The 144,179-nt window shown below is 41.6% G+C and overlaps 2 protein-coding genes and 1 pseudogene across 6 annotated transcripts; all 3 read right to left on the reverse strand.

Moving 5' to 3' along the window:
- Positions 1-422: 422 nt before the first annotated feature.
- ITGA2B (integrin subunit alpha 2b) lies at positions 423-14,971 on the reverse strand. The gene is made up of 30 exons (XM_029927861.1): positions 14,784-14,971; positions 13,103-13,224; positions 12,917-13,014; positions 12,639-12,804; positions 12,298-12,347; positions 12,178-12,223; positions 11,956-12,084; positions 11,560-11,607; positions 11,362-11,405; positions 11,163-11,216; positions 10,971-11,023; positions 10,586-10,797; positions 7,290-7,472; positions 6,991-7,036; positions 6,789-6,893; positions 6,650-6,705; positions 6,405-6,556; positions 6,141-6,266; positions 5,681-5,748; positions 5,393-5,540; positions 4,125-4,217; positions 3,790-3,869; positions 3,421-3,501; positions 3,204-3,300; positions 2,941-3,093; positions 2,693-2,818; positions 2,107-2,220; positions 1,786-1,887; positions 1,488-1,604; positions 423-620 (listed from the first exon to the last, which is right to left on the reverse strand). Exons 1-30 carry the CDS (start codon positions 14,969-14,971, stop codon positions 564-566), a joined length of 3,114 nt encoding a protein of 1,037 aa, XP_029783721.1. The 3' UTR covers positions 423-563.
- A 4,798-nt stretch (positions 14,972-19,769) lies between these two features.
- Positions 19,770-120,669, reverse strand: GPATCH8 (G-patch domain containing 8). Of its 5 annotated transcripts, XM_029927208.1 has the most exons (9): positions 97,095-97,175; positions 91,198-91,215; positions 88,841-88,913; positions 69,940-69,984; positions 67,825-67,892; positions 65,987-66,073; positions 42,999-43,142; positions 29,174-29,304; positions 19,770-25,959 (listed from the first exon to the last, which is right to left on the reverse strand). In XM_029927208.1, exons 5-9 carry the CDS (start codon positions 67,849-67,851, stop codon positions 22,068-22,070), a joined length of 4,281 nt encoding a protein of 1,426 aa, XP_029783068.1. In that variant the 5' UTR covers positions 67,852-67,892; positions 69,940-69,984; positions 88,841-88,913; positions 91,198-91,215; positions 97,095-97,175; the 3' UTR covers positions 19,770-22,067. The 5 variants fall into 5 exon arrangements, with proteins under 5 accessions (XP_029783068.1, XP_029783064.1, XP_029783065.1 ...); XM_029927204.1 differs by lacking the exons at positions 69,940-69,984; positions 91,198-91,215 and adding an exon at positions 120,562-120,669 and having other exon boundaries at positions 97,095-97,169; XM_029927205.1 differs by lacking the exon at positions 69,940-69,984.
- LOC115283143 lies at positions 35,779-35,982 on the reverse strand (annotated as a pseudogene).
- Positions 120,670-144,179: the final 23,510 nt, after the last annotated feature.

Raw genomic sequence — 144,179 nt, forward strand, 5'->3', positions numbered from 1 at the left:
TTTCTTTCTTTTCCTTTCTTCCTTCTTTCTTTTCTCTCTCTCTGTCTCTCTCTTGCTTTCTTGATTTCTTGCTTTTTTAACAGGGGTGGGAAGAGCATGTTATGTTCCCAATCTCAGGTCAACTTGAGGTTTATTCCCCAAAAATCATGAAAAAAATACTGTTTAAAGCTGTCCACCAGGGACCAGCCTGCCTTCTCCGATGCCCCCAGTCTCCATGCCATCGGCCCCCTCAGATGTCCCATCTTTCTCCAGTATCACCTGGAAGGTCTGTCACCCTTTCTCCACATCCCACCCCACTCTCTACCCCCAGACACTCCCCCAAAGACGGTGCTGTGCCACCTTTGGCTGGCAGAGCCACTCAGCACTCACTTCTGCCAGCCCCAGCCCCTCACTCCAAACATCACCTCGTGCCCAGTCCCCTTCTCTTCCCTGAGCCAAGAGGAGACACAGTGCTGGAGATCAGGGCTCAGCCTCTTTATTTTATGTGCTGGGGGTGCACGCTGAAGAAGGGGCGGGGCGGGCCCGGGGCAGCCTTCCTCCAAGGACACAGCGATGCTGTCCCCTCACTCTTCCTCTTCATCTTCTTCTAGTGGAGGCCGAACGCGCTTGAAGAAGCCGACCTGGGGGTGCACGGGGGCCGGGAACAGGGTGTGAAGATGGCGGGTGGCCCCAGAGCGGCAGGAAGAATGCTAGAAAACCCTCCCCACTGCCCCGCTCAGATGGCCCCATTCAGAGAGAAAACATGTATTGAGTTACTTTTTTTAATTTGTTTTTTTTCCTTGGTGTTTTTCTTTTCTTTTCATGTTTACTTATTTATTTTGAGGGGCCAGAGCAGATTGAGAGAGAGAGAGAGAGAGAGAGAGAGAGAGAGAGAGAGAATCTCAAGAAGGCTCTGTGCTGTCAGCACAGGGCCTGACATGGGGCCCGATCCCACGAACCGTGAGATCATGACCTGAGCCGACATCAAAAGTCAGACACTCAACTGGCTGAGCCACCCAAGTGCCCCTCCTCTTGACTTTTTCTTGAATATTGGCAATTATGTATCTCTCTGTGACTCAAATGCACAATACGTATTTGATGATTTTAAGTCTAATGCATGATTTTCCCTAAAAGCACCATGAACACTCGAGCGAGTTTGAGAACAGCCCTCCTGGCACCGAGGAGGAAGTGACCCATCAGGGCTTCCCGGATCTGCCACCTCAGTCAGGGGGAAGGACAGAGTCGGGAGGAGGTGAGTCCTGTCTTCCTCAGCAGCCAGAGAATTCCTGAAGGCAGGACTCACTCCCTGTGACTTCCTGTCCGTGGGGAACAGGCTGAAAGGCCTTGGGATTTCAGGTGCCACCTCTCCCAGGGGTCTGTGCCTTGGATACTCCAATGGTAGAGAGGTGAATGGGCTCTGGGTTGCCATCTCTCTCTGCCTCCCAGTGAGGAAGGGCAGGGGCAACCGTGTGCCCACCTGGGGACCCCACCCTCCCTTCGTGGCTCACCTTCCACATGGCCAGGACCAGGAGCGTGAGCAACAGCAGGCCGCCCAGCACGCCTACCAGCACCCACCAGATCGGAACCTCTTTTTCCTCCAAGACACGAAGCAGCTTCGTCTGGACCTGAGGGTAAACCCACGTGTCATCTCAGTCACCTTAACACCTGCCTTTCTCAAAGACTCAAACTTGTGGGCTGAGGCTCCCGGAGCCAGCCACCTGCCTGTGCTACCACTCAGGGCCAGGGGTGTCCTGCCCCCATCCTGCAGGGCTCCTTCCCCCACCCCCACCACAGCTCTAGACTCACCCTGGCTGCTCCACTGGGCAGGCTGAGGGCGGGCACAGAGTAAGGAAGGGAGGAGACATTGAACCAAGCTTGCGACTGCACCACGAACTGGTCCAGTGGCCTCTGATGGGGGTGGGGGTGAAAGCCATTTACATGAGTCTCTTGCTGGTAGGAGGCCTGGCCCCAAGCTTCCCCCCTACCTGGGAGTCCTGCCCTTGGCCTGGGCTCCTCAAAAATAAGCTTTGCCCTCCCTCTCTCTTTGTCCCCTGATGCCCTCTCTCTCCCCAGAACAAACTTGGTTCCCACGGCCAGAAAGCCCCGCCCTCCGGCATCCGCCCCCACCTGCTGGAAGTTGGGCAGCCACAGGACGGCCAGCACGGTGACCATGGCCCGCTGCCCTCGGGCCATCTCCTGCAGCTCACACCGCACCACCGTACAGGGCACTGAGTCGCAGCTCTGAGGGGATGCGTCATTAGTTCCCAGCCCCTCTGACCCCTCGCCCCTCACTCCAAGGACCCAACAACAGAAAGGGGCAGGGGGGCAGGGGAGCTCTGGCCTCCCTCTCAGGCAGAGCCTCAGATTCAAGCCTCTGACATTCTCTCTAAATGGGGTTGCTCACAGAAATGCAAGGAAACGCCGAGACGAAGTGGGTCATCATACAGTGTTCAATGCCCAGAATTTTTGTAACTCTGCTTTGGCATTTATTCATGTTCTTTAATGTACCGGGAACTTTGAAAATTCAAATACTCCCACCCGGCCCAGACACAGGACCAGCCCAACCCTTTATGTTCATTCGGAGTGTTCCGTGGGACCCACGTGGCCCACCCAAGGCCCACATCACACTGCCGACCCCTCTCCCTGCCTCCCAGAACCTCCGTGCCCTGCACCCCAGGGAAGCCCCCAGCTGGAGATCACAGAGCATGCTCACCAGGAGAATTGGATCCTGAGGCCTGGAGGGCTGGTTGGACCCTAGCAGGATGGCATGTCTTCGGTCTCGCTTGTGATGCCCCGTGTAAGTGGGGGAAGGGCTGGGGGTGGGGAGCCCCCAGTCCAGCTGGGAGGCAAAGAGCAGTCCGTCCGAGCACCGGTCATGGTCATCTCCCCACCCTCCCAGCGGGGCCCTGGTCACTGGGCTGGGCCCTCACCCACAGTTCTTTCTTCCACCCAGACTCTCACCTTGCGGGGGTTAGGAGCCGGCTGTGGGGAGCACTGAAGGCCTCCCTGGGGCTGTATTTCCAAGATGTAGAGCAGATCGGAGGACTGGGACTGGCTGGGGAAGGTGAGGCTGAGGTTGAGGCCACTTACAGTGCCTGGGCCAGTGTTATGCAGCTGGTGGGTGGGGATGGTGGGTGGCAATGTTAGGTAGCTCAGCACCTGGTGAGTGCCTAGCTCCTGGGTGCCCTCCCACCCCAGCCTGGGTCCCAGACGGCCCTTCGTACCTCATAGGTGTGTTCTACTCTCTGGTCCCAGATATCCAAGCTGTTCTCCCTGTCGCCTTCTTTTGCCACCACCACCAGGGAGGCTGGAAAGGAGTTCCTGCGGGGACCCAAACCCCCAGGGTGAGCCTGGTCACCTGACTGGCCTGTAGGGCTTCCCCCAAGGTCCTCTGAATCTTCGGTCCTGACCGCCAGCTCCCTGGTCTCCTCATGGTCTCACCCTCGCAGCACCACGTGGGCATCTGCCCGGACTGGTACATCCAATAGCACGGCCTCGCTGTTCGGATTCTGGCTGTTCTTGCTGGAGGGGAGGGGATAAAAGAAGCAGGTCAGGGACACATGCCCAGAGAGCATCTGGACGGGGCCAGAATTTCAGAGGGTTCACAAGCAGCATGTCACACTGAAGTTAGACCTGGGTAAGAATTTCCTCTAGGGCTCCAAGAGTCAGAAACAAGTTTCTGGCAGGAAGAAAGGAAACAAGTAGAAGTCTGAAGAGCAGGCATCGCAGAAGACCCCTCTGTAAGGGGAACGTCTGCGTCGGGATCAGATAGAGGAAGGGTGGTGGGTAGGAACGCTTCCCAGCCCATACCTTCTGATCTGCAGCCAGAAGGACACATGCTCCCCAGCCTCTTCCAGGTCCCCCACACTCACCAACATCGTGATTCTTATCTGAGAGACAGGGAGGGCCAAAGTCATGGCCCATTCTGGACAGCCTTGTCCCAAATGTGGCCTCCAGTTCCCGTCCTCCAAGTCACCATCATTATCTCAGAAACCCACTCAGAGAGGGAAAGTCACTCACCCAAGATCACAGCGAGTGTGAGGACCAGGATTCCAGCCCTAGGGCTATATGACTCCAAACCCAGCCCCTAAAGCGTGGCTGTGTAGAGGCCCCTGGTGGAGCAGACCCCAGCCTGGTGGTCTCACCTGGGCATTATTCTTCATGGGATTGCCCAGCTCACACAGCACCACCTTGGTCTCATTCTCCTTCTTCTGGTTACAGATGATTCTCTCAAAGCCCTTCAGGAAGGTAGTTTCAAGAAAGAAGATGATTGCAGAGCATCCCATATATATTTAAGCTCCCTGGAAAAGTCTGGAAGAGACTCGTGTGCCAGGGTGCAGAGAGGGGTACCTTGGGGTGGGAGTCTGAGGGACGGTCACGTTTTCTTTATGAGTCACTATAGCACCTTATAATTTTTTTTTAAAAAGAATTCATTTATTTTATTTTTGAGAGAGAGAGTGAGAGCGAGAAAGAGGCAGAGAGAGAATCATAAGCAGGCACTGCGCTATCAGCATAGAGCCTGACACGGGGCTCGAACTCATGCACCATGGGATCACAACCTGATCCAAAATCAAGAGTCGGTCGCTTAACCGACTGAGCCAGGCACCAAGAGCAACTTATTATTTTTATTTATTTATTTATTGAAATTTTTAAAGTTTTTTGGGGTGCCTGAGTGGCTCAGTCGGGTAAGCGTCCAACTTCGGCTCAGGTCATGATCTCCGTAGTTCATGGGTTTGAGCCCTGCGTTGGACTCTGCTGACAGCTAGCTCAGAGTCTGGAACCTGTCTTCGGATTCTATGTGTGTCTCTCTCTGTCCCTCCCCTGCTCACTCTCTGTCCCAAAAATAAACATTAAAAAAAAGGTTTTTTTAATTAAAAAAATTTTTTTTGAAATTTTTTTAAAATATTTTTTTAATGTTTTATTTATTTTTAATACAGAGAGAGACAGAGCATGAGAGGGAGAGGGGCAGAGAGAGAAGGAGACACAGAACTGGAAGCAGGCTCCAGGCTCTGAGCTGGCTGTCAGCACAGAGCCTGACGTGGGGCTCGAACCCACGAACGTGATATCTGACCTGAGCCGAAGCCGGAGGCTTAACCGACTGAGCCACCCAGGCGCCCCTGAAATTTATTTTTGAGAGACAGAGAGAGAGACAGTGTCAGTAGGGGAGGGGCAGAGAGAGAGGGAGACACAGAATCTGAAACAGGCTCTAGGCTTTGAGCTGTCAGCACAGAGCCCGACGTGGGACTCGAACTCAGTTTTATAATAGAATCCTTAGATTTTATGCCATTAGCAAAAATATAAAAATTCAGTTTTATAACAATGAATAAGAGAAGTAGGGGTGGGGTCTCAGGTGGAAAATGAGAGTCAAGGCTCTTGTGCCTCCCAGGTCCCCCGCAATGCTCTGGGGCCTCACCTCGATTTGGCCCATGGCCCGCATGTAGTGGGCACCTGGGGGCAGGTGCACAGCCAGCTCGGCCTCATAGGCCCCCTCCCCCTCGTTGAAGGCATCCATGTGCAGCTCCAGCACATTGTCGGCTCCAACAAGGAGTGGGGAGCCTGTCCTGTAGGGAGAAAGGAGTAAAAAAAAAAAAAAAAAATTGGAGGAGGCTGGGTCCAGGCCCAGGATCTGGGAAGGGGTGAGGACAGAGGGTATCAGGCCCCGGGTGGTGAAAAGGTGTCGTGGGGCAGATGGCCTCCTCACACGCTGGCGGTGAGCTGGAGCTGGGGCACACACAGGTCATCCTCCCCGCAGTCCAGGACGATGCGGGTCTAAAAGAGGCAAGTCAAGATGTGTGGGTGAGTTGGGGACGTGGGAAGTTTGAGGGTCACACTGGGACCTAGGGAAGTAGGGCCCGGAATGAAAAGCTGCCGTCAGGGCTCTGGGATTTGAATCAAGGTTTGGGACGACGATATCAGGTTGGTGACATCGGGGTTGGCGGTTCGGTCAGAGTTTAGAGGTGACATCAGCAACACTCGGGCCCTGCATCAGGGTTTAGGGGATTTTGAGATTGGGAGGTTTTTCGCTGGGGTTTAGAGTAGCAGCACACATGAAAGGTGACATCAGGGCTGTTTGGTTCACATTATGACTCGGACACTAACCCAAACCCTGACTTTCTGGCAGGGGTCGTGTACCTGCCTTGCCTGCTCCCACGAGCCCCCACCTGCTTCTGGACATGGGTGTCCCCATGAAGCACGAGTGCAGGGGCTGTTCCGTCTGTCTTGGGCTGCAGGGACACATTGAAGCTGAGCACGATGGGGCTCAGCTTGTCCCGGAAGTCAGCCTCATCCTAGGGAGGGGACAAGAGTCAGACTGTGCACTCTGCTATACACGTCCCACTGACCACCCCAGACCCGCGGCGCCGGGTCCACGCCTCGAGGCGGGATGAAAAGGCTCACGCGCCCGGCCCGTCTCCAGCCTGGTGTACCCGGAGGAAGGCCATGATGGAGTGGCAGATGGGGCTCTGCGTGCTGCCCAGGTTCAGATGCAGGGTGGTGCCCGTCTGTTGAGAATTCAGCAGCAGCACCCGGCGGCCCTGGCGAGGCTTCTGCCGGTCCAGCTGCAGCTCAGCATTTAAGGCTGGCAGGGTGGGCGAGGAGGGTCAAAGTCCTCCTGGCCAGCCTCCAGGGGAGCCTGGGCCCACCTCCCACCTGTCCCCACCATGACACTCACGCAGCTGCTGAGGGATGCTATGCCCGGTGGCTCCTACACACATCTGGATGTTAAAGCTGCAAAGATGTGAGTTGGGCTCAGAGGCTAGGATCCCTCAGGGTCCCAGACCTGGCCCGGGCCCTGCCCTCCGTCTCCTCACCAGCTCACTCGTGTCTTGGTCTGGGGCAGGACACAGTTCTTCACAGCAGGATTCAGTGAATCTTGTACCAGCAGCTGCACGCTGGCCACCACCACCGGCTGAGCTCTGGTGGAATGGGGGCATGCTTGCCATTGTCGCCTCCTGAGCCGGTGTCGGCCGATGGGGTGGGCCCTCCCCCACCACGCCCCTAGCCAGTGCTCACCTGTACACGGCCACCTGGTTGGCCCCGTAAGCTCCTACTAGTAGGTCTATAGATATTGGAGGGGTCAGAACCAGCAGTTAGAGGGGACATAGAGTGCTTATCTCCCCTTTCCCAAGGTTTCCCACATCACCTCCTCCATTTGGAGCTTTGGCCTGGCCTAGCCTGGCATCCCCTGGCCTCCCAGCCCCACAGAGGGGTCGGAACACTCAGTGGGCCACAGGCCCCTGACTGTATCTTTCAGCATCTCCGGCTACTGCCCAAGGGCCCTTCCTGGCTAGCTGGAGGCATTCCAGAGGCACCTGGGTATCCGTTGTCATCGATGTCTGAGCCACCTCTCAGGGAGAAGCCGAAGCCAGAGCCTGCCGGGAAGGGGCTGTCCAGGATCTGGGAGGGGCGTGAGCTAAGCCCCTCACTCTGACCCAGGAACACCAGCACTTGGCCCCGACCACTGGGACCCCCGTAGGGGGCGGCCACTGCAACATCTAGAAGAAAGGGAGTGGCTGTTTGTTACAGTTTTCTCCAATTTTTGTTGGTTATCCAGGTGGCCCTGAGCTCCTTCTCTGGGCAGACCCCAAGAAGGATGCAAAAGTCTAGAACAAGGAAGCAGTTGTCCTGCCCCTCCCGGAGTTGATGAGTGAGTACAAAAGAGACCCATCAGGGCGCCTGGGGGGCTCAGTGGGTTAAGTGGCCAACTTTGGCTCACAGTTCCGGGGTTCGAGTCCCGCATTGGGCTCTGTGCTGACAGCTCGGAGCCTGGAGCCTGCTTCGGATTCTGTGTCTCCCACTCTGCTCCTCCCCCGCTCCTGCTCTGTCACTCTCTCTCAAAATTAAATAAACATAAAAAAATTAAAAAAAAAGAGACCCATCAGATGGGATTATTATAAAAATAGTAGCAGACTTTGATAGCTATTGAGGAAAATATATTGACATGATTTCATTTAATCCTGAAAATTAGGCATTATTATTCCCAGTTTATTATTTTTTTATTTAAGGGCTATTAGAAATGATTTTTAAAGACTGTTCTTTTTTTAATGTGTTTTTAAAATTTATTTTTGAGAGGGAGAGAGAGAGAGACAGCGCGAGCAGGGGAGGGTCAGAGAGAGAGGGAGACACAGAATCTGAAGCAGGCTCCAGGCTCTGAGCTAGTTGTCAGCACAGAGCTTGACACGGGGCTTGAACCCACGAACCATGAGATCATGACCTGAGCTGAAGCCGGACACTTAACCGACTGAGCCACCCAGGTGCCCCTAGAAATGATTTTTTTTAAGGTTTATTTATTTTGAGAGAAAGAGAGAGAAAGAGAGGGAGAGAGAGAGAGAGGGAGGGAAGGAGAGAGAGAGAGAGAGAGAGAGAGAGAGAGAGACCCAACCAAATGAGCAGGGGAGGGGCAGAAAGAGAGGGAGAGAGAAAATCCCAAGCAGGCTCTGAGCTGTCAGCACACAGCCTGATGGGGGGCTTGAACCCATGAATCATGGGATCATGGCCTGAGCCAAAATCAAGAGTTGGACGCTTAACTAACCAAGCTGCCCAGGGACCCCAGGCATTATTATTCGCACTTTAGATGAAAAAACTGAGTCCCAGATGATTAAATAATCAAGACCTAAGAAGTAGTGGCTCCCTCTTCCCCTAGGGACCTTCACCCCATTTCAGTTCCACCGCACGAACTCAGAGCCACACTATGGGCTTGTCATCACTAATAACTTGTAAGATCACTCTTGAAAATATATTTGTTAATCATCATAATCTCATTAACTTGTAAGAGTTCTTTACATGTGATAAGAATTAAGATCTTTTATATATATGTTGTAACTGTCTTCCCATTGTCTTTTGACTTTGTTTTCTATGCAGCTTTTTTTTTTCTTATAAAATCTATTGACTGGGGTGTCCCGGTGGCTCAGTTGGTCCTACTTCGGCTCAGGTCATGATCTCACCATTCGTAAGTTCGAGCCTGGCATCAGGCTCTGTGCTGATCGTGCAGAGCCTGCTTGGGATTCTCTCTCTCTCTGTCTCTCTCTCCTCTGCCCTTCCCCTGATCACGCTTGCTCCTACTCTCTTTTCCTCCTGTGCTTTCTCTGTCTCAAAATGAATAAACTTTAAAAAAATCTATTGATTTTTCTGATTGAGTTACACAGAATTCATCCGAATAAGACTACTCTGACCGCAGTCTCGTCCCCAGACTCTGGGCCTCCATTCTCTCCTGATCTTTTTAGCACCTTCCTCTCTTCACTTCTTTCCACCCATTCCATCACCCTTGCCGTATCCTCAGCCATCTTGCCCCATTGCCAGTCCTCGGCAAACCTGGCCAGACCTCGCCAGATTGGGCCCCAGGGATGCCTGACCGCCAGTCTTCACGTGGGATGGAGGTGTTGTCCAACTGTTCGGAGGGGGCTCTGCTCAGCCCCCTCCCCCACTCTGCTCGGCGCCTATTTCAAACCTTCTTCATTCTGTCAAGTTCCCAGCCCCCTACTTCCTTCACAAAGAGCAGCAGCCCAACTGTTGTGCCGCCAATCTCCACCCACTTTTCTGCCCCCCTTACCCTGCCGCCAGGCTGAACATCCCAGCCCAGTCCTCCCCCTCCTTCAGCTCATTTCCGCCTCACCCTCTATTCCCACAAGATCATTCCCTCCACATTCAACCTACTCCATATGCTTTGAAATTAAAATAACTTTCCCTTGACCCTCCTCTCCTTTCAGGAATCTTCTTTTTCTTTTCTTTATTATTATTATTGTTGTTGTTATTATTATTATTGTCTTTTCACACACTGAAAGAGCTGTCTACACTGGCTGCCTCCAATTCTTCACTTCCATTCGCACTTTGCCCCTTGGCATTCTGACTTCCAGCGCTACCCAGCTCCGAATGGGTTCTTACCACTCTCACCAATGACCTCCTTGCTAAAGCGCACGGACGCTTCTCCAGCCTCACCTCATCATGCCCTTCGGCAGCGTCTGGAGCCACGGGTCTCCCTCCTCCTGCTCAAAGCACTCTCTTCCTTTGAGTTGTGGGCCATCAGATCTGGATCTATTACTTCTCTGGACACTTCTCTGTCTGCTTTCCAGACTCACTTCATCTGGGAGCCCCCTAAATGCTCTTGCTCCCCAGGGCTTTGTCCTCTGCCTTTTCCCAATTCACAAGTGCCCAGGACCTCATCCACCCTCCCCAGGCCGCTGCCTCTCACTCAGACCTCTCTGGTGGGAACCGGGAAGGCACACCCGACTGCTCTCTGCAAGTCTACCTGCTGCTCCCAAGCCCTGCAAGGCAAACAGGGCTGGCGCTGAGCTGCTGGATCTTTGCCCCCCACCTCACCTTCCCAGACCCGCTGCTTGGCAGTGAAGGCACCGGCAGCTCTCTCTGCCAACGCCTGGCTCTCTTAGCTCTTCATATAGTCACCCATCAAGTCTCAATAGTCCAGGTACTGGATATATGTGAAGTCACCCCTGTCTCTAACTCCACTGCCCAAATCCACACCCAAGTGCTCACCATCTCTTGCCTAGACCAACACAAACAAATCCGAATCGGTCTCTTTCGACTCTTAAGCCCACGTCTTTGTTGTGACTGTTAACCCCCTGCAGCAAGTGGGGGTTCTTTCTTCCCTCACCGTTGTAGCCATCGCGGTCGAGGTCGCCCAGAGGCGCAATGGCCGAGCCGAATCTCCCGTAGAGATGTTTGCCGGTCAGCAGAAGGCTGGGGGCGCCCAGCGCGTGGTGACCTCGGGGCTGCAGAAACAAGTACACGCGCCCCACCTCGGCCAGCCTGCGGTCAGTGCGGGTCTCCATGTAGAGTGGCGCGCCCACCAGCACGTCGTGCCTCCTGCAGGCCAGACAGGGCAGTTCCGTGGGGGTGGGCGAGAGGGTTGCTGCGACCTTGCCCTTCCGCTCCCTTGGGTGGTCACGTGGGAACGGGCGAGGAACGGAGGAGACCGAGAGAAGCCAATCCCTCTGGTAATAGGGAACCCAAGTCCGTAAGGATGGGGCGCCCCTCACCCGTCTCCGTTGACGTCAGTGACGGCCACCGTATGCCCGAAATACGAAGCCACCTGCAGGAAGACGGGCCATACTTAATTCTCGCCCCCCGGACCGGCATCTTCTCTTTAACACTGCCCTCCACGCCCCACGGAATATTCTAGGGTTCCAGTTCCCCGGCGTCGGCCACCCCCCGCCGGGACCGGCTTCCACCTGCTCTCCAAGCAGCTGGTGCAGCGTCCGGAAGTGCCTGTCCAGAATTTCCACCTGCACGGACAACGCCCAGGAGCGCATCATTCTTGATCCCGCTCCGGGGGAGAAAAGGCAAGGGGTGGGGCTTAAGGGGCTTGCGAGGCTGAGGAGTCGGGTGGAGGGCTTTGGGACGCCCGTTGGCGGGACAGGAGACACTCACCGCTCCCAGGGTCGACTTCCAGTTGGGGGTGCCTAAGACGTACTCTAGGGAGAGCCGGACCCCAGGTAATGAGGTCCTTCGAACCTACCCACCTCCCGCCCGCCATTCTGCAGCCCAGGGGAGATTTCGGTGCGGGGCTTGGAGGTGCTCCTCCCCGGCCTGGGCTCCCCAACCTTTGCCTCTCAATGGATTTCTTGCCTGTAGTGTCGAGATTCCCGTCGAACTCGCCCACGGCCACAGAGTACCCTGAAGACACGGCACATATTAATCGTCCTGGGAGCGTGAAGCAGGGGGAGGGGCCAAGGGCGAGGAAGAAGAGGACCCAGAGACCACCCAGTCTAAACCCTGCATTGTGTAGATGGGAAAACTGAGGCCATCGAGAGGCCAGCGAAAGGCAAGGTGGGGCATATGGGAGTTGGGCGGTCGGGGGTGGGGGGTGGTAGCAGGGGGCGGAGGTGCCTTCGGTGCCCTTGGGGTTAGGGTTGGCCGGCGGGGTTGGTCTGAGGGCGCTCCCGCAGGGGCAGGACCTGACCGGCGTAGGGGGCGGTGATACTTAGAGGGCCGAGAAGTCTGGAAGGGAGGGGCCAGGTGTACCCCGGTACGCGTCTAAGTACGCTAGCTGGTGGCTGTCTGCGGACAAGCTCTGGGTGGGCACGTGCCACAAGAGGGTGCCTGGGCGGTAGCTCGAGACGATGTCGGCAATAGGAGCCCGAGCCAGGAGACCTAGGGCGCGAGGGACAGCGGGTGTGGGGGCTCTGACACCTGGGGTCTCCCCAGGCCAGGAGACGGGAGGGAGGTATACGGATGGGCACGTACCTAAGAAATAATAGCCGCCAGGGGCCCCAAGCACCAGATCCCCAGCCTGAAAGGGAAGCCCTGGAGGTGAGAGGGGCCCTGTTTGGGAGCTGACCCACTCCGCTTACTCCCCCTACTCGCCTGGGTGACCGCGGCGCTGAAGCCCACTTCACAGTAGCGCAGGTCTGGGGCTAGAGAAGGCAAAAAGGCGGGGTTAATCGGGGGGGGGGGGCGGGTCAAGAAATCCGCCCAGGCGCCTGGGGCGGGGTCGGGGCGGGGCCACGGGGTAATGTAGAGGCGTGGCCTTGAGTCTGAGCCAGGCGGGGCGGGGCTAGAAGTCGGGCCTTGGAGTTGGGCCCAGGGATGCCAGACCCAAAGCCGGGTTGGGGGCGGTGGGCGGGGCGGAGCTTGGGAGGTACCAGGTTATGGAGGGAGCTAGGTAGCCGTGAGGGAACTGAGACAAAATGGAGAGCTGAACTCACCAAAGGGATTTGCTAAGTAAATCGGACTCATGGTGTTAGCCCGACAGGGCGAGAACTCCGCGCGTTGGCCGTTTTGGAGCTGAGCCACGAAGCAGGCACCTACGGGCGTCTTCTCAGCCTCCTCTGTCTTTTCTAGGGCGTTCCAGTGCTGCCAGGGGGCGCAGGCCTGGAGCAGGGCCACAGGAGAGTGGGGAACCGGCGGGATTCGGATTCCTCCCACCCCGCTTCACGTGCCCCTGCCCCCGACTGCTCTCTGTGCCCGGTTCCGCGGCGCCCACCACAATGTGGTTGTTCCAGCTGACGACAGACGCCCCCAGTCCTTGCCCGGCCTTGAAGGTTTGGAAGGTTTGGTAGCCTATGTGTCGGGTCTCATCATCTGGAGGGTGCAAGAAGGATGGGGCGCTGAAGCTCGGCTATTCACTCTCCCTGTAGCCCCTCCCTCTGCCTCCTTGCGCAGGACTCACTGAGGTCGAAGGGCAGCGAGGTGCACTGGCCACCCTCGGTCCTCCAGGGGCACAGGAACACGCCTCCCGTCTCCTCCTGGCTGCGGCCCCGGGTCCGCGGAGCGCCCACCACGATAGCCACGCTGCGTAGGTAAGCCGGGTGAGTGCGGCGCGGGTTCCGGGGTACCACACGCCCCGGCGCCTGAAGGGCTGCGCGCCTTGGAGGGCACTGGGTCAACTCTCCTCAACGAGAGGTCACAGACCGCGGAGCCCAACCTTTAATGGCCAATGAAACTGTCTCCCAGTGGGGGAAACCACGTGCCTAAAGTAACCTAGTACGTTAAGGGTAAAGCAGGTACTATAACCGTTTGGTTTGATTTGAATACGAGGAGTTTGTTATCCTTGCTGAAAAACACCTCCTAAGCTCTGCACACCATCCCACCATCCGCACTCCATATACCCTACCCCTACGCCCCACACCAAAAGGCAGGGATTTACATACCCCTAGAGCTTAAGACTCTTACCAGATCCCTTCCTGAGAGGTAGTTTTAATGGTGAAGAATTAGGGAAGCTACTGGGCACCGCTAAAGTGAGTTACTGATATTGCTGAGGACCTTAGTACATCTAGGTTCAAATAATAGCTCTATCATATATAAATTGGGGACAGTACCTACCAATCAGTGTCAAAAGAAATAAAAGAAATAAATGTATGAGGGGCAGTTTTGCATGGTGCCAACTAAGTAACACATAACAAGTACTAAAAAAAAGTATAATTTTTCTTTCATCTCATAGGATGTTTATTAAGTAATGCCTATGAAGCCAATATCTGTAGAAAGAAAGGGAAGGAAGCAAGAATTGGGAAGAGAGAGGAGTGGAATGCAAATTCAGGCCCAATGGCAGCCATGGGCCAACACCTTGGGAGGTCTGGAGCTAGAAAGACCCTTCTGAACCATCTCAAGGTGAGGTGAGAACATTGGACCCTCACACCTCTCTCCTCCCTCCACACTCCTCATGGTCAGATGATCAGTCATTGGTTATAGGCCACATTGGAAAGGGGACTTGACTTTGGAGGCGGTGACTCTCTTCAGCAGAGAAAATTCCCCAAGAGGCAGATGCTTGAAGGCTATCTGCCATCCCCACTCCCCAAAGGGGCGCTTCACGGTCTACCACAGTGAGTACCTGGTGCAGGGTAGTTGCTATAAGGACAAGGAACCAGGACTCTCATCTTGGAAGTCTGCTTTTGCAGCTGATTAATCCCAACCATTAATGCTCTATTGTTTCTTTTCAAAATATCTGTAATTTTGATGGGGATGGAGGGAGGAATAGAGTAGAAAATCAAGGTGGGAGTAGGTAGACAATGTTGCAGTTTTGCAAGTCAATTTAATAAATGTATTTTAAGGAGTGAGGGTGGAGGTCATACAACTGTCCCTTGGCGGGGCGGGGGGGGGGGGATTAAGGCATCAACTTTTCACCTTTGTTCTTGCTGTAGTTCTGGTGGCCCACCTCCCCTTTGGTGCCCCTCCCTGACACCCTTACCTGAGCCAGTTCCTGCCAGCATTCCTAAAGAGAACTCAGTCTGAATAGGGCCTAAAATCACTTTGCTCAGCCTCCATCACAAATGGGGAGCTTGAGGTGCACAGAAGCAGTGCGGGGGCGCAGAACCTTTCTCTCCCCCCACACCCAAACTTCTCCCCAGGCTCACCTCCCACGGCTGTCCTTGTAGAAGTCCAGTGAAAACCCAAAGTGGCTGCCATTGGGGCCTGTGTAGAAGGTGAGCTGCACTGGGTCCAGGTTCAAGGCCCATGCTGGAGGGACGGCATTGGGTCCCAAGAGCAGCTGCACCCACTCCAGAAGCCAGAAGGCATGAAGTGGACACACAGCTCTGGCCATCTTCTAGGCAGGAATGGGGTAGCTTCTTCCTCTTCCTTTCAGTCTCTACCACTGGAAGGCTTTTCTTATCAAACTGGAACTTAACTTGCTGAGCAGTGGGCAGAGGGAAGGGCTATAAACCCTGGATGCATATGGTTTCTTGGATTGGCAGAAGGGGGGTGAGGCCACCCTGGGGGTGGATGCTAATGGCTGAAAGCCATGACTCCTCCCTTTTCCTGAGAGTAGTTTATCGCCAAGTCCTGATGGTCCTGCCTCTCAACTATGTCTCTTGAGTTTTCCACTACTACCATTCTAGTCTGAGCCACCATTCCTTTCTGCTTGGGGTGGTGTAATCATGAACTAACTGGTCCATACGTCTCCACCTTAGCTGTCTTACAGCCCTTCCTCCCCTAGCCCCCACTGCTGTGGCCCAGTGTGACTTGGTCAGAGGTGGAGGAAGGAGGAAGGAAGCTGCTGTCTCCTGATAAGAACTGAGGTTGCTATATCCTTTAGGATAAGGCACTTACCCACTTCCTCCTTCCAGAGCTTTGGTCAGCCATATTGGTGTAGCAAGCTTCCTCACTCTCCCTCCATCTCAGGCCACATCTTAATGTGGCCACAGCAGTGTAGCTGGTGCTGGCGAAATGTGTGGTCAGTAGATCTTGGCCAAAGGGGAGAGGAGACGGGGAAAGAGTGGAGCCGGGGGTATTCTGGCTCCCAGCCTCTGAGATTATATGCCAGCTATTCATTTGAAGGTAGACCCTCACTCTTAGGTGAAGGAGCCCTTGTCCAATCAAGACTTGATTCTAGTGGGCTCATTGCCTAGGGGAAGCCTTCCTCAGTCCCTCAGGCTGGCACCCTGGGGCTGACACACATGGGAACAGCACTGATCATACTGTTTAGTCATGGTCCATCCACTGGATTGTGTCCATGACTCCCTTGAGAGCAAGGTTCCTTTCTGCAGCCCCAGGGTCTAGCCGAGAGCCCAACGTGTAGTGTGCATCGCTGACTGAATGGAAGCACGCACTGAGGAAAGAGGCAAACATGGATGGAGTCACACAGTGGAAAGAGAAGGAATAGTTTTGAGCAAAAAGACAGTTTTCTCTGGATGACAAGAGGAGGACTGCCAAGTCAGTTATTTCCACTGTAGGTCTTCCCCCCCAAACAGCAGGCTCTCAGGAAGGAAATTCAAGAGATCTGCTAGGAGTAAAGAAGACTGCCACATCCTCCTTTTGCTCTATATTTTCTAATCACACTTAGCCACCATCTTATCCTGCTCAACTATCCTGTGTCATTCTGGAACTCTTTCAGCTCCCTCTTCCCCTTATAATCCACCACCACAGCCCAAGCTCAAAATCCTATCTCTTACTAGATGAGAATGTCCTTGAACTTTAGTCTGGGCCTTCTTCACTGTTCTATCCCCAGTGCTAAACTCATGCTAGGCATACATTTGCTAGAATGAATACTTAACTCTGTCCTATACTTACCTTCCACCCTCTTGTCTTCAACTGAATGGTATTATATTACTGCTGTATACCGACCGGATAGCCTGACATTGTCACTTCCAACTGAAGTCTTTAATGGGTATTTATTCTGCTCAAGGCACGGAGTGATGAGGGATACAAAGATTACTGTCAGGGATCCTTAAAGAACTTAGCCCAGAATGAGGACACGAACACACATAAATGCAGTAGAGGGGCAGTAAAGAATGCCTTGAAAAGGGTAGACTAACATTATGCCTAACTGAAGTCATTTATATCCCCCAATGAAATAGGTAGTATTCTGCACAATTTTTTATTTTTTAAATGTTTTTAAAAAATTTTTTTTAATGCTTTTTATTTTTGAGAGAGAAAGAGAGACAGTGCGAGCAGGGGAGGGTCAGAGAGAGAGGGAGATACAGAATCTGAAGCAGGCTCCAGGCTCTGAGCTAGCAGTCAGCACAGAGCCCGACATGGGGCTCGAACCCACGAACGGTGAGATCTGACCTGAGCCGAAGCCGGACGCTTAACCGACTGAGCCACCCAGGCGCCCCTAAATGTTTTAACGCTTATTTAATCTCTGAGAGAGCGAGCGAGAGAGAGCGTGCGAGAGAGCGCACAAGCAAGGAGGGCCAGAGAGGGAGACAGAATCCGAAGCAGCTTGCAGGTTCCAGACTCTGAGCTGTCAGCACAGAGCCTGAAGCGGGGCTCGAACTGACAAACCGTGAGATCATGATCTGAGCTGAAGTTGGACGCTTGACTGAGCCACTCAGGCGCCCCTATTCTGCACATTTTATAGATGCAAAAACCATGGTACAGGGTTTTAGGTAAATTGCCCAAATTTATATAGCTAAATGGTGGCAAAACAAGGATTCAAACATGTTTGCACTTGAATCCATCTTTTTTTTTTTTAATCTGTGTTCTTAACCATTACGCCGTGGTGCCTTTAGTCTGAGAATGAGGGTTTTTTACGCACAGGAAATAACAAGAGCAAAGAGCTGTAGACCATAGAGGTCAATTATAGGGAAAGGCCAAGTAGTCAATTCAACACAGGGTGTTCAAAGGGGAGGACTGGGGCAGGAGTGAAATGGAAGACGAGGATCAAATCACTGGAGGTCCTTGAGTGCCGTAAGACATTTGCACTTTAATCTGTAGGAGATAGGGAATCGTAAATTTTTAAAGTCAGAGAATAAGAGATATATTGACCAATTGTGCTCCCTTCTGGATGATTATACTGGCTGGGGATAGAAGGAACTGAGAAAGGCAGGACTTAGTGGTAAAGTCAGGTAGATGGGTAGCCACTGCAATCCTTTCAGTGAAAGGTGGTGAGGTCTGAAGCAGGACACTGATGGCAGGAACAAGAGACAGCGAAGGTTATACAGTCAGTAACGATGTGGTAGGGAGGTGTCAAAAGTAATTCAAAGCTTTGGTGCACGGCTGGCTGCTAGGACGGTTGTACCATCAGCTACAACTAGAAATAGGTGAAGGGTACGGTTTGGGAGGGTAGAGGCGTTTGGTATTCAAGAATTGTCTCTCACGGGTATTCTTCTGGGGCCAGAGCTGGGTTGATCTCCCTACTGAGATAGTAGGCAGAGTGGGGACACACTGCTCCCCCTTTCCCATCCCATCAACCCTGAGTCCTAGAATTCCTCAATGAATCCAAAGTTCCGTTAAGGCTTAAGTCAACCAAGTGTGCCTGGCATTGAGCTAAGGCGATGTGGAGACTATAAAGAGAAAAATCTTTCATGATCTTTGATGCTTCCTTGTTTAATCCTTACATAGTCCTCAGTATTTTCTTTGCTCCTTATTTTTAAATATATAAAATGTTTACTATGTGTTCAACTCTAAGTAAAACACTCCAAGGGATTAAAAAGAAAAGTATAGAAATCAGTCCGTCCTGAGTTTAGCGTTTTACTGGGAAGCAGTACATAAAATGAACCAAAGATTCTGAAAAGCCAGTAAGCTTGCATAGGATAAGGAATTACATCCTGGATTCTGAGAACCCAGCCAGGAAAATGCTGCAAAAATTCAGAAATGACTTGGTAAGAGAGGGAGGTGAAGGTGTTTCTGATAAATAGGAACGGAAAGGTCAGCAAGGACTCACTTAGCAGGGCGTAGAAAGGGGAGTACTTCTGGGCTGCAAGTACAGGCGGCTGAGGCAGGCGATTGAAAAACCCGTATTGGAATCGGCTGCACCTGCCCTCAAATAGTACTTTCTACAGGCCAGGAGACATGTCGCCTGCTCAGAAAGTCACTTTCATTTTTGTAATTAAAAAAAAATTAAGTTTATTTATTTTGAAAGAGTGCATGGATGAGGATGAGTGGGGGTGGGGGAGGGACAGAGAGAGGGAGAGAATCCCAAGCAGGTTCTGTGCCCTCAGCAGAAACAAAGCCCAATGAGGGGCTCAAACTCTAACCAGATCATGACCTGAGCCGAAATCAAGAGTTGTCCGGACACTCAACCGACTGAACCACCCAGGCACCCCTCACTTTCATTTTATAACATTCCTTTTTCCTAGGCAAAGATTTTGCTCATTTAGGAAAATAGGCAGATCTGAGCATCCAACCCAAGGTTTAAACTGAATACTTTCTCTTTCGTCTAGGGAGAACACAGCTATAGGAGAGAGTGGGAAAGAAACCGACTTTGTACTCCTCCTTCCTGAAAGGCTGAGGAGGAGAGAGGAATCTTAATTTATCTTTACAGATCTATGGTTAGCTTTTGAAGCTAAACTTCCTCTGCCTTTTGTGATTTTTTTCGATAACAAAGAGTAGACAGAGGTTTTTATCTGCTTTGACCATTAGGGCACATTTCATTTCACTATACAGCTCTCAAGCATTGCTGTGTATTATGATGAGGTTAAGAAGAATAATTCAAGCCTGGTTCGGGTATACAATCTCCATCTGGAAGGCAAAAACCAGGCAGATGACTTGTAATCCTTCTGCCCTGAAGTTCATCCCAAATCCCGAAAACTGAAGCCAGAAATCCCAAGCCCGTTTAGTGAGCACCTCCATACCACACTTTCTGCTACACAGAGATTGTATCTCAGCTGAGCAACAAAGTAGAAGAAAATCCTCATGGGAAAGCGTGGAAAGGAGGTACACATCCCAAGACAACCACCTAAGACTAGTGAAGAAGATTACCCACTATTATTTCCTCCCACAGCACCATCTTTCCCTGCTACTCGGGCAGCCTGTCTTGAGAAGCTCAATTCCGAACATCACAAGCAACTCGTTCACAAGAATCTATCCCTTGATCGCTTCAAACAGGATGTTATTTGTCACCCGTAACTCCATCCCTTCCCAACCTGAGTGGATGGAGCAACAATCACGACAGACTCTGCTAAGTTTCCACAAATCATTGGTTTATTAGAAAGTTCCTTTCCCTAATTTTACAGCATATATAGCTCTATCATATGTGATAAAGTTAAATACAATCTGTAATGTTTGTAAGTAAGGATAGGTTACTTTGCTTTTAAGTTTTAAAATCACTATTCTGAAAGTTAAAGAAAACTGCCCCCAGGAAGGTAGAGAGGCAGCCAGAGTATGGCTCGATCTACAAGCTAATGGGAAGCAGCACAAAAAATGTTAATACTGTATTATTTAAATATTTACATGGGCTGAAAGCAAAGAAAAATGAGTCCCTTCACTTCAAACAGATGACTTGTTTTTTCCAGTGCTAGTTACCAAAAGTAATGCTTCTGAATCAGATGAGGAGCACGGAACAGGTAGGAGGCTCAGTCAAGAGCCTTGTTTGCCCAGCACTTGCTTCTCATCAACTCAAAACCTTTTTCTTTTGGGAATCTGAGAAAGCAGGCAGAACCCAGAGCCCTGGCCCAAGTAAGCAGGGGTTGACTTTTCCTGTCCGGTGACCATCCAACCAATTCTAGCCACAGGAGTGGGTAGGGAAATGCCACACAGAGAACTGCTAATTACACCAAAGATGAGACCTGCAATATAAACACCGTTGGGTCAGTATGTTAATTAGGTCTGAGAGCCCCGGTGAAAGGCAAGAGGAGGAAGAGGAATGGTGGTACTTCCTCTGGTAGGTGTCATGGGGAGAAAAGGGAAAAAAAAATCTTCACTGCTTAAAACTAAGCTGGGCAGGAGGCATGGAAACTATGAAGCAAAAGAATCTGCAGTATCTATAAATGTGCTCAACTCCCAACAAGAGGGGGAAGAAACCGTCCCAACTCTGATCCTCAGGTCTACTACTTCTATTTCTAGCCAACCCAAAAGGCACATAAAAACAAACAAACAAAACCCAAAACTGTCAGGGGGGGCTAAGTACTAGGAAGGCAAATGGATTGCCTGGAACAAGGCACCCAGAAAACCCAGGAAATCCCCCAATCACTTTGAAACTCGCTGCTTCCAGAGAGCAAAGCTCTTCAGTCTCTCTCCTCCTCTGTGGGCTCTCCTGTTTCTGTATAAAACTGCAAAGCACATGAGGGAGATGTCATAACCGAGGTTCCCTTTGACACCCCCAGCTGACTGCTGCCCACTAGTTAAAAAAGCAAAACCCCAACCCAGTGCAGGGGGCACTACTTACTGCAAATTAATGCAACATTTTGTCCCAGCAAAAAAAATGTTAAACAATGTTCCTTTTTTTTTGTTTTAACATTTTTATAGTTCGTAACTTCAAAAAATACATGAGCTTGATAAAATATACATGCTTAGTCATTTTTGCATCTAGCAGAAAACAGGTACTTTATTTTTTGTTTTCATTTTATAACCTTTAAAGTTTCTTAATTCAACTAGGGCAAACATATTTACACAAAGCCACCAGAACAAGGATCACTTAAAGAGCTGGATGTAAAAAATATTATTGCAGTATACTACAAATATGGAACCTTTTTTTATATGAGCTACAAAAAGCAGCATTTACGTTTATAGAGTTCAGTGCAATTTTTTACATTAAAAAAATCCTATAAATTAAGAAGGAAACATCAACATGACAGAAGAAAACACACCCTTCAGACACAGGAGCTCCTCTCTGGGGAAGCACACGGGCTACGTTCCGCACAGCTATTCATGATAGGATCTTCTTTTCTGGGATATGCAGATACCTCTTCTGGGCTGAGGGATATGAGGACAACAGTGCCGAATGTGTGGCTCTGTCGTGTGGGAAGTGGACTGAATAACAGCCTGAGTAGCATCTGGTTCCAGGTCAGACTCCCTTTCCACCTCACCCAGGATAGCATAAGGTCACCACCAAGGGATGGGCAAAGACAGAGAGAGGGGAGGACCAGATGGACAAACCGCCGGCCAGAGAGGAAGGAAGGGTTTTAAAATTTACAGAAGGGAAGAGTGGAGGATAAAAAGTAGGGGGAAGAGAAGAATATCCCAAACTCAACAGTTTGGAGATGTTGCCGCAGAGGGGTGGGTAGCACTTACTGGTGTTCCCTAGCTTAGAAACACAGGAGGGGGGAACAAACAGAAAGGGGGAAGGGGAAAAGTATCCCTGATAGTAAACCCAAAGCAAACCTCAAATCTAACACCACCCCTGCAAGCCAAAACTTGATTCTTTGGCTGACAGACACTGCCCTTCCCAGCTTCTACTTGCTGGTATTAATGGCTCAACACCCACAAGGAAGATACATGGGTCACCTTCCCTGGCCCTACCTGGGCTCCCATCCCCCAACTCATGTGCCGTGGCTAGGTGGGTGCTGCAGGTCCTGACCTGAGAAGATGGGGTGAAGTAGTGGGTGAAGGTGGAGGGCAGTGGCAGCTGCTGCAGCAGGCCGAGGAGCAAGCAGGGTCGGGTAGAGGGCGGCATGCGGGACAGGATGGAAGGTGAAGGGCCCTGGATGAATGGCCGAGGCAGGAATGATGTGGATGGGATGGCTAGCAAGAAAGGTGGCCGGGTGACCAGGGATGATTGAGTGAGTGAGGTGGGACAAGGAAATGGGGGTCAGGTGGGGCTGGGGAATATGATGCACTTGGGCAAGGGGCTGGGGATGAGGGTGGGGGTGAATTCCAATGGCGGCAGCGGCTGCCGCAGCATGATGCTGCAGGATGGCATGCTGAACAGTTGTGATGGAGGTGGCGGTGGCCGTGGCTGGCTGCTGAATGTGGATGGGCTGCAGGGCTGGAGTGGCTGGGGCCAGGGCAGCCGAGGCTGGGAAGGCCTTCACTTGCTTGGCTAGGAGCTGCTGCTGGATGTGCTGCTGCGCGGCCTGCTGGAGCTTGCTGTACTTCTCCATCTCCTCAGGGGTGAAGGTGATGGGCTGGCTCTCTAGGGGGGCCAGGGAAGCATCCTCAGCCCCATCAGCTGACTCAATACTAGGATCCCCACTGGGAGGTGCATAACTGGGGAAGTGCTCAAGGTCTGGCGCTATAGGCAGCAAGCTGGATTCCACAGGGCCTGGCTGACTGCCACTATCCAAGGACTCTAGGGTGTCCCCGTCGCTGGGGTCAGGGAGGTAGTTATGGGAGACGGTGGGGTCCCCAGGATAGCAGTCAGAGTGCACTGGGGTGCCTAGTGGAGCCACAGGGTGATCAGCAGTAGCTTCTTCAGACTTTGGCTCCTCTGGGGGTGGGTCTGATAAGGGGCCAGCTGTTTCCTCTGAGGGGAACGGATGTCCAAATGGGGCATCACTACTTCCTGGAGGCCCTTCTTCTGTCTCTGACTGTTCTTGTTCTTCCCCCCTTTCTAAGCCAGACTCTTCACATTTCTTGGTGTTGGGCTTTCGGGTAGCTGGGAGCTTCCCTATCAATGGAAGAACAGGCTTATTGCCAAGAGATGGGGGGAGCTTGGGCCCAAAGTAACCTTGTGGGGGGTCCTTGAGCTTGAGCGCAGCTTTATTAGGGGTGGCCAGCACCTCCTCACTCACACTGGGTTTCCTCTCCACTTTCCTTGACTGAATCTTCTCCAGTAGCAGTTTGGCAGTAACGGAGTTCTTGTCTTCGGGGCTGCAGTCACCTTCTGACCCCCTTCCAGCACCAATGCTGCTGTTCTGGGAAGGCGGGCCTGTCCCTTTACCATCGTCTCCTCTGCCATCTTCTTTCTTCCCAGGACCTTCTCCCCGGCCTGATCGGAAATAGTGGGGAGACTGGGAGCGGTAGATTTTAGAGCGGATGAAGTCTCGACGACCAGAACGCCTCTCCTCAGGACTTTCATGACCCCACGACCCCTTCCTGGAGCCTGATCTCTGGGAAGGGCTCCTGGTGCTGCGGCTGCGGTCCCGGCTGTAGCTCCGGCTCCGCTGCCAGCTGTGGGCCGTGGTGCTGCGGCTCCTCCGTTTGCTCCGGCTGCGACTGCAGCTGCTGCTGCGGCTGCGGCCCCGGGACCTCGAGCGCTCCCTGGTGTGACTCCGAGACCGGCTCCGGGACTGGCTGCAGCTGAGGCTGTAGTCATCATCAGAAGAGGAGTATTTGTGCCGTTTGGACCGGTGCTTGGAGCTGGCATAGTCTGAGTCGTCAGAGTCATGGGAGCGCTTGGAGTGCCTTCGAGATCGGTCACTATAGTCACTATAGCTATCATCGGAGTAACTGCGCTGTCTGCTATAGCAGCTCTGGTCTGAAGAAGCATCGGAGCTACTGGAGTAAGAACGTCGGGAGGAGCGGTGTGAGGAATGGCGCCGGCCTGACCGGGAGCGGCTCCGGGAATGCTCACTGCCTGAATCCTCCTCCTCCTCCTCTTCCTCCTCGCTGTACTGGGACGGAGACTTCTGGTGTAGCCGGTGTGATGAAGCATCGTCACTATCCTCATCTCCACTACTGGGTCGACTTCGGCGGCTGGACCGGCTGCTCCGTTTGGTGCTAGCTCTTCGCTGGCAGGATGAAGTCAGAGGCTCGCCTTTGTGTTTCCGCCCACCGTGATCCTGGGAGCCGCCACCACCTCCACCTTCGTCCTTCTTGCCACCGCTCCCTTCTTCAGCTGGGAGAGATCTTCGCTGGGAACCATCTTGAGCTCGCCGCCGCCGTCTGGGTGGGGCAGGGCTGCCACTCCCAGGGGGTTCTGGTTTGGGTCCCCGCTCAGAATCTGCTGGGGCTGATGACTTATTCTTCTTCCGTTTTCGTTTCTTGCGCTTCTTAGACTTCTCCCCGGACTCTGTCTTAGAGCTTTTCTCTTCTGGGTCAGCCTTATGTTTCCGTTTGTGTTTGCTGGATTTTTTGTGCTTCTTTTTCTTTTTGTGTCGGTGGGACTTCCCAGATCGTTCTTTCTTGCTAGGAAGGCTTCTCCCTGTGTCCTCTGTCTCTGACTCATGGCTGCCCCCAGGTTCCTGCTTGTTCAGACTGCTACAGGCAGACCCAGAAGCAGGAGCATCCATTCTGCCTCCTGAGGAATGTTCTATACTCTCTCCACCCTCCTTGCTTTTATTTGGCTCGCCAGCATCAAGACCTTGGAGATGGTCCTTTGAGGAGCCTCCTATGTCCTTTGGTTTTTCGGTCCCTTTAGCTCTGGCATCTTTGTTCCTTGAAAGTTTAAAGTCAAAGTATAAAGGGTTACAACTGTATGAAATGGAGGGTTCTGCCTTGGTAAAAATTAAGAGTTCTGATGGCCACTGGAGGGCAGTACTTTCATCTTTGCTCAAAACAGGAAAGAAGGGACCAGTAGGATGCTTGGGTCCCTCCTGGTTTTCTTTCCCTGCTGGGGTGATCTGACAGGTTTCTTTAGAGGGGTTAGACTCACACATTTGATTCTCTGAAGCCTTCTGACATGGACTCTCTAAACTCTGCTCACTTATATCCCCTCCCGAGGCAGTCTTGGTCTCAGCTTTGACTCCAGGCTCTGAGGGCTCCGCAGCACTGGCTTCCATCTGTCGCTCGGAGGCTTCATCAACCGTCTTTTCTGCTCCTTGGCTTGCTGTTGCCTTGATACAGCTTTTAGGTTTGGGAGAACTGCTCTTTTTGCTCTCTAGGGCATTCTTTGGGTGCATACTAGTATCACCTTCCATCTGTTCACTGGCTCTCATAAAGAGTAGGAAGGGGAAATTTGGTTTTACTTTGCAGTGTGCTGGGGGAATGTAGTGGTAATACTCTGGTTCTGCAGCCCCAGCTCCTTCTTCTCGCTTCATTCTTTTTAACTTAGATAATGTTGAGGCTAAGGACCCTCCATCCTGCGGGTCTTCATCCTCTTTTTTACCATCAAGATTACCACCACCATCAGAATCTCCCATCTTCTGCAGTCCTTGGTCAGAACCCTTCTCATCAGCTTTGGCTCCATCTTCAGAGGGTCCTTCCTCTGCGTGGTCCTTGAAAACTGATGCTATTGATTCGAGTTTGACAGGAGCCTTCTTGGCAAAGGAAAATGACACTCCCAATTTTTGCAGTGGGGTTCCCTGATTGTTCTTAATGCCAAAGCTGATGCCTTGAGAGACTAACCCAGGAGACTGTGACAGTCCAGTGGTATTAGTACTTTGTACTGCAGTGAAAGGGCCTCCTTTATCTGTGGAGAATTCAGATCCCAGGCCACAAGTGGATGTGGCACTTGTGCCACTGTTTGTAGCTGACTCATCTTTATCATCATCTCCACCTTCTTCATCTACAGCCACTGTGGTTGGTCTGAACATGGGACCACTTCCAGGTGCACTGCACAAGAGTTTAGAAAAATAAACAATAGAAAAAAACGGTTAGAGGTACATTTTATACTTTTTATATATCACTCTTCTCTCATGTTCCACCATTCATTGCAGGTGGGCCTCAAAGATACTGAGTGGTGGTCATTTCCTAGCCCTGTGCCAAAAATAGATACTTGTTCAATGGGTTTTGGCAAAGTCTCATACTGTTAATCTATTAATTAGCTGTATTCCCAGGGCCAGCCAGTTAATTCTATTTCTTCTTAAGCTGTCTAGAATTTAAAAAGTAAAGCTTTATTACACAATTCAAATATTCTGTCGTTTTCACCTGGTACAGGTGACCCATCCTACATTTGTTCTCATTTCTTTTTTTTAAAGTTTATTTTGTTAAGTAATCTCTACACTGAATGTGGGGCTTGAATTCACAACCCTAAGATCAAGAGTTGCCCTTGACTGAGCCAGCCAGGCGCCCCTGTTCTCATTTCTTACTGAATCATCCCACCCATCAGCATGCCATCAAATATGTGGCTCAACAACTAGTCACAAAGATTGTATTTCATTCAGCTAAAAAAAAAAAACAAAAAAAACCAACCCTCTAATTTCCTCTATTTGCTATTTTTTAAAGTTGATTAATTTATTTTGAGAGAAAGAGCACAAGTGGGGCAGGGGCAGAGATAAAGGGAGAGAGATTTCCAAGAAGGCTCCACACTGTCAACATAGAGCCTGATGCGAAGCTGGAACCCACAAACCACAAGATCATGACCTGAGCCAAGATCAAGATTGGCCGCTCAACCAACTGAGCCACCTAGGCACCCCTCAAACTTTACTTTTTAAAATGTAGATATTTTCTGAGTTTATCATAGTCAGAAATTTCCACTGTGTTATTCTATGGTAGTCTCTGGTTAGTAGGTCTGGCATTTGCTTTGGTTTTGCGATAATTTCTGGGCATTCTGTACAGTGATCATGATGCTACCAAACACTTTCTCAGTTTTGAAAGCAGGGGCAGAGAGAAGCCTTAAAGCCAGTGTTTTAGACTCGTGTCGTGTCTGAATTTTTCACAGCGTGTGGACTATCTATACATTTGAGGTACTTTCAAGCCAAGCTTAAGAAGTGATGAGAATTTTAGGTATCTATTTGGATGAAGCCTTGTTCTCTAACCCGTAGCTACAAGCTGTCCTAAATTCAGGGACCAAATAGATTTGGATGATGTGGTATCTCCTGTTATCTAAAAATTCTTGCTAATGAAGACAGGAACCCAAAAGATTTAGATAGCAAGAGACACACTGTGCCACAAAACCTACCTCACGGCAAAGAGACCCTCAAGGTGAATAAAAAGGGATCTTATTTTGTTCTTTTGCTTACTCTTTGCCAGGTTAATTCAGTAATAATTACTATTGGGTCATGCGTTAATTCTGGGACAATGAAATACCTGATGGTCAAACCTTTTATTGTCCCAAGAGATTACTTGGTCATCTTTTAACTATTTACTTATGAAATGAATAAAAACATCTATTAAAATATGTCCCAAATTAGAAAGTGACCTGGTATACACTTTTTGAGAAGGTAGCCTTGCCATATGCCCAAGAGTAACGTGTTACTCTATAAAAAGCTGCCCAAAGTAGGAATAAGAACCAGTTTATAGGCAGTTTAACTCAACATTAGAGCTCAGTGGTTAATTCTGTTTTAAAACTTAGACTGTGTGTTCTCTCCCTTCCCTCTTCTTCCAAAACACTTAGAGAAGCAAATAAGTAAAAAAAGGATCCTGACACAAAAATGAACCTAATAAGTACAGGAACTTAGAAACTGTGGCCCCAACTTGGCTGTAAACTTTTAAAAGCCACAGTCATAGTTTCTCTTTCTACTGTAACCAGTTCCTTCCTTTGATCCTGGACAGCCATTAAAACCAAACATGGAGGCCTCAGATGCTTTGGGTCTCCAAAGCCTAGTTGATTGGAAATTCAGCCCCAAGTGGAGTAAATTCCACTTAAGGCTAAATACCAGCCCCCAAATTGATAATCCTTATGAATCATGAGGGAAGATTAAAAGGAACACTCAAGAAGGTAGGAACCTGCAGAGAAATAAATGGATAGAATACCTAGGTTTTAGTGGTTAATACTAACGGTATAGTAGTTAAAAGAATGTTATAACACTTGAATCTTGGCACCAGTACGTTTTAGCTATGAAAAAGAATATTGTAATATATGTGCTTTAGTACAGAAGAATGTTGGAGAACGGGAACAATAATATTTGTATATTTTATGGATTTATTAAGCATCTCCTATGGCATGGAACTCTTTTATAAAGGCACTTTTGTTTTTTGAACGGAGGCGGGGAATGAATGAACACGAGCAGGGGAGAGGGGCAGAGGGAGAAAGAAAATCTTAAGCAGGCTCCATGCCCAGTGTGGAGCCCAATGTGGGACTCAATCTCCCAACTGTGAGATCATGACCCACGCTGAAATCAAGAGTGGGGGCACTTAACTGTCTGAGCCACTCAGGCTCCCCTATAAGGCACTTTTAATGAAAAGATAATCACCCCTCACAACTGTAAGAAGTAAATTGTTGTTATTATCATCTCCTTACAGATAAGGAAACTAAGGCATAGAGCTCAGATAACTAAGGAAGGTCACACAGATGGTAGGATATGGCCTCAGAAGTGCATATTCCTCATCAGTACATTATACTCTAATTACAGATATGCTTTCAGATTGAAAAAAACAATTACTAATCAGGATTATGATTTTTTTTTCTTTTTGAGAGAGAGAGTATGAGCAGGAGGGAGGGGTAGAAGGAGAGGGAGAAGGAGAATCTTAGCAGGCTCCATGCCCAGAGCAGAGCCCCACAAGGGGCTCATGTGAGATCATGACCTGAACTGAAATCACGAGTCGGACGCTTAACCAACTGAGCCACCCAGGTGCCCCAAGGGTTATAATTCTTAAATCTTAAGTCTTAAATTATAATCTAAAATCTTAAGGATTATAACTATCTATAGAATGTTCTAAGAGAAAATATCCTCAGAGTGTGTGGGTGGCTCAGTCAGGTAAATATCTGGTTCTTGACTTTTAGCTCAGGTCATGATCTCATGGTTTGTGAATTTGAGCCCTGCACAGCGCTCTGTGCTGACAGAGCCTGCTTGGGATTCTGTCTCCCTCAAAAAGAAAATAATAATAATAATAAAAATAAAACCTTAAAAAAAGAAAAAAGAAAAAAACAAGAACATATCCTCACCATTCAGCTTGTTTCCTTTGTTCAGCCAATTCATGGAGCCGCCGAAGGGCTTTTTCCTGTTTCTTCTCATCTTTGCGGGATCTTGAAGAGACATTTCGAGCAAACTCTCTCTGCTTGAGATCTTTCAATCTCTGGTGTAACAATAACAACAACAAAAAACAAAAAGGGAACAGAGGGTGGGTGATTTAGAATAATTTCGGGATCGTGAAAACAAGGTCTTTAGAATATTTACTCTCAATCAGTGTTATAGTGCTAGTGCAGAACACACTGTCTGATACTCTCTTTCAGTAACTGAAACTGCAATGGCTGATGACTTTGGATAAAACACTTGGAGTACCTGCATTTCTAATTAGGACAGCATACCATTTGCTTTATTGGGCAAAATTAAATGATTTCAGATACAACAAGCAAATTTTAGAACACTGGGAGGAAAGAAAAAGGGACTATTTAATCACCTGCTCCTCCAGGATGCAGAACTAGACAAACAGAACATAAGATAAATTGTAATAACACAAGCCAAAGAGAACAGAAAGGGGTTAGGCTGGTACAGAAAATTACCCAGGAGCAAAAGATCTTAAAAAGCAATGTACAGCTTACATGGGGAGGTTATGTGAATCAAAACAAATAGAAAGCACACTTTTATTTCACCATAAAAAGGTGCTATTTCTTTTCAGCATGAAGTTTTCCTGTGACTGTCACACAAACCGTCTTCCAATGCTAGCATGTTCAGAGCTCACCAGTCTGACCACTTGCGTCTGGTCAGTCTGCTGAAATTAGAGAGTAATATGTATATATAGCTTTCATTCCTTCATGGCCCTGAGAGGAACATCCAGGGGATGAGGAGAGAGAACAGAGATAAGTCAAAGGATTTATTACTTAAAATCCTGATAAAAGAATCAATCTTTTATTCTCAGAAACTACTACATAATTTTCCTTAAAACAAGACGAAACAACAATAACCAAAAAAGAACAGTGCTAATGACACACTGGTGACAAAGTCCAGACATATCTGCAATGAAGACAGAACTAAAGTTATTTCCACAACACACTAGGTAATATCAAAAACAAACCAAAACAAAAGACATATATTAGCCTATGCTTTTACAATAGCATTAGGAAAAGGAATTTGACCCAATATAAAGTGGACATTGCTTTGTGGAAGGGCATGATGTTCAACAGACAGAGGAATTTTCATATCTAATATTTATGAAATGTGTTTTGAATATTTTTGAATTGGGAGGGGAAAGGGTGGAAAGACACACACAAAAAAAGATACAGCTAAAGACACTAGTAGAAAAACTCACTCTTGTGATCTGGGCTCCCAAATTAGAAGGATTTGCTTTCAATACATCAGCTGAAAATGTCACATCACAAAGAAAAAAAAGTAAAAATAAAACAAGAGTGGAAGAGAAAAAAAAATAAAGCAAGCATTACTACACAAGCTCTCTTAGTGAATCTGCAAACTATTATACCGAACAATCAGGGACAAAGCCATCAACTCTAAAAGGGTGGGGGAGAAGGGAAGCGCCTGTACAACACACACGTGTACATACACAGAGACCAACACAGCAAGCATCTCTCCTGGATACATGGACCTATCTGCATTCAGGAAATAGTTAACAGAACTCCAGGAAAGACCACTGCTACCTAGAAACCACCTATCTTATCTTCATTTACCTTTATTGTGGGATTGTTCAAGTAACCAACAGCTGGCAAAATGTTTTACTAAAGCTGGCTAGCCAGAATTAAGATTTTTATAAAAACCACCTCCAGACGGTAGATCAACTATATTGAATAAATATAATTCCAATTTCTTCCTTTCAAGGAGAATGAGACAGAAAGAGCCCGTCAGGACTATTGTATCATGATTTCAGGCTACGAACTTAAGTTTTTTCTGCCCCAAACATTTACCATGTTCTTTAGCCAAAATTTAAGTAGAATATATGTTTTTCTTGTATCTGTCATCTTCTCTTTAGCCATCCCATAGGCCTGCAAGATCTCCCAATGCCTTGTCATTGCCTTCCTTCTTACAAATATTTCATTACTTTTAGGAGTTATTTCCCAAAGTACAGGATACTTTCTAAAAGAATACACATTTTATCAAAGCCTGGAGTTTCCAGGTAAATCAAACAGAGGTTAGGTTTCCCTATCATTCAGCACCCATTTGCTGCAACCTTTAAGTTGAAGCCTGAAGGTGCCTTATCTCAAATTCCTACCACAATGTAACTGGAGGTAGGGAGAGATGAAAATAGGATGAGGTCAGCAAAACAAATCCGCGTGTAGTCCCATTCTAGGTGAAGCTATACACCAAACAGGGTGGAGCAGCCTTTCCTAAATCCCTCTTACAGACTTTAAAGTCTGGGGTTTCAAATTTAAAATTGGGAACCCCAGAATTTTAACCCAAATCTTAGAGACAGAGCTGGACAACTCCCCCAAACCCAAAATGTTTATTTGAGGTCTCTCAGATGAGGGCGTTTTGATGATAAAAATGGACTATACCCAAGGTCAAAGTAAATTCACCTCTTTAGTCTTTACTGAGACTTCTAAGACTTCTTCTTCTTTCTGAACCACCTTAGAATTTTGTTAAGCACTCACCTATCAACCATCATACTTTGCTGACTATACTTACTCCTGCCTTTCAGAAAGGCAGTGGGTGTAAAATTTGAGTCAGACAGACTTGCATTCAAATCCATTAATTACCAAGCAAATGATTTCATCTCTCTGAGCTCCAGCTCTCCCCATGAGAAAAATAGGGCCATTTCAGCAACAGATTTATGTGGTTAAGTGTTAAAATAAAGTACTTTGTGTACCAAAACTGTTCAATACTGGGACGCCTGGGTGGCTCAGTTAAGTGTCCAACTTCAGCTCAGGTCATGATCTCGCAGTTCATGAGTTCAAGCCCCATGCTGGGCTCTGGGCTGACAGCTCAGAGCCTGGAGCCTGGTTTTGATTCTATGTCTTCCTCTTCCTCTCTGCCTACCCCCATCCTGCTTGTACTCTCTCTCTCAAAAATAAATAAACTTAAAAAAAATGTTCGATATTGTCTCTCTGTTCTTTTATTTGGGGCAGAGACTATAGCTTTTTTTTTTAATTTTATTTTTATATTTTAAGTAATCTCCATACCCAGTGTGGGGCTTGAACTCACAACCTCCAGATGAAGAGTCACATTCTTTACCAGCTGAGCCCCTCCTTTAAAATTTTTTACTTTAAAAACAATCTCTACACTCAATGTGGGGCTCATGTAGCTGATCCTTGTAATCAACCTTGCAATGCATGGAACAGTAACGAAGTCTACAGAAAGCATCGGGTAAATGCTTGGTGAATAATCTGGCTGAAACATCAGCTCCTTGATTTTTCCCCAAATAAGTTCTTTACCACTTGTAGAAAAGTTTGATATGAAATATTTTCCTATCTCTATTAGGGACATAGTCAAGTTATACGATATATATGGCTTTCCTAGCTATTACTCTCATCCAGCAAGGGACGCTCATTCTTTAGAGAATCAAAAAGCCTAAAATGTTAAACACCTCTTACTTCTGGACAGAATCAGGCCACTGGTGCCTGGATGGCTCAGCTGCCACACCACTCTAGATCTCAGGGTCATGAGTTTGAGCCCCATGTTAGGTAGAGAGATTACTTAAAAAAAAAAAAAAAAAAAAAAAAAAAAAAAAAAAAAAAGAAAGAAAGAAAGAAAAAAGAATTAGACCAAATAGCAAAAAAGATATCAGAAAGTTCTCAATTAAAAATTAATTTAAAAAATTAAAAAAAATTTTTTTAAATGTTCTATTTATTTTTGAGAGAGAGACAGACAGACAGACAGACAGCATGAGCAGGGGAGGGTCAGAGAGAGGAGATTCAGAATCCAAAGCAGTCTCCAGGCTCTGAGCTAGCTGTTAGCACAGAGCCTGATGCGGGGCTCGAACTCACGAACTGAGAGATCATGGCCTGAGCCAAAGTCGGAAGCTTAACCAGAGAGAGAAAGGGAGAAAGAGAGACTCTCAAACAGGCTCCACACTGCCAGCAGAGAGTCTGATATAGGGCTTGAACCCAAGGAGTCATGAGATCATGACCTGAGCTGAAACCAAGAGTTGGACACTAAACAGACTGAGGCACCCACGTACTCCTAAAAGTAATTTTTATAAAGGCAAAAGTCCCTAATGCAGAATCAGATTTTCCAAAGTTGGCTATTTTATTCCATGGAAAAGCCTGGCTCATTTGCAACTAAATGCTCATATAAAATTGTGTCCTATACTTTTACCTTCCTCTTAAATTCTAAAGAAGAACACAACTTCAGATAACCTCTTCAAGGTGAGAACAGAGGAGCAACATACCTGACTGTCAAAGAGACAGAGCTTATGCAAAGAAAAAAAGTTATCGATGGGTCATCAATCCAAAACCTTTTCAAAGGTCGAGCAAATTCCATTCCATACATAAAAATTCAAATTAGACTCCAAACTGGGACACAGTCTGATCTGAATGGATATAATTAATCATTTAAGCTAACTCCAAAGCTACTATGTCCTTATCTCTGAAAATTATAGATTATGCCTTCTGAAGTATTGCTAGTAATTTTGCTTAAAATTTAAGCCATATAACATTTCTAGCTGCGCTAAATATTTCATTGAAGGTAAAGGAGACTGAACCCCATTAAAAATGCAAGGGTTTGTAAATCCTGTTCTGAAAAACCAATAGCAATGTTTCCAAAAAAGTATAGTGGCCATTTCTTACTGATTCTCAATCACATGGTAGATAAGGTTTCATTAAATTTCTCAAAAGACCAATATAGGGGGAGGTCTTGAGAAATAATTTAGCGCTTGAAATACCTATCCACATAACCATGGTTCTTTGGGCTCTTAAAGACCACATCAATGTAAGAGACATTCCATTTCTTAAAACACAGCTTAAATAGCACTGTGTTGGCAGCAAAATATCTACTCCACCACTTCCTAACTCTGCAAACTCCTGCACCATTACCCAACTCTGAACAAATTAAACCAGAGAAATGAGAATCTGGTAAATCTTACCAGATTTTTAATCTGAGTGATAAACTTGCCCGCATTATCAATAATATGGAGTGTGACTAGCAATGAGTGGCAAGGTGTTTGACCTGGAAATGAATGAGACAAAGATACATCTGCATATAATTTTCTTTCATAACAAAATAAGCTTCTGAATTAATAAAATATTGGTATCTTTTGGTACTACTCTTTTCTAACAAAAATTGATGCCAGAAGTTTATGTTTGATTGGGCATACTCTACTAGGAATAAATCTATTATTTTTTCTCAACTATTTTATTTCCAGATGAAGGGAATTTCAGACATCAGAAAATAGAGTATTTCCTATTGCCACTAAAAGTCCTATGTTTTAATATTTACTCAACTCTCAAGATAAAATCTGATTTTGTCTCTGTAGGGTCCAAAGATTATCCAGTTTCCTCCTCTCATCACCAACAGCCCTCCCCTCCCAGAACAGGGACTAAAGCTTAGTCTTTCTTTGTAACTAATTCTGCAATGCACACACAGTTGTCTACGGCACAAGAGATGCCTAATAAACATACATAAAACTGGTTTCAGTTTTAAAATAAGTTGGGAGAGGGACCCCATTAAATACTTTTTGCATTATTTGTTGACTATGAACAGTGACAGAAAATAGTGGACAGGAAATAGTGTTTGCACTGCAATCTCTTTTCCAGGCTAAGTATAATCTGACCTTTTTTTTTTTTTTTTAAGTAGTCTCCACACCCAACATGGGGCTCAAACTCACAACCCCAAGATCAAGAGTTGCACGTTTCAACTGAGCCAGCCAGGTGACCCTAATCTGGCTTTCTCTGAACTTCAAACATTCTCTTTCCCCTATGTCAACAATCCTGCATCCCTCAAATCCATGGCCTCTTCTCCCACCATTTCCTGCCTCTCTCTCATAATACAACATTAGTCTCTCCCTTCCACTTCAGCTCAGGTCATGATCTCACGGTTCGTGGGTTCGAGCCCTGCCTCGGGCTCTGTGCTGACAGCTAGCTCAGAGCCTGGAGCCTGCTTCAGATTCTGTGTCTCCCACCTCTCTGACCCTCTCCTGCTCACGCTGTGTCTCTCAAAAATAAATAAAAAACATAAAAAACAATTTTAAAAAAATCTCTCCCTTCCCAAACTGGAGTAATCATGCTCTAGCTATTAATTGGCCAGGTTACCTGGATTCAAGTCTCAGTGTTTGATGCTTCTGAATTAGACCATCCAGAACATCACCATGTGGTGAGGAAGGGAAAGGACCAGGAAAGAACACAGAAAGTCTCAGCATTCAACTACTCAGGGAAGAAAGATTATAGGGTTAAGGAAATACAAGTTACTGGACACTGGATGTAAAGTCTTCTTTTTAGCACATGTTTATCAGTAAGTGATGAAAATAAGTTTTACTCAGTAAGAAAGAAAACCAAATGTTTAGTAACAGAGAAAACTAAACATTAATGCTGATTATAGACACTGAAAAAAAATCAGATGGAAATACAGAAGTATTCATTCTTTCTGCCAAGAATCGTCCTAATTAGTCATTTATAACAAGATTTATTTGCTGAATATCAAATTAATTTGTTATAAAATTGGTATTTTCAGGAAGTCAGCAAAAAGCCTTAAAAGTGTGGTATATTTTTACAGTACCAGCTGTGCCTCCTGTAACATGTTTTTTCCCATACACATATATGTACATGTACACACAGTCACTATCACCATCATCAAAATTTAAGCTGGATCATGAGGTTTAAACTGATAAGAACAGATACTACACTTGATCTTAGCCAAAAGGCCAAGAAGCAATGGATCATGAGGTTTAATGAACAATTTTATTGAGATACAACTCATATAACATAAAATTCACCCATTTAAAGTGTAAATTTTGGTGGGTTTCTCAGAGCTGTGCAACCATTGCTACTAACTTTAGTTAGAACATCTCTTTTGCCCTCAAAAGAAACTCCATGCTCATGAGCAGTTACTCCCCATTACTCCTTTCTACACAGTCCCTGGAAACCTAATGTATGTTCTCTGTGGATATGATTATTCTAGACTTTCCATGTAAATAAAATCATACAATATGGGGATCTTCATGACTGCTTTCATTTACTTAGTGTAATATTTTCAAGATTTGTGTGTGCTATATTTATCAGTAAGTCATTCCTTTTATTGCTGAATAACATTCCATTGTATGGATATACCCATTTAGCTTTCCATTCATGAGTTGATGGGCATATGCACTGTTTCCACTTCTGAGTTACTATTAATAATGCTGCTACAAACAATCTTATGCGAATTTTTGTGTGGAGACCATTTTCATTTTTCAAGGTTATATACTGGTCATATGGTAACTCTATATTTAACATTTCAAGGAACTGGCAAACTGTTTGCCAGAGGGGCTACACCATTTTATAAGTCCACTAACAATGTAGGAGTGTTCCAATTTTTCCATATCTTCTCCAACATATGTTACTGTGTCTTTTTAATTTTGGCCAGCTTAATATATGTGAAATGGTATGCCACTGTGGTTTTGTGGATAATAAATTTTAAATATAACTATATAGGGGCACCTGGGTGGCTCAGTTGGTTAAACATCCACCTCCTGATTTCAGCTCAGGTCATTCTCTCACAGTTTATGAGTTCAAGCTCTGCATTTGGTTCTGTGCTGATGGTGCAGAGGCTGCTTGGGATTCTTTCTCTCCCTCTTTCTCTGCCCCTACCCTACTTGCACTTGTTCTTCCTCTTAAAATAAATGAATATTAACTTTAAAAAAAAAACAGATATAACTATGCAGCCCTCAAAATCTTATCTGGAGGCAAAAGTTTGACCTCTTTGTAAAATTTAAAGGAGCATAACTCATAAGAACTGCTTAGGCCTGAAGCAAATGGAACAGCAGCATCTCAGTTCAGAGCTCTTTTCAGGACTGTCACTCACAGACTATCATTATTTCTTAGGTGGCTTTATCTTTCAGACTACAACAGAACTTATGATCTCATACACGAATCTCCACCATAGTGTATCACTGTGATAAATGTAAATATGCAGGGCCAAAAAAAAAAAAAAAAAACCAGGTTGAAAACTGCAGAATATAAGGTAGAATCATTTTTATTCATGTTGGGAATGTATATCAAAATGAAGAGCAGAGTTAGATATTCCTAGGAAGAGAATATAGTTTACCAGTAATGAAATTCCCAGGGGGGTTAGGGTTCTCCCCCCCCCCCCCACGCTCACAAAAACAAATGGTTTCCCTAAACACAAACAGGTTTCTGAGTTTAATCTGATTGTGATAGCTGGATTTAAGAAGTCTATTCCCAATAAGAGCAGAGATGGTGAGTACTTAAGACTCAACAAGTGAAAAGGCTCAAAACATGCTCAATTATTGGAGGACTAGCCAAATAATGTCACTCTCTTATATTAAGCGTTAACAGTCCTGAAGAAAGTAACACACACAGTGGTTACTTTAAATTTTACAAAGAGGTCAAACTTTTGCCTCCAGATAACTTTCATCCTTCTGCTATAGGTTACTAAAATAAAACTGTAATATCTCAAGTTCTTAGGATGCATTCCTTTTCACACCTGCTTTGCTTCTCCAAGCATAATCTCTTCAGAAGCAAATTATGCCATTCAAGTCAATATCTATGAAGCTTTGGGATTCATAACTACTTTATGGTTTTCCTAATCTATTTCACATATTTACAATAAGCAATTTATGGTTTTCTAAGGATAAACACTCCAGAAACATGAAATATAGATTATATGTGTAGACTATCTTCAGTGGTATCTTAGTTGTTTCGCTATTATTATTATTTTCAAAGTAAGCTCTACGCCCCAATGTGGAACTTGAACTCACAACCCTGAGATCAAGAGCTGCATGCTCCACTGGCTGACCCGGCCAGGCACCCTTGTGGTTTACTTATTTAGAAGAGTTCAGTTTCTTTTGTATTTTAGCCCTAAAATTAGTTCTCTGTTTTATTTACTTTTTATTGCCTTTTTAGAATTTAGTTTTGTGTTTCCCTTGCACTGAGTCTCAAAGTAGCACTGAAGAAAGGGAGCCCAGTCTGCAGCTCCTCAAATCTGTAGTTGTTTGCCAGAGGTCCAACTGGTTTTGATGTGCTTATTGTCCTGACGCCCTGTGTGCCAAGCACAGAGAAGCAAAAACAGTAGAATATCTTGAGGGGCAAAACTGCAAACAGTAAGCAGTGCAACTCCAAGTGGAGTGGCCCCTCCAAACCTGAATGAAGCCCATGTGATGTCCAAAGATGATCATTCCCTCCATCACCAAGGAATTTCTCAGAAAACACTTCAAGACAGAACCTATTTCATTGAGTCATAAGGAAAACTAAATTTTCTGTTTCTTGGTAATCTATAGTCAACCAAAAGTAAGCAATACTGCCAAAAAGTGATAGTAACAGTTTAGACAGAGTTAACTAAATCACACAGTCACAGATCTCACTGTGTACAATTCAGAAAGAGCAGTAATCGAAGGGTGTTACAGGCTTGATTTGCTTTAGTTCAGTTATTTAAACCTCATAAAACCACTATTTTTACTGTTGAAACAGACCTTGGTTATTAAATGAAACTTCAGTCTTTTCAAAAAACATAAAAGGGATTTTCATACTGAAGCTATTTTAGCAGAAAGAAGGGGCAGGCTGAAAGCATTCTTTCCTCTGACCAAGACACTGATTCTTTCTAAGAAGAATTTCTCAAAGCTGCTAATTTACAGTACCAGATTTTGATAAATTGGATGCGACTACTGCAGATGGTTTTGAAACTGCAAAGTTGGACCTAACACAAAGATGAAGGAGGAGGCAGCTTTTCAATGTGCTGCTTCTCCACTGTCAATTAGACCCTGTGCATGGAGAGAAAAGGAAGGTATGGGCCCGGGTCACAGACTCAAATGTTTAGAAGGATTTGGCGGTTAACACAGTGAGTCACACAGGTTGATGTAAGAGACAAGATAAAGTGGAAACCGTTACTAATTGAAGAGTGAGTGTGTGAATTTCTAGAGAGATAGCAACTACTCAGCTTTAGCCAATTGGTTATGTTGAAATGTAAGCCCAATGTTCTGAGATATTTTAATTTTTCAAGAGAAGACAAAGCCTGAATTATATACAATCTCATTTTTAAAAGACTGAGAACCAACCAAAATGGGAAAAATCTAAAGCTACAAAGTCCAGACAAAACACATCTGTGGGACAATTTGTAATCTCTGGTTTACGTAGGCTGGTGAAGAGGACCCTTCGTGCCATAAATAAAAGAGAGTAAGACTGGGAGAATCCTGACTAGGTAACAAGGCATAAAAGAATGCAAAACAACAATAACAACAAAAAACAGTGTTAAAATAAGGTACTATTATTATTGTGTTGCTACAAATTTACTTCTGGGAAAGAATGTTGTTTGTAGTTTGAAATTTAGGGCCTCTGAAAAGCTGAAGAAAATGGTTTCCACAGTCATATCCACTAGTAGACATGTTTTTAGCTATGCAAAATAATCAAAGATGCAAGGAAGTAGAGATGGAAAAATGTTTAGTTTCAAAATAATCTTAACTGTACTATAATTATGCTAAGAAGGATAAAAGATGGATACTAATGTTTATTAAGCTCTGAGGCATATTAGGACTAACTTACATAAAAAGGAATCACAGATTGGGCTAGCTTTTGAGTAATGGGGAAGACTACCCTTCAAAATGTATTGAAATTATCACCTTAAAATGAGGGTTAAACTGCTGAAAAGAGCCAAAATGTCTAATTAGCTTTTTTATCTTTGAAAAAGCTGGATCTTCATATTTGCAGGCTGGTGACTTTGTTCACAAAAATCTTAAGTTTTGAGAAAAACTAGTGAACAGGTAGAGGCACATGATAACAACCCCCTTCAAATCACCATAAAATGTGGGTGACCACACAGCCCTTTTTTGAAAGATTATTTGTGCTTAAAAAAGATAAGGGTGTGTTCAGAATTCTGTCTATACTACTAGTTTTACCACTAACAGGACAGATAATTTCTCTGGAAATTTTTAATGGTAAAAATTTGATGGAAGATGCAAACTAGGGATTACTAATATAGGGGTTGAATGTACTTACCTATTATCTCAGATTCATAATAATCCTGTGTGCCTTCCTGGAAGACAAGACAGGGTGTCTTTATGATTTTAGAGCATGAATTTGGAAAATGGTAGGTCCATTTGTATGGGAAGTTCATGTCCATCAAAGAGGAATGAAAAACAGGACCTACCTCCTTTCAAGGGCAATTAAAGGTTCCTTAAAAATTCTAAGTAAAGGGAAGAGTAGAACTATAAAAAATTTAGTGCTGTGCATTTTTTTTATGTATTTATGGCATTGTTTCAAGATTCTGTTATTTGCACTAAGGGAGCAGGATAAAGAAAGATGAAAAGGCCTACATTTCCACCAAATACAGAACACTCCACCAAAACCAAACCAACAAGCTCATACTTTTAAATCCTAAGATGGGCTTTTGATCATGGTGAAGAAACAGGCTCATGTGCATTCATTAATCATACCAGCTAAACATTTCTTCTCATACCAAGGACTGCAGACATTTTTCTATATTAATGGAAAGGTAGTCCATGAGTTCCTTGTAAGAAATCCTTAATTTTGTATTTTCATTTTTGATGATAATCTTAAAAAAATGAGTATTTGTGATCATCTAATGAGCACTTTACAAATGTTTATAACGTAACTGGGGACTTAAAATGACAGTGATTTGTTTGTATCAAGGAAAGGCCACATGATGCTGCAATATCCTATGTCTTTCAAAGTTCTTCAGGGTTTCTCAACCTCAGCACTACTGACACCTTGAGCCAGGTATTCTTTGTTGCAAGGGGCTTTCCCGTGCATTGTAGGATATTTAGAAGCACCCCAGGCCTCTACCCGCTACACGCCGGTAGCGCCATCCTCTTAATTGCAGTAATCAACAATGCTAAGTGTTCCCTGGAGGACAAAACTCCCCCTGTGGAAAACCACTGCCACACAGAGAAACACAGAGAGAGAACAGAGTCATTCCAAGGTGCACAGGAGAACAAACATGTCAAATTCAAATGAACCAGAGCTCTAACAATTACTACTACTTTCAAGTTGAAAGCAACATCACTACAACATTATCATCCATCACATTAATATTATCAATATGAATTTCACTAGTTCTGCATTTCTGCTCAAATTTGTAAATCTGTTGCTTGGAGAAAAATTTTTTTCCTCTTAACAAGCAATCTAAACATTGCTTAAGTCTGAATGACACTTTTCCTGGTTTATTTTTTTCTAACAGAAACTTTACTTGAGATATTTCTCATCAACTAAAACTGTAACCTTTCTAAATGTCCTTTTGGTGCCTAAAGTTTCTTCTGGAGTCCTAATTTATCAAAGACAACTCTTTTTCTTTTTTGAAGTATGCTCTAAGCTCAATGTGGGGCTTGAACTCGCCACCCTGAGATCAAGAGTCACATGTCCGACCAATTGAGGCGGCCAGGAGCCCCATCACAGACAATTTTGTCCCCCATAGACAATTCTTAGTTGAAGAAATTCTTAGAGCCCAAAAAGGTGGTTATGTGTTTAGATGTTACAAGTCTTTCTTAATTGCATAAAAAATAACCCCCAAATGTGAATTATATATACACTGAGAAGCTAGAAAAATTACTGGATAAGCAATATTTGCTATTAACTCTTTCTTAACAGATGCTTCTTTGAAAAAGGGAGGTAACTGTCAGTATGTATCTTGTCCACATACATCCTCTCTAGACTTCTCTTCTTCAAATTAAGCAGACCTGAGAATATACAATGTTCAAAAGTATACCAAAAGTTCAAAAGTGTCCTCAATACAATTCTCTCAGTGGAAGAATCTTATATTGGCTAGGTGTGGTTAACTGTGAAAGAGACCGTTGGAAAAAGTATAACAATTTACAAACTATCCTTGTGCAAGTAAAGCTTAAAGCTTGCTCTTTACCTGTGCACTGAAATCTTATGGTTGGTTGAAAGATGATGCAAAGGTAAAAATTAATAATAATAATAATAATATTGGCTCAACAGATCCACTTAAGAGAGCATTTCAGCAATGTTCATAAATCTTACAAGTTTAACAAATACAAGTATTATGCCTTCAAAGACCTAGTAAGTTCTGCTAAAATCGCCCAACATCAAATGGCTCAAAATTATCAATAAGCCAGAACCATTAAATCCCCCCTTGGCCACCTTCTTTATGCCAGTATCTAATTATGTACAATTTTATTTTCTAAGTAAGCGAAAACAAAAAAAGACTGCAAAGATAGTATAATTCACTTTTTAGCAAGCTCTTCAACATGCAGCACCAGAGGTTTTTGTTAAAGTTAAGATAGCATCTGATTCTTTTTCCTTCTCAAGATTTATCTACTTTCCAAGGTACACCAAATAACAAAATGACTTACCGATGGGAAATAGTAGCCAATAAAGCATGAACTCCTATATGTAGAAGATGAAGCAACCAGTCTGGGGTAACTATGCAAAGTTTAACATGTTCAACAAAGAGGGAGAAAAGGAAACAAACTCCTAGTGATCCTCAGTTGAACTACCAAATTAAATATAAATTCTGAAACCACTCAAAGCCAAAAACCTTATGCAAGATTTCTGAAGCTCACAATTCTTCTCTAAATAAATTCTTGGAAGGGGGAGGTCTACATCAGGACTTGTCACTGAAAAGAAAGTAAGTCAGATGGACTTCAGATAAAGACCGGCAGTTATAAGAAACCACAGTCACCAAGTTTTTTAGGGAACATTTATAAAATGCAATAGTTTTAACAACAAAGTATCTTTTTGTTAGCAAACAACTATTCCTCACCTGCTTATGTGCATGATCATAGGAGTTGATATGGTTGTCAAATTCCTGATGTTTCTGATATTGCTTATCACAGAGTTCACAGTAAAAGTTGGCTCTGAGGTCTTCCAATGCTTTGGCAATGGCCTTCTCTTTGTCAACATAATCCTATAAGACAAAATACAAACAAAAAATGAACTTAGTAGAATTTAAGTGAATGTTATTTAGTGGTACTAGTAAAAGCTGGATGGAACACAAATGGCAATTAGTGGGGTAATTTGTGTATACCAATAATGTCTTCATATTTATTTATTTTTGAGAAAGACAGCATGAGCAGGAGAGGGACAGAGAAAGAGGAAAACAGAGGATTCAAAGCAGGCTCTAGGCTCTGAGCTCTGTCAGCACAGAGCCCGATGTGGGGCTCAAACTCATGAACCATGAGATCATGACCTGAGCCAAAGCCAGATGCTTGACTGATTGAACGACCCCAGTGCTCCCCAAAAAAGAGTTTAATTTTACTTTGCCTTTTGGCATTATGGTGGCATTCCCTACACCTACCCCTGGCTTAAAAAAAAACCCCAAACAACCAGAAATAAAAAACAATTAAAAAAAAATTTTTAAGTGCTTATTTTTTGAGAGAGAAAGAGACACACAGAACACAAGTAGGGGACAGTGATGAGAGCAAGCGAGAGACAGACAGACAGACACAGAATCTGAAGCAGGCTCCAGGCTCTGAGCTGTCAGAATAGAACCAACGTGGAGCTCAAACCCATGAACTATGACATTATGACCTAAGCTGAAGTCAGATGCTTAATCTACTGAACCACCCAGGCACCCCAAAAAAGACTTTAATTTTACTTTGCCTTTTGGCATTATGTGGCATCCCCTACTCCTACCCCTAGCTTAAAAAATCCCCCAAACAACCAGAAATAAAAAACACAATTTTTATTGCATTATAGGGAACCATAGAAATATCTTCAAAAGAGGCAACAGAAAACAAAACAAAAGAAATCAAATATCTGAAACTGATATCAGGGCTATGATGGGCAAGGGCTCTCTTTAGGATATGTGGGGTGACACAGGAACTTGGGGTTGGAGCAAGATGGGGGAGTTACACCAGAGAAGCCTCATTAATAAATGAAAGAACCTGTGAGTGGGCTGGGTGCTTAAGATCTCTGCATCTTGGCAGAGGGAATAAAAATGTGTCTCAGGGGGGTACCTGGGTGGCTCGGTAGGTTAATCATCTGACTCTTGGTTTTGGCTCGGGTCCTAATCTCGTGGTTTTCTGAGTTCCAACTCCACACTAGGCTCCACAGTGATAGTGTGCTCTCCCCCTCCTCTCTGCCCCTGCCCCGCTCACTCTATCTCGGTCTCTCTCAAAATAAATAAACAAACTTAAAAAAAATCCTCTCAGAAAGCATCCTCAATTTTGGCCCTTTAACATCTTCTTAGATTAAAATGAACAAAGTGGGTATTACAATCAAAGATTACTGCACACACAAAAGAAAATAAGTCTATCTACAAGTGAGAGTCAGATAAAATACACAATAAATTTAGGTGGCCAAAATCTGATATTCGAATAGTCTGTTATAGAACATAAAGCAGCTATAAAATGTTTAAAATATAAAATGGAACACCTCTGGGGCGCCTGGGTGGCTCAGTGGGTTAAGCCTCCAACTTTGGCTCAGGTCAGTTCATGAGTTTGAGCCCTGCATCGAGCTCTGTGCTGACAGCTCAGAGCCTGGAGCCTGCTTCCGGTTCTGTGTCTCCTTCTCTCTCTGCCCCTCCCCCTCTCATGCTCTGTCTCTCTCTGTATCAAAAATAAATAAAACATTAAAAAAAAGGAACACCTCGGTGGCTCAGTCGGTTAAGCACCCGATTTTGGCTCAGGTAATGATCTCAGGGTTTGTGAGTTTGAGTCCCATGCCGGAGTCTGTGCTGACAGCTCAAAGCCTGGTGCCTGCTTTGGATTCTGTGTCTTCCTCTCTCTCTGCCTTTCCCTGTTTGCGCACGTGTGCTCTTTCTCAAAAATAAACAAACATAAAACAAAACAAAACAAAACTAGGCAGACTATAGGGGCACCTGGCTGGCTCAGTTGGTGACTCTTAATCTTGGGTTATGAATTCAAGTCCCACAGTGAGTGTAGAAATTGGTTCAAAATCTTAAAAAAAAAAGGGCGGGGGGGTAGGTGGGGAAGGCACCGGGCTGGCTGGCTCAGTCAGTAAGAGCATGTGACTCTTGATTTCAGGGTAGTGAATTCATGCCCCATGTTGGGCATGAAGCCTACTTAAAACAAAATAAACAAAACATAAAAACAAATAACCTAGGCAGACTGTGGAAAGAACCAAATGAGACTTTTATACAAGCTTATGGAATATACTAAAAACCACTGAATTGTTCACTTTAAAAATATATGAGTTTTATAGTATGCAAGTTATATATCGATTAAAATAAATGTGGTAAACTAAAAGAGGTACAAGTCAGTGTGAAATTACTTAGAATGAGGCACAGAGACAGATAATATGAAAAAGAGGTTTATTATTTAAAAAATTTTTTTAAAAATTGTGGGGGGGCATTTATTTATTTTTGAGAGACAGAGCGTGAACAGGGCAGGGACAGAGAGAGAAGGAGACACAGAATGTGAAGCAGGCTCCTGGCTCTGAGCTAGCTGTCAGCACAGAGCCCGACGTGGGGCTCAAACCCACGAACCGTGAGATCATGACCTGAGCTGAAGTTGGACGCTTAACTGAGCCATCCAGGCACCTCTACTTTTAAAAAATTTTTAATGTTTATTTTTGAGAGAGAAAGAGAGAGAGAGAGACCAAGTGTGAGGGGGGAGGGGCAGAGAAAGAGAGAGAGTGAGACACAGAATCTGAAGCAAGCAGGCTCCAGCCTCTGAGCTATCAGCACAGAGCCTGACACAGGGCTGGAACTCACGAACCGCTAGATCATGACCTGAGCTGAAGTCAGATGCTCAACCGATTAAGCCACGCAGGCACCCCGAAAAAGAGGTTTAAAATCCATAGAGTATATAGTATTAAGTGGAATCCCAGAAAAAGAGAATAGGCAGCATAGATGAGAGAAAAACATTTGAAGATATTAAAGGCTGAAAAATTTTCCAAACTACTAAGATATAACTCCAGAAATACAGGAAGCATGAAGTATACCACACAGGCTAAATAAAAATGTGCATCTAGACACACTGCAATGAAACTACAAAAGGACTAAAGACCATTAAATCATAAGATACCCAGGAAAAACTTAAAGATCACCCACAATTGGACTGACAGGAAGGAGACTCAAAAGCAAGACAAAGTAGAAGACAGCGTGCTTCAGTGTTCTCAGAGAAAATCCATTTCACATGTATAACAAATGAACTATTTTTTAGGAGTGATGAAATTAAGGCATTTCCAGATTAAAAAGCTTTACCACCAAGAGATTCATTAAAAAGAACCTTCCTAGGGCACCTGGGTGGCTCAGTAACTGGGGCATCTGACTTTGGCTCAGGCTCAGGTCACGATCTCTAGGTTCTCCAGGTTCACAAGTTCGAGCCCTGCATTGGGCTCTGTGCTGACAGCTCAGAGCCTGAAGCCTGCTTCGGATTCTGTGTCTCCTTTCTTTCTGTTCCTCCCCTGCTTGCATTCTGGTCTCTCTCTCAAAAAATAAACCCCCCCCCCCCAAAAAAGGACCTTTCAAAAGTAGTATTTCTGAAATCATAGATTGTGATTCACCAGTGTGTCATGACATTAATTTAGTAAATTATAACAGGCACAAAAAGGGGGGGAAGCCCCCAGAAAAATACAGAATATATTTCACATAAGGGTAAATTCTGTCTTGTAAAACTTTTGTTTCAGTTGTAAGTGGTTGCAATATTAAACATGGTTCTTTATTTATTTATTTTTAATGTTTCATTTATTTTTGAGGTGGAAAGAGACAGAGCAAGAGCAGGGAGGGGAAGAGAGAGGGACACACAAAATCAGAAGCAGGCTCCAGGCTCTGAGCTGTCAGCACAGAGCCCGACGCGGGGCTCGAACCCACAAACATGAGATCATGACCTGAGCCGAAGTCGGAGGCTTAACCCACTGAGCCACCCAGGCGCCCCTAGTTCTTTTATTTTTTGAGAGAGAGAGAGAGAGAGAGACAGCATGAGCAGGGAAAAGGAGTGGTGGGGGGAGGAAGAGGGAGAGAGAGAATATCTTAAGCAGGCTCCATGCTCAGTATGGAGCCTGATGTGGGGCTTGATTCCTTGATCCTGTGATCATGACCTGAGCTGAAATCAAGAGTCAGATCCTTAACTGACCAAGCCACCTAGGCACCCCTGTATTAAATGTTTCTTACTGTGGACCTGAATGTCACTGTTTCCTTAAGAATAAGCTTCAGGGAAAAGGAAAATGATGCCAGTAAAAAGGTCTGAAATACTGAACGTAAATGGTAAGCAATAAAAAAAATATATGTTTACATATAATAACAATATATATTATATATAATATATAACAAAACCAAAATATATATAATAACAAAAACGACATCTAATTTATAGGACTGAAAAAGGATAAAAAGCAAAGTGCTAGCAGGTATAGCCAAGTGTAACAGAAGAGGGCAAAGTTGTTCTAGAGTCCTTCTAATTGAGAAAGAGTTAACTTTAGACTTTGTTATGTTCAGCATAATTTAAACTTCCAAGGGTGATTATTAGAAGAACAGAAATAGTGAAGGGAGAAAAATAAGAAACCTCCAATTTTATAAAGGTAAGACAAGACAGAAAAATCAGCAAAACATAAAGTAAAAAGGCAGATAGAATAAGAAATCACAAGAAATGTTAAAGGTACTTGGACCCCTGGGTGGCTCAGTTGGTTAGGCATCTGACTCTTCATCTTGGCTCAGGTCACAACCTCACAGTTTGTTGAGTTCAAGCCCCATGTCAGGTTCCATGCTGGCAGCATGGGGCCTGCTTGGGATTCTCTCTCCCTCCCTCCCTCAAAATAAATAAACAAACATGAAAAGGGGAGAGGAAGGGAGGGAAGATGTACTAAAATATAGCCAGAAAAACAAAATCCAACTACATGCTGATTACAAGGGAAAGCCCCAAACTCAAGGACTTAGAAAGTTGGATGTTAAAGGATAGAAAAAGATATGCTGGGCAAACACTAGCCAAAATAAAGTGTTGCTGGAGCAACTATATTAATACTCAATTCTTTAAATTAAAAAAAAATTTTTTTTACATTTATTTACTTTTGAGAGACAGAGAGACACAGCATGAACAGTGGAGGGGTAGAGAGAGAGACACACACAGAATCTGAAGCAGGCTCCAGACTCTGAGCTGTCAGCACAGAGCCAAACACAGGGCTCAAACCCACAAACCGTGAGATTACGACCTGAGACGAAGTCAGATGCTCAACCGAGTCACCCGGGCATCCTTAAATTTTTTTAAAGTAACCTCTACAAGCAATGTGGGGCTTAAATTCATGACCCTGAGATCAAGAGTCGCATGCTCTACTCACTGAGCCAGGCAGGTGCCCCATCTTTTTTAGACTTTAAGGCAAAAGTATTACTTGAGATGGTGGCCAGTTATGGTATTAAATATTAAGAGGCAATTCTCCAAATAAGCTGCACAGCTAGTGTGAAAAGCCAACACAGACATGTTGGTTATCCACTGGTCTTAATGAGGTTTTGGCTCAAAACTGTGGGAAGGACCCAAAAAGGTGGCTCATTTTGCCTGAGCAGTTCCATTTAAAGGCTAGACATCAAAAGACATCTCAAAGCAAGCTGAGTACAGCTGATCTTTGAATGACTCTGAACTGCATGGATCCACTTATATGAGGATTTTTTTGAATAAATATACTGGAAAGTTTGGAGATTTACAACACTTTGAAAAAAAATTTGCAGATAAACCACATATACTAAAAATACCAAAAAAATTAAGAAAATGGTAGGTCATTAATGCATAAAATACTTGTAGATACTAGTTTACTGTGTCATTTATTACCATAAAACATGCAAACCTATTATATAAAGTTTAAATTTATCAAAACTTATGTACTCACAGACCTTAAATGGCACCACTGGCAGAGAGAAATGTGAACAAATGTAAAGATGATGTATTCACTCTTAACTGCATAAGAATTGCAGTACATGCTGTACTACTGTAATAATTTCACAGGAATCCCCGTTGCTGCTGGGGTGAGCCCCAGTGTTGAGAGTATCCACTTACAACGCTGTGATGCTAATCATCTCTGCATGAGCAGTTCATCTCTCTAGCAAATCGGGTACAACAGTAAAAAGTGATCTCTCCCAGTTCTTGTGTATTTTTCATCATGTTTAGTGCAATACTGTAAACCTTGAATAACACCACAGGACCCATACAAAGTGCCACTAGTGATGCTGAAGTGCTCACAAGCAGAGAAGAGTCATGACACTGTAAGAAAAAGTGAATTGCTTGATACATACTCTAGATTCACATCAGCAACAGTGGTTGCCTGCCATTACAAGATAAATGAATCCAATGTAAAGACCAATGTTAAAAAAAAAAAAAAAAAGGAAATCTGTGAAGCTGTCACTGTAGCTACATTAGTAGGTACAAAAACCTTGTACTTTTTGTGCAAAACCTTTTAATCTCCTATTGCAAATGCAGCTTTTGTGTTTCAGACTGCTATAAGAAAGGAACACATATGGAATTGATAAGGTTAAAAGATTTTTTTTTAATTTAATTTTTTTATATGTTTTATATTTATTTTTGAGAGACACAGAGAGACAGACCATGAGCAGAGGAGGGTCAGAGAGAGAGGGAGACCCACAGAATCTGAAGCAGGCTCCAGACTCTGAGCTGTCAGCACAGAGCCCGACGCGGGGCTCGAACCCACGAACTGTGAGATCATGACCTGAGCCAAAGCCAGACGCTTAACCAACTGAGCCACCCAGGCGCCCCAAAAGATGGCTTAATAATTTTATAAAGAGGTTTGGCTAAAACATATCAGGAAAAGCGGCTTCTTCCAACAAAGATGCAAAAGACAAGTTCCCAGACACTATTAAGAAAATGACGGAGGAGAAAGGTTATCTGCCTGAACAAGTTTTTAATGTGGTAAAAGTGTCCTACTCCGGGGATGGGGTGGGGGATGAGATGCTACAAATGGTATTTATTAGCAAGGAAGAGAAGCAAACACCAGGATTTAAGGCAGGAAGGGACATGCTAACACTACTGTTTTATGCAAATACAGTTGGGTTTATGATCAGGACTGCCCTTACCTTTATAGCTAACTTCCACCCCCACCTGCACCCCAACCCCCAGCCTTGAAGGGAAAAAATAAACACCAGCTGTCAGTTTTTTGGTTGCACAAGAAGGCCAAAAGGTTGGACAAGAGGAATGCTTTTTCTGGATTGGTTCCATCAGTGCTTTGTCCCCGAAGTCCGGAGTACCTTGCCAGTAACGGACTGCCTTCAATCCCTTACCCACCCAGAACCTGATGAGTTCTGCAGTGAAGGCACTGAAGTAGTCTATTTGCGCCCCCAAACAGAAAGTCCTTAATTCAGCCTCTAGATCAGGGGGTCACTACACACAGTACACTATAGAAAGGATTGTTAATACTATGAAAGAGAACCCCAAAAGAGAGAGTATCATGAAAGTCTGGGAGGATTACACCACCGAAGATGCCATTGTTGTTACGGAAAAGGCCATGAAAGCCATAAAATTCCCAAATAATAAATTCCTGCTGGAGAAAACCGTGTCCAGATGTTGTGCAGGACTTCGCAGAATTTACAACAGAGCCAATCACGGGAATCACGAAAGAGATAATACGGAGAAAAAAAAAGTGGTGGTGGTGAGGAAGGGTTTCAATATATGGATTTTGGAGAAACTCAAGAGCTAACAGACACCACACACCAGAGGAATTAACAGAAGACAACTAGATGGAGACAAATGCTTCCCTACCAGAGCCAGACAACAAGGAAGAAAATGTAGAAGCAGCAGTGCCAGAGAACAAGTTGACAGTAAACTATCTGGAGGAAGTGTTCTGGTTATGCAAGACCACTTTTGATTTCTTTCACCACATGGACCCATCTAGGATACAGGCACTGAAACTAAAGCAAATGGTGGAAGATGATGTATAGAAACATTTTTTTTAAATGAAAAAAAAAATCAGACAGAAATAATTATATCTTTCTATAAAGTTATAGTAAGTGTGCCAACTTCTCCTGCCTCTCCTTCTACCTCTTCTTCCCTTGACAGCAAGACCAACCCCTCCTCCTCAGCCTTCTAATGTGAATATGAAAACCTTTAGGATTATCCACTTCCACCTAATGAACCGTAATACAATCATCAGGTTGACAGTTAATAAGCTTCTCTGTTGTGTATGTGTGTTACTGTCTTTGGGTGAAAGTCTAGTAACTATATGACAAGAATTCAGAGAGATGTTTCTATGTCTCATCATCTCCTAAGTACTCATAATGTAGGACATCATGTGCAAGACTGTATGGAAGTGGACAGCCTATCCTTACACAGGAACAAGGTAAGCAACATTTGATAGGAAATTAATAATATGCTGGCTTTCTTAACTATTTATAACTTTGCTTTCAAAGAATTATATTATATACTGTATGTTTCTCTTATAACTGGAGAAGGTGAGTATCAACCTATCAACTCAGGGATATATATGTATTTTTAAAATGTAACAATATTTCTAATGATGTATTATGAATATGAATGTTGTATGCCATAAAAATTTTATAAGCATTCATTAGTGTAGAGTCTAGGCTATTGTGAAGCAATTGTACTGATGACACTAGACTACCATCAAGCAATCGTGCTGCTGCTTCTTCAATCATTGCATGAATCCTTATAAATTAATTTGTTTTTCACATTATCTTTTCATTTTTTTAAATGTTTGCTTATTTTTGAGAGAGAGAAAGAGCGTAAGCAGGGCAAGGCAGAGAGAGAGGTACAGAGAGAATCTGAAGCAGGCTCCATGCTGTCAGCATAGAGCCCAATATGGGGCTTAAACTCATGAACCATGAGATCATGACCTGAGCCAAAATCAAGAGACAAATGCTTAACTAAGTCACCCAGTCTCCTCAATCTTTTTCATTTTTGATGTATACCATTAGTAATAAGCCCAACATTTACGGCACACTGTGTCCTATAAGACAATACTGCGGTGCGTACTGACAGATTATTCATCTTCTAAACAGATGACATCAACTTACAGTACATACAGTAAGTACAGCAAATGTTATCTTCTCTTTCTTTAAAAGAATTTTAAAAAATATTTATTTACTTTTGAGGACAGAGAACAGAGGAGTAGCAGAGAAAGAGGGAGGGAGACAGAATACGAAGCAGCTCCAAGCTCTGAGCTGACACCACAGAGCCCAACACGGGGCTCAAACTCACAAGCCGTGAGATCATGACCTGAGCCCAAGTTGGACGCTTAACTGACTGAGCCACCTAGGCTCCTATATTCTCTTTCTTATGATTTTAATATTTTCTTTTCTTTTAAGGATATAGTATATAACAGATATACAAAATATGTGTTAGTTGACTGTTTCTGTTATTGGTAAGGCTTTGGTTAACAGTAGGCTCTTAGTAGTTAAGTTTTTGGGGAGTCAAAGTTTTTTTACAGATTTTGACTGTGGGAAGGATCATGCTCCTAACTCCCATGTTGTTCAAGGGTCAACTGCATATTCATTTGCTATAAAGTAGTACAGAAGAATGAGAAGGGCAAGTAAATGATAATGATTACTGGGGTGTCTGGGTGGCTCAGTCAGTTGAGCATCTGATTCTTTATTTCAGCTCATGATCCCAAGGTCGTGGGACTGAGCCCCATATCAGGCTTTCCACTGAAAGTGGAGCCTGGTTGGGACTGTCTCTTTTTCTTCCTCTGCCCCTTTCTCCCACTCACTCTCTAAAATAAATAACATTTAAAAAAATAAAAAATAAAAAAATAAAATAAAATAAGTAACATTAAAAAATGAGAAATGATTGTTAGCCTTTTATAATAAGGATAGATATTCGTCTCACAATCAGTAGCTCCTTCCAGTTAACAGATCTGAAGATAAGTCTCATTTCAAGGCCTTCTAACACTGGTCTTCTATTCAGTTTTGTATCTTCTGGATCCATTTTTATGGGAGTTCTATCATCTACCATTTCTCACATAAGCTACTTAATAAGTAAACAAGAAAAGGTTGTATTTTGTGGAATGCCAGTATTGAACTATTTGGATAAATTTATTAAAACTACATTATAATTTTTGTTATATTCAATCATTCACTATCATTTTTTCTAAGCACCCTGGATAGTTTCATGTTGTCTGGCTATTAAGCAACTTGTGGATGGCCTTCTTTATCAGTGCTGGTTTTCCCGAGACAGAAGTCAGAAAACTTACTTTCCCAACCTCCCTTAAAACCAGAGTTCAGGGGCACCTGGGCGGCTCAGTTAAGCATCCAATTCTTGACCTCAGATCAGGCCATGATATCACAGTTTGTGAATTAAAACATGTCCCCATGTCGGGCTCTGCACCGACAGTGTGGGGCCTGCTTGAGAGTCTCTTCCTCTCTTTCTGTCCCTTCCCCGTGTGCATGCACACATGCTCTCCCTCTCTCAAAATAAACTTAAAAACAAAAACCCAGTGTTTAGATATATGATCTTCTCATCAGATACATCTGCCTAAGACTTTAATTCAAAAATCAGCAGTATAAAGAAGTAGATGTCAACTAGAACATATCTTCTAGTAATGGTGGCTAAAGAAACACTTAAATTCTATCTTGGTTTTTATTTAATTCTATAAGATACTATTTTTATAGTATTTATATAGATTTGAAAGATTTATTACTTCAAACAAGAGAAGATGGAGTTAAACACACATACACACACACACCACTTAGGATAAATACTGATTTGTAAAAGATACTTTATTGCACCCCAGGCCTCTAAATCATGTTCCTCCTTTCTAAAGTATGTTCTTTAAAATTTCTTTTAGGAGAGTCTTTTGGTGGCAAACTAATTTTCTAACTGAAGATTTATTTTTATCTTTAATCTTAAAGACATTTTGCTGAGTGTACAATTCTAGGATGACCGTTGTTTACACTAAGCACCTTTAAGATTCCACTAGATTCAAACAGAATCAACTTTGTATTCTGACTTCTTTGTTCCTGCCAACAGTTCTCTGAAGCTCAATCTGTAAATTGTGTTTTTCATCAATTCTGGAATCTTCTTTGAGCCTCTGCCCTATTCTTTTTCTTTCTTTCTAAAACTCTATCTAGTACATATTAGAGTTTCTTATTCTTTATCACTAACTCTTAACCTCTTTCACATATTTTCGATTTCTTTTTCTTTCTTGTACTCCCTCCACTATTTGCTACATTCTGGGTATTTCTTCTCATGTGTTATAATTTAATATTCAGCTTTGTGTAATCTGCTATTAAATCCTTTCACTGAGGTTTTATATTGTCTCTTGTCCTTTACTTCTAATCTCAATCCCTTTTATTTCTTTAAACATACTAAATAAGCTTCATTTATTTGTTGTATTTGAGCTGACAATTCCAGTAACTTCAGCCTTAAAGGGTCTGATTCTGCTCCCTTTTTTCCCTCCCCTGCTAACTCTAGCCCGTAATTTCTAGTTTCTCAGTTGGGTTTGTGTTATGACTGTGATCTCCTTTTTGGAGAACTTTGTCTAGAAGTTTTTTACACTTAAAATCACTCTAGAGAAGTTTGAATTTGCTTCTTCCCAAAGGCCTGAGACCACTTAAAACCATGTATTTCATTTTTTATGTTTATTTTTTTATTTTGAGAGAGAGGATAGAGAGAGAAAAAGAGAGAGAGAGAGAGAGAGAGAGAGACAGACAGACAGACAGACAGACAGACAGACAGTATGCTAGCATGGGAGGAGCAGAGAGGGAGGGAGGGAGAGAATCCTAAACAGGCTCCATGCTCATCACACAGAGCTCCAATATGAGACTCAAACTCACAAACTATGAGATCGTGACCTGAGCCATAATCAAGAGTTGGAAGCTTAATCGACTTGAACTACTCAGGCCTCATATTTCATTTAGTACTACTTCATAAATATTTTTTCAACCTATAAAAATAATTGAGGAAATACATTTGTTTTTTTAAAGGATTTCATTTCATTGAGACAAAAAAAGCACAAGTGGGGTAAGGGCAGAGAGAGAGAGAGAGAGAGAGAGAGAGAGAGAGAGATTGATTGATTGATTGATTCCAAGCAGGCTCTGCATTGACACAGCACAGAGCTTGACGCAGGGCTCAAACTTATAAACTGTAAGATCATGAATAGAACTGAAATCAAGAATCAGACACAACTCATTGAGGCACCTAGGCACCCCTGAATAACACTTTTTCAAGAAGTTACTAGGATATAAACTGCAGAAATGATAAGGAAAAACTCAGCAGAATGACTGGCAGGCTCTTAAGGTATTTACACATAGCTTTTAGGTTCACAGAAGCAGAGCTACTAGCGTGTCAGATCAGAATGTACATGCTATCTGCCTTCACAAAACAAAAGCGATAGAAATACTATAAAACAGGCTAAGTAGAGACAGTAAAGAGTTTAGCCTATTACTCTACCTGCAGTAAAAGTTAAAAAAAACTTTATTCAAAACTGAAAATCAAATAATGTATTTATTATTATGTTACCATATTTAATTGTATGCTACATACTAAGTATATTTATTAATATTAGGTGGTGGAAAAAATGGAAGGGAATACAAAGAGGAGAGCAAGGTAACCTGCCACTGCTTACAGCACGAAAATAATGGACATTATCTAAAAGAGAGAACAAAGGGTAATTTTAATAAGATAAAGGTAACAAAAATAAAATTTACCCTATGTCCATCCATATCTAACTATCTCTACATTACAGAGTCAGTGACTTTAAAAATGAGTGTTACATTGGGGTGCCTAGGTGGCTCAGTCAGTTGGGCATGCGACTTTGATTCAGGTCATGATCTCATGGGTTTGAGCCCCACCATCGGGTTCTGTGCTGTCTCCCTTTCTCTTTGCCCCTCCCTTGCTCTCACTCTCTCTCAAAACTAAATAAACATTAAAAAAAACAAATATTTAATGGGGCGCCTGGGTGGCTCAGTCGGTTAAGTGTCCAACTTCAGCTCAGGTCATGATCTCATGGTTTGTAGGTTCAAGCCCATGATGGGCTCTGTGCTGACAGCTCAGAGCCTGGAGCCTGCTTCAGATTCTATATGTGTGTCTCTTTCTCTAGCTCTTCCCCACTCGCACAGATTCTCTCTCTGTCTCAAAAATAAATAAACCTTAGGGCGCCTGGGTGGCTGAGCTGGTTGAGCGTCTGACTTCAGCTCAGGTCATGATCTCACAATTCGTGGGTTTGAGCCCCAAGCTGGGATCTACGCTGACAGCTCGGAGCTTGGAGCCTGTTTCAGATTCTGTGTCTCCCTCTCTCTCTGACCCTCCCCTGCTCATGCTCTGTTTCTCTGTCTCAAAAAAAAAAACAAACAAACAAACAAAAAAACCACATTAAAAAATTATAAAAAATAAACCTTAATTTTAAAAAAAGTTTAAAAAATGAGTATAATATAAAAAAAACCAAACCTATCATCACATAAAATATAAAAAACTGGGATGTTTGTATTTAAAAATAAAAGTAAGGAGACTCCAACCATCTCTCATTTCATACATGTCAAAAAGGTAAAAATAAAGACATAAAACACCTTAATAATATATTAATGTGTGTGGCCTGAAAATAGGGAACATACCTTTCAATAAAGTACTCATAGGGGTGCCTGGGTGGCTCAGTCAGTTAAGCGTCTAACTCTGGCTCAGGACATGATCTCCCAGTTCCTGAGTTTGAGCCCCATGTCAGGCTCTATGCCGACAGCTCAGAGCCTGGAGCCTGCTTCAGATTCTGTGTCTCCTTTTCTCTCTGCCCCTCTCCCTCTCATGCTCTGTCTCTTGCTCTCAAAAATGAATAAAACACATTAAAACAAATATAAGTGATTTTTAAAAAAGTACTCATAAAATGTTCACCAAAAAAGACTATGCTAGGCTACAGTGGAAACCATAATAAATTCCAAGAAAAGATAACAGAGAACATTATGCACATGGTAAAACAAAACTATGTTTTTTATTTTTTTAAAACGATTTTACTTTTAAGTAATCTCTACACCCAATGTGGGGTTTAAATTTATAATCCCACAATCAAGAGTCGCATGCTCTACTGACTGGGGACAGTCAGGTGCCATAGGGATTAACATGTTTAAAGCCTTTTCTATAAATCTGAAACCACAGAATTTCTGGGGGAAAAATGGCAATGACAACATTATTTATCAATATATGCAGCTGAAAAAGTGCTCAGGAAAAATACAGAGGTTCCACTACTTAATGTAGTAGAATAACAAAAAGAAAAGCCACACTCTGGATAAACTCTTACACATGTATACCAGGAAGTATGTTTTCATTTATATAAAGTTCAAAAACACATAAAATTAAATAATGTAAGTTTAGGGATATAAAACACATTTTTATCCATTTTAAAACCATTTTAAGAGGGGACAATAAGGGACGCCTGGGTCAGTTAAGCATCGACTCTTGGTTTCAGGTCGGGTTATGATCTCAGTTCATGAGTTTAAGTCCTACGTCAAGCTCTGCACTAACTATGCAAAACCTGCTTGGGAATCTCTCTCTCTCTCAAAATAAACAACTTCAAAAAAAAAAAATGGACAATAAAAGAGGAGTTAAATTTTTCTGACTCACTCTACGAAGCCAGTATTACTCTTATACGAAGACATCACAAGAAAACTGCGAACTAATTACCTCTTGTGAATACAGATGCAAAACTCCTCAACAAAATGCCAGCGACTGAATCCAGCAGCATAGTAAAAGAGCTATACACCATGACCAAGTAGGACTTATCCCAGGAATGCAAAGTTGGTTCAACAAACAAAAATGAATTAATGTAATACACCATATAAATAAAGGAAAGGGGTGCCTATTATTTCAGTAGATGCAGTAAAAAAAGAAAAGAAAAAAACATTTGACAAAATCCAACACCCTGTTATGACAAAAATACTCAACAAACTACAAATACAAGGGAAGTCCCTCCATCTGATTTGGGCTTCAATGAAAAAGGCCCACCTAACATCATACTTAAAGACTAAAAGTTGGAGCACCTGGGTGGCTCAGTCAGTTGGGCGGCCGATTTCAGCTCAGGTCATGATCTCATGGTCCCTGAGTTTGAGCCCAGAGTCAGGCTCTATGCTGACAGCTCAGAGCCTGGAGCTGCTTTAGATTCTGTGTCTCCCTCTTTCTCTGCTCCTCCCCCACTCAAGCTGTCTCTGTCTCAAAGATAAAAAACCATTAAAAAAAAAAAAAAAAAGACTAAAAAAAAAAAAAAAGACTAAAAGCTTGGCCCACTAAGATCAGAACAGAGATGTCTGCTCTTGCCATTTCTATTTAATACTATAATGGAAGTTCTAGGTAGGTGACAGGTTTGTCTATCAGGATTAGGCAACTTATCCCATTGTTTTCTATGGGCATCCTTTTCTTTTCTTTTTTTAAAATTTTTTGTAATGTTTTATTTATTTTTGATACAGACAGAGACAGAGGGGGAGGGGCAGAGAGAGAAGGAGACACAGAACTGGAAGCAGGCTCCAGGCTCTGAGCTGGCTGTCAGCACAGAGCCTGATGCGGGGCTCGAACCCACGAATGTGAGATCTGACCTGAGCCGAAGTCGGAGGTTTAACCGACTGAGCCACCCAGGTGCCCCTGGACATCCCTTTCAAAATCTCCGCTCATCGCTGTTCCATTCCTGAGGCCCTTCAATAGATCCAGATCAGGCCCATCTATGTCAGCACAACTCCAGGTACCTCTCCTCACTGAATTTGGATTCCAAACTCATTTTCCCTTGTGCTATGCACCCTTTTTACAACCTAGATGTAACAACACCATCACCCAAACTCCACCACCGGCTCCCCCTGGGGGGTTTTATTAGTACAATGGCACAATTGGTCAACACCCTAATACCTCTAAGTGCTCTCCGTGCCTTCCAGTATCTCTAGTTCCTCAGCTTACTTTATATAGTGAAGCTGAGGTTCACTCCCTTCTCCAGCCCGCTTCACTTAGGTCAATACGAGCTGTGTTCTTACCATTGGTCCTGGGTATCTCCCTGGTCTCCTCCTTGGTGGCAACGGGCTTAGGAATGGGGGCACTCATACACTCTATAGATGCCACCCAGGATTTGTCAAAAAACCTACAGGTCGCCATCGAGGCTTCAGCAGCGTCCCTAGCTTCTCTTCAACAGCAGATCACTTCCCTGGCTCAGGTAACCCTACAAGACAGGCGAGCCTTAGACCTTCTGATGGCCGACAGAGGGGGGACCTGCTTCTTTCTCTGCAACAAATGCTATTACTTAAATGAAACAGGTACCGTAGAAACCAACATACAAAATTTGGCCAAGGTACAGGAATCCCTTAAGATCCAATACCCAACCCCAGAACAATCCTCCAATTGGTGGTAATCCCCCATAATGACCTGGGTAATCCCTATATTAACGACAATACTAGTCGTATGTTTTCTACTCATGCTTGCTCCTTGTGTTCTGAGATTCATCAAAGGCCGCATCCAGAAGATCTCTAGAGTGGCAGTGAACCAAATGCTCCTACACCCCTATTCCCACCTGCCTGTCACCGACCCTTACTATAACAACACCACCCCTTTGTCAGCAGGAAGTAGCTTGACTTGAGTCATCGCCCTCTAACACCAAAAAGGTCGGAATGACAGGGTCAGCGGGCTCGGGGAGAGAAGCACCTGGCTGCCGGCATTTGCCCTGGCCGCCCTCTGCTGGCTCTCCTGAAACACATCCTCTGCTCTGGCCACATCTCTGCCTTACAGGGGCTTCTCCGTCCCCCAGAAACACATCGGAGGTTGCTGTCCCATATAAGGCCCAGTCCTTTGTTCTCCTGCCTGACTTCCCTGGTCCATTCAGTCCAGACCCGAGAACCTCGCCTGAGCTCTGTAATAAAGGGTGCTCTGATCTCTTTTCTCAGTCTCTCTGTATTGTGACTTTTTTTTACCGAATTTAACCTTACATCAGGGCAAATAGATACAGAGGAAAATGAGGTATCCAGATTGGCAAGAAAGAAGTAAAATTATCTTTATTCATAGATGATAGGATATGTAATAAATCCTAAAGAATTCACACACAAAAACTATTCGACCTAACAAGGAAGTTTGGCAAAACTGCAGGATACAAGATCAATATACAACTATCAGTAGTATTTAAAAGAGTATTTAGGATAAATTTAACAAAAGAAGTATAAAACTTAAAAAACATTAGTGAGAGAAATTAAAGAAAATGTAAAGAAATGGAAAAACATCCTAGGTTCATGGATTGGGAGACTTAACAATGTTAAAATGACAATAACTACACAAACTGACCTACAGATACAACATAATCCTTATCAGAATCCCAGCAGACTTCTTTGTAGAAACTGACAGATTCTAAAATTTATATAGAATTTCGATGTATCAAGAGTTGCCAAAAACAATCCTGAAAAAGAATAAAGTAGGAAAGCTCACACTTCCCAACTGCAAACCTTACTACAAAGTGACAATAACTGAGATTGTCTAGTTGCTAAGACCATGTAGTGAAGAACTATCTTTTCAACAAACAGTGCTGAGACAACTGGGTAGCCACATGCAAAAGACTGAATTGGGACCCCTAACAAATATGGCATACAAAAATTAATTCAAAATAGATCAAAGGCCTAAAAAAAAAAAAAAATAACCGCTTAGAAGGAATCACAGGTGTAAATTTTCATGGCCTTGGATTAGGCAATGGGTTCTTATATATATAACATTAAAAACACAAGCAACAAAAGAAAAAGAGAATGGACTTCACCAAATTTTAAAACTTTGTGCACCAAAGAACATTATCAAGTGAAAAGACAAACGAAATGGAAGAAAATATTTGCAAATCATATATCTGACAGGGGTCTCATTTCCAGAATGAGGGGGAGAGACAATCCCAAGCAGGTTCCATGCTCAGTGCAGAGTTCAATGTAGGACTCCATTCCATGACCCTGGGATCATGACATGAGCAGAAATCAAGAGTCTAATGCTCAGCCGACGAAGGCACCCAGGTGCCCCCATACAGAGTTCTTATAACAATAAAAGGGCAGCCCAATTTAAAAATGGGCCAAAGAAGGGGTGCCTAGGAGGCTTGGTTGGTTAAACTTCCCGACTTCAGCTCAGGTCATAATCTCACTATTTGTGAGTTGAGCTCCGAGCTGGGCTTGCTGCTGTCAGTGCAGAGTCCATTTTGGATCCTATGTATCACCCCCTACTCCAACGCCCCCCACCCCCCCACGCTCTCTCTCAAAAATAAATACTTTTTAAAAATGGGCAAGGGGCACCTGGGTGGTTCAGCTGTTTAAACATCCAACTTTGGCTCAGGTCATGATCATACAGTTTATGGGGGAGCCCTATGTTGGACTCTGTGCTAACAGCTCAGAGCCTGAAGCCTGCTTGAATTCTGTCTTCCTCTCTCTCTGCCCCTCCCCTGCTTGTGCTCTCTCTCTCAAAAATAAACATTAAAAAAATTTTTTTAAGTAAATAAAAATATCTTCTCGTTATATAAAAAAATAGTCAATGGTATCAAAATGGGACTGCATTTTTCCCGTGAAAATTTAAACCTATTTAAATTTAGAGCCAAATATAGCTCTACAACTATGTCCAAATATAATTTTCATAAACATGAAAATAAAAAAATAAAATAATGGAAGGTAATGTAAAGGAGACAGTAAATGTAGAGACTATTCTCTTTAAGAAGTTTAGTTCTAGGGGCGGCTAGGTGGCTCAGTTGGTTGAGCGTCCAACTTTGGCTTAGGTCATGATCTCACAGTTCGTGGGTTCAAGCTCCATGTCAGGCTCTGTGCTGACAGCTCAAACCCTGCAGCCTGTTTTGGATTCTGGGTCTCCCTCTCTCTCTCTGCCCCTTCGCCGCTCACACTGTGTCTCTCTGTCTCAAAATAAACATTAAAAAAAAAAAAACGTTTAGTTCTAAAGACATGTAAAAAAGAGAAGATTGTAGCTACAGTGAGTGGGAGTCAACAGAGTGAGGGGTTTTTTTAGTTTTAGTGGTTCTCTTCCCCCACAAATGTGAGAGTTTGTTTTACTGGTGATAGCAAAAGAATGAGTAATGAGAGGCTGCCAAGGTTACACCTTTACAAAGATGTAAAAGTCCTTGATAAGACAGGTCAAAGATCCAGAATTCATTGGTAGGAATTAACCTTTCAGAGTTGGTGAAATGAGAGAAATATTAAGGACAGGAGTAGACGGGCCCAAGTGTATTCATCTACCTTTAATATACATTATAGGATTAAATTTAGAGCCATGGTCTAAATTTAAGCTTGTCTGATGGGCCAAATTTTCTTTGTTAAGTTTTCTACAAGGAGTAAGGGAAGGTGGAGGAAGGACAAGGGTGGCTGAGGGAAGATGAGGGCCTGAAAACCAATGTTTGACTGAAAGCTGAGGGGACTAAGCAGAAGACGATTTATGGAAAAGATTACTTGATCATTCTGGGAGCACAGTGAAGCAGAACCAGTCTCATACTGCACTACAGTAAAAGATGTAGAAATTCAAGTGTCTGTATTTAGCAAAAACAGGTGTTTTGTGGTCTTGAATAAAGTGGTTCAGGGGAAAGTGCTAAAGCCAGTCAGTTCAAAAGGGTTGACTAGTGCATAAAGAAAAGGGTAGGGAGAAGATATTACGAAAGGGAAAAGGGGAATATTTCACCATGTTATAATTCTGGATAAAACAAAACATAAAAAAAAAATTTTCATTAATTTAGTAGGCTTTATGCCCAGCGTGGAACCCAATGCAAGGCGTGAGTTCCTGACCCTGCGATCAATACCTCAGCCAAGATCCAAGAGTCAGCCAGACCCAAAACACAAAAAATGTAATATACAGCTGAGCTCAACAAGACAGGGGAATCCCTACATGCTTCAAGATGAGGCCTCAGGACCTTGATGGTAAAAGGCAAATAAGCTCTCCCTGCGAAAAGTTGAGAAATATGAAGAGTTCTCTCCAATGGGGACCTGGCTGGCTCAGTTGGTAGAGCATGCAACTCTTGACCTTGGGGTTGGGGGTTTGAGCCCCATGTTGAGTATAAAGATTACTTTAAAAAATAAATAAAAAGTTTTTAAAAAGAGCTGTCTTCATTCTTTAAACAGGAACTAAAAAAACTGCACTATTATCATTATCTGCTGTCTCTTGAAAGCATCAAGAAACTCACCATCTATATCAGGATATAAACAGAAATAAGAGATTGTAATTTCAGACCAGTTCATTGGTAGACCTAAAGGATTTACACTTTCTACTCAAAACAAGAACCCCTAGTTTAGGTATTAACATTTTAAGACCATCAGTTAAAGACCTTATGATGTTGCCTATGTGGTTTTTATAGCCATTCTATCTGGCTAAGAAAGGTTCTTTATCAATTTGGATAACTTTTCATCATGCATGAATGCAGAACATTATATAATGCTTTTTTTTAAATTTTTTAAATGTTTTATTTATTTTTGATACAGAGAGAGACAGAGCATGAGAGGGGGAGGGGCAGAGAGAGAAGGAGACACAGAACTGGAAGCAGGCTCCAGGCTCTGAGCTAGCTGTCAGCACAGAGCCTGATGCGGGGCTCGAACCCACGAATGTGAGATCTGACCTGAGCCGAAGTCCGAGGCTTACCCAACTGAGCCACCCAGGTGCCCCTCTTTTTACTTTTTTACATTTATTGAGATGATCACATAGCTTTTTTCATTTAATCTCTTAATGTGGTTGACTGTATTTCTAACATTAAATCAATCTTGCATTCCTGGCATAACTGATACATCCTGAATTGATTCTGTAATTGCTCATGTTTTAAGATTTGCATATATATTATAAACCAGAGTTTCATGTAAATATCCTTATCAGGATTTAGCATCAAGGTGGTACCAGACTCTCGTTCAATGAGTGGGGAGTTTTTTCTTTATTTTCAATTCTCCGGAAGATTACAAATTTTTGGTTAAGACTGAAGTGATTTCCTATATGAATTTTGATAGAATTTACTAAGTGAAGTTATTTAGGCTTTCTGGAAAGAGTTTTTTACTACAGATTCAATTTATATAATAGGTACAGAATTACTGAAGTTTTCTTTTCTTAGTATACTTTAGCAAGTTCTATTTCTTAGGAATTTGCCCATTTAAACCTAATTTTTGGGGCACCTGGGTGGCTCAGTCGGTTAAGCCTCCGTCTTCGGCTCAGGTCAGATCTCACGTCCGTGGGTTCGAGCCCCGCATCAGGCTCTGTGCTGACAGCTAGCTCAGAGCCTGGAGCCTGCTTCCAGTTCTGTGTCTCCTTCTCTCTCTGCCCCTCCCCCTCTCATGCTCTGTCTCTCTCTGTACCAAAAATAAATAAAACATTAAAAAAAATTTTTTTTAAAAAACCTAATTTTTGCATTCAATAGAATAAAGTTAATCATAATATTTTTATCATTCAGTGCTGCCTACTACTACATCTGCAGTAATGTCTTCTTTCTTGATTATGAATACTGGATTTTAAAGTTATGGTCTTTCTTAATATTACGAGTACATCAAAAAGCTTTTTGGCTTTATTTTCTGCTTCATTTCTTTTAACTTTTATTATCTTTTATTATTTCTTTGCGTATACTTTGCTATTCTTTTTCTAACTTCCTGAGAGAAATGTTTACTTCACTTTTTGCTTTCTCTAACAGAGCATTTAAGGATATGTATCTGTTATCAAATATATTACTTGAGGTGGGTGCCTGAGTGACTCAGTCAATTAAGTGTCCAACTTTAGATAAGGTCATAATCTCATGGTTCACAATTTGGAGCCCCACATTGGTCTCTGTGCTGACAGCTCAGAGCCTGGAACCTGCTTCAGATTCTGTGTGTTGTCCCCTCTCTCTTTGCCCCTCCCACGCACTCTCTCTCTCAAAAATAAATAAGCATTAAACAATTAAAAAAATATATTACTTGCTGTTACTTCTATAAATTTTGAAATATAGTATTTTTATCTTTCAGTTCAAAATATTTTCCAATTACCACTATGAGTTTTTTCTTTCACTGAATGGAAACTAACAATTTTCTCAAACCTAACACAGTTTTGTTTTTATTATCATCTTTTATTTTAAAAATTGGTTGCTTTGTGGCTTGATCAATTTGATTTCAATTCTTCAAAATTGTTGATACTTTGTTTATGACACAGATTATGGCAGAAAATTTTGTTTAAATAAATGTTCCATATATGTTCAAAATTTTTTTATTTTCAGAGTAATTGGATTCATGGTTCTATACCAAACATTAGGTGGAATTTATTAATGTGTTATTCAAATCTTTCAAATGTCTTTGCTGATTTTTTTTCTTCTACTTTTTGAATCAGTTACTGAAGGAGATATATTAAAATCTCCCACTGTTGTGGCAAATATAACATTTTTCCTTACAGTTGTCAGATTTTGTGTTGCATATATTTTTATGGTAGAACAGATTTTAAAAATTAAATACCTTTTCCCTCTTCTCACTTTAAGGATCATGACCAATAATCTTGTTTCTTATCTTCAAATTTACCTATTTTTTGGTAGAGACTGGGCACAGTACATCTTGAAAGGCATGTTTCCTGGACAGTCTATTTGAAAGCTAACTTATAACATGGTTTAAACTGCAGTTTTCTATAATCCCTTAAATAGGAAAATACTAAAGTTCTCAATTTATTGTTCTTAAAATATTTCATCCATTAAAAAACAAAAGGCTTACCAATACTTTCAAGTTCCCAAAGGACTCTTAATCATCCCAACAGACTTATGAAGTATTAGGTCTACAGTTTTTTATAAAGGCAATAAATAGGAAAGTAACAGAAACCTGAGGCCTACTACTAATCATCACCAAATGTCAAATAAATGCCATCCTCAAAAGAGATTCTCCTCACCAAAACACGTATTACTTTCAGTGTGAGCATGCAGCATATAAGACTGCCTTCATTTAAGTACCTTGTACTTCTGTCTCAATTCTTCAGTGTCTTCTTTTTCTACTTCTAAGACACGGCGCCGTTCGGTAGCATCTTCAGCATAATCGAGCTTCACAAAAATAGATATCATTAGTCTTAACTCCTAAAGAACCCACAATTATCTATTAAAAAGTCATTTGTACAACTACAATATTGCATGAAAATTAAAAACTTCGGATTATACTCAGCTACCTCTTGCTTTATTGTCACCCCCACAGAGAAATATGTGTGCCAAATAGCTAATTAATCCTTTCATGCTGGTGGTTCCCAACAGGGCACATTTTTTGATAACAACAGACTTGACTTTACTGTTCAATACCAAAGAATGAGGAATAAATGGAGAAAAGATTTTAGTCAATGAAAAGAAGGTATCACAGATGATAGCTGTACAGAGGGGCAAAGTTTCTACCATAGCAAACGTGTTTAAAGTTGAACAACAATGGCTAATGAAATGAGCACCAGGGTCTGGGTTTTAAGTCTGATCTTGCCTTGTGGTACAACCCTGAACAAAACATTCAGCTTCATGGAGCCCCTGGGTGGCTCAGTCAGTTAGGCATCCAACTCTTGATTTCTTTTCAGATTGGGCCAGGAGACTGAGCCCTGCATAGGGCTCAGTGCTAAGCATGGAGCTTGCTTGGGGTTCTCTCCCTACCTCTCCCTCTCCCCTGCTTGTAAGCATTCTCTTCTTTCTCTCAAAATAAAAAACAAAAAAACCCCCCTAAAAAACCAAAAACATCCAACTTCTTTATGCCTCTGTTAAACCAGGGGAATTATCTGTCATCTACCTGCCTCAAAGGCAGCATCAAGTGAGATATAAAAAATATATATATTTGTGAGGAAGGGTGGAGGGGGTGCCTGGGTGGCTCAGTTGGTTAAGCATCGGAATCTTGGTTTCAGCTCAGGTCATAATCTCACGGTTTCATGGGTTCGAATCCCACATCTGGCTCTGCACTGCCAGTGCAGAGCCTGCTTGGGGTTCTCTCTTTCTCCCCCTCTCTCTCCCTCCCCGACTTGCGCTGTCTCTATCTCTCTAAAAATAAATAAGTTTTTAAAAAATTTAAAAATATATATTAACTTTTTATTTTAGAAAGACAACATGAGTGTGGGAGAGGCAGAGGGAGAGAGAATTTTTATTTATATATTTATTTTTTAAATAAAGAATATTTATTTATCTTTGTTTGAGAGAAAGAGTGCAAGTGGGTGAGGGACAGAGAGAGAAGGAGACAGAGGATCCAGAGTGGGCTCTGTGCTGACAGCAGGGATCCCGATGTGGGGCTCAAGCTCAAACTGTGAGACCCATGACCTTAGCTGAAGTTGGACACTTAACCAATTGAGCCACCCACGTGCCATGAGAAAAAAATTTTTTAAGTTTATTTACTTATTTTGAGAGAGAAAGCACACATGTGAGTGGGGAGGGGCAGAGAAAGAATCCCAAGGAGGCTCCATGCACTGCAGGGAGACTGATGTGGGGCTCAAACTCAGTAACCATGAGATCATGACCTGAGCTGAAATTAAGAGTCAGACCTTTAATAGACTGAGCCATCCAGGAACCCCTAGAGAGAGAGAATTTTAAGCAGGCTCCATGCTCTGTGCTGAACTCATGCCTCTGGGATCACGACCTGAGCTGAAATCAAGAGTCAAACGGTCAACCAACTGAGCCACCGAGGCACCCCGGAATGCCCAGAATGTAAAAAATATCTTTAAATGATCAAAGAAAAATATTAAAACTACACTCTAATATATGTATTCTTGCATTAGCATCTGAATTTGGAATTAATATGAATAAATACAACATTAAAAAAACTAGTAAGATCAACTTACCTCCATTTCCATGCGACCCATGCCCATGACATCATACTTGACAACAATTGGAATGGGATCTGTTCTCCCTGTAACAGGAACACATTATCAAGGTAAGAAGCAAAGCTAAGCCAACAGTTCACTTTATACATTGGGTTTGGGTGGTTAGAGATCTTGCCTTGGAGTGCAGAGACCAGAAAGCTACAGTGAACCAAACACAAGCCATTCTCACAGCTTACGACCAAACCTACCTCCCCTAGTTTAAGCCCAAGCAATCACCTTGGTTGATGTTCCAGTTGGAAATAATTCCAAATTACTATGGCAAAATTGAATAAATAAGTAATGCAAAGCACTTCTTAAGCAATGGCACCAGGAGATTTAAAATCAAAAACCATAGAAATTGCTTTTTAAAAAGACCCCCAAATAACTTTCCATTAAGAATCACTTCACTCTTACTGTTCACTGACATCCCCCCAACTTTTAAAACTAGTAATAATTAACTCAAATGACATGCTTAAATAAAAAACAAGGATAGTTTCAAATATGATACAAGAAAACTCAGTAACTGCAACTCAGCATGTTTAATATTTTTTTGTTTTCAAAAGATGCTTTACAATTAACTGGGTTTATGAAAAAATTTTAAATAAAAAGCAACAGTTAGTTGCCCTTAGGGACAAAGAATTTTATTTTTAAACTGGTGCTCTGAGGTCCCATCTTCCAGAGTGGATTTAACACTGGCTGTAGCAATCGGTAAGCTGTGAAAAGGACTAGTTGCGAAGAAAATTGACTTTTACTAATCAATCTATGCTGGAGATTTTTTAAAATGTATATTTAATCCACTCATAACCAGCCAAACAAAGCAAAATGGGGCAGACAAGCACTTTACTACCACAGCTGTTTTACATCACAACTTGCGCTTTTTATTGTGATGTAAGCCCACTGAAAAGAGGACTTACTTACCTTATCCGTTGCACACCTTTAGTGAAAAAACACAATGTTTACTTCCCTCATCATTTCACTCAGGCTGGTGTAAACAACTGTTTTTTTGTTTGTGTGTGTGTGTGTGTTTGTTGTTGTTATACACACATATGTATTATACCTTTGGGCTAAAAGATGAGTTTTGTCCGGCTAACTGTGACGTACTACCAAAACCAATTAAAAAATAAACAAATAAATGCTATATTCATGACTGGAGGTCCTGGAGAGAAAAAAGAAAAAACTATTCTCAAAGTGACTGGCAACCACTTACATCCAGTCGCTCCATATTTGTAATTTTTGTCTGTAAAACATAATGAAAAACAAATTCAGGAGTTTACTTATCACTAATATCTCATTATTGTTTTTAAACAATAAGTAAGGAGATAATTAGGAATAATTAACACAGTGAAAGTAAAAATTAATAAAGATCATTTCATGCCAGAAAAAAAAGAGAAAAAGTTCTAAAATACAGCCTTCTTTTAGATACTGTTAAAGACTGCCAGTTAATCAAAATGAAAATGCATTACTACCTTATGCCCAATGGTATAATAAATAAGCAGTGACTGCAATCTTTAGCAAAAGGACCAAATTAAAGACAGGTTATAAAAATGACTTCCTAGGTGCAGTATCACTTTCATAACGTCTCAATCAGGGATTTACTGGTAAAATACACAAATGGTCCAATGGAAGAATTGAAAAGAAATGTCAAAGAAATTTCCTTTTGTTTTGTTTTGTCTGTCAGAATTTGTTTTGCAAGAATCAAGAAAGTTTTGGCACAAATTCGTTACCTCTGTAAACCCCTGTTTATAAACTCTGCATTAGTACTTTTGCCTCCTAAGGCAGTCAAAGTTTGTTTTAATTTATTTATAAATTGCAGTAGCAAGTGCTAGTGCCCATTACATTGTGGGGAAATCAAGTTTTTGACAGTATTAGAATTTAATGTTTTAACTGATTTTTTTGGCAGTTCTAACACAAACAGATACATCCCTTCTTAACATTACCCTTTAATGAACAAGGATCAGACAAGTTGCATAAGGAAAGGAAAGGAAAATGAAAAAGACCAAGCAGAAGGATGAAGGCTACAACAGAGAAAGTAAGCCTAACATATTGGTGCACTGATGACAAAAGGAGTAATTCAGTCTGAAAATAAAAAATTACCACTGCTAAGTTTACCATCACCACAACAAGTCCAGGATCATAATGCTGTAAAAAAGAAACACCATCTGTTAGGCAGAAACCATGAGGGCAGGGAACAGGCCTTCTAGCAGGCAGACAAGGAGGGGTAAAGTAACTATTGGTTTGTCCCTCCCCCAATTTGAGCTGCAGACAGAGGAAGGACACTTCCAGTTCCAGCAGTTGTTTTCACATTGGTCTGATCGGGGTGTGAGATTTTTGTGCTGTTACTTGAGAATATGTCCAACCTCCTTTTTAATAATGCGGGGGGCGGGGGGAGGGTGTTATAGTGAGAACTCGCTCTAGCTTCCAACCTCTCACTTAACTATTCATTCTGGTAAATCAGTATTCAGGACCCAACTTGAAACTTCTCCTTGAAGAAATAACATCAATGACAGATCAACTGGATTGTGATCAAGTCATTTCCTTCGGTAAAAGAACTCTAAAAGGATTTGTGGGTTGGGAGAGGAATCATCAAGACCTTGGTAAGTAAGCGGTCTGGAAAATAACCTTGTACACTAAGTGCTTAGAAAACTTATGTGCATTAGAGTTCTGTTATGAATGAATTAAAAAACCCTTCAAGTAGCTTTCCTCAGAAATTTGTTTTCTTTTAATGAAGTGTTCCCAGGATTGCCAACATCCTTCTGCATTCAACAAAGCCAGGCTTTGAAGGAGACCAGGAACTCCAGAAAGTGGCATCAAGATGGCTGTCACATTGACAGTTAATCCCCTCAGAGGTAACCCATCACAGAAAATAATCAGTCTGGCTTTAAAAACTATCTGAAGGTATTATAAGAACATTGTTTGGTGACAGGGAGGAACTATACTTAACTGCTGAATCATTATCCTGCACAGGCGAAACTATATAACTATATGTTTATGACACTTCAATTAAAAAAAAATATAGAGGGGCGCCTGGCTGGTTCAGTTGGTCAAGCACGCGACTTGATCTTGGGGTCATGAGTTCAAGCCCCACAATGGGCATAGAGCTTACTTACAAAAAATATGTATACATATATGTGACACCACCACCAAAAATAAAACCCAAAACACAGTCTGAAGATGACTTTATTATCTGGGCCAAGCAGCAATTTCTTTCCATTATTAAAAAGGCTCCAAACCAAGGAAAAAAATCTCAGTGGGGAAAAAAAATCCTATTCATTCATTTGTTATTAATGACAAATCCTACCATAAAGAATACCACTGTGGAACACCTGAATAGCAATTTATAGTGATGACTTCAAAAGGTAGGTAGAAACCAAATGTTTGCTGATAGGATATTCTCTAGAATATACAACTTCTTTTTTAAAATAATTGAACTAGGGGTTTACTGGCTGGTGAGGTGGTAGAGCATGTGACTCTTGATCTCAGGGTTTTAAATCCCTGCCTCATGTTGGGTATAGAGGTTACTTAAAAATAAAATCTTTAAAAAATAAGAATAAAAATAAAATTAAGTTGAACTAAATCTAGGTTCTCTACTCTTTGCTTCCTTTAAAGGAGAAAATATTTCTTAAGATCCATTAAATTAACATTTTGTTATTCATTTCACTCCAAAGGAGGCAACTTCAATCAGAACACTAAGTATTTTCCATAGAAGAACCTGTCCTCCTCACCCAAAGATCAATGAATACTATGATTGTGATGCAGAAAAGGGGATGAGGGGGCTGACAACCTACCAGATCTAGAATATGCCAGTATCAATGTATTCATATGATTGGCAAAAAAAATTAGTCATATTTTCTAAATCAAAACTTTAAAACATGCACATATGCATCTCTTGCTAAAACGTGCACCTGAGTGGCACAGTTGGTTAAGCATCCGACTCTTGATTTCGGCTCAGGTCATGATCTCAGGGTCCTGGGATCCAGCCCTGTGTTGGACTCTGTGCTGAAAGCATAAAGCTTGCTTCGGATTCTCTATTCCCCTCTCTCTCTGCCCCTCCCTCGCTTACGCGCGCTCTCTCTCTCTCAAATAAACTTTTAAAAACTGTGAAGCTATTATGACTTATCATAACTAAAGAGAGAGAATAAGGCCAAATACAAAAATTCAGATTGTCTACAGCCACCTTGTTTCTGAGAATAATCCCTCATGAATCATTTTTGATTTTAGAATAATTAAAGATATACTAATCTACAAAACTGGCACAAAGAATTAGACTGAAGAGAAATACTTTTTTGAGAAATACTATTTTTAAAGAGAAAAACTCCAGGAGTAGAACAATTGAGAAGAAAATAAGAACAACCATAATTTGGTAATTAGTGACACTTCAGAATCAGAAGACATACAGGATTTCTCTACAGAAACAAATTAGAAATGAAGATGCTTCCAAAGTGACTTACACACTGCTTTGATAGTCAACAGATAGAAGAACACCTCGATTTCTCTCTGCTGCCTTTCCCCTTACTAAGATTCATTCAACAACAAACATTCAGTACAAATATTTGTTGAATTCCTACTACACTGTTGGAAGGCATCGAGCATATGGCAATGTTCAACACAAAGTCTTAAACCCCATTAGTTATCTATAATTAGACAAAATAATCTTACCAACTTAAAACTTCTGGCATGGGAGTGGGGAACAGAACATTTATGGAGCCAATGTATATATTTGAAAAAGCTCAAAAATATCTTAAGTTGTCTTTTTAAGATGTCTACAATGGTTTTTAAAGACTGACCCTAATAAAGCAGAAATACATAAAAGCCAGCAAAAAGTCACAATATTCACTTCCAAAGGCCATTATACTGATAAAGACCAAGAACTTGACCTGACATCTTTATTTCTTACTTTAAGCAACTCAAATACATGTATGAAATATTTTCTGATTTGCGAAACTATTCAAAATAGGACTCTAGAGATGCCTGGCTGGCTCAGTCAGTTAAGTGTATGACTCTTAACTGTCATGATCTCATACTTCTCAGGCTCTGTCCTGACAGCTGACAGTGAGGAGCCTGCGTGGGATTCTCTCCTTCTGCCCCTTCCATGCTTTCTCTAAGTAAATAAATAAACTAAAAAAAGGGGGGGGGGGGGATTCTATACTAAGTTATGTTAGCACATTCAAATATAATTTCACTTATTAAAACAGTGATACATACAACTTTCAGAAACGGAGAAAAAAATAGTATCTCTATTTCCAAGACAAAGCTTCTGCAAATTTCTTCTGAAAAGTATAGTCTTTGGCAATCATAAAAAGAATGATTACTTTCAGCATCACTTAAACTATAATATGATACATGCTATTTCCCTGGAAACACTAACTGGAAACATCAAGCATATTATTCCTACAGACTTTCTAACATTGAAAAAAAAAATTCCTACTGAACAGAATTCAAATTCTCCAATACTACCAAACTATATTCTTGCCACTTGTTTAGTGATCTATACAATAACCAGATTATTTTGATTTTCAAATATAGATGTTTTCTAAAAGCACAGAAATTTTTTTAATGTTTTATTTTATTATTTTTGATAGAGAGAGAGACAGAGCATGAGAGGGAGAGGGGCAGAGAGAGAGAAGGAAACACAAAACTGGAAGCAGGCTCCAGGCTCTGAGCTAGCTGTCAGCACAGAGCCTGGCGCGGGGCTCGAACCCATGAACGTGAGATCTGACCTGAGCCGAAGTCGGAGGCTTAACCGACTGAGCCACCCAGGCGCCCCTAAAAGCACAGAAATTTAACTATGACCTAAAAGCATCCCCATCCTTCCATCTTACCAAAGTGTCAGAGCTAGCTTTACAAGATAAAATAGTTCAATTTTAATCACATAGCCTAATATTACTAAACAAGGACATAGGTTTCTCAGTTGGTTAAGCAACCAACTTCAGCTCAGGTCATGATCTCACCGTTTGAGAGTTCAAGTCCCACGCTGGGCTCTGTGCTGGTATCAGAGCCTGAAGCCTACTTCAGATTCTGTGTTTCCCTCTCTGCCCCTTTCCTGCTTGCTCTCTCTCAAAAAAAATTTTTTTAATTTATTTCTTTTAGTAATAAAAAGAATTTAAACAAGGACAGAGAAGGGCAAAAAGGCTTTAGTGGGACGCTGAGGTGACTCAGTCGGGTCACGATCTCAGTTTGTGAGTTCAAACCCCACATTGGGTTCTGTGCTGACAGCTCTGAACCTGGAACCTGCTTCAGATTCTGTCCCCCCCCCCCTCCGCCCCTTCCCCACTCAAGCTCTGTCTCTCAAAAATAAATAAAAACATTACAAGGAAATTAAAAAAAAAAAAAAGGCTTAGTAAACATGTTATGGACTCAGAATGTTAAACCAGAAAAAGACCTCTCATCCAGGGATGACAGGAGATACACAAGCCCTTAGAAAAAATTTTTAAAAAGGGGGAGGGGAATTGTGAGGTGTCTTCAATTAAAAAAAAAAAAACACCTAAAGAAAATCAAACTTTTATTTCAGGTAAGATTCTTTTCGCTAAATTTTTTTGAATTTATTTTGAGAGAGCCAGAGAGAACGCACGTGACAGCACACACGAGTGAGGGAGGAGCAGAGAGAGGAGCAGAGATAGAGAGGGAGAAAGAGAATCCCAAACAGCCTCCACACTGTCAGTGCAGAGCTGGACTCAGGGTTCGAAATCACCAACTGTGAGATCATGACCTGAGCTAAAGACAAGAGCTGAATGCTCAACAGACTGAGGCACCCAGGCACCCCCATTTGGGCTAAAATTCTCTTGATGCACTGAAGGTTGTTTCATGCTAACCATCATGCTAAGATCAATTTAAATTTTTTAAATGGGAAAATCAATTTAATAAATATAATGTCGGGGCGCCTGGGTGGCTCAGTCGGTTAAGTCTCCGACTTCGGCTCAGGTCAGATCTCACGTTCGTGGGTTCAAGCCCCGCGTCAGGCTCTGTGCTGACAGTTAGCTCAGAGCCTGGAGCCTGCCTCTGGTTCTGTGTCTCCTTCTCTCTCATGCTCTGTCTCTCTGTATCATGCTCTGTCTCTCTGTATCAAAAATAAATAAAACATTAAAATATAAAAAAAATAAAAAAATAAATAAATAAATATAATGTCGAGTTAAAATAACCCAAAACATGGGGCTCAGGGGAAAGAATGAGAAAGAATATTAGGTCCTTAAACAAACAAACAAACAAACAAATCAGGAGGTGCCTGGGTGGCTCAGTTGGTTAAGTGTCCAACTTCAGCTCAGGTCATGATCTCACAGCTTGTGAGTCTGACCCCGCGAAGGGCTCTATGATGACAGCTCAGAGCCTGGAGCTGGCTTCAGATTCTGTGTCTCCCCCTCTCTCTGCCCCTCCCCTGCTTGCGCTCACACCTGTGCGCTCTCTCTCTCTCAAAAATAAATTAACATTAAAAAAAAAAGTTAGGTAACACTTCAGTGGCCTGAGTTTTACTTATGTTTGTGTCCTGAATAACTGACACAGTGGCATAGAGCAGTGTTCAATTACAAAACATTTATTCACTCAAAAGAATGAACATGTTCACAGTGGGTCTAGAACTTGTTCGGGTCTATATATTTAGTCATCATGGTGCTTTCTGCTTAATGCCACCAAATACTGATAATTTAACTGTCTTGCAATCTAGTTAATTATTTTATCAAATAGAACACAGGGCTATTTATACAGGTTTCCATATCTCAAAAATTATGCAAGCTATTAGAAGGAAATATTTGAATTTTGTGTTACTGTTCATGAGAGGCATGTTCAGTTTGTTTTATCTACTGTCACTTGTTAGCAGTCAAGGAGAAACAGGCACTATGTGTTTGAGGAAGACAGACTTAATATTCTCTAAGGCTCACTTCAAGTTTATTTATTTAAGTAATCTCTATACCCCATGTGGGGCTCAAACTCATGACCCCATGATCAAGAGTCACATGCTCTTCTGACTAAGCCCGCCAGGTACCATGGCTCGCTTCAATTCTTAACTTATAAAGAGTGGGAAATATCTGAGTACAAAATATCCCGGAGACTTATGTGGATAGTAGTCAGTCCTATGGCACTGTAATAATCCAACAACCCAACACCCTATTAGAATTGTATTCTCTTACTATCGGTTACATTTTCCATAACTACACTGAGAACTTTTTATTATTCCAGGGTATCTCAACAACCCCAAAAAGACTTTCCAGCTTCATTTAAACTGCTCCTCCTTTACTTTCCACATTAACTTTCTCCCCAGTTCATCTTTTTCTCTTTCTGTATTTTTCTAGGTAGTCCTTTAAAAAGCTGGGTTATAAAATCACAGTTCTCCAATAAAAAATTTCTAAGCATTTGTGTCACCTCTGACAACCAGAGCCTGAGTCTCCATAGCCTCCTCTGAGGTCTCAGAATCAGTAGGCAGATCAAGATATAACAAATAGAAGAAGCTTTAGAAACCATAAATCATCATGTAGAATGTTGTTGGACTCTAAACCATTTACCTCCTTAAGGCTTCAGAAAATTAAAATCAATTTATTTTCCTTTCATTTCCAAATTAAAATGAATGATACTCTAAAATAGAAGCTGTGGCAAAATGTAATGTATTACATATAATTTGGTGATGATGAAACAATCCTATTTACAGATGGGACAAAGGGATTATCCAAGATCAATAACCCAAGTATAATCCAAAAATCTTTGCCATATACCATTCCATTAACAAAATGAGACTGAGTTTGAAAAGCAATGTTACACAAATATAAAATCCATGCCAAAGAAGAGTTCAGAATGTCAAGTAGATTGAAATTATTCAAAAATCCCCCTTATTTCCTTTGGACTCTCTGCTAAGAGTCCAGTGATGGTGATGTTAGGTCATCCCTAGAAAAACACATTTTTTCTAGTCCTAAACTCTATGATTCTATGTAGCTTTGAGAGCAATTTTGTCTCCTCTTAGTTTCTATTTATCAAATACTGGTTCAGTAGTGAATTTTTATATTTTCAAGTATTTCTACCTGGTTGGACTATTCATTTTACAAAAAGAAATCACTATCACTGTATGCTCTATATTTCTCATTTAAAAAGTTTCCTAGACACTCCACCCTCTTGTCTAAGTAACCTAATTTCCACATAAGCCAGTTTCATTTTAATCATGCAAATTAACCTAGTCAAAGAAGTTCATAAGTAATATGGTAGGGAACAATGTAAAATCAGGCTCAGGATAAGATTATAAAGAAAAACGCGGCACCTGGGTGGTTCAGTCAGTTGAGTATCTGACTTCAGCTCAGGTCAAGATCTCCAGATTCAGGAGTTCAAGCCTGCATCAGGCCCACTGCTGGCAGCGGGGAGCCTGTTTTGGATCCTGTCCCCTACTCTCTGCCCTTCCCCCACTTGCGTGTGCTCTCTCTCTCAAAAAAAAAGACTATAAAAAATAAACAGTATTATACAAACTCAGACCCAAAATCACTAATACGTTATGTTTTTTTTTTTTGAGAGAGAGAGAGAGAGAGAGAGAGAGAGAGAGAGAACGCACATGAAGTAGGGAAGAGGTAGAGAGAGAGAGGGAGAAAGAGATTCCAAGCAGGCTCAAGAGTTAGATGATTAACTGAACAAGCCACCTAGGCTCCCCATCCTTGAACTCTTAAGATTTGTACAAATCTAGCATATTTTAAAGATTCAATAAATGTATGCAAAATAAAAAAAAAAGAAAACAGAGAACATGTAAATGCACAACAATTATGGCCAAATTTCTTACCACTTAATCCAGCCTTAAATTTCTAGTGATTTTATACAAATTTATGTTATTCATGAAGAATACATATAACCACTTAAGGTGCCCTAAGGAAAAATATCACACTCACAGCTAGCTGTAAATTTTTGAGGGGGCCAGAATAACCACTGTATGCTTCAATTCTATAATATCTGCATTTTTCACCACCATGTCTTTTCAGAACAGAGAAGTGAGCCGCCACACAGCCTCTAGGTACATTATAGTACACTGAGTACAAGCATCCTTTTAGCACCATTATTCCACTACTTATTTGCTATCAGGTCTTAGGTAAAGCATGGCTCAATTTTCTCATCTGAAAAACAGGAACAATATCTACCTCAAAGAGCATTTAGAGAATCCATATGCAAGCACTCATTGAACACTTAATAAACACTAGGAGCTATCAGGAAGGATTATCACTAAACCCAAGGAACAAGGGCTTGCTAGTCAGATGTATGCATGAACTAAATGTACACTGTGCTCCCTGGTTGATCTGTTTTATCATCCTTCATACTTACATCTTCTCTGTTGGGATCACTCTAAGTCCTCATGATCTCATACCCAGACAACTTTCTAAATGGTCTTTCATTCATCTTCAGACATTATGTGAACATTCTACTTAACTTACTTCTACCACAAATATTCAGGCTAGTATACTGGCAAGAAAAATAGATCACAAATCAGAGGATTTGGGGCTGGGTTTCAGCACTATTACAAAGACATTTTAGAACCCTAAGCCGAAATTCCTCCAGCTGTAAAATGAATTTTAGATAAAATTATACTTAAGATCTCTTTTTGCTATGAAAGTCCTCTGATTAAAAACTACCCTTGGTTTAAAAAGTAAAGTTCTAGACTGGTATAGTATTAAACCTTGCACATTCAGTGTGGGTAGTTAAAAGCATGGTTTTAGAGTGCGAAAACCTAAGGTTTGAATTCTGATACTGTTGTTTAGTGGTTACTTATTCATAGGCAACTCACTAAGCTTCTCTAAGCCTCCGTGTCTCCTGCAAACTGATAATAACAATCATTATTTCACAGACTTGTAAGAATAAATATTTAAGTGCTTGGCACACAGTAAACACTCAGTATTTGATTTGTACCTATTCAAACCTATTTCCTATCACTGCCTTCTACTTATGGTTTCTAACCTGTTCCTAGAGACCTAGTGCTCTGCTTTGACCAAAACAGTTATGTCATCCACCCCCCCCCTTATCTTTTTGAAGTTTATTTATATGGGGCCGGGGGGTGGAATGGGAAGGGGCAGGGGGAAAGGGAAAGAGAGAGAATTCCAAGCTGTCTTCACACTGTCAGTGAAAAGCCTGATGCAGGGCTCGAACTCATGAACCATGAGATCATGACCTGAGCTGAAGTCTGACACTTACTCGACTGAGCCACCAAGGTGTCCCCTGCCTTTATATATTAAGGTTCAACATCAAGGGGGAAAAAAAGGTGGAGAGGTTCTTCTAAAGGAAGGAAAAAAAGTACAAAATCCACTGCTCTATAGGCATTCTCTACTCCAGCCATCCATGCCTACTCTTGGCCAACTGTAATCACCTTGTATACACAAGTATTTCCTGTCCTACGGTAATATCCTGTCCTCCTTCCTCAAGACTTCACAGTGAAGTCTTCCCTAGTCATTCCTTCTTCTGAGGATTTACAGCATTTACTCTTTAAGATTCCCCCCATTTAACTCCTAAAATAAACAGCAAACTGTGAGTAGGGCAGTATCTTATAATATTATATATATTCATTATATGGTTTCTTGAACAAAGCATTCAGTAATGTGCAAATAATTCCACGTAATTCTTCACCTTTCCGCTTTAAAAGTAATCTTCCTTGGGACACCTGGATGGCTCAGTTTGTTAAGCTTCCGACTTTGGCTCAAGTCATGATCTTGCAGTATGCAAGTTTGAGCCCCGTGTGGGGCTCTACGATGACAGCTCAGAGTCTGGAGCCTGCTTCGGATTCTGTTTCCCTCCCTCTCTCTGCCCCTCTCCCACTCATATTCTCTCTCTCTCTCTCTCTCTCTCTCTCTCAAAAGTGAATAAACATGAAAAAGAAATGTAAAAGTAATCTTCCTTGATAATGTCCAATCTGCCTCTGTAACTGGTTCACTCGATCTTTTTGTAGTTTAAAAGGTACTAGAATGATAAAATAGCCTTCTATACTTACTGTTCCAAATATTCATTTGAAAAATTTGCCACTTTTTTCCTGGTTATTTTGCCACAAACTTAACATATGTTTAATGTCTTATGACATATCCTTTAAATGTGACAATCTCTACACTGAGACAAGCTATCTCCTCTGCTCCTCTCCCTAATCCTCCTCCCTTTTTAGTCTAGCCCTCAAACTCAGTCCTTTTATTGCAGATTGCCAATTCTAATTTTATTTACTGAATGGGCTTCCTCTTTTGTTTATATTAATGAAATTTCATTCAGAAAGTCATAGGTTCTATAGAATCTGTATCTTACTGCGATACATAAACTACTAAAATATGCTTGCTTTTGGCAACTGTGTAAAGATCGAAAAGATCATTTAATTAGCAGGAAAAAGAGGTAATTCAGCTACCAGCTCCATCAGCTAGGCCAGCTTCAAGTATAACTAAAGCCTTCTGACAACCCATACTTTTGTGATTTGGGGGAGCTACATGTCTGTCCTCCCACAACTACTCATATTTTCAGTTATCAGCTTTTTCTGAGAATGCAAAGGTAAACAACACATAAGAACACTGATTTCAAAGTCATGCTTACACTTCAATGGCAGAGACTCAGTAGCTGTATGCCCTTTCTAAAACTGCTTCTTCCTTTATGAAATGAGTATACTAATACCTATAACATTAAGTGCAACAACATACAAAACATTTAGATTCTAAATCAATGTTTGGCATATAACGTGTACTAAATGTAATTTCTTTTTCCTAAAAGGAAAACAAATTTCAAAGGTAAGTGAATGTAGAAAGACAACATAGATTTTACAAAAACCCTATCCATAAAATTTACTTAGATCATTACAATATTAAAGGAAAACTTATGGAGGTGCTTGGCTGGCTCAGCAAAGCACATTAACTCATGATCTTGGGGTTGTGAGTTCGAGTCCCAAGATGGGGGTACAGTTTACTTAAAATATAAAATAAAATAAAAGAAAGCTTGTTTTTCTTAACCAAAGAATGATTTTCCTTAGGAAGTTAGTGAAGTTTTAAAAGATAAACATTCTGGGGCACCTGGGTGGCTCTGTCAGTTAAGCATCTGACTCCTGGTTTTAGCTATCTCACTGTTCACGGGAGAACAGTTGAGCTGCCCCACGTTGAGCTCCTCGCAAATTGAGCGGAGCCTGTTGGTAATTCTCTCTCTGCCCCTCCCATAAATAAATAAACACTAAAAAAATAATAAAGATCAACATTCTAATTTAATAAAATCTAAATTGTAACACTACACATTTCTCTTCTGTTGTATTCAATCCAAGTCTAGTTTTTCTTCAGTCATAAAACATAGTAATAACACTGTTATTACAATATAGGCCCTACCCAACTATATTCAACATTTATTTACTAACTGAAACTGGAGACAGAGGCGGATAGCTGGAACAAAGAGACGCAACCCTACTCTGCTTTAATTCTGACTACTCTTTTTCAAAATAATTTTCTGTATTTTTAGATAACGATGTAAGTACACTGTATCAAATTTTACAAGAATATAGTAAAAAGTGCCGCACCTGGGTGGCTCAGTTGGTTAGGCATCTGACTTTGGCTCAGGTCATGATCTCATGGTTTGTGGGTTTGAGTCCCACATCAGGTTCTGTGCTATAGCTCAGAGCCTGGAGCCTGCTTTGGATTCTGTGTCTCCCTCTCTCTCTCTGCTCCTCCCCCACTTCCACTGTGTCTCTGTTTCTCTCTCTCTCAAAAATAAACACTGAAAAAATACAGTAAAAAGTAACTCAGTTTCACTTCAGAATCTGCCTTCACAAGGATTTTTCTCTGTACTGTCAAATACAAACAAATATATAAGGCATACCCCACAGAATGTGCCCATTTAAAGTTTCAAGTAGAATACCTTAGTACATGGCTCTTGACAATTCTTTTTCGGCCAATGGTTTTATATAATAATATGTTTATATCTCATTCTCAAAAATCTAATTCACTATTTTTAAGAAAAAGACACATGAGAAATCTAGAAATGCATTCCACATACACTAGTAGAACTTTGGAGAAGCTTCTTAAGTATCAACAAAAGGGAAAGACACGTTCCTACACAGAAAGCAACTATTTGTTAACAACCATATTAATTTGTAATAAAGAAGAAATGTTTAAGTTTTATATCTCAACAATTTTCTTTTAATTCACAAATAGGCAGCTAGGTTTTGAAAATTAGATGGGTAACTCATTTTAAATAATGGCAAATAGGTATTTTCAGATGGTCTGATTTGGGTTAACAAAATACTGATTTTAAGTAGGAGGTGTACATCTATTGGTCTATATATGTACACACACACACACATATATATGCATAAGTATGTGTATATCTATGGGTATAATTTAGCACAAATGGTAGTTTTAATATATAACACACATTGTTCTATACCTTGCTTTTCTACATAAGATACCTTGGAAATTGTTCTATACATACTGAATACATTCTAAGCTACTTCGATCATTTTAAAGCTGCATGGTTTCCCTTTACACAATTTAAGTACTCTATTTCTTCAAATCCAAAATGGTCATTAACCATAAAATGCATTATTTTATGTGCCACAAATAAATTTAAAAGCTTCCAATTATAACTATAATTCCATTAAGAAGATACATCTAATTTTGTCTTTATGAAAATATGAAAAAATGTCTTGGAATCAATGGAATATGACAGACTGTTTCTAATCTTAAGGTTGAAATATATCATGAAATAACATGATATAATAATCTGAATCATACATTATTTTGTGCATTTCAAAGAGTAAGTGAAGAACAGATCATTAGAATTGCTGGCCCCAAGGATACACGCATTTTAATCTTTCAGTAACACAAACTGTTCTCTGCAGCAGTTTACCAATATATGTGGTCACTGGCTATGGTACAAATACCTGTTTTCCCAAAATATAACCAGGTTAATTTTTTTTAACCTTTCTAATGCAAAAGTGAAAACCTGTGTTTATACTGGTTATAAATGCATATTTATAAAAGTAAGTGAATAAACAAATATCATCTCTATTATGAGGACTGAGAATGTTTCATTATTCTTAAAAGTCATTGGTATTATTTTTCTATTAACAGTGTTCATATCATGTCTTTTTCTCTTCAGGTTGTTTAACTCTTTTAGGTAATAGGTAAATACATAAAGGAAATTTGTCCTTTGTCTATAATGAGATATTGCAAATATTTCCCCCAGTTTGTTATTTTTTTCTTTCTTCTTTACAATAAATGAAATATAGTAAAATGTATCCTTCTTAAATGATTTCTAGGTTTGGGTTAAACTTAGAAAGAAATGTTCTCATTTCAACATTTAAAAAAATTTTTTAATTTATTTATGTTGAGAGAGAAAGAGATAGCATGAGTGGGGGAAGGGCAGCTAGAGAGGGAGAGAGAGAATCCCAAGCAAGCTCTAAGCTGCTAACAAAGAGTCCATTGTGGGGCTCAAACCCATGAACCTGTGAGATCACGATCTGAGCTGAAACCAAGAGTTGAACACTTAACCAACTGAGCCACCCAGGCGCCCCTATTATTATGTTTTTAAAGAAGGCTTCATGTCCAGCACAGAGCCTAACACATAGCTTGAACTCATGACTCTGAGATCAAGACCTGGGCTGAAATCAAGAGTCTGATGTTTAACCAAGTCAGTCACCCAGGCACCCCTCCAACATTATTTTTAAGAGCATAATTATCTCATCGTTCACCCTAGTGATCTTAAGATTTTTTTTTTAACATTTAAATATTTTACTCATCTGGAATATATGTTGGGGTAAGAAATGACAGTGTGGATCCAACCTCTTGTTTCTGAGGTGATATCCAGTTTTCCCAATGCCACAGTTTAGAAATTGGGACTCTTAGGTGTTGTAATTAGGCTCAGAAGTGGCAATAACTAAGACCTCAGAACTAAAGACACCAAAAGTAGGGGTTTAGGGACCCTAAAATGCACATAGCATTAAAAACACAGATCTAGGGGTGCCTGGGTGGCTCAGTTGGTTAAGTGTCCGACTTCGACTCAGGTCATGATCTGGTTCGTGGGTTTGAGCCCCAACCCCGCATCAGGCTCTGTGCTAAACACCTGCTCAGAACCTGGAGCCTGCTTCGGATTCTGGTCTCCTTCTCGTTCTGACCCTCCTCATTCATGCTCTAATTCCATCTCTCAAAAATAAATGAATGTTAAAAAAAAAGTTTTTAACCGCAGATCCAGAAGTCGGTTATCTAGCACATATTGACCACATTATAAGAATTATATCATAAATTCTGAGAAATACAGAGTAGCAAGACAGGGCTTCTGAATTTATGATTTTTATGACATTTAGGTTTGAGTAAGACCTAAAGATGGGCACCTGATTGATTCAGTCTATGGAGCCTGTGACTCTTGATCTCAGGTTTGTGAGTTTGAGCCCCACACTGGGTATACAGATTATTTAAAAATAAAGTCTTAAGGGGCACCTGGGTGGCTGAGTGGGTTAAGTGTCTGACTTCAGCTCAGTTCATGATCTCAAAGTTCACGGGTTCGAGCTTTGCATCGGACTCTGTGCTGGAGGTGTAGAGCCTGATTGGGATTCTGTCTCCCCCCCTTTCTGACCCTCCCTAACCCTTCCCCACTGTGGTCTCTCACTCCCGAAATAAACAAACTTAAAAAAAAATGTTTAAAAAAAGTAATAGGGGTGCCTGGGTGGCTCGGTCGGTTAAGTGTCCAACTTCAGCTCAGGTCATGATCTCACCGTCTGTGAGTTCAAGTCCCACATCAGGCTCTGTGCTGATAGCTCAGAGCCTGGAGCCTGCCTCAGATTCTGTCTGCCTCTCTCTCTCTCTGCCCTTCCCCCACTCACGCTCTGTCTCTCAAAAATGAATGTTAAAAAATAAAAATAAATTAATAAAGTCTTTTTAAAAAAGGAAAAATGTCTAAAGACAGATTATCTCCAATTCAGTTAAGATATCTAAATATATACAACAGAGGTATTAATAGCAATAAGCATTTACACAGCATTTTATAGTCTTTACAAAGTGACCTCACTTAATTTACTTCATCCCCATTAACCATGAGAAAATGAGCAGAGATTTTAATTCCCATTTATTGGACTAAAAAAAATAATTCAGTGATGGTAACTGGTCCCTTTATTTAAAGTTAGTGGCAGAGCCAAACTCAAATCTAGATCTTATATTTATTTTGAACTACTGCTCACACCTCCTTCACTTCCTACACAAAGTACTTTCACAAAAAACTAGATAAAAACCCTTACTCTTGAGGAACTTGGAGTGATTTGTCAATTATATATTCAGATTGGCAAGAACACACAAAATTTAAACGTAGACCCTGGCCTCAAGAAACCTTCAATGGTCTATAGCAGTTTGAAAAAGCAAGACTTAGGATGCCTGGGTGGCTCAGTCAGTTAAGCATCCAACTTTTGATTTTGGCTCAGGTCATGATCTCACCATTAGGGAGTTCAAGCCCCATGTTGGGCTCTGTGCTGACAGTGCGGAGCCTGCAAGACCTAGGGAACAGGAACAATGTCTTACCTACTTTGTCCATGGCTTGCTTATGGTATTTACAGCCTGTAAAGATAGCTCAGTAATATTTGTTGGTTGTCTGTTATTGACTGAATCTTCCAAACAGGGTAAGCTATCAAAGAGTATCAGATCCCATCCATTTTTCCCACAGGCTGAACTTTTGTGATTAAAACAAACAGCCAAATCATCAAAAAGCACCTGGACAATGTAACAAAGTTTAGGTACCCTACTTCTTGGCTATTCCTACTGACTAAGCATTTCACAACAAAATAAAGATTTTTAACTACATTCCATTTCAAAGCTGTAAAGGGCACCTGGGTGGCTCAGCTAGTTCAGCATCCAACTCTTGATCTCAGCTGGGGTCGTAATCTCACAGTTCAACGGATGAAGTCCCTCTTGGGCTCCGTGCTGATGGAGCAGAGCATGCCTGAGATTCTCTCTCTTCCTCTTTCTCTGCCCCTCCCCCACTTGTGTATGTGCATGTATGTGTGTGTATGCATGCTCTCTGATAAATAAAATGAAACTTAAAAAAAAAAGCCACCAGAAGCTTATAAAACAATCTCAAGAACCAAATCTAATCCAACTTCCGTAAGTATTGTATTGTATTCAACTATCATTCACTGTTGCTTTATTCCAAATTAAATACACCCTCTGCCTCTACAATAAGTAATGGTACATAGTATCTCTCACCAACAGGTCTTTGTAATGTTCCCCTCAGACACCTTGCCAACATATCTTTTCCACTACAAGTTTTTTTTTTTTTTTAACAATTTTTCATTAAAAATGAAAAGAGAGAAGTAGACTCAGAATCTGAAGCAGGCTGCACTTACAGCGCAGAGCCTGACATAGGGCTCGAACCCACAAACCACGAGATCATGACCTGAGCCAAAGTCAGATGCTCAACTGACTGAGCCACCCAGGGGCCCTATGTCTTTTTTTTTTTTAATTACTAGCAATCACTTATCTGCCATACACAAGTTATTTTTAAAGTTACTTTTTCCAATTTCTGAAATATTTTAATACATACTAAGGGAAAATAAATGGTGATAAGAAAATTCAAGTACAAAAATAAACTCAATTTACAAATTTTCTATCTTGCCACATATAATCTCATTCTAGAGTCAGCATACCCTATTCCTCAGTCTATTTAGTAACAATATATTTGCACTGTAGCCTCTAAGGACTATACACTCTTTGTACAAACCCTGGATGGGCTAAAATCATTTTTAAGCATTAAAAAATCCTGAAGAAATCAGGCTTAAATTTTAGTGGATGGTTGCATGTTAAAGATGTTAAAGCCCTAAAAGCAAATAAAAAGGAGAACTGAAAGGATGTACAGAGCTATGAGCCCAGAAATTACATACAGTGACTAGACTATAAAATACTAAAAAGGCATTATCATTTTCATTAGATCAGCAGGCTTTCTTCAGTGGTTATCTATAGCAAAGGTTTGGTACAACGAAAAAAATCTGTTATAAATGACCTCAAAATGCCATAAATGTAGCTACATTCTAGGTCAGATGATGTGGGTATCACAGAAAGAGCTATGCAAGAGAAGCATGCACACTGGTGATTCTAACACTAAAAAATAAAGAGCCATTGACAAGACAATTAAACTTGGCCTTTAATGTTGGCAACAGAATAAGGTTCCATTCTTTTCAAGGGTAAAGATACTGTACCAGCCAGTCAAAACAGATGAGCCTTACACAACAATGTGAATTTAGTTAACACTTCTGAACTGTACACTTAATGGTTAAGATGGCAATTTTATGTTATGTGTTTTCTATCACAATGGAAAAGAAAAAAAGAGATGGGTTTCAAATTCCCCTTGTACTTTAGACTTATGAATTACTGAATGCTTATTATATGCCTGCAACCATGGAGATGGAATCAAAATATGGATAAAAACAAATTCTTCGTTTCAAGGAGCTCAAAGATAAGAACAGAATCCAAATTCTGAGTATTCTTAAAATAAAATTAAAATTTTCTATCACCCCAAAACAAGTGAATATCCAATTACCTCTCCTTTCTTACAGTCACTCTTTCTCACTCCTTCTTCCTCTGTTAGGTGTACTTTAAAGTCTCTGATGCTAACAAATGAAAAATTCTGGGATCCAAACAGATTTGCTAGCCCCTATGAAATGCCCCCAAATTCTACTCCCATGAGTGCCTGAACAGAAAGAGTAAGAATCAACAATGCTCCTGGGACTCTCTGAATAGGAGGGAAAATCTAATAGGGAAAGATCAAATCCAGTCTTAAGACCATCCTCTGAGCAATCATCTCCATTCAATTCAACCTAACCCTCACAACTACATAAATTACCGGGGCAAATTCTATCCTTTCAATCTTGATTACCCATATCCTTCTGGACTCCTACAAATCCTTGATCTACACTATACAAATAAATGGCCCTTAATTAGAGAGCACCCTTGGTATCAACTGCAATGAGTTCTTGTGCCACCGAAAAACAAGTTTAATGATAATCAAATCTTTCTCCCCACCCCTCAAAACAGGTTAGGTCTTAGTAATACATTCTAATTTGAAGTATATTTATTAAGCATCTCCTTTGTGTCATCAATAAGTAGAACGTGTAAATTATCATTTAAAAAGGAAAGATTTTAAAGACTAGAACATTCTGCGTAATGCCCTGTCCTATGCCCTTTAACACACACTTGAATTGGTTAGATTCCCATTCCAACTGTGGAAATCTATTTCCAAAAATCAAAGCATTAGTCAACAGAAGCACACTTCTCCCCCAAAGACCCCTTTGTACAATGAGACCCTTCATGACCAAAAGTAGAAGTGAAATGGTTCCTATCATTTCTGAGTTAGTGTTCACAGAACACTACCAAGAATAAATAGTAAGTAGTTCTTGAAAATGAGAGAGAGAAAAAGTGAATGAAGTTGGTTTCAAATTAGCAAGAACTCAAAAGCAGAAGTATTAGTATTTTGTTTTTACCCAAACGATTAGTATAGTTAAAAGAAAAAGTGAATGCAATGGAAACTTCAAGCCATATATTTTCCAGAGCCTGATCTGAACCTGAGAAATGACCTCTCTGCTCAGAGAGCCCTGGGAAACAATCTCTGCTTCCATCTTATGTTCCATATGGGTCAATCCTTCTCTCTACTACTACATGGATTCTGACTATAGAGAAAAAGAGCCAGGGCCATCACCAGCTTCAGAAGAATTCAGAAGGGCAAAAATTAAATTCTGCCATTGAAGTGCTCCCTTTATAATAATGAAGCCATGATACAGTATCGCTCAATGACACACCCCATCAAAAAAACTGAAAACCAATTGAGCTGTACACACACAATGTTTGACCTGAAAGTATTCATGACACAGCAGCTTACTCTTGCAAAATATGCTGTTAATAGTGACTTAAAATACAGTTATAGGAAAAATACAGACTATTCTAGGGGAGAAAAGGCGGAGGGGAAAGCCCAAACACTTTTTTCTTAAAAAGACAATAAATATATTCAGTTATAAGATCAAATCAGAAACACTGTTTTCTTTCTTTCTTTCTTTTTGTATATTTAAAAAACTTACCCTGAAGAGATTTTCCCAATCCCTGGCCCAGCTTCCACCCATGTTTCTGGAGTAAGCGATGTCCAATATTATCCTGACAGACAGAACAGAGAGACAAACCAAAAATATTCCAATAATATATTCTTCCCTTCCTAGTGACATTTAAACAGGTGATGAGCAAGAGATAATTCTACATATATGCATGCAAAAAGATGCTAATAAAAGGGTAAATGTGCCCAATAAAAGGGGCATTAATGTAAAAAGAAATGCTGGCCAGTATTTTATATGGGAAGAACATAGGGGTGAGGGTCCTTTCTGATGGTGTGCTGGGCAACTTTTGTACATAACACTTATTAAGGAGAAAAAAGGGAAGGGGGAGGGGGGAAGAATACATTTATGAAGTTTAAAACTAACATTAAAAAGCATAAAATCAAGGTACTTATACAATCATATCCACCACCTAGATAGCACCACTTGAAGTTTTTTTTGTGTTTTTTTTTTTTTTTAAAGAAAATCTACAATGTGTTTAGTTATTTTGCTTATGTGTCAGGCTTTCATGATACAAAGTAAGTTGTAAGTGTAAGACTGCCCCACCACTAGAAATGAAAACACAATCAGAGCAAAATCCAGGCTAGACTTGATTGGTTTTTTAATATATATATAAAAAATATAAATATTTAACTAGCATGCAGCCAATATTAAACTGAAAAAACAGTGAGGTTAGTAAAACAAGAAATTAAATTGATTAAACAGAAAAATAAAATGAGCTCAAGCACAGACTGAGTGATGCATTTCAACATGTAATCTAACAAAAATGCTAAAATGTTAGAATGAAACAGGCCTAGCAATAAGTTAACAGTAAAGAACCATTAGTGCATGTAGGGGGAAAAAACCAATATACATAATGTCTCATCTTCCTAGGAGCACACCAGAAAAGGTATTTCAATGAAAATTATATATAAAGACACCAGAAACAACAATTAATGTCAGCTTTTAAGGGTTCAAGATCTTAGAAGCCTCTGCTTATCTTTGTCCCATTCGCTTTTTACAAATGTTGTGAAATATTAAAACAAAACTAACCATTAACTACATCAGATAAAATGCTGGTATACTCATCCAAAGGAAAACATTTTAAAATTATAAACACAAAGTGTTCTATATGCATTAAAATGTAATTTACAGTAGTAACCTAGTTATCACCATTTGAAAATAATCTCATATTTCCTAAAATTAATCTAAAATCAATCTATAAAGCTAAAGCCATAAATCTGATTTATAATCAAACATCTTCTATTAAACTGCTATTTATCTTCTAATTCCATATTCAATGATAAAATGCTCTTTAGAACTATAGAAGAAAAAAATTATTTTACAGTTGTCTTTTCTGACAATAAGAAGAGGAAGATTTAGCTTCCCAATGTTCTGTTTTGAAGGGGTGGGAACAATTTTCTTCCACAAGTTTATGACAGCATGCAAACTGGAAAACTCAGCTGAACAACTGATTATTCACTGATCAGGACAAAATAAAGATCAGGATACCTTTTCAAAAACAAAAATGAGGCAAACAAAATGGAAAATTTGTTTAAAAAAAAAAAAGAAAACCTGTTCCTAAAACAAAAGATACTATTGTCTTAAACATATATAGGGGCGCCCAGGTGGGTCAGTCCATCCAGTGACTCTGGATTTTGGCTCAGAACATCATGATCCCAGGGTTGTGGGATAGAGTCCTGCATCAGGGTCCAGGCTCCATGCTTGCGATTTTTCTCTCTCTCTCCCTCTGCCCTCTCCCCCACTTGTGCTCTCACTCTCTCTCTAAAATAAATAAATGAAACAAAAGGTCACTAGAAATTACTTTTTGCCAGGAACTGAATTAGAAAATGCCATGGTTGTGTATAATCTGAGGCAATAACGTCCATATTACTAGACACTGCAAAAACTTTAAAAAAAATGATTAAAGTCTTACTACAAGTAATGTTAACAGAAAATGAAAAAGAGGACTTGATTATACTACTATGAATATAAACTTACCTGTACATAAAACCCTTACTTTGTATCATAACTCCTACAAATGAAGAATATGGAAAGGACAAGGATAACAGAATCACTCTAAGATTATGTAGTTGACTAAACTATCATTTAATCTTTTAATAGGCTAATGTTATAACTATACTTGGCACAAAGATTTAGGGTATTAAACCATGCTGACAAAAATTGTTGCTCCCTTTTTTTATTTAAGAGAACTCAATCTTTGGCTAAGTGGAGATGAGACATTATGCTGACTGTGTTATATTATGAATGCACTAAAATAAACAGACAGATGAAGCAGTATGCTATTTCCAAAAGCAGTGCAAGTGGAGTGAAAGCATTTCCATACGAACCTGGCTTTAAAAACTGGGCTGTCAAAAGAACAGTTAAATGTAACACAAAGTAAGAAACTGTCCAATCACTAATGGTCGTTTTTTTTTTTTTGTCTTGTTTTCAATTCACTGCTTGCAATTAATGTATTTATTAAAGAAGAGTGAAAGCATAAGTAAATTCACGAGTCAAGACCAGCTGAGAGGTTCAAGAGCAGCGTGTTGTGACTGACAACAGTGAAAGGAAAAGCAAATGTTAAAGGGAGAGGAAGAAAAAAGAAAACTTTAGGATTATACACATTAGCACCACTTTTACAAAACCACTCAAGATGGCTGTCACCTCAAAAAAAAAAAAGCTATTGATACAAAATGGTAGTAACATTTCTCAAACTTCATGTGAAAGCTGTTCTTTAATTAAATCTACTTTCCTACGTATGAATAAGGAATGAAATGTCTGCGTCTGTATTACAATTAATACGCCACTTTATGTCCTTATGATTAAAACAAAGGCCAACAGAAACAATGGACATATCTCCCAGAACGCCTTCCCCTCACCAACCTCAGAGATTAAGTAAATGACTAATACAGAAAACTAGACCTTTCCTATCATTCCAGACTACCTGCTTTTGGAGGAAAAAAGGCAGCTCTGTGACTCTGCGGAAAGGGCTAGTATTCAGTATGGTCCCTTTTCCTACCAAAAAAAGAAAAAAAGTTTTATAAACACTTGTCAAAAATCCAGTAGGCTTAGGGAGGATGGGTAACACAAGGAAGGCACACCAACATACTTCATAACAAAGTAAAACAAAGCAGACTTGCCTATCCCTGAAATGACCAAAATGTTCACTGAACACTCACTGTGAAAGAACAAGGACTCACGCATAAGCCTGTGAAAATAATAATTTACTCTGTTTGGAGTTGTGATTTTGCTGATTATTCCCATGGAAATTATTTATAACAGTAAGCGGGAGTAATTTAAACCCCAAACAGGTAATCTAGATATTACGAGGACAACAAACACTAAGTTACTTCTGAAATAAATTTACTGTTTCAGTCATTATAGTCGTAACTAAAAAAATCTTTGTTTTGTATTTTAAAATAAAATATGAAGTTTGAGGTTGAACTATAATTTCATAGAACCAAAAATAAGTCATCGAAAATTTCTTTTTTTTAACACTGGTTTATAACTAATAAATGGGCATGACAATGACAGGCTGTTTATAAATTAAATGCCACGGGAGAACTGCAGGGAAATTCTATCCATCTTACCTACCTACCTATTTAAGTAAACTCTATTCCCAATGGGGGGCCTGAACTCATGACCCCAAGATCAAGATTCTCATGCTCCACCAACTGAGGGTGAACAAGTCAGGAGCCCCAAGGCAAGTACTAATTTTAAATTAATTGATAAAGCAACTGAACTCTGCCAAAGGAAGACAGGCAAACAAACTAGTTTTGTGCCTGACTCACAGAGTTCCCACAGCTATTTGTTACTCTCTGTGCTTAAGGCCAAAACAGTGGCAGCGTGGCATTTTCTTTGGTCAGGCATAAAGTTCTTAATTTTGGTCAAACCATAAAGCTGAGCTGAAACCTCAAACTTTTATACACCTAGATTACCTCAACTGGCTTTTTTTTTCCTACTTCTAAACTTAAATATATCATTAAAATTCTATATTTCTACCCTTTGTTCTCTTCTATTACATGTGTAAGAAAGGAGAATATAATTTTTAAATGGGAAGATCTTTGAAAGCAAGAGATGTAAGTATTATAAACTATCAACATGCTAAAACACAATACCAGAAAAAACAAGAATAAAAGCCTAATTTTTGTTTCAGCCATTCAACATTTTTATTTATTAACTAACAACTAGAAAATTTCCCAAGACATTTTCTCTGCTCCATAAAGCTGTATTCCATCATAGTAACAATGATCATTTTGGCAACAGCACCACCAACCTGCACACTGGGAGCCTGCCAAAACATAGATAAAAATTTACTTTATTGTATGAGGCTGATTCCAGTTTTTATAGCAGGAAATAGAATATTCTGCCTCCAGAGAAGGCTTTATTACAATTATGTCAGTGATTGGATGAATATTAACTCCACAATGAATTTTCTTTTAGTTGACAGCCACATTCAATTTATACCATTTGCCCATTTTCAACAGTGACAAAAATGGTAAGTCTCTTGAGTGGATTGTAAGCTTTGCTGATTGTGTATCAAAGACTCTATAAGCAAAAACCAAATGCTACTAGGTGAACCCATGCAAACAACAAGTTGTAAAATTCCCAAAACAAAAAATCTATAGCTCACTACAGATGACACAATGAAGACTAGAGAGAAAAGCCATATAGTAATGCTACACCATTCAGCTCCAAGAAGCACATTATTTATAGTGCAGTCCACATATGGTCACTGCTAAATGTCAAATCAGCAGTCTTATAGTTACAGTTTGGAACTAGTGGAGTCCACAGATCTAAACAGATATGCAACAAGAACTCAATTATACATACACTTCTAAATCCCAAGAGAAGCAAAGTAAACATCAGCAACTGGAGTTTGAAAACTTATATTAATTTTTTAAAAACCGCTCCGTCAACCTAACAACTATAAAGACTGGATTTTAATCAGGTAGAACAAAGACCAACTAATGGCTGATGGGTAGTTTTACTTCCAACTGCAACAGTGACAACATATTTTACTATGATGCAGGTGTTTTGCCTTCTGCAGAGCTACAATCACGCCCCCGTCTCACTTCTCATATTCTATGACCAAAGTCATAAAAAACCATGTATCCCAAACCACACCAAAGAGTTCTTGGAACTATGGTGGAATTCTAAACTGAGGCTTTAGCTTTAAGTTTTGCTTTCTAAATACTTGATCCTTAAAAATGTAGAGGACATAACAACTGGGACCTAAAATATCATGAAGCAATAAGTTAAAATCATGTTGCATAAAGGTTTGTTTGTTTTTTTTTTGTAATAAGGGCAAACATTAATACTTTCCATCCGTTCTGTAACTCAGATAATCAAGTTGTCTGGCAATTCTGTAATAATTTTCTTAGAACAGAATTTTATCTTTGGCCAAAAATTTCACTGAAAGATATTTGGTTGATTGAAATAAAGCAGGGGAAATAAAACTTTTTAACAAAAATTATGAAATACTTTACAAATGCTGGATTTTGAGGTGTTTTCAACAGTTCCTGATTGAAACTGAAATGTGCATCATCTATCTCACTAACAAATCTAGGCTCCAGAAGCTTACTAAAAGCATAATGCATTGAACCTTTGTACTAAGTCTTTGTATTTCATTTCCCATCTTGCCAGTGTACAACAAATTTACCCTATTACCAGAGGAAAAGACCTTAATCCTATACTCACAATAACCCTTCACACAGGCATATTTCTTGACACAAACCTGTGCAGAGATTTCCACGGTTACCAGCTGCTGTAGATTACCTTTGTTTAAAAAAAAAAAAATGACTAGACCTTTAGCTCCTGCAGTGATCTGTAGACTCCCAAAGCTGCATATTTCCAGCCACTTTTGAGTTGCATGCTGTAGCAAAACAGTCAGCACCTCTCAACAGATATTGCTGCAGAGAAAGATTTTAATTCAGCAGAGACTCTTTCTATGTGTGAGAAGCAATGCCATTTCCCCCGAAGAACAAGAGAGCTCAATATAGCCAGCCAGCCATATAACTAATATATATTTGGTAGAAATTCCTTAGATGATAGGGTTCTTCTTTTTTTTGGAGGGGGGGAGTGATTGATACCATACTACCAACTTTCATGCCAATAGTCTTAGCAAAAGTTTCCTTAAAACCTTTCTTTAAAAACTTTCAATTTGTCCCCAAGTGATTTTGTAAGAGAAATAAAATCCTTCTTGTCTTGTGTGTCGCACTTCTACCTAATGCAATGTAGGCTATGAAGTTCCTCCTCCTCCTACCTAAACTACCACATCGCAAATAATATTTATTTATATATTTCAGGAGCAAATTTTCATTAGAGGTATAATTTATTAATATATGTCTCTGAACACAGTTATTTATTTAAAAAAAATCAAATATCCAGTCTGAATACTATGTCATTTGCTATTTTAAGTGTAGAAGATAATACTATTCAATAAATAAGGCATATATCAGTTCCACTCCTACTCTTTGAGATTACTTAACAATGATTACTCAGACTGTCTTCTGATAGCATTCTTTCTATGACATATGCTAGGAAAAACTCCTGGACAGTGTGAGAGGAAAAATAGCATTAGTCTCACATGCCAAAGGAATGAATTTTCCAAAAACATTAAAATACAGCCCTAAAATGCTTTAAAAATGTTAAACATTATTTAGAGCTTTTAAAAAATCTTTGAGTACAGTAATAATGAATTTTATAACTTATTTAAGAATATTAATCATATATACCTTATAGATATGGTACTTCGGTCTTGCTTCTGATAACTATCTGTTCTTAAACTATGACCCCCCAAAAAATATTTAAATGCAATGGAAAAATTATCTTTGAAGTACAAAATGCTAGTCTAGCCAGCCTCCAGATTTCATTGTAAAATTCTGCCTTGTGATAAACCCCAAGATGACATAGAACAAGGCACAAGTTTCAGGGATTTTTAACTTAGCAATGTGGGCTTGGCATTTTATCAAGTCAAAACACAAGACTGGGCTTTCAGCATAAGATCTGATGTGAATTCTCCCTCTGCAGCATTATCACATGCGTCATCAATTACTGCCATGCCTAAGTCTAGCATCATGCCAGCACATTAAGACAGAAGGTACTATATGCAGTGTTCACTGGACCAGAAGAACAGAAATAAGAAGGGGAAGTGGGGGAGAAAGAAACCCTAGAGAAGAAATTAAAAAAAGGCAGACCGTGCAATACAAACCAGATCATGGCTGCTTAGCTAATATGGGCCAACTGCTGTGGAAGAAAAATGTCGAACACCCCAAGTTGTGTAAATTTCTGTAAACATCTAAACACACACACAAACACACACACAACACCAACCTAATTAGGAACATAAATATATGTTGATCCTTTACTGTGTTATAGTTTTGAAAATAAAAGCTAAAGTTAAAATATCTGTGCTCTCTAAACTGCCTTATTTTCCTGAGGGAGAAGAAGCTAATGTTTCTTAAAGGAGGGAGATGTCTTCACTGCTATAAAGATTAAGATTTCCTCTTTGAACATTTTCACTTAAGTTTACCAGTAACTCACTGAAACCCTTACTAAATATGTACACTTACTAAATATGTACACTTGACAATACTGACAAGTTTAGACATTTTAACAATGAACTGTGTAATTTACAAATAAAGGGCTTTTCAAAATGAAAATAATGTTCAAAAATTGAGATTTTTTTTAAAAAAAGGAGTCAGGAAAATAAATCTCCTTGTTCTATTGCTTTATATCAATATCCAAAACTAAGCCATGTAGAGGGATAGAAAGAATCAGCTTTTCACAAAAACCAGACATCTCTTAAGCTACCAAATTTATCACGTTTCCTAAGTGTCTGGTAAATAGATTAGTCCTTAACTATTCCTAATGGACCATTTCACACGTGACTGTGTTGTCCAGGAAAGGTGTAGCTTTTAAAGGATCAAAATACATTTTACTCCTTTATTCAATTTACAAAAACACTAAACTTTAACTTGCTATCTTTAACAGAATATCAGTATGGGCCAAAATGATATTTTTCCAACAAATTCTAAGTTGTTTCTAGATCTTTCAGACTGATTTCCCAAAATATTAAATATTAGATTACATCCCAAACTCTGATTACTGTAGGGCATGCAAGAAAACAGTTCTAAACTGTACTATAAGTTATTAATAAGTTTAAATTCATTCACATCAAGTGTCACACGAACACTACCTAACTAACTATGACCCAAAATTAAGCACTGATCTATAGGCTTACCGATTCTATAGGCTTGTCAAGTGATGCTTGTTCAATTTCCAAATGTCCTTCTTCATATTGATCAAAGTGATTACCCTGAAAAAACAAGACTACAGTTATTTTCAAAAGCAATAAATGCCAAAATTATAAATAATCTAATCCAACTAGTGGTTATTTTAAGCTTTTCATTCTTTTTCAGGAGACAATCAAAACTGTGCCACAATTTCAGACTTTTCTAAATCTATAAAAAACAATTTACTAGGAGTATAGGCCTAGTAAGAGGAATTCTATGATAAACATTGAAACTGCTAACTAAAACACTATCAACCATCTAGGATTATCATCTCCTTATCTGACTGATGATACCATGGAGATTGCAGAATCTTAAAAACGTCTGGGTGGCTCAGTTGGTTGGGGGTCACTCTTGGTTTTGGCTCAGGTCATAAATCTCACGCTCTGTGAGTTGAGCCCCACATGGGGTTCTGCACTGACAGTGTGGAGCCTGCTTGGGATTCTCTATCTCTGCCCCTCCTGTGCTTGCTCGCTCGCTCTCCTTCAAAATAAATAAATTAATTAACTGATTAATTAATTTTAAAAAGCCATGTTTTTCAGCTTTTCATAAACAATCTTGTACTAAAGAAGATAAATCACAATAGAAGAATGCAAATAAAAATCTGTACTATAATACTGTTCAATGTTGGTTACACTGCTTTTAAACCAAAACTGCTAAAACATTTGACTTTATATCAAGTGCTAACTCCCAAGGTTCCAAGAATCTAAAAACACAATCTCTTGACACAGTATTCTAAATACAGCTATTCCTCAAATGATCTGCCAAGAGAGATAAACATGCCTGTATAATACCATATTTGACCATAACCAAGCAAGCAGTCATTGCAACTAGAATAAGTCAAAATAGTTCAACTGAGGATAGGCGCAGACAACTAGGAAGTTCTCTCTAATCAGGTTTTCTCTGATCTCCCTACTCCATTCACAAATAATAGCTCATAACTGGCTTTAAAACAGAATATCAACTTTCTGGTTTCCTTTCTGTTACAAAAAAGAGGGCATGATGATATGTGAATCCTGAATTGACCTAAATCATAAGACGAAAGACCAGTCTAGCCTATTGTTAATTCAGTGTGTGGAGTGGTAGGACAATTTGAATGTTAACAAAATTTTACTTGAATAAATCTTAACCCTTGAACATATAATTTGCCACGCTGTATCAAAACTGCTAGGTTACTTGTTTCTCTCATCAGACTGTAAGGCCCTTAAAGAACAAGAACTAAATCTTGTTTATCTCTTACAACCCTAAAACTTAATATGGTGGCTAAAAAATTAGAGAACAAATTAGGTACTAAAATTGTATAGTAGTGATGAAAAAGTTCTAGAATTAGACAGTGGTGGTGATAATTGTTGTACAACGTTAATATACTTAAAGCCTCTTAACTGTAAACTTTAAAATAGCTAAAATGGTAACTCGTACGTTGTATGTATCTTAGCACAATAAAAAGGATAAAAATAAAAATAAAATTGTGTAGTAGAGTACATCCAAAAGAAGAAAGGAGTAACAGGACAGAAATAGGTTTTCCAAAGAAAAAAAGCAAATCTTAAAAATGGAGGAGCAGGCATTCCAAGAATGAGGAAAAGTAGGGGCACCTGGGTGGCTGAGTCAGTTAAGCATCTGACTTGGTTTTGGCTCAGGTCATGACCTCATAGTTTAAGGAGTTCAAGCCCCACACTTGGGTCTGTGCTAATAGCAGAGCCTGCTTGGGTCTCTCTCTCTCTCTCTCTCTCTCTCTCTCTCTCTCTCTCTGCTCCTCCCACAGTCTGTCTCTGTCAAAAAATAAATAAAACTAAAAAAAAAAAAGAATGAGGAAAAGCAATCAACAAATACTAAAAATTAAAAAATAGCTACAATCTCTGAAAATCTCTTAATTTCCAATATTTTGTCCAACAATCTCTGTAAAATTAACACTTGCCTCTTTAACTTCTAAAGCAACATTTAAAAGTTTGGAAACAATTACTTAAAAGGTGCTAATACCAACAATAACTGGATACTACTTTGAAAGTAAATCTCTAGAGAATTTAACTTATTTTGTTTAAGTTTACTTATTTATTTTTGAGAGGGTGCAGGGGGCAAAGAGAGAGAGGAAAAGAGAGGATTCCAAGCAGGCTCCACACTGTCATTGCAGAACACAACACAGGGCTCAAACTCAGCACCCTGCAATCAAGATGCCCTGTGCTTCACAAATTGCTAAACCTAGCTGGCTAAGTTTTCAAATCATTCTGGATCTATTAGACACAATACTAAACAGGATTAATAATACAGTCTGAGTCCAGAAACAGACCCATACATTTATGAATAACTTATCTGCAACAAAGGTGCAAGGATAATTCAATAGAGAAATAATAGTATTTTCAATAAATAGTGCTAGAATTCAGTATCCATATGCAAATAAATAAATAAATGAGCCTCAATCCATACTGCACACCATTAAAAAAAACCCAAAATGTATATCCTAAAATTATAAACTTTCTAGAAGGAAATATGTAGAAGAAAATCGTTGTAACCTTGGGCTAGACAAAGGTTTCCCAAGCTACACTGCCAAAAGTGTAACCTATAAAAGAAAAAAATTGAAAAACTGGGCTGCAGGGTGCCTGGGTAGCTCAGTCAGTTAAGTGTCCAACTTTTGATCTCAGCTCAGGTCTTGATCTCAAGGTTGTGAGTTCAAGCCCCTCAAAGGGGCTCCACACTGGGCATGGAACCTACTTATTAAAATCAAACAAAAAAAAACCACAAAACAAAATAACTGGGCTGGGAGAAAGTATTCACAACTCTCATACCTCACAGAGGATTTGTATTGTATTTCTAAAATATACAATAAACTTTCAAACACAATAATAAGAAAACACAATTTTTCAAGTCGGCAAAAGATTTAAACAGACACTTCACCAAAGATGATATACAGATGGCAAGTAAACACTCAACATCATTATCATTAAGGAAATACAAACTAAAACCACAAGATGATACCACCACACATCTATTAAAACAGCTTTTTTTTTTTTGAAGTTTATTTATTTTGAGAGAGAGAAAACACAAGCTGGGGAGGGACAGAGAGGAGGAGAAACAGAATCCCAACCAGGCTCTGTGCCATCAGCGCAGAGCCCAATGTGGGGCTCGAAACCACAAACTGTGAGATCATGACCTGAGCTGAGATCAAGAATCAGACACTTAAGCAACTGTGCCACCCAGGAGCCCCTCTATTAAAACAGCTTAAAAAAAAAAAAACTAACAATATTAAGTGCTGCAGAAATTGCATGGAAACTCTCATAGGTTGTTGGTAGGGTATAAAATGGTAGACACTTCAGAAAACAGTTTGGCAGGTTCTTCTAAAATTTAACACACACTTAACCTATCAATTCTGTCCCCAGGTATTTACCTAAGTAGAAGGAAAAACCTAAGTTCACAGAAAATCCTGTCTTGTGAATGTATGGAAACTAATCAACTGGGAAATGGATTAAAATGCTATGATACACCCATACAGTGAACCATTCCTCACCAATAAAAACAAACTAATATGAGCAGTAACACAGATGAATTACTAATGCATTACACTAAGTGAAAGAAACCATAGTCAAAAAGTCATTGTATAATTCCATTTATATGGCATTATGGGATAGGCAACACCAGAGAAAAGGAAACTGATCAGTTGTTGCCAGGGGCTGTATACTGACTGCACTAGTAACTATACTATACTTTGTTAAAATTCAATGACTTGTACACTAGGGACCCCTGGGTCACTCAGATGATTAAGGATCCGACTTTGGCTCAAGTCATGATCTCACGATTTGTGAGTTCAAGCCCTGCATCAGGCTCTGTGCTGTAGCTCAGAGCCTGGGGTCTGCTTAGGATTCTGTCTCTCCTCTCTGCCCCATCCCCACTTTCTCTCTCCCTCCCTCTCTCTCAAAATTCTGTCAAAAACACTAAATAAAAAGAACTATACACTAAAATGAGTGAATTTCCCCTGTATCTTATACTTTATTTTTTAAGTAAAAAAGCAAAAAGTCAATATTTCTACATCTCCCCTCTTAAAAATACTTTTTGAGCATTAAAAAAGTTTTAAGTCCTGTGCATAGACAGCTCTAGAAAACATAAGAAGCTGATACTAGAGACGAACTCTGAGAAAACTGGGTGCCTAAGAGACAAGAGATGAGAGGGAAGTTCTTTTGTTGTTGTTTTAAATGTTTATTTTTGAGAGAGAAAGATGGACAGAGCACGAGTAAAGAGGGGCAGAAAGAGAGGGAGACACAGAATCCAAACTAGGCTCCAGGCTCTGAGCTGTCAGCAGAGCCCAATGTGGGGCTTGAACTCATGAACCGTGAAATTATGACCTGAGCAAAAGTCGGACAGTCAACCACTGAGCCACCCAAGTGCCCCAGGAGGCTCTGTTTTTAACTGCATGTTTTTTCCTTTTGAATTTTATATTTAACAAATACCCTAATACTCAAATACTCTAATAGAAATCACAACCATTTGGTATTTATCTTTGAATGCTTAATACCATTCAAAATAAATTTCTGAAGAATTTAAAATGTTTCACATGCATTTTAAAGTGGTGTTGACTCAAAAATATTTTCTTTTTAAATGTTTAAACATAAAATGAAACCATGATTTCCGATTGAATATTTGAAACCTTTTTGAAAAAGCTTATACATCAGTGGCGCTTGATGGCTCAGTCACAGTTAAGCATCTGACTCTTGGTCTCAGCTCAGATCCTAATCTCACAGTTCCTGGGTTTCAGCACCCAGTAGGGCGCTGCACTGACAGTGCAAAGCCTCTTTGGGATTCTCTCTCTGCCCCTCCTGCTCTCTCTCTCAAAATCAATAAATACACTTGAAAAAGAAAAGGAAAAAATCTTATACATCAGATATAGCAGAGCACAAGCTCGGCTTTTTTTTTGGCCAGTCTTCTCAGTTACTGACATCAAAGTTGCTCTTATGATGCTGAGGGGTTGACTATTTAAAAAAAAAAAAAAAAAGACATCTACCCCAATCATCCACTACGTAATTCCAACTGTAATAAATTTCAATTTTTAAAAACTAATCAGTTTAGACAGAAAAAAATTAATAATCATAAAAGACACCAAACTATCTGAACTCAGAAATTTAAAAATGATAATCAAATGGTCTTTTCTATGAAACCAACAAATTTATATGCTAAAAAATACAAATTCCCTGCTAGTATTTCTGACTAATTCACCATCTGAATTAGATACTGTTTAGAAAAACTCAGACACTGTTTAACAGTTTACTCCTGTGGTCTTGCTACACAGTACATTTGTACCAGCTATCTTTTGAGTACCTATTAATAAGTATCAGGAGCTGTGTGCTTCACAGGCATGATCTCAACTAATCCTCTCAATGATCCAACACAAGGAAGATATCATTCATTATTTCCATTTTTAGATGTGGAATTCTGGGGTGTAAGTAAGAAATTGGCTCACTTACTTAAATAATAAAAGTAAGGAAGCCCAAATTCTAAACCCAAAGTCATCAACTTCAAAGTCCATTGTCTTTCTGGTATGTTACTTTGTGATTTTTCCCCCCCAGGAGGATGAGGCAGGAGGAAGAACACTGGGAGACAGGGTTCCAGACACATTTTTCATAGCTATTGCAAATTTTAAATGCAGATAATATTCACTGTAACACTTCTCTAATATATATTTAAAAAAAAACAGAAGCAAATGTCCAATAGAGGGAGAGTCTAATTTAATTCTATTAATACAACAATTAAGGAGTTACAATAAAAGTTTTAAAACTATGCAGAAAACAGGGTAAGTTTATATGGAAGGAGGAAGAAATCAAAACGGTAGCTCACTAATTACAACTGTGTAAGACTATGTGGACAAGAACTGAGTGTCCTGAAAATGTGACAGGAACTGATAAACATATCTGAAGAAAGATCTAACAAACATCTAAAGTTAATTTTTTATTTAAATATTATTTTAGTGATAGAAGTTGGCTTTAAACAGCCTAAAAAGAAATACTTCACAACTAACCATAACTAAATTAGTGAACTGAGATTACTTTTTAAGTTTATTTATTGTGTGTGTGTGTGTGTGTGTGTGTGTGTGTGTGTGTGTGTGTCAGAGACAGAGAGAGGGAACACAAACCAGTGGGGGAAGGGCAAAGAAAGAAGGGGACAGAAGATCTGACCCAGGGCTCAATTTCATGAACTGTGAGATCATGACCTGAACCCAAGTCAGACACTTAACTGACTAAGCTACCCAGGCACCCAGAAAGGAGATTACTTCTTAACATTTATCAGTATATGCTTGATATGCCACAATAAACAAATCAATTAGGTGCAACATTTGAAAAGTATCAAAACTGCTTATATGGGCATCTGGATGGCTCAGTCAGTTAAGTGTCCGACATTGGTTCTGGTCATGATCTCAGTTCATGAGTTTGAGCCCCGTGTCTGACTCTGCACTGACAGGTCAGAGCCTGGAGTCTGCTTCAGATTCTGTCTCCCTCTCTCTCTGCCCCTCGCCTACTTGTGCTCACTCGCTCCTCCCCCCCCCCCCCCCCCCCCCCCCCCCCCCCCCCCCCCCCCCCCCCCCCCCCCCGCCAAAGGGTTTACTTTTCGCTTTGAATCCATTTGTCCCTTTTGAATGTTGTATTAGAAAAGCAAAAAAAAAAAAAGAGGAAGGAATATAAAATTGACTAAACCTCAAGAGCACAAACTATAACAGTAATGGTGATGGTGGTGGTGATTATGATAATGGTGATAAATATAAATATTTTATTTTCTGCTTCTTTCTGCCCATATCCAATTTTTTTCAAGTTGTCCTGATGAACGCAGACTTATTAGATTTTTTTTTTTTAAGTAGGCTTCACCCCAGCATGGAGCCCAACGCAGGCCTTAATTCACAACCCTGAGATTAAGACCAGAGTGGAGATCAAGAGTTGGTGGAGGCTTGGGACACTTGGGTGGCTCAATCAATTAAGAGTCTTGACTCTTGTTTTTGGCTCAGGTCATGATCTCACACTTCATGAGTTCTAGCTCTGCATTCAGATCTGGGCTGGCAGTGCAGAGCCTACTGGGATTCTCTCTCCCTCTCTCTGTCTCTCCCCAGTTTGTACTCTATCTCTTTCTCTCAAAATAAACAAACATTAAAAAAAAATAGAAAGAAAGAGAGACTTAACCAACCGAGTCACCCAGGCATACCATTAGCATGCAACTCTTGTTCTTAGGGCCTTGGGTTTGAGCCCCATGTTAGGGGTGGAGTTTACATTAAAAAAAAAAAAAAAAAAAAGAGGGGTGCCTGGGTGGCTCAGTTGATTAAGCATCTAACTTCTTAATTTTTTTAAATATTTTTATTTATTTTAGAGAGGGGTGCCTGGGTGGCTCAGTCCATTAAGTGTCCAACTTCAGTTCAGGTCATGATCTCCCAGTTCATGGGTTCGAGCCCCGTGTTACACTCTGTGCTGATAGCTAGTTCAGAGCCTGGAGCATACATAGCATGTCTTCAGATTCTGTATCTCCCTCTCTGTCTGACCGTCCCCTGCTCATGGTGTCACTCAAAAATAAAAAACATTAAAAAATCATTTCTTCTGGAGAGAGAGAAACAGTTCAAGCAGGGGAAGAGCAGAGAGAGAAGGAAACACAGAATCTGAAGTAGGCTCCAGGTTCCAAGCTCTCAGCAAAGAGCCCAACATGGGGCTCAAACTCATGAACCCCAAGATCATGACCTGAGCTGAAATTGAGACTTAACCAACTGAGCCACCCAGGTACCCCCAGGATCCAACTCCGATATCAGCTCAGGTCATGATCTCACAGTTTGTGAGTTTGAGATCCACATCGAGCTCTGTGCAGAGCTTGGGATTCTCCCCCGCCCTGGACCCCCCTGCCCGCCCTGGACCCCCCTGCCCCCCCCCCGACCCCCCACCTCTCCTTCTGCCCCTCCCCCGATTGTGCTCATGTGCGTGCATGACAGCACTCTCTCTCTACAAACATTTAAAAAAAAGATCATTCTTTCTGAAAATAGTCAATATGGCCTTTGATTATGTGGAGTCCTCAAAAGGGATTTTAAGAGAAGTATTTCTGCTTTACCCTGCTTTCGAAATCTCATTTAGACTTCTCAAATCCCATCAGAACTAGGATGATCATAAAATGTATCAGGCAAACCAGGGCACTTTAAAAGTAAAAGGGAGAGGCGCCTGGGTGGCTCAGTCGAGTTTAGCACCGGTAAAATGCACTTGGCTCAAGTCATGATCTAGAGGTTCATGAGATGGAGCCCTATGTAGGGCTCTGGGATGACAGCTCAGCGCCTGGAGCCTGTTTCAGATTCTGTCTGTCTGTCTGTCTCTCTCTCTCTTTCCCCATCCCCCACTCATGCTCTGTCTCTATCTCAAAAATAAATAAACTATATTAAAAAAAAAGAGTAAAAGGGAGTGTTAAGACTAAATATGTTAGGACAAAAGACATAAACCACAACATAGTTATCCTAGTGAAAAGTCACAGATCCTATGTTAGAACATTTCTAAAACGTTTTTTTAATGTTTGTGTTTTTTTTTTGAGAAAGCATGAGCGGGGCGGGGGGCAGGGGGGCAGGGGAGGGGCGAGCGGTGCAGCGGGGGAGGGGTAGCAGAGAGAGGAGAGGGGACAGAGGATCCAAAGCAGGCTCTGCGCTGACAGCGGAGAGCCTGATGTGGGGCTTAAACTCATAAACCGTGAGATCATGACCTGAGCCGAAGTTGGATGCTCAACCAAGGTGCCCCCTAAAATTTACTTTTAATGACAACTGCTTGAAACACTTATTCCAATGCCTAAATCAACTCTTCCTTTCTACACATTATATGCTTTCATTGTTGAAATATAGTTTTTCATTTATGGTGATCAGAAATTTAAGTTCAGGGGCGCCTGGGTGGCTCAGTCGGTTAAGCCTCCGACTTCGGCTCAGGTCAGATCTCACATTCGTGGGTTCCAGCCTCGCATCAGGCTCTGTGCTGACAGCTAGCTCAGAGCCTGGAGCCTGCTTCCGGTTCTGTGTCTCCTTCTCTCTCTGCCCCTCCCCCTCTCATGCTCTGTCTCTCTCTGTATCAAAAATATATAAAACATTAAAAATTTTAAATAAATAAATAAATAAATAAATAAATAAGAAATTTAAGTTCAGGGGCTCAGGGCTGGCTCAGTCAGCAGAGCAAGTGACTCTCAGTCTCAGGGTTGTGAGTTTGAGCCCCACATTGGGTATAGAGATTACTAAAATATCTTTTTTAAAAAATATTAAGTTCAAAAGGATCAGACTAGAAGCAATTTCACTTAAAAAATTTTTTTAATGTTTATTTATTTTTGACAGAGAGACAGTATGAGTGGGATAGGTGCAGAGAGAGAGAGGAGGGAGACACAAGCCACCCAAGTGCCCCAGAAGCAATTTCACTTTAAAGAAAAAAAAAAAAGATCTTAAAATGTACACACATGTATATATGTACCCAACAGACTTTCCTTCAACTGCCTCTGTCTCAAAAAAAAAAAAAAAAAAAAAAAAAGCTTCAACTTGTGGTAGGTCTAATAATAAATGAATAGAACCTGGCTGACCTGCATGTCATTAAAATACACAGTGGCTCTAGTTTCTTATAGGTCAAGGATTCTGCTTCCAAGCACAGGACAAATGTGGAAACTTCTCTATTACAAATTTAGCTGTGATGATCATTTAAGTATAAATAGAGACAGGGACTGACCTACATTTATCCATAGAAGTGGAATCTTGTTATTTGCTAACCAGTGCTGATTTGGAAATTTATACAATCCCATAGGGAAAATTAAAACTAGAGAAGAGGAAATTATCAGGACAATTATTTAAAAATCACAACAAACAGGGGTGCCTGGGTGGCTTGGTTGTTTAAGCATCCGGCTACAGCTTAGGTCATGATCTCATGGTTCTATGGGCTAGAGCCCCATGTTGGGCTCTCTGCTGTAAGCTATCAGCATGGAGTCTGCATTGGATTCTCTGTCTTCCCCTCTCTGCCCTTCCCCACTCATGCATGTGCACTCTTGCTGTCTCTCTATCAAAAAATAAACATTAAAAAATTTTTGTTTAGGGGCGCCTGGGTGGCTCAGCGGTTAAGCATCCGGCTTCAGCTCAGGTCATGATCTCACGGTTCATGGGTTCAAGCCCTGTGTCAGGCTCTGTGCTCCAGGCTCAGAGCCTGGAGCCTGCTTCCGATTCTGTGTCTCCTTCTCTCTCTGACCCTCCCCTGTCTGCACTGTCTCTGTCTCTCAAAAATAAACAAAAAACATTAAAAAAATTAAAAAAAAATTTTTTTGTTTAATCACAATTAACATCGCATTATCTCAAATAACAAAACACAATATTTAAGACTTAAAGAGGTGATATACTCTTCCATCTAACAATGACTACTAAAATTTAACACTATTTTCCCCCAAAAATTAATGAAAAAATATTACTCATAGTCAAAGTCACTAAATCCAAGATATCTGATGAACAGTCAAATCAATTATTTAACACAAGGATTACACAGACTAAAGTTTTAAATCCTGTCTGACCTTTTCCATTTAAACTAGGTATGACCCAAGTTTAAAGTACTTTCATCTTTGGCAGTATAACATGCCACTCAATGCTAACCCTATCTTTTAGCACCTGGCTCTGGCTATTAGGCTGCATATTATAGATGTTCCTGTCTCTCTCCGCTTCAAATCTCTCCAAACAAAATTTATCTTTTGTACTGTATTTCAGATTATGCCCTTAGAGATTTTCTAATATCACTAAGAGGATATATTAATCATAGCCTAACCTTACAACTCAGGCAACATACTTGCTCATAATTTGGACTTTCTAATTTCAAAGTCATAATTTCAGCATATAATGATGCTGATTTTACCCAGCATAGACAAAACATGGCATGTTTAGCAGAGCCATACAGGATAGCTTCATATTCCATCTATGAAAAAAAAACAGTCTTCTTCTGTCACCAAATAAATAAGAAACTTTCAGCTCTGTCCCCTCTCCCCTATTCATTCCAAATAAACGAATTCTAGTATTATCCTAAACAATTCAGAAAGAAAATGTCTCAGGAGGAAAAACCGTATCCAAGAAGAAATGAACATTCTAGAAAATTATTGTGTCATTTTATTAGTATACCTAAAATTTACTTTCACTTAGAAAGTTGACAGAAACATCATTGTGGTCAACTCCTTAAAACCCCCAATTCTTCAGCATTGTTTTTGTAATCATACAGTCTGATTTACAATGGCTTTCAGTATACTATTATAAAACCAAAGATCTCTGAACAGAGACACCAGAAATCAAATCACAACTATCTGCTAGCTGTATCACCTTGGGCAAACTACTAAACCTCTGTCTAGGCCTAGGCTGGTTTCCTCAGCTGTGAAATCCAGATTATTATATGACAGCATTACTACATAGGTTGTGAGGTTTAAAGAGATACAAAATTATAATTAGTTTAATGCACTGTTGGGACCAGTCAATACCCAGAGGAAATTCCATTTATTAAATTTAATTCTACATAAATTGGTAGGAAAGATAATTGGCTAGCAATCTCAGCAAACAACTAAGAACTGAAAACATACTACACTGGGTCAAGGGTATGAGCATTCACATACTAGTCTAAAAATACAGGCACACCTGTTTGACATATCAAATTTTCTGGATAATTCAACTAGAACAAGAAAGAAATGGTTTAAAAAAAAAAAAAAACACAACACTGAAAAATTAGCAACTTTAAAAAACTCCATAGTAGAATTCAACCTTTTTAAGAAATGTGTGAAAAAAAAACAAACCCAGCAAACAATTCTTGAGGCATTCAAAAAGATAGGGAGACAACAGTTAAAGAATTTACCTTGGACCCAGAGTAACATATATTATTCCTTTTACCACTGGCTGGTATGATAGATCTCTATTCCGAAGTTTGACAGAACTCCTGCCCTAGTTCACAGAAAAACAAGTGTATGTACAATGTGTCACAGAAAAGGAAACTCACAACTAAAAGATGATTGATGTGATTATATACAATATGTAATAAAGTGAAATTATAACTGACTATAACACATAACTGAGATCTCTCTCAACTGGCTTTATAAGATATCAGAGAAAGTAACAGTTCAATCTAATAATCCATAGCACAGCAAAAAACTGAGTTCCCCCCCCCTCCAAGTCTACATTCTCCCCAGACTCTACCAAGCCTCTTAAAGACACCTGACCTTGGGGTGCCTGGGTGGCTCAGTTGGTTAAGTCTTCGACTTTGGCTCAGGTCAGATCTCATGTTCGTGGGTTCGAGCCCCACGTCAGGCTCTGTGCTGACAGCTAGCTCAGAGCCTGGAGCCTGCTTCAGGTTCTGTGTCTCCTTCTCTCTCTGCCCCTCCCCCTCTCGTGCTCTGTCTCTCTCTGTATCAACAATAAATAAAACATTAAAAATATAAATTTAAAAAAAAAATCTAGTTTAAAAAAAAAAAAGACACCTGACCTTACTTAACCATTAATTCAAATATCGGAGCAACTTCTAGGTGTATACCCTGGCTCAATGCTATATAAATGAATAAAAAGAAGACTTTGCATTCAAGGAATTCTAAGTCTGGTGTGATAAGATAAATTATAAGAAGTACACAGCAGGAAGTAAAAGCACAGTGATTAAAGGCTGAGACTGGTTCAAAAACTATCCAAAAGCTACCTCTTCAACTTGCCAGCCATGTGATCTGGCTAAGTTTTTCATTATAAAATGGGGGTAATAGGACCTGCCTTACTGGGAGATTACATGAGATAATGGTGCACACAACAGAGTAAGGACTGCATACTGTTAGCTGCTACTATTACAAGTAAAAGTGTTATTACTGAAATATTACAAAAATGCTGTGGGAGCACAGAAAATGGAATAACTAACTGCCTATGGAAGATGTCAGAGGTGACACCAAAACTGAGCTGAAGTACAGTAGTAGGAATTCCAGACAGTAAGAGTATATGCAAAAACAAGAATAATAAAAGAACCTAGTATGTCCAGATAGCAACAGAAACTGTAGTGGCAGGACAAAGAAGGGAAAAGGAGAAATACACCTGGGTGGCTCAGTCAGTTAAGCATCCAACTCTTTTTAACTTTTTTTTTAACCATTTATTTATTTTGAGAATGAGAGAAAGAGAGAAGGGGGGGAGAGAGAGAGAGAGAGAAAGTGAGTGAGTGCAGGAGAGGGGCAGAAAGAGAGGGAGAGAGAAAATCCCAAGCAGGCCTTGTACTGTCAGCACAGAGCCTGACATGGGGCTAAATCCCCAGAACCATGAGATCATGACCTGAGCTGATATCAAGAGTCGGACGCTTAACCAACCTTGCCACCCAGATGCCCCAAGTGTCCAACTCTTGATTTTGGCTCAGGTCATGATCTCAAGGTTTCTAAGTTCAAGCCCCCCAGCTGGCTCCGCTGTTTGGGATTCTCTCTCTCCCTCTCTCTCAAAATAAACAAAATGTTTTTTAAATGTTAAAATAGAAAAGAAAAAGATAAGGTAGTGAGTTTGAATTGGATACTTGAGAAAATCAGGAACAAGGAGCATTTGAGGTTCAAATTTGAGTTTTCTAACTGTATGGCCTCAATTTCTCTGATCCTCAATTCTCTCACCTGTAAAAAGGGAGAAATACCACCACCTCGTTTAAAAGGGTACTTAAGATCACATAAATATCTCTAAAACACCTTTCCTCAGGGCCTGGAATGTGGTATGTATCCAACAAATCGTAGCTGATGGTATCATCACTAGATATCACAGCAGTCAACTTTTGATGCTGTAGTGGTCAGGAATAAGTTTCTAGTACCCTAATTTGATAGTATCCAATAAAAGTACCATTCTCCTTCCCCACCTATCCTTTTTTTCTTGTTTCTTACCCTTTATGATGCTAACACATGGTCACTCAATAAATGCTTGGGAAATGGAATTGTCTGGTAGACCTATACATAATGAAAAGTCCAGCAAGAAGTCATAAATAGCCAAATTAAGTTTATAATACCAAGAGGTTTCCAGAAAAATATATATAATATTTAATGATAAACACATCAACTATCTCCTACCAGTTAACTGGTAGAAAATGCTGCCATGTATTAAAAAGAAGCAATGCTTTGCATGCTGTAGAGAATAACCAACACTCAACTCCTCAAAAAGAGGCCAATCTATATACCACAGCAGAAAAAAACGCTACAAAAAAAAATCAGAAGATTAAAGGTAAAAATCCAGCTCTGTATTAGGCAAAATACTTAAAATATCTGGGTCTCAGTTTCATCATCTCCAAAACAGAATTTCTACATAACCTACCTAGTTACTAAAAGAATTAGGTAAGAATGTGTATGAGGGCACTTATTAAACCATGACAGTATACAACTACACAACATTACCATTCTAATATCCAGGGTAGATGATTTTACAAAACTCCTGGTGTCTTAGTTCCCTAACTTCCTTTCCTATGATCCTGTCCTCCGCACTACTTTAGCCATTTCACTCTCATGGTCACTACCAATAATCTCGACCCTTCCATAATCTCTATTTCAAAACACTCTGCTCTCCCAACCACAACATTCTGTCCTTCCTGCTCATTCCCTCTAGTACCTCTACCTTAACAATTTTATTCTGCTTTGTTAATTAGAGTGTAATTAGCATATAATGTTGTATTAGTTTTGGGTGCATAATACAAGGATTCAAAAAGTCTATCTGTTACTCAGTGTTCATCAGGGTAAGTATACTCTTAGTACTTTTTATATTTTCCCCATCCTCCACCCATCTCCCATCTCTCTAACAATTCTCAAACCCCATCAGAGCCTATAATCCATTGGTCCAACTTTTCCCTCCACCCCAAGAGTCCTTAACTATCCCCCTACCAAGCTTAAAATCACAGTCCATTATTATAATCCTTCTCCTGCCCCCCCCCATCATCGTATTAATTCTGGTTAATGGAGACTGGTTATCACAGCTTTAACTGTATATATTAACACATCTAACAAAATTGTATCTGAATCTTCAAATAAGAAAAACTGTTTCAATGTCTATCCCCCATTTAAACACCTTAAATAGGTAGGACATTCCAGCTTAGAACATTAAAATAAAATTTGCTTTTGGAGCCTTAGCTTTTACTTTTTACCCTATGCTCAATGATTTAATCACTGCCAGCGCACACCCACGCACACACCAACAATTCTACTTATTCCATTTCCATACTCTTCTCCTGGCTATTTTATCCAACTGAATCCTTCCCATTCTTTTCCTTGCAAAGATGCAATCCTATCTTTCAAGATCTAGCTTAAATGCTAATTTCTTCATAAATGCATGCCCAACTATCCCACTTTAAGGGTTCTCTCATTTACTATGAATTTTGGATTTACTTAGTATACTATTCATCTGATAATCATGCTGGCCTTATGAGTAATAGTTAAATATTATTACTTTATTATCTCTCAATCTAGAACAAAAGTTCCCTGAAAAACACCACTTATTAACAAAGTTTCCTCCACAAACATACACATACTTCTTAGCACAGCCACTATTCAAGTATTATTTTATGAACAACCTTTTTAAAAATAAGTATATACTAGAAAATATTCTGAAGGTAAACATAACCCTCGGTATCTCTCGTGCAGATGATAGCCTTCAGTAGTTATTACACCAAATATATTTTCAATCATTCTTGCTCCTTTTAAGATACCTCATAATTTTACTTATACATTTACTCATAGCAAGGGAAATTACTGACACTACAGCATATAATCCATAAGCATCAGATTAATTTTTTTTTTGAGAGAGAGAGAGAGAGAGAGGGAGAGAGAGAGCGCGCGCGCGCACATGAGGGGGGAAGGGGCAGAGAGAGAGAGGGAGACACAGAATCCTAAGCAGGCTTCAGGCTCTGAGCTGTCAGCGCAGAGCCCAATGTGGAGCTGGAACTCACAAACCAAGAGATCATGAACTGAGTCAAAGTCAAGTCACTTAATCGACTGAGCCATCCAGTTGCCCCCCCCCAAGCATCAGCTTTAGCTTCTTGTATACTCCAGATATAAAATATCGAATTAGGGGCGCCTGGGTGGCTCTGTTGGTTAACCCTCCGACTTCGGCTCAGGTCAGATCTCACGTCCGTGGGTTCGAGCCCCGCATCAGGCTCTGTGCTGACAGCTAGCTCAGAGCCTGGAGCCTGCTTCCAGTTCTGTGTCTCCTTCTCTCTCTGGCCCTCCCCCTCTCATGCTCTGTCTCTCTCTGTATCAAAAATAAATAAAACATTAAAAAAATCGAATTAATTTCTTGATTCTTGATCAGTACTATCTACAAAAAGGATGAAAAAGTAAACCTCTCCTCCCTAATCAACACAGGGAAAATGTTACCTGAACCAAAAGACAGAGGAGTACTGACTTCCCCAATGATCATTATTTAAAACAGCAGTCACAAGACGCTTGGGAGGCTCAGTCAGTTAAGTGTCAGACTTCTTGGCCCAGATCATAATCTTTCTGTTCCAGAATTCGAGCTCCGAGTCAGGCTCTATGCTGACAGTTCAGAGCCTGGAGCCCATTTCAGATTCTGTGTCTTCCCCACCTCCCCAGAGTCTCTCTGTCCCTCCCGCCCTCTCCCTCTCAAAAGTAAATAAACATTAAAAAAAAAAAAAAAAAGCAGTCACAAAACATGATCAATGACATTTTCCTATTACAACTTTAAATCTGAAGAGCTACTTTGTATTTTGATTCCATACAACAGAGAGAAAATTCAAATTCCTCTTTGAAATCAATGTAATTGTCAGAGTGAGAAGGATGATAAACAATAATTGGAACTTCATGAGATGAGACCAAATTAATATTACAAAGACACACAGCTCAAGATATGTCTTACCTTGGCACTGTGGGTAAAAATATAAATTAAGCAGGGACGCCTGGATGGCTGCTTGATTTCAGCTAAAGTCATGATCTCGTGGCTCACGAGATCCAGCCCCGCATCAGCCTTTGCACTGACTGTGGAGCCTGCCTGAGATTCTCTCTTCCTCTCTCTCTACCCCTCCCCTGCTCAGGCTCGTGCTCTCTCGCTCTCTCAAAATAAATAAACATTTAAAAAGTTAAGGCAAATAACAGGAAACTACTAGTTGGGCCCTAATTTTAATTTCTTACTAGCAATGGCACTTACTAAAATATTATGTGCTAAGGGCATCTGGGTGGCTCTGTCAGTTAAGCATCAAGACTCTTCACTTTGGCTCGGGTTAATTTCACAGTTCTGAATCCAAGCCCCACATCAGGCTCTGAGGTGGCTGCTTGGGGTTCTTTTGCTCTCCATCTCCCTGCCCCTTCCCAGCTCAAGCTCTTGTGCTCTCTCAAAATACATAACTAAAAAATAATTTTTACATAAAAAAATAAAATATTACATGCTATAACCTACATACAATGCCAAAGCAACTTTAATTACTTTTCCTTCCATAAATTCCTGTATTAAGTATAGGATACCAAACACCATTTGTTAAATCCCAAAGAAATCATTTAGTATAAGCATGACAATAAAATATATTCTTTCAGCTGGATATATTTAAATTTTTGCATTGACTAATACAATGCAGTTAAGCACACTGGATTAGACTTCTATAGTTAAACAGACAATTCACTTTTTATAACTGGAAAATCATTACAACATCTTCTGGTATTTGCTGCAATATCAAATCAATGACTTCTTTCAGTATTTGTGGTGCTCATTTGTAATTCCTCTGGTAATTAACCATGAGTCAGCTTTCACTTAATGCTAAATGGCAATGCTAATATGAAAAAAGACTTAATGCCAGACACACAATCAAAAGTACCAAGCTGTTTTCAGGAAAGGAATTTTAACAGAATTCAAGAACGGGATGTCAACCTCAAGCTGGAACCCATTTTCATTAGTAAAATATTAGAAATGTATTAAGTCATAAGAAAAAAGATGAAATCTCTACATGGGTTTCAAATACATAATTCAAGATCTCATGAACTTCTATTCCTTTCTTTTCTTTTTTTTAACCAAACTCCACGCCCAACATGGGGCTTGAACTCATTACCCTGAAATCAAAAGTTGCATGCTCCACCAACTGAGCCTGCTAGGTATCCCGGAAAATGGTAATCTTGACAAGAAAATCCCGTCCATTTTTCATTTTATCATGTACCCAAATAGATAGAAATTATATAAAAATATATCTCATCTACAAAGCAGCAGAATCAGAATAACTAATGATATAGATCTTTTAAAAATGAAGTCATAATTTCTAATTCTGGTTATATAACATAGTATTTTTTAATTAATAGTTTATTGTTTATAGTATTTTTTTTAAGTTTATTTTGAGAGAGAGAGAGAGTGAGTGTGCATGCACACACGAGCAGGGAGAGAATTCCAAGCAGCCTCTGTATTGTCAGTGTGCTGAACCCAGGAACTTTGAGACCATGACCTGAGCCTAAAACAAGAGTCGGATGATTAACTGACTGAGCCACCAGGGACTCTGTTTATATAATTTATCATAAAGGACTGAGAAAATGTGATAAAAGAATCCCTCTGTAGTAGTCTAATGAGAACTGGGTGATATGTATAGGATAAAAGGAAGGAATATAACAAAGAAACCTATTTTTCTATAACATTGATGGCACGAGAACAGCCCTGTAAATAATCAGCCTAATACTATATTCCTCCAGATCTGTTCCTTCTTTGTCTCCCATGGCTACTTTTAAAACAAATAAGCATACATCACATGAAACCCTGTGATCACAATTCTTGCCAACCCCATTCTTCCTCCAATGCAACTCATAAATGTCTTTATCTGTGAGATTTTCCCCTGAAATGTCCCTTTCCAAATACCTTGAATATATATGCTGTATCCTTCAAATCACCACCAGAGAGCTTTCCCTTAAGCTGACCTTACATGGTAACTCTTGATCCCTTGAGAATATACTAATGAAAAATTTTGCACTAGCTAATAACCATGCCAATTTACCATCAGTATTTTGAAACTGGTACAGCCTTGGTTCCAATCCTTTCCACCTATCATAATACGTTGAGAAAGGGGAGTAGTAATGATTCTGCATAAGTTTTAGTATCTCAAGCAAAGCAGACATGGATTCTCACAGCTAGTGGCATCTCTTCCAGAGGATGGGAGACCCAGGAAACAGATATTAGAACACTTGCCCACGTGTCATCTCTGGCGTGTCTGCATCAAAATGCAAACTTTATTACAAGACACCACCACAGAAAGTATACTAACATGGTACCTGAAAACTGTAACCTCACACTTAATGGTCTCAACCTCAGAATTACCTGAAGGTCACATCCTGGTATCATATGTGAAACACCTAGAAGAATCCTACGAACATACTACATAAAAGTAATACATAATTTATTGCTATTTGCCACTATGATTACTTACACAGATTGTACAAAATCCTTGGGTAATTTTATTTTTATTATAAACTTTAAGATAATATTTCTCTCATTTTTTATTACTCAATGATCTATTATCATAGCTCTTTTTCATTAGAAATCTAATGCAGAATATATTCAGAAGAAAAAGTAAAGAGAGGCTACTTTAAATCACCAGTCCTCTGCAAGAACACAAACTAAAGGACGTATTTCCTCATAGCATTCAGCAGCGTCACCATTAGTAGCTGCACAACCACTAAATACTGAGCAGATCTTAACACCTTATGGTTGCACATCACTGTGTAAATGAAACTTTCTTTAGTGAACCTGTAATTCAAAGTACTGAATACACCTATATCTTAAATTATGCTATATATTTTCCATTAGTTTGTGTTAACACTTCAATCTGTGAACAAATATGCCTTAACCTGGTTAATGTAGGCAAAAGTCATGTCTCATTCAGAAATTGAGGTCAGATCCTTAAAGGAGTAGTCAAAAGTTAACATTAAAAAAAAATAAATAAACACATCAGCCTAAATTCCAAAGAATTCCAAAGGTTAAAAATAATCACTTAAAAAGACCACACAAAAGAATGTCTAAACTAAAATAAGTTAATATGCCCTCTATGAGAGTATAACTCATCACTGTCAGAAGTCTCCTTAGAAGCCCTTGGGAGACCAAGAAACAGATCTGAACAAAAGAGAACACGGTAAAAAGTACTTGGGTAATCTCTCTAAAAGCTCACTTATTCTTTGTGACCTAGAAGTTTACCCTCCAATTTGATGACTCAAATTACAGTTATATAAAATATCTAATTACCAGTAGAGATAATGATCATGAGCACAGGTTCCAGAGTCCAAAAGCCAAAGTATGACTCTAGGCTTTGCCATTTATCCACTATTTGTAGTTGGCCAGCTATCTTTCTGTGCCTTAACTGCCACATTTGAAAATGGGTGGTAACAGTACCTACCTCATAGGGTTACTTTAAAGATTATGGGCTAATACACATAAAGCCTGTAGAATGGTACCTATTTATTACTAAAATGAAGTTATCGGGGCGCCTGGGTAGCTCAGTCAGTTAAGCATCAGACTCTTTGATTTCAGCTCAGGTCATGGTCCCAAAATTTGTGGGTTTAAGCCCCGCTATCAGCATAGAGCCTTTGTGAGCTTCGCTCCCCCTCTCTCTCTGCCCCTCACCTGCTTACTTATGTACTCTGACTCTCTCAAAATAAGCAAGGTTGAAAACACAAAACAAAAATAAAATAAACTTAGTGAAAATGTTTAAATGTACGTCCCTGATAATGATTACTCCTTATATGCATAAGAAGAGCTCCAGGTGGCATACCACTGTTAATTAAGCTCTTCACTATATTATACAAAACACCTTTGAGACTTCAGGTGTTTACAAATAAGTGAATCCACTTCTGACTCAATATTAAGTTCAAGATACTATAAACTCTCCAAAATGTGCGCTTGATGGTAAAGTAGCAAAAAGTGAAATTTTATACTTCTAAATTATCTTGCCAAATTAAAGGCAAAGAAAACGATAGTCATCTAGAACTTAACAGAGAAGATGCACAGAAAAATTTCTAGTGCTGTAAGAAGATCTGTTTAAAGCAACAGGATCTATGCACTTTGTTTGGAAACCTACTTGCGATTTGTTTTCAAGTGTATTCAATGGCTTCACCTCATTTATCACTTAAAACCTTAAAAGGAGGCCATATTTAATTTTGAATAACCCAACCTTGAAATTTATTTCAGGTATACTATCTATATTCAGAAGCACACTATTACACTTCCTTTCAATTACTTTAATTTAAAAACTGTATTAATGAGAATCAATCTTTTTCCTTTCACCAAAATATCCAGAAAAAGATATATTAAAAAAAATTTTTTTCTATTTTAGAGAAGAGAGCAGCAAAGAGGGGCAAAGAGAGATTAAGAATCTTAAGCAGGCTCCATGCTGAGCATGGAGCCTGACAGGGGCTTGATCCCCTGACCCTGGGACCATGACCTAAGACAAAATCAGCAGTCGGACACTCAACAGACTGAGCCACCCGGGTGCCCCATTTAAGTATTTAAGTATCCATTTAAATGGATACTTTTTAGAAACATTACTACAATAATTTACAAAAGTTGTAACATCTTATAATTGTCTAAAAGATTTTCATTCCCAATACCCTATTTTATCTGTAATATTAGGACATCTGAATTTTTAAGAACCAGCATTTTCCTCGCTGACCCAATACTGCAGGAGTTGATTATTCCAACATACAAGCAGGAAATAAACTTCAAAGAAACGTACTATCCTCAAAGGACTACCAACCAGGTTTTACATAAACCCAACGGAAGCATGAGAGAAAGGACTCTTACTTGACAAGGTAGAGGCTTTCTCAATTTTTTCAGGTGACAGCACTCATAATCTGCTATCCAGTTTTCAAATTCTTTCAGGGCTCTGCAAATGCTGTTTAAGCCTGCTGAACTTCTGGTGTTGACAGCCATTTCCCCTCATAGCTTAATTGTCCATATTATCTATTTTCAATTGTATTAGGTCACCTTGAAATTCTCTCCTCTGAAAAGCACTTGACGATCTTAGTTAACAACGTGTCTCTTTAAAAATTAACCAATAAAGCCCACACATTTTTCTGCCTACTCACGTTTTAGGATTCTCCCTAAAAAACAATCTTTCTCAGGAATCGAATGGCTATATAGGAACGGCTTCAACTTCCCTGGACCTGCATTATATTCTTAAAACACCTTGAGATCCAGTTCGTGCTGCAGCTATTCAGCAGGTGCATGATCACAGGGCTTTTCAGCACCCCCAGATCCCTTACTGCTGCAAAACTTCTCAACAAGCGTTCTACACGCACTGGACTGTTAACAGTACTGGTTTAACTGCTTCACCTGTTTATTTACCAACCCACTCATTTCAGGGAATTTCAAATCCTTTAAATCGCCTTCTGAAACACATCTAGAGTATCCCACGATGATACTCAGAGAAAAGATCCGCAGCGGGATAAAAACTTCAGTTCTGATGTTTCTCCCCTGACCCAAATTGCTGTTGCCAGGAGATGCGGTAGTAATGCGGTGGTGTCTTTGAGACTCCAAGGATGTACTTTACCCTAGAAATAGCCAACCTCTACTAAATCCCTTTCAGGCGCCGAGATTTCTGCGGGAACAATGCTCAACGGAAAGGTATTTTAAACACCCGAAAGACGAGTTATTCTAATTCGGCCTTTATTTATTTATTTATTTATTTATTTATTTATTTATTTAGGCTCAATAATGCCTGCCATCACGAGGACATTTTTCCATACAACGTTTGCAACTAAAGGAAGAAAAGCAGCAGCTTGTGGCGCTAATTATCACACGCTTAGGAAGTCCATTATCATTACGCTTCTTAAAAATCGTTCGAGGTCGGACGGGGGCCGGGCTTATTACGCCGACCACAGTCCGACAACGGACTGTTTTCCAAGCAAAACTAACGGCCTAATAACAACAACAAGGTTTATGCCCGGAGAAATCGCAATGTTTGACCAACCAAGACGGCGTCGGGTAACTAAAGCACCCTCTTCCACGGGAAGAAATGAAAAGACAGACAATGAAAGGGATTTATCATAGTGAGGATGGACGAAGGACGACCCCAAGCTGAACCGAGCGAGCAAAACCCAGGGTTTCGGGAGCCCGGGTATCAGCAACAGCGTCCCGAAGCCCCCCCCACCCCCCCCCCCTCCCCCCCCCCCCCCCCCCCCCCCCCCGGAGCCCGCCCGGCGCCTCTGCAGGCTGGGCGGACCCGAGGGGAGGCCAGTACCCGGTCCGGGCTTCCGAAACCCGCCCAAGCAGGCCGAAGCCGCCAACCGGGCGGCCCGAGTTTAACAGGTAAAAGAATACGAAGTGAGAGCAGACGCGGCCTCGCCTCAAGCTCGGAGGCCCCCTGGAAGAATTGAGAGGCGGGAGCAGAGCGAGCCGGTTCGTAATCCGGAACGGAGCCTGAAGGAAAAGAGCTGGGAGCGGGGGAGGAGGAGGTCCCGGCTCGGCCAGCGCCTTCCCGGGTCCTCGGCGACGCCCGTGTTTACCTGAAAGTCTCGGTCCTCGTTGAAGCGGGAGAAGCGGTCCGCCATTTTGCCGCCTTCGCTCCTCTCAGGACGAAGCTCTCCGGTTCGCTCCTTCCCTCCCGCGACACCCGCCCCCTCGCTCGCCTCCCCAGTTCCCCGCCTCCTCCCACGCCCACCCGACGCGCGCAGGCGAGGGAGGGAGGAAGCGAGAAAACGCGTCCAGAAGGGAGCCCCTCCGGCGCAGGCGCCTTTCGGCCCTGGAGGCGGAACCTTCCCTTAAGTCCCCTCTCGTCTCGCGGCCCAGAGCGACCCCGGCGGCCGCGCGTGCGCGTTCGCGCGCGAGAACGGCAAGAGCTTCCGGAGAGAAAGGTCATGGGGCCACAATGCGCTTGGGTCCGGATGTTTTCCACCTGCTCGCATCTACGAGTGCGGTGTATTTTCTTACCCTCTTGTTTCCCTGTGTGTACAGACGCTCATCCTCAGCTCTGGTCACTAAATAGCAACGCACTGTAGTGGTTGAAAGCGCAGAATTGGGAACCGGACTAGCTCCTTTTGAATCCTGATTTACTCAGGACTAAGCGGCTAACGAGATAGGAATGAGACGTTCTCTCATAGGACTTACGTGGCAGTGAAGAAAATCAGATAAATAGTAAAATATTGACATAATTTTAAATACTAACGAGTGCTACAAAAAAATAAAACAAGGTGCAGTGCATTTCTGAGGCCTCTGAAATGATCTGTGACCTTAGGAACAGCAGGGAGCCGCTCGCTTAGAGCAAAGGGAAAGTTAGATCTAAAGGCCCCTTAACTGTTAGGAGTTGGCTTTTTTAAAAATGTTTATTTATCTTGAGAGAGAGAGAAAGTATGGGCTCACTAGCAGGGGAAAGGCAGAGAGAGAATCCCAAGCCGGCTCTGTGCTCTTCTCGCATAGCCCGATTTGAGGCTCGGTCCCATGAACTGTGAGATCATGACCCGACTGGAAACCAAGAGTTGGATCCTCAACTGAGTCCCCCAGGTGCCCCAAGAGTTGGCAGTTTTAGGAGATTGTTAGAGTAAATATTTTTCAGTAGACCAACGTCGATCCAAGTCAACTAAAGCTCTCTGGGTTTCAGTCTCTTTTTATAAATAAGGAAATTAAAGTTGGTAATCTCTACTGCCCATGACCGGTAATGACTTTGTGTGGGTTATGAATCAGATTTTTCCGTCCTATGGCTTTCCTGAGGACCCCACCCAGCCCTCCAGCTCCTTTAGCCAAGATACATAAAATGTAGGAGAGGTATGAAAATGTCCCTGCTTTTGAAAAGCATAGTTGCCAGAAATCATAAATGAAAAAAAGCTTTTACTGAGAGTCAAGTGGAATATAAATTTTTGGAAGAAGGATATGAATCTTCTATTCCTTTGTTACCCTCTGCCTCACCCAACCCCAATCCAAACAAATTACAATTTTAAACTGTGAAAAGAACTCTCTATATAAGGAGAGGCAGAACACAGAATGAAAACATTGTAAAAAGACTTGAGGGTAAAAATGTGGCAGGTTGAATCACCTAGATACACCCCCTTCTCCTTCTCCCAAACACTAGAATGACAAAGGATGAGAAGGGCAGTAAACTCACATGGACAGAGACCTGAAGAAGGGACAACAGCAGGCAAGAGATGTCAACAAATTTTGGAAGCTGGAGGGGTTCCTGGATGGTTAGTCGGCAGAGCGTGCAACTCTTGATCACGCATTGTAAGTTTGACCCCCCCCAATGAGTCTAGAAATGACTTAAAAATAAAATATCTTTTTAAACTTTTTTTTTTTGAGAGAGAGAGAGCTTGAGCAGGGGAGGGTCAGAGAGAGATGCTCTGAAGACAAGCTCCAGGCTCTGAGTGAACTGTCAGCACAGAGCCCAACACGGCCTTGAACCCACAAACTGCGAGATCATGATCTGAGCCGAAGCCAGACACTCAACTGACTGAGCCACCAAGGTGCCCCAAAAATAAAATACTTAAATAAAAAATTTTTTTGATAGGCAGAGAGCATAACTAGATGGAAATGGCTTTAGTAGAATAAAAAAAAAACATCACTGGAGTGAGGAAGCCAGGAAACTAGCTAACTAATGCTAAGGTGTACCAGAAAGACTCATCAAAAACTGGAATCACCAGGTGCCAAGATGAGAGTGTAGATGGAGTTGGAAACAGGGCTGGTTACTGTAAGATTTAATAGATGGAGTTAGAGATAAGGGGAAAGAAAGAGACCAAGTTATGGAGCCAAGAGAGCCTTTATTGGGATCTGCGATTCCCCGGGGCGAGGTTCCGTGACTCCGGGAGTGGAGAGTCAGGGAAGTGGCTCCTGGTACCGGAGGGACGAGCTATTTTATGGGTGAAAGACTTCTGGTCCGGTCCTGGGAGGGCAGACCACCAAATAAGGGCATTTCAGGGACGTGGTGGGGTGGGATAGGTCGCCTCCTCCGGGACATTCCAGATCTGGAGGTGAGGGGTGGGGGGTCGTCGGTGCCCAGTGTTTTTCTCCACAACAAAATGGCCGCTCAGTCACCATCTTAAGGTAACTCTTACAGTTAAAAGGCAGTTTAGAAAGCAGACTCTAAATCCCTTTGTCCTCTGGAAAGATGAAACAAGAGGACTTTAACATTTCTGGCACAGGTAAGGAAAGAAGTATGATGCTGAAAGTGAGAAGATTTGGTAAAAGCGAACATTCTGGCCTTTTTCCAGCTTAGTGAAAAAAGAACCTACACATACCAAAAATGGAGTGGGGGTGGGGTCTGCCCAACATATAAAGGTCATATTCCAGCCCAGATATCCCACAGAGAAGTCCATCATTCCAGAAGCCTCATCCACACAGTTTCCACTTAGCTATTACATATGGAAAGCCAAAGATAACCAGACATTGGAAGGAACCTGTAAGACAGACACTGCCTCCCCAAAACAAAACAAAAAACAGCAAGAGAAATTCAGAGGGACCAGAGATAATGGAAATAAGAAAGGAAGCCATCAAAAGAATTGTAATCAATATCCACAGAAATATGAGATTACCTCAGGAAACAAGGGACCACATCAGGAAGCATTGGATACCAAAAAAAGAATATTCAGAGATTAAGAACTGTTGAAAGTTAAAATATCTTAAGCTGAAATGAAAAATTCAATAGAAGAGTTAGGACATAGTTGCAGAAATCTCCCAGAAAACGAACAACAAGACACCCTGGCCCAAGCCATCTTTACTTACTCCTTCATCATTGCACGCGCAACTAAGTGTTTGGCCTCCACCCTGACCCCCTACCATCTTCAAAGGAGCTATGGTAATACGGTTTCAAGGTCAATTAGGTCACATTAGTCCTCTGCTGAAACCACCCGGTCAGTGGCTTTCCCCATCATTCACATCAAAGGCCTCTATCACCTGACCTCTCAGACCTCATTCCCCTCTGCCCCAGGTGTCCCTCCTCGGTGGGCACACTGACGGCTCTTGCTGTCCCATGATCCTTCAGGCCTGCTCCTGCCTCAGCCTGCACCACTTAGGGGCTAATGTACATGCTGTTCTTTCTGCCTCATTCTTTCCAAGATATCTTATCCATGTGGCGTGTCCCCTCATCCTCTGGTCTTTATTCAAATGTTAGTTTGTCAATAAGATCTTCCCTGATCACCCTACTTAAAATCACAGAGCTCAGTACTCTGAACTTCCTAGCCTCTATCCCTAATTTTCTCTTTCTCCATAGTAGTTACCACTCTCTAATATGTACTGTAAACTCCATGAGAGCAGAAGTTTTTTCAGTTCTGTTCCCTTCTATATCCCTAGCACCTAGAATAATGAATGACACAATATAGCCACTCAATAAAGTTTTTTTGAATAGATGAGAAGAAAAATAGGAAAGAACAGATAGGAAAACGTAAGTATCAATCCAATATCTGAATAACAGAGTTTCTAGAAAGAACAGGGGGGAAAAGAAGGAAGGGCATATTGAAGAAATAACATATAAACATTTTTTGGTTCTAAGGGCCTGAGTGTCCAAGTTGACAGGGCCCAGCACAATGGATGGAAAAACAGCTTGCTACCTGGTACAGCACTGTGAAATCTCAGAACACATGGGATAAAGAGAAGTCCTTACGGCTTTCAGAAGAAGAAAAGTAAGTCATGTATGAAGGATTGGGAATTCGAATGATCTTGGATCTCTCCAAAATACCTCACTAAGGGGTAATTCCCTGGAAATTCTGAGAAGAGAGTTTTGAACCTAGAAATCTATATCTACTTACCCACCCACCCGCCCCCCCCCAAAAAAGAAGGAAAGAAAACACAAACCTTTATCCACCCAAATCATTACTCAACTATGAAAGAGGAAAATGACATTTTTGACCTGCAAGCTCTCAAAAGAAATCTATTTTCATGAACTCTTTCTCTGGATGCCACTAAAGGATGTTCTACAGCAAATTGAAGGAGTAAAACAAGAAAGAGAGAGATTTGAGGTCCAGAAATCAAATCCAGCCTAGGAAGAAGTGAAGAGATCCTGGGGTAACCATGTGGAAGCACTCCAGAATGACTAGTGTGCAGCAGGCCTGAAAACACCCCATCCAGATGAAAACAGGAGGACACAGGAGGACAGAGGCCCCAGGAAGGTTGCTGGCCAACCAGAAAGAATACTGCTGGAATATTAGTGGGTCCGAAAGAGACATTTCCGTTTCTCCCAAGTGTATAGAGGGGGAAGTCAGTGACAAGAATATAGAAAATGATGGAAAGAAAAAGAAAGAAAGGAAGAAAGAAAGAAAAGAAAGAAAATTAACTTCAAGGGAAAATACTATAAGGAAAAAAATTTTTTTAAGATTTCATTTTTTTAAGCAATCTCCACACCCAACATGAGGCTCGAACTCACAACCCCAAGGTCAAGAGTCACACACTCCACCAACTGAGCCAGTCAGTTCTACTTTATAACATGGCTTAACTGTGAAAAATATCTACAATCACAATAATATAGAAACTGAATATTGGGCATCTGCTGCCTCAGTTGTTAAGCATCTGACTCCAGCTCAGGTTGTTACCTCCTAGTTCATGAATTCAAGTCTCCACTTCTCTCTTGCTCTCTGCTTCTCTGCCTCTCTCTGCCCTTGTGGGATTCTCTCTCTCTGCCCCTTCTTCACAGGTGCCTTCTCTCTCTCTCAAACAACAGCAGCAACTGAATATTGATCTAATAAAAATGTTTAACAAAAGTATATAGTGAGGGTATAGGAAAGGAAAGGGGGATAGTTTGAACAACCAAACGCGAAGTAACTGCTTGAGCTAAAGCTGGACCCTAAAGGGGGATAGTTTGAAAGATTTAAGTCTTCTTCCATAATGGGAACTCAATAGATAACGTCTACATTTTAAAAGAAATCAAGAAATAATCAGTATGAGCATATTATTTAGAATGAAGAAATATTGGACAGAGGCATGATTTTAAAAATAGGAAGAGAGAGCTAAGAGAGTTGAAAGCAGCTGCTCAAAATAATAATTAGGGGTGAGATGACTTCTTTCATAAAAAGTCACGCAGAATAGTATATGTGCTGCTGAAGTGAGCATGCAGAATAGTTTGACTTTTTAGCCTATGGAGATATATTACTTCAATTAAAACCAAAAATTTAATTTGGTGATTTAAAAAATCCACACCAGCCAATTCTCTATTCTTTCACTTATTGGAGGGATAAGGCAACGTAGAAAAGAGACCACAGAGAGACACACAGAGAGAAAGAGAGAGAGAGTATGTGTGAGTAGGGGAGGGGTTAGAGAGAGAGGAAGAGAGAAAAATCCCAAGCAGGCTCCACCATGTCAGCACAGAGCCCTACTCAGGGCTCAATCCCATGAACTATGAGATCATGACCTGAGCCGAAATCAAGCATCAGACACTTAACTGACTGAGTCGCCCAGGAGCACCTCAGATTTTTCTATATTTGGTCATGAAGAATAGTTCTAGGTATTTTGAAAGTTTATCCCTATTTAGCAGCCTTTCGGGGGGGGGGGAGCTTACTATGTGCCATGCCTGCACCATGCTAATAACTTCACATGCATCATCTCTTTTGGTGCTCACAGCTGCCCTATGATGAAATAGGTACTATGACTACATTTTTTCCCATTTTCCAAGTGAAGAAACAGGCTTATATGAATTTGCCCAAGGTCAAACTCCTGGAAAGAGGTAGACTCTGGATTCAAACAAGGTCTGCCAGGGTCAAGAGCCCCACTTCTGAACCTCTACTCTCTCTACTAGACATTTGTTCAGTGGGAACCAGCATGGGGAGAGACCAGCACTGCGAAGGCTGAAGCAGATGTGGGAACAGGAGAAGGGCGGGGCACTGAAGGCAAAGGAGGAAGGAGCCCCGACAGAAGGCCCTCCTTTCCTCCAGATCTCCCCACCCCTCCCCTCACCCAAGGTCAGATGCCTGGTAGCAAAAGTGGGACTGATCTAGGAAGCCCGGCCTGCCAGAGCGTAGGGTCAGTAAGCAGTGACAGAGGGCTGTGTAGGAGAGGGAGAATACCTTTTCCCCTACCTTCTTAAGTTCTCCACTGGAACCCCTGTAACCAAAGGTAGATTAACAAGAGAAAAGCGTACAGATTTATTTAATATAAGTTTAAAGTGACACGGGAAGGGAAGTGAAGACCCAAAGAAAGAGTTAAACCCTGGTTATGCCAGGTGTGATCATACAGGGTGGAAAGCTGTAGAAACATAGGATAGAACAAAGAGTATGAGGGAAATATAATGAACTGGGAGAAATGTAACAAGGTCTGTTCATTCAGATTCCTCCCTGGATCCCTCAGTCCTCAGAGAGAAGAGTGCTTCTTCCCACCGGATACAGAGAGAGCACGTCTCACATGACAGTTTTCTGATCTGCTTCAGGGAGTCAGAAAGCCCTTTCTGCATCTACGATGTCTTAAATTCCTTCAGTTTGAAGCATTCAACATGTCACAGTGACATATTTGGGGGTAGCATGTCCTGAGCTCCATCAGCTGGAACCCGCACATTTTGGGAGGCACAAAGGGTAGCTGTTTTATTTATTTATGTTTGTTTGTTTGTTTGTTTTTGCATGGTTGGGGGAGGCGCCTTGCTTTGCTTATCTGTGAAATCAGACTTTTGTTTTTCTCATTATGGAGAGAGGCGTTTGGGCTGGGGAAACCAAGAGCTGTCTCTGTTTGGGCCCTGTGGACCCAAGCTGGGTCTCCGGAGGAGTCCCAGATACTATGTGAGGGCGAGCAGACCCCTGCTGGCTACGTGAGGGACGGTCCCTGGGCCCTGCCTCTGGCTCCGTCCCACGGCCCCTTCAGGGAAAGGTAGGAATGACTCCAACCTTCATCTCGAACTTTCTCTGATAATCTCAACAATACTGTAAAATAGCTGTCACTGCTAACACAGCCATTTTGTGGGGGAGGCCACCAGGGCCAAGGCAGGTAGTGTCACTCGGCCAGAGACACGCGTGTAACAGGTGAAGAGCTAGAACCAGGATGCCAGGTCCTTCCCATGCCACCACTGCCTCTCCTACACAAGTAATGGCAGCACTTAAATCACATTTTGGTGTTTACATTCAATTTATGGGTATTAGTTCATTTAATCTCAATTCAAATAGCTGATAGCACAATTATCCTCACTGGGCAGATGAAGAGGAAAGACTCAGAGAGGTCAAATCACTTGTTCTTGGTCACATAGCTAATGAGATTCGAAAGCGATGCGTTTATCCCTGCTCACCCAGAGAAAAGACAGGAACTCAACTGTGTAAATTGGGATCGAATTTAAGACAGTGGGAAGGGGCGCCTGGGTGGCTCAGTCGGTTAAGCATCCCACTTTGGCTTAGGTCATGCTCTGACAGTTCATGAGCTCCAGCCCGTGTTGGGCTCCGTGCTGACAGCTCAGAGCCTGGAGCCTGCTTCAGATTCTGTGTCTCCCACTCTCTCTGCCCCTCCCTCACTTGTGCGCGCTCTCTCTCTCTCGCTCGCTCTCGCTCTCGCTCTCGCTCTTGCTCTCGCTCTCTCTCTCTCTCAAAAAGTAAACATTAAGGAAAAAAAGTGGGAAGAAAGCCCCTGTGGTATTTGCAATGCCTGAAGGAACTCAAATGCGACTCAAATTTAAAAAATAGGAGCACTCGGCTGGCTCAGTTGGTGGAGCGTGCGTCTCTTGATCTTGGGATTGTGAGTTGGAGCCCCGTGTTGGGGGTAAAGTTTACTTAACAAACATTTTTTTAATCTTAAAAAAAAATAGAAAACAAAAACACTGCTGGCTGGAGGACTCCTCCGTGGTGACGGCCAGTGTGCTGCCCCAGCTTCCCGGAGCGCTGGTCATTCCTTCTATTCATCAAACATTTAGCGTGCGCCTAGTCTGAAGCAGCCCTATTCCGGGGGATGGAGATACAAAAGTGACATGGCAGGAAAGGTCCTTCACTGAGTTTCTGTTCTGGCCGTGGGCGGTGGGGGGTGGGGGGGAGGAGCAGGGGGCCGCAGGGATCGGGGAGGGACAGACATTACACAAGTAAACAAATGAGATCATTTCAGATAGGGCCGAGTGCAGAGAAGATAATAACCCCTAGTGATGTGATATGATTGAGAGGAACTGGGTGAGGTTACTTTAAATTCAGGGGACAATTCCAAAGAGGTGACAGCCGAGAGCTGGGTATTATAAACTGGGGCAGACAGTTCCAGGCCGAGGCAGGGCCTGTAGCACAAAGCTCTGCACTCAGAAGGGCTCCACCCTTGGTTCAATCCACCCCTGGTTTAACTGCTATATCTTGAAATTCTTAATAACTTGTGAGCACATGCTCTGCATTTTCATTTTCCAGTTTTCCCTGCGTGTTCTGTAGCCAGGCCAGGTCCGAGAGACCACGGGGTGGGGAAGAGGATTTAGAGGTGAAGTGGAAAGACAGGCAGGGACCACCTCCCGGAGGAGGGCCATGAAGTCACATTGAGGAGCTGGAACTTAACTCTCCACACAAGGGAAATCTTTGATAGATTTGAAGGAGAGAACAATGTGACCCTGTTTACATTTTCAAGAGATCCTTCAGGGGTGCCTGGCTGGCTCAGTTGGTAGGGCATGTGACCCATGTGACTCTGATCTCAGGGGTCATGAGTTCAAGCCCCACATTGGGTGAAGAACATACTTCAAAAGAGAGAGAGACGGGGTGCGTGGGTGAATCAGTGAGTTAAGCGTCCAATTCTTGACTTCAGCTCAGGTCATGATCGCGTGGTTCAGAGTTGTTGGGCTCTGCGCTGACAGTGCAGAGTCTGCTTGGGATTCTCTCTCTCCCTCTCTCTCTCTGCCCCTTCCCCACTAGTGCTCGCTCGCTCTCTTTCTCTCTCTCTCTCTCAAGTAAATAAACTTTTAAAAAGAGAGAGAGGGGCACCTGGGTGGCTCAGTCAGTTGAGCGTCCGGCTTTGGCTCAGGTCATGATCTCACAGCTCATGGGTTCGAGCCCCACGTCAGACTCTGCGCTGACAGCTCAGAGCCTGGAGTCTGTCTTCAGATTCAGTGTCTCCCTCTCTCTCTGACCCTCCCCTGTTCACGCTGTCTCTCTCTCTCTCTCTCACAAATAAATAAAACATCAAAAAAATTAAAAAATATAAAAATAAAAAGTAAAAAAGAGACAGCTCCATCACTGGGCTTGTGTAAAGTATGGATTGTAAGGGGGTAAAAACGGAAGTGAGAGATCAAATAAGCGGCTAGGGCAGTAAACTCTATGAGAGGTGATAGGTGGTGACTATCTGGACTAACATGGTGGCAGTAGAGACAGTGAAGGAAATTGAAGATACATTTTTTTTTTAGAGAGCACACAAGTGAGGGAGATGGGGAGAGGGACAAAGGGACAGAGAGAGAGAGAGATGGTCTTAAGCAGGCTCCATACTCAGTGCAAAGCCCAACTCAGGGCTCTATCCCACGACCCTGGGATCATGGCAAGAAAATAATGGATTAGATGTTGAGGAAAAGGAAAAGGTTGAAATCAAGAGTGACTTCCAGAAGAAAGAATGACTTCCAGGCGCACCTAGCTGGCTCAGTCGGTAGAGCACGTGACTCTTGATCTTGTGGTTGTGAGTTTGAGCCCCTTGTCATCAGAAGTAGAGGTTACCAAAACAAAACAAAACAACAACAACAACAAAAACACAAGGGAGCCTAGGTAGCTAGGTTGGTTAAGCATCTGACTCTTGATTTCTGCTCATGGTCATGATCCTAGGATCATGGGATTGAGCCCCGAGTCGGGCTCCTGACTCAGCATGGAGCCCGCTTGGGATTCTCTACCTCTCTCTCTGCCTGTCTCTCTCTCTGCCCCTCCCTGGCTTACATGCACATGCTCACTCTCTCTCTCTCAAAAAAAAAAACAACAACAAAAAAAAACCAAACAAACCCAAACTTTGGGGCACCTGGGTGGCTGAGACAGTTGACCATCTGACTCTTGATTTCAGCTGAGGTCATGATTCCAGGGTCATGGGATCGAGCCCCACATCCATACTAAGCATGGAGCCTGCTTAAGATTCTCTCAGGGGCACCTGGGTGGCTTAGTCAGTTAAGTGTCTGACTCTTGGTTTTGGCCCAGGTCATGATCTCATGGTTTGTCAGTTTGAGCACTGGGTCAGGCTGAATGCTGTGTCATTGCTGAGACTATTTGGGATTTTCTCTCTTCCTCTCTCTCTGTTCCTTCCCTGTGCTCAAGTGCGTGAGCACTCTCTCTCTCAAAATAAAATAAATTATTAAAAAAATAGTCTCTCTCCCTCTGTTCCCTCCCTCGCGTGTGCACTCTCTCTCTCTCTAAAAAAAAAAATAATAATAAATAAATAAATAAAAATGACTTCAATGTTCCTGATGTGGGTAACTAGGTGGAATATGGAATCTTATTTGCTGAGATTGGGAAGGTTGTGTGGGTGGTGGAAAAATTTGGAGGTTATCAAGAGTTTCCTACTTTACTTTTTTTTTTAAGACTTTGTTTTTAAGTAATGTCTACACCCAATGTGAGGCTCAAACCCATAACCTCAAGATCAAGAGTCACACACTCAGCCAACTGAGCCAGCCAAGAGTTGCATTTAGACGTGCTGAGTCTGAGATGTCTCTGAGAATTTAAATGGAAATGAAAAGAAACCAATTGTCTATGTGAATCTGACTTTAGAGGAGATTCTTAAAACGGGGTCAGAATAGCATGGGAGTGCTTGTTACAAATGCACATTACAGTGCCCCACCCCAGTTCTGCCAAATCAAAATACCGCACCCACCCACCAAAACATGATTCTGATGCTCATGAATATTTGAGGCCAAGTATTCTAAGAATTTCTACAAGGAAAGGCATCCTCCTTCCCTTTGCAGATTCTTCAGGCTGAGTGATGCAGCAATCACTTAGGGAGACTTACTGACTACTTAACCCGGGGATGCCATGCTAGGACAGTTAGTAAGAGTGGCCTGCGACCCCCAGGGCCACCCAGACATTGGAGGAGTCAGATAGTAGATGTAATTGTCACTCTCCACCAGTCAGGGAGAGGGGTAGGGAGGAGCCTGTAAGGTGCACAGTGCGGGTCAGAGGGGCACCTCTGAGGAGGTCAGCTCTCCTTGACAAGGGACAACATGAAAGAACATGGAAGATCTGAAATAGATTTTTCCTGATCTTTTATTTCTCTCCATTTTTGCTTACTTTTTCCACATATCAGCATAAACCATTTTTTTAATGCACCCATCAAGTTGGTGTGGTGTGTTTTTTTTTTAGTTTATTTATTTATTTTGGGGGTGGCCTGCATGCCCGCATGCATGAGGGAGGGGCAGAGAGAGAGAGAGAGGGAAAGAGCATCCCAAGCAGGGTCTAAGGTGTTAGCACAGAGCCCGAAGCGAGCCTTGAACTCCTGAATCCCTGAGATCATGACCTGAGTGAAACCAAGATTCAGAGGCTTCACCAACTGAGCCCCACAGGGTCCCTTAGGGCAATTTTTAAACATTGTATTTTATTTTTCTTTATTTTAAAATTTTTTATTAAGGGCTATACAAATATCCAGAAGGGTAAGTAAATGTGATGCAGTGATATATGTCCTAATATGAAGAACTTTCTTTCAGTACATTGTTTCCCTCCACAATGGCCTTCCAATCACAGGAGGCATTGATTCTGTGCCGTTTCCTCTTTTATTACACGCTACGGAATTTCTGAATCAGTATCCCGCCCTCAGTCTTCTCATTTATAAATCAAATTCATTTTCAACCCATTGTTTAGAGGGAGCGTATTTTTTTCTGCTCCACAAAGAGGACTTTTGTTTTCACAACTGGATCATAATGTAGGAGACTCCTGTTTTTCCCGGAGTCAGCTCCTCTTAGCGTAAGAAGCCGACTTGGCTCAGCATTTTCTTTATTTTATTATATTTATTTTTGAGAGACAGAGAGAGACAGAGCAAGCAGGGAAGGGTCAGAGAGAGAGGGAGACACAGAATCCGAAGCAGGCTCCAGGCTCTGAGCTAGCTGTCAGCACAGAGCCTGATGCGGGGCTTGAACCCACAAACCGCGAGATCATGACCTGAGCTGAAGTCATACACTCAACCGACTGAGCCACCCAGGCGCCCCTAAAAATTGTATGTTAGAGTAAGAGCACACGCACGAGTTGGGGAGAGTGAGAAAGAATCATTTACTTAAATATTTATTTATTTTTGAGAGAGAGAGAGAGAGAGAGAGAGAGAGAGAGAGAGAGGGAGAGAGAGAGAGAGAGAGAGAGAGAGAGGATCTGAAGTGGGCTCCACACTAGGAGCAGAGAGCCAATTCGGGGCTCAAACTCAGGAACTGTAAGATCACGACCTGAGCCGAAGTCGAACACTTAACCGACTGAGCCACTCAGGTGCCAGGAAAGAGAGAGGCTCTTAAGCAGGCTCCATGCTGAGCATGGATGTGGGGCTGATCATGACCCGGAGCCCAAATCAAGAGTCTAGCCTGACGCTCAACCCTGATTCAGCCTCCCAGGCGCCCCTTGTTGGTAGTTTTAAAGAAACAGGATCATATCATTCACACTTACCTGCGTCTTGCTTGTCTTACTCCACAGTACCTCATGAAAAGCTCTCCAAGACCATCGGTCCGGCTCTCTTTTTTTTAAGACTGCATATATGCCCTTGTATGGCCATGTCACCATTTGCTCAGCCGGTCACTGATGGGCATTCACTGTGTTCCAGTGTCTTTGCAACTAATGCTACACTGAGCATCTTTGTAGTCTCGTTCCTATGTATTGGTGGTCTTATTCCACGGGGTGAATTCCCAAGGCTGGGATTGCTCAGTTAAAGGAGAGGTTTTTTATTTTAATAGATGCTGCCGGGTTACTTTCCAGGGAGGCCGCACCACCTCCTTCATTCAATAGTATCCACTAATGCTCAAGAGTGCGCCTTTCTCCATATTCCTGCCAGGAAGTAGTATCTTTGCTCCCTTTTATTTTGGTCAGTCTGGTGGGTACAAAGTGACAGCTTATTATTACTTGTTGCCTCCTTTCCCTGTGTACTTGTGAATCTGAGTTTTTATTTTTTTATTTAAAAATTTTTTAATGTTTTATTTATTTTTGAAAGAGAGAGAGAGACACAGCATGAGCAGGGGAGGAGCAGAGAGAGAGGTAGACACAGAATCCGAAGGAGGTTCCAGGCTCCAGGCACCCCTGAGTTTTTAAAAAATTACTGTTTTTCCATGAATTACCTATTCTTGACCTTGCCATTTTTCTATGGGGTTGTCTTTTTCTCATTGATTTGTAAACTCTTTTTGCATAGCAGAGCTGTTAACCCATGTTGCCATTTGTATTACTTTTTTTTTTTTTCCCTAATTCTGCCATTTACTGGGGCACCTGGGTGGCTCTGTCGGTTAAGCGTCCGACTTCGGCTCAGGTCATGATCTCACAGTTCATGAGTTCAAGCCCTGCATCAGGCTCTGTGCTAACAGCTTCAGATTCTGTGTCTCCCTCTCTCTCTCTCTGTTCCTCCCCCACTTGGATGTGCACTCTCTCTCTCACAAAAATAAATACATTTAAAAAAAATTCTATGTTTTTATTTTATTTTTGTGAGAGAGGCAGAGAGTGAGAGGGGGAGGGGCAGAGGAGAGGGAGACAGAATCCGAAGCAGGCTCCAGGCTCTGAGCTGTTAGCACAGAGCCCGACGTGGGGTTTGAACTCACAGACTGTGAGATCATGACCTGAGCTGAAGTCAGACGCCCAACCGAATAAGCCACAGTCGCCCCACATTTTAAAAATTAAAAAAAAATAAATCTACCATTTACCTAACAACTGTGTTTATGTTCTATTTTCCCATCCAAAAACCATTTTAACTTTGTTTTCTAGCTTTATTGAGATATCACTGACATATAACATTGTATAATTTTAAGGTATACAACATGATCTGATATACATATAATTGCAAAAAAGACTTTTTAAAACTTTTACAGTCAATTCATTTTTTTCTTTTTAAAGTTTATTTATTTATTTTGAGAGAGAGAGAGCATTCATACATGTGCACAAATGGGATGAGGCGGAGAGGAGGAGAGACAGAATCCCAAGCAGGTTCCGTGCTGTCAGCACAGACCCCAATGCGGGGCTCAAACTTACAAATTGTGAGACCATGATCTGAGCCAAGATCAAGAGTCAGCTCTTAATCGACTGAGCCACCCAGGCGCCTCTATTTGGTTTTTTCTATTACAACTTCTGGGCTTTTCAATCTTGGTTAATATTTTCCCACTCTTTAAACATTTTTTAAATTTATTTATTTTTGAGAGAGAGGGAGAGAGAGCGAGCAAACAGGCTGGGGAGGAGCAGAGAGAAAGGGAGACACAGAATCTGAAGCAGGCTCCAGGCTCTGTCTGAGCTGTCAGCACAGAGCCGGATGCAGGGCTCAAAGCCATGAATGGCGAGATCAGGCCCTGTCCCGAAGTGGGATGCTTAACAGTCTGAGCCACCGCAGCACCCCAATATTTTCTCACTCTTACTTCATATGCAGACTCCTAGATTTTCACACAAGACTTTATGATTTTTGGAGACAAAATTGACATATCCCATTTAAGGTACTCAGTATGCTGGTTTGATACATTTATTTATTGCAATATGATTACAACAGTAACGTTAGCTAACACTTTCATCATCTTCATCATATCGCATACTTATCATTTCTTTGAGTTGAGAACAGTTAAGACTTATTCTTTTAGCAACTTTGAAGTTTATAATACTGTACTATTATTAGAGTACATTATTTACTTATTTATTATAGTAACTATTTTGTGCATTAGATCTCCAGAACTTATCTACTAGCTGTAAGATGAATTTATTATTTAACTTAAAATTTTAACCCACCTAAGGTTCATTGTTGTATATAAGATAAAACTCTTATTTTCTTTCCCTTGGAAATCCTGCTATTGCAAAATCATTTTATATTTTCCCCAATCAACTAAACCACCCCGTATGTTACATATTAGAATTTTCTATATAGTGGGACTTATTTTTGGATTCTCTATTCCATTCTGATCTTCTGATCGATTTGTCTACTCCCATATCAATGCACTATCGATTTAATTACGAAGGCTTCATAGTCTGTTCTCACACTTAGTAAGGCAAGTCCTTCCTCACTCGGTTCTTTCTCCTACTTTTCTTGACTCTCATTATCATATATAAAGTTTAAGATCATTGTAATCAGTTTGAAAAACTTTTCATGAGCTGAGAATGGTTAGAAGAGCTGATTGAGGGGCGCCTGGGTGACTCAGGCGGTTGAGCATCCGGCTTCAATTCGGGTCATGATCTCGCGGTTTGTAGGTTCGAGCCCTGTGTCAGGCTCTCTGCTGACAGCTCAGAGCCTGAAGGCTGTCTTCAGATTCTGTCTCCCTCTCTCTCTGACTCTCCCCTGCTCAAGCTGTCTCTCTCTCTCTCTCAAAAATAAATAAAACATAGAAGAAGAAGAAGAAGAAGAAGAAGAAGAAGAAGAAGAAGAAGAGGAAGAGGAAGGAGGAGGGGGAGGAGGAGAAGGAGAAGGAGGAGGAGAAGAAGAGCTGATTGAAAGGGAAGCTTTCCAGAAGGTGGTAGAGCAAGGGCAGCAAAGACTAAGCAGGCAAGAAACACTGGACTGGAGTTTGGTGGGTATCGCTGTAGCCTGGGACCCTAGGAAAGAGGGGAGAGGGTTAGAGGGGAAGTTGTTCACCGTATCCTGTGTGGCCCTTGGGTTATGTCCAATTTAGGGCAGTCACACTGCCTAGTGTCCAGTTAGGTCCTGGTGGACCCAGAAGTGTTCAATCAGCTCCTAGGGCGGCAGTGGGTTTGTGCTGCCACCTACTGGCGTCCTGCGGTAATGCAGTTACCTTCGAATTTCCTGGTGCGCCCCAAGTCGATCTCAGATCCTGTTTCCAGACCCCAGGTTCCCTCTCCAAGCAGTCTCCAGCTGGGGGAGGAGGTGCGTAAGAGCCAACGGGGATCTAATGAAGCAGTTAGTGGGAGGAGTCTTTTTTTTTTTAAGTCCTTTATTATTTGGAGAGAACGAGAGGGAGAGAGAGAGGGAATCCCAAGCGGACTCTGCAAAGGCAGCACAGAGCCCGAAGCTGTTCCAACTCAGGAACTATGAGATGGTGACCTGATCTGAAACCAAAAGGCGCGGGCTTAACTATCTGAGCCACCCAGGTGCTCCTTGTGGGGAGGAGTCTTAGAATGCATCCCCAAATACCTGGTCAGAATCAGCAACTACTTCAAACCTCCTAAACCTGAATATCTCCCATCCCCACCACACATCGGCAGTTCCTACATTTCCTGAGCTAGCCCTCTAGTGTAGGAGACAATAAATCAATCTATAAATGTATTTGATAAGTAAACAATGCAGGAGAAGCCCCAAGGTGCTGCCACTAAATGGGAGACAATCAGCCCTGATTCTGAGGTAAGAAGGCTCAAAGGAGGCAGGAAGAAAAGGGCTGCTGGAAGAGGTTGAATTGGAGGCTGTCTCTGGGGAATAGCTCCAGTCTGAGTCAGCAGGGAAGGGAGAACGGGGCTTCCATTTCTAGTAATGATGGGCTGTTATTCAGACCAACCTTCCCAATGAAAGCAATTGCAAATGCTTTAAAAAGATTTTTTAAATCTCCTTAACAATATCACAAATATATGACAAGAGAGTTTTAAATTCCCAGGGCAAAGCCTAAAGGAAAGTGGGATCCCAGAAAGGCATTAGAATATGGAGCAGAAGTGACCCAGAATGCAGAAAAGAGGGGCAAAAAGAGAAAAGAGGTTGAGAGACTTGGAGAATACACTGAAACTTTAACATAACTTAAACCAGGTTCTAGAAGGAAATGACAAGAGATCGTGGGAAGGGCGAGATTTGAAAGATAAGGCCTAAGAATTTTCCAGGACTGATGAGGCATCAATCCAAAAGTTCTGAAAGCCCAGAGAATCCCAAGCAGAACAAACAAAATAGAATCCACATGCAGATATATGGAACTTCAGAATGACAGATATAGAAAGAAAATCTTGGGGCGCCTGGGTGGTTCAGTCGGTTAAGCGGCCAGCTTCAGCTCAGGTCATGATCTCGCGGTTCGTGGGTTTGGGCCCCTCGCAGGCTCTGCTGACAGCTCAGGGCCTGGAGCCTGCTTCAGATTCTGTGTCTCCTCTCTCTACCCTTCCCCTGCTCACTCTCTGTCTGTCAAAAATGAATAAACATTAAAAAAATATTTTTAAGAACGAAAGAAAGAAAATCTTAAGAGCAACCTTCTCAGCAGCAGTAATGGAAACTAGAAGGCAGTGGAATGATATCTTGAACGTGCTGAAAGAAAATAACTTCTGGAGCACCTGCCGGCTTAGTGGGTGGGGCACGTGACTGTTGATCTTGGGGTCCTGAGTTCGAGCTCCACTTTGGGTATAGAGATTACTTTAAAAAATAATTTCTGACCTAGAGTCCAAGAGTAAATTTTCAAACATAAAAACTAAGAAAATTTGCCATTAGTAGAGTTTCACAGAAGCAAATTCTAAAGAATGCAATTCCGGCAGAAGGAAAGTGATCAAACATGGAAGGTCTGAGATCCAAGAAGGAGTGAACACTTGCACGTGAATGTTCATAGGGCATTTTTCATAATAGCCAAAAAGTAAAAACAACCCAAATGTCCATAAACGGATGAATGCATAACCAAGTTGTGGCCTGGTTATAGAACCAGTCACAAAAAGAATTAAGTATCGACACATGTTATGACATGGACGAATCGACATTATGTTCAATGAAAGAAGCCAAACGCAAAAGGCCACATATTGTGTGATTCCATTTATATGAAATGTCCACAATAGGCAAATCCACAGAGACAGACAGAGGTAGATCAGTGGTGTCCAGGGGCTACAGGAAGAAAAAACTGGGGAATGACTGCTAAGGAGTCTAGGATTTCATTTTGCGATGACAAAAATACAGTGGTGACAGTTGTATGGTTGTGTGGATATGCTAAAAACCACTGAGCTGTACATTCTAAATGGTGAGTGAGGAGCTCCTGGGTGTCTCAGTGCATTGAGCATCTGACTTCAGCTCAGGTCATAATCTCAAGGTTCATGAGTTCAAGCCCTGCATCAGGCTCTGAGCTATCAACACAGCCTGCTTTGGATTCTGTATCTCCCACTCTCTCTGCCCCTCCCCCACGTGCATGCTGTCTCTCAAAAATTAAAAAAAAAGAAAATAAAAAAAGTGGTGAATGACATCTCAATAAAAAATAAAAATAATCTTAAAAAAGTGAAAAGATGGGGCGCCTGGGTGGCTCAATCGGTTAAGTATCTGACCAGCTCAGGTCATGATCTCACGGTTCGTGGGTTCGAGCCCCGTGTCGGGCTATGTGCTGACCGGTAGCTCAGAGCCTGGAGGCTGCTTCTGATTCTGTGTCTCCCTCTCTCTGCCTCCCCTCCCTTGTTCGCACTCTGTCTCTCTCTGTCCCAAAAATAAATAAATATTAAAAACATTTTTAAAAAGTGAAAAGATATGTACATAAATCTAAACAAGCATTGATGATACAAACAATAATAATAATGCCCAGTAATATTAAAAAAGAGAATTTAAAATGTACAACACAGGGGGCCTGGCCGGTCAGTCGGTAGAGCATGCCATCTTGATCTCGGGGTTGTTAGTCTGAGCGCAACGTTGGGTGTATAGATTACTTAAAAATAAAATATTAAAAAATAAATAAATCATCAGGGAACTAAAAATTAAAACACAATGAGATCCCACCGCACACCAGTCAGGATGGCCAACATTAACAACTCAGGCAACAACAGATGTCGGCGAGGATGTGGAGAAAGAGGATCTCTTTCGTGCTGCTGGTGGGAACGCAAACCGGCGCAGCCACTCTGGGAAACAGTATGGAGGCTCCTCAAAAACTTAAAAACAGAACCACTCTATGACCCAGCAACTGCACTACTAGGTATTTATCCAAAGGATACAGGTGCGCTGTTTCGAAGGGGCACACGCACCCCAATGTTTACAGTAGCGCTATCGACAATAGGCAAAGTATGGAAAGAGCCCAAATGTCCATCGACAATGAATAGATAAAGAAGACGTGGTGTATATGCCCATATATACAATGGAGCATCACTCAGAAATCAAAAAGAGTGAAATCTTGCCATTTACAACTATGTGGATGGAACTAGAGGGTATTACGTGAAGTGAAATTAGTCACAGAGAAAGATAAATATCATCTGACATCCCTCATATGAGGAATTTAAGATACAAAACAGATGAACATAAGGGAAGGGAAGCGAAATAATATAAAAACAGGGGCGGGGGGGCGCCTGGGTGGCTCAGTCGGTTAAGCCTTCGACTTCGGCTCAGGTCAGATCTCACGTTTGTGGGTTCGAGCCCCGCGTTGGGCTCTGTGCTGACAGCTAGCTCAGAGCCTGGAGCCTGCTTCCAGTTCTGTGTCTCCTTCTCTCTCTGCGCCTCCCCCTCTCATGCTCTGTCTCTCTCTGTATCAAAAATAAATAAAACATTAAAAAAATAAAATAAAATAAAAAAACATTAAAAAAAAAAACCAGGGAGGGGGACAAAACATAAGAGACTCTTGAACATAGAGAACAAACAGAGGGTCGCTGGAGGGGTTGTGGGAGGGAGGATGGGCTGAATGGGTAAGGGGCATTAAGGAATCTACTCCTGAAATCGCTGTTGCCCTATGTGCTATCTAACTTGGATGTAAATTGTGTGTGTGTGTGTGTGTGTGTGTGTGTGTGTGTGTAATGTGCAACATAAATGATATATGAAGTTAAAGTGTTACACAGTCCAGGAGAAAGGTAAGTAAAGGTGTTGATTAACTTCAAACTTTGATGCACGTTATCGTTTTTAGGAGACAGGCCCAGGGGCGCCTGGGTGGCTCAGTCAGTTAAGCAGCTGAGTTTGGCTCAGGTCATGCTCTCAGAGTTCATGGGTTCAAGCCCTGAATCCGGCTCCGTACTGACAGCTCAGAACTTGGAGCCTGCTTCGGATTCTGTGTCTCCCTCTCTCTTTGCCCCTCCCCTGCTCACTCTCTGTCTCTGTCTCTCAAAATAAAAATAAAGACATAGAAAACAAATTTAAAAGAAGCAGCAGCAGCAGCACAAACAGGACCTTAAGCGTTGCCCGATTCACCCAACTCTTTCACACATAATCTCTGTAATTGACCAGGGATGTCGTAGGCTAGGTGCTGGAACCACAGTGGTGCATACCCTCTGCTTTCGTGGAACTATGTGGCCAGGAAAGGGGGCTGGAGATGCTGGAGATATGAACCAGAGCCTACCACCCAGGGACTGGCAGGTCGGAATGAGGAACCCACCCTTGATGCCAAGAGCAAGGGGAAAGTCATTGAAAAGTTTTCAGGAGAGGATGTGATCATCCCAGCTGCGGAGCAGAGTGGACTGGAAGGAGACGGAATAGAGGCAGAGAGCTACTCCTGGGTTTTCACTGAAAGACAGGCTGGAGCATGGAGGCCAGATGTGAGAGAGAAAGTGGAGAGGACTGGATGTGGGGGCGTGAGAAGGGAGGAGTCCGGGAAACTGAGAGGCAGAGGTCCAGGGACTTGCCAGTGTCCTGAAAGAGCTGGTGGCTGAGCCAAGGCAGAGACCAGATCAGGGTCTTCCCACCACACCGTTTGAGACATGCCGACAGCCAAGTAGAAATACAGGCAGATGAGAATCAGACAGTCTGGAGCCAGGAGGCCCACATTTGGCATCCTCAGCCTGTATGAGATGGTTAAATACGAGAGGCCAAGTTCTCTGCAGAAGGAGATGCGGCAAAGATAGGAAGCCAGGCACAACATCTGGGCTAGCACCTGGAAACGGAACCAGCAAAGAGCAGAGCAGGAAGCTTCCAGCAGAGCGGTTTACAGCCCCCCAGCTTTACCACTGCCTTATCCTGGGCCGTTCCCTAACCTCGCTGAGCCTTAGCTCCTGCGGTGGCCAGATTCTAAGATCACTTCCTCACGTTCACACCCTTGTGTGATCCTCTTCCCTTAATCGTGGACAGAACCCAAGACTTGATTCTAACTTTATAGAATATGGCAAAGGGGAGGAGATGTCACTCCCATGATTGATTACATCATACGACATGACTTCCTGTTGGCCAACCCACGCCCTTTGCTGTCTCGGTGACGCAAGCGGTCGTGTTAGGTGTGATGGCGGGTGTTATATGCCAGCTTCGTTAGGCTCTGTAGTCCCCCAGCTCCTCAGCCGCATGCATATCCAGGTGTTGCTATGGAGGTAAACTGTAGATGTGGTTAATATCAACACGCAGTCGACTTTAAGTAAAGATCGAGCTTGGTAAGTTGGACTTCATCCAATCAGTTGAAAATCCTTAAAAACGAAACCAGTTTTCCTGAGGAATAAAAGATGAAATTCTGCCTTAAGACAACAGCATCAGCTCCTGTCTGAGAGTTTCCTGTTTGCCAGTCTGTCCTGTGGACGTCAGACTTGCCAGCCCCCACAACTATGTAAGCCAGTTTCTTGGAATAAATATCTTTACACACACACATGCTACTGGTGCTGTTTCTCTGGAAGACACTGACTGAGACACTGGGAAAGCCCATGTGGCATGGAATTGCTTTCTGCCGGCAGCCAGCAAGAAGCGGGGACCCTCAGTCCTGTACCCTGGAGGAAATGGATTTTGCCAACAGTCTGGTCGAATTTGGAAACAGGCTCTTCTTCAGTCAAACCTCCAGACATGAAAACAATTCAGCAGACATCTTGACTGTTGTCTTCTGAGACCTTGGCCTAATAAGCCATGTCTGGACTACTAACCCATAGGAACTAGGAGATAATAAATGTGTGTTGTTTGAAGCCATGAGGTTTGCCTATCGGTTTGCCATGGGGTTTTTTGTTTAAATGTTAAGGTTAAAAAAATTTTTAGGGGCACCTGGGTGGCTCAGTCGGTTAAACCTCCGACTTCGGCTCAGGTCAGATCTCATGTTTGTGGGTTCGAGCCCTGCGTCAGGCTCTGTGCTGGCGGCTAGCTCAGAGCCTGGAGCCTGCTTCCAGTTCTGTGTCTTCTTCTCTCTCTGCGCCTCCCCCTCTCATGCTCTGTCTCTCTCTGTATCAAAAATAAATAAAACATTAAAAAATTTAAAAATTTTTTAATGTTTATTTATTATTGAGAGACAGAGAGAGAGACAGAACATGAGCAGGGAGGGGCAGAGAAAGAGGGAGACACAGAATCCGAAGCAGGCTTCAGGCTCTGAGCTGTCAGCACAGAGCCTGACGTAGGGCTCGAACTCACAAACCAGGAGATCATGACCTGAGCTGAAGTCAGACACTTAACCAACTGAGCCACCCAGGTGCCCCAAGATTTTATTTTTAAGAAATCTTCACACCCAATGTGGGGCTCCAACTCGCAACCCGAGATCAAGAGTCGTAAGCTCTACTGACTAAGCCAGCGAGGCGCCCCTGAAGCAGTTTGTTTTACAGCAATAGAAAACTACCACACTTCCCCATCTGCAAAGGGGGGGAAATAGTAGCAGACCACCTCACAGTGGTTGGCATACGTTTAGTGCACAACAGATCAATAAATGTTAACTCAATTCTTTCCAAAATTCTTTAGCAGTGGTCAAAGAATCTGAAACCAAAATAGAAACATGCAGATTCCTGAAGCACTTGGTCTCACTATATCTCACATAAAGGGGAAAAATAGTATTAATTATTCCTGAGAAGCAGTAGACCTCATGAAGTTTCAGTGCACACTCTGGTGTCAGACTGCCCAGTTCTGTCAGCTGTGTCACACAGTAGCACCTGGCACATAGTAGGGCTATATAAGCATTAGCTGCAAAAGAAATAATAATAATAATAATATTTTATGATGATGATTACTATTATTTGCCTCTATTATTAGTAGTATACTATTATTAGTATTATTATACTATTATTACTATTACTTGCCTCTAACTCCCAGCCCTAGAAATTAATACAGAACACATTTATACCAACGGAGCAAATAAAGGACGGGCACTTACAATTCAGAAGTTCAGAAGTTGCTCTTTTTTTTTTAAAGAAATGGGGTTGGGTTTTTTTTGACAGATTGCAAGCGGGGAGGGGCAGAAAGGGGGGACAGAGGATAGGAAGTGGGCACCATGCTACAGGCTGGCAGCAGTCCGATGTGGGGCTTGAACTCACAAACCACAAGATATGACTTGAGCCGAAGTGGGATGCGCAATGGACTGAGCCACCCAGGCTCCCCAGAAATTGCTCGTTTTACATAAACTTCCTACATCCTTGTCAAGGGATTC

This window comes from Suricata suricatta, chromosome 17, assembly GCF_006229205.1.
Source record: "Suricata suricatta isolate VVHF042 chromosome 17, meerkat_22Aug2017_6uvM2_HiC, whole genome shotgun sequence".
In the NCBI taxonomy this organism is placed as follows: Eukaryota; Metazoa; Chordata; class Mammalia; order Carnivora; family Herpestidae; genus Suricata; species Suricata suricatta.

What these genes read in the sequence shown, in the direction of transcription:
- ITGA2B (XM_029927861.1), bottom strand. Translation starts at nt 14,971, where the DNA reads ATGGCCAGAGCTGTGTGTCCACTTCATGCCTTCTGGCTTCTGGAGTGG. An exon ending in TCAGCGCCGCGGTCACCCAG is followed by an intron (nt 12,224 to 12,297) that starts GCGAGTAGGGGG and finishes CTTCCCTTTCAG; the next exon opens with GCTGGGGATCTGGTGCTTGG. An exon ending in AACCAGGTGGCCGTGTACAG is followed by an intron (nt 6,894 to 6,990) that starts GTGAGCACTGGC and finishes CCATTCCACCAG; the next exon opens with AGCTCAGCCGGTGGTGGTGG.
- GPATCH8 (XM_029927204.1), bottom strand. Translation starts at nt 120,606, where the DNA reads ATGGCGGACCGCTTCTCCCGCTTCAACGAGGACCGAGACTTTCAG. An exon ending in ATTGGGAAAATCTCTTCAGG is followed by an intron (nt 67,893 to 88,840) that starts GTAAGTTTTTTA and finishes TTCCTGTTACAG; the next exon opens with GGAGAACAGATCCCATTCCA. An exon ending in ATGATCATGCACATAAGCAG is followed by an intron (nt 29,305 to 42,998) that starts GTGAGGAATAGT and finishes TTGTTACACCAG; the next exon opens with AGATTGAAAGATCTCAAGCA.